The sequence below is a fragment of the Desmodus rotundus genome, chromosome X (assembly GCF_022682495.2).
Source record: "Desmodus rotundus isolate HL8 chromosome X, HLdesRot8A.1, whole genome shotgun sequence".
Classification (NCBI taxonomy): Eukaryota; Metazoa; Chordata; class Mammalia; order Chiroptera; family Phyllostomidae; genus Desmodus; species Desmodus rotundus.
Genome location: NC_071400.1, coordinates 18384122 through 18528300, shown reverse-complemented (window position 1 = coordinate 18528300; position 144179 = coordinate 18384122). Strand labels below are relative to the sequence as shown.

At 40.2% G+C, this 144179-nt stretch overlaps 1 protein-coding gene across 1 annotated transcript; it reads right to left on the bottom strand.

The window, feature by feature from the left end:
* Positions 1 to 35038: 35038 nt before the first annotated feature.
* Positions 35039 to 143915, bottom strand: GPC4 (glypican 4). Its single transcript, XM_024566953.4, has 9 exons — positions 143211 to 143915; positions 73283 to 73441; positions 56700 to 57091; positions 44467 to 44632; positions 39567 to 39697; positions 39327 to 39473; positions 38402 to 38538; positions 37595 to 37770; positions 35039 to 37492 (listed from the first exon to the last, which is right to left on the bottom strand). Exons 1-9 carry the CDS (start codon positions 143368 to 143370, stop codon positions 37290 to 37292), a joined length of 1671 nt encoding a protein of 556 aa, XP_024422721.2. The 5' UTR covers positions 143371 to 143915; the 3' UTR covers positions 35039 to 37289.
* Between the last annotated feature and the right edge of the window lie 264 nt (positions 143916 to 144179).

The following is a 144179-nucleotide window of genomic DNA, read 5'->3' as shown; positions in this document are numbered from 1 at the left end:
GGCACCAAAGCAAAGTGAAGAACTGAGAGAACCCTCCGACCGAAGTCTCAGGGTTGGGGAGGCCTTGGGCAAGATGTGGAAGGAGGCCAGTGTTGGCCAGGCATCCCAGGCCTTCAAGCTATACCCCCAAATCAAGTCTCTGCAGCCCAATCTAAGGAAGAAAGATAAGTGAGTCTGCTCTTACTTTCAATATTTTAATGTCTTTGAGCAGCACCACTGACACCTTCTGTCTCACCCTCTCTCTTTCTCTCCTTGTGAATCTCTTTATTGCCCTTCCTCCTGAACTCTCTTCTCATTTGTTTCTTTCCTCATCTGGCAGCTCCCCAAACACTTTCTGATCCATGCGGTTTCTTGTTGCCACACCCTTACTGCTGTGCGATCAGGGATGCTAAGACCCCTGGCCATCACCTCTTAAGTATACTCACTTCCCCTGCCTTGGCCTCACCTTTCCCGTGGCCACCATGCCCTGAACAGCAGAGCTTCCTCTAAAAAGAGCTTGCTCTAGTGAGTACAGGTGGCTTTGAAGAGACCCATTCGTCGGAGTCACGGTATTGCCTGGAGCATCCAGGCTTCCCACTTTGGCAAGAGCAAGGCGTGCAGCTCCACAACAAAGGGCTTTTGGTGCCACCCCCTCAATTTCACAATGTAGACTCCATGGACTATGTGGAATGTGGGTCCTCCTGAGGACCCCTCCATTGGATGCCTACTCTGGACTAAGTGAAAAGAAAAAGTAGGACATTCCAAACTTTTTTTTAATTATGCAAAGATTAAAAACCTCTAAAAACAATTTACCAAACTTACATTCCCTGCACTTAACTTCTGTGGCAGGGGTGGGGGCTATACATTCCTTTAGTTTCTCTGCTCCATTACTTTGACAAAATAGTATCATCTAATGTTATCTTAGATTTACCTGGAGTGGAGAAAACTAGATTTAACTCTGTAGCCATCCATCTCTTATTAATATGGAACATTCAAAGGAAAAATTCATTGAAAGTATATTTTCACACCATTGGAAGCAAATGAGTCCAAAATGGAAAAACGTTAAATATCTTAAACTTTCACCACTAAAGTTGTTGATCTATTCTGTGAGATTCTGTCTGGAGTGAAGCTTGGTCCTCCAGAGTCAGGAACAAAGAAAACGAGCAATTAGACGAGAGGTTCTCTTGGGTCTGAGGATCCAGCTGACTGTCCTTGCAAAGTCCCAAAAAGGTTGGAAACATCCATTGAATAGGGCCCTGCTCTGTGGCCCTTCGTCATACTCAGCCCTGTCTCCAGCTAGTGGGAGAGGGGGAGGTTCCTGACAGCTGAGCTCAACAACTGGGAAATAAAACTCTGAGTCTTTGATCATTTCTTCTTGTCCATTCATGTTAAATATTGTGTTTCTTATTTCCTTCTTCATTGCATATTTTACAAATCCAACTAATTTAGAAACTTGCAAATCTTGTAAATAACCTATTATATTTTTTCTCCCAACTCAAGAGGTTTGAGCCCTTTTGGCATTTGTGGTTTTCATAAAATCACCATGGGCCCCTACATTTGCAGAATATCTACATTTGCAGAAGTCATAAAATCATATAATTATTAAATCTCACACTGAAAGGTGCAGTGTGTGTCATCTGGTCCAGACTTATCATGTTACAGATGAGGAAGCTGCTGGCCAGAGAGTTTGGGAGGCATGCAGAACATCATAGGCTGGGACCCAGGATCACAAGCCCCAATTCAATAAGGGCACCATACTCCAAGTGGTTTGAACCCATGCCTGATTATGGGGAAATATTTTTAATGGGCCACAGTCACGCAATGAAATTTCAGAGAATATATATCCATGGATATGCAACTTCCATTTAGAATCCATAGAGAAACATCAGAACTTCCTCTTCAGTTCGTGATTCATGAAAACCCAGCCAAATCCCCATGGGTACTGTCACACAGGACCTCAGCAAGTGAGAAGTGTCATCCTAGCCAGATGTTGCTACCATCACTCTTCAAGGGGTAAAGCCATAGGAGATTATCTGGGCTAACTACCCAAAGTCCATAGCCATGCCTGTCTGCACAGCACCAAAAAGGCAGTGTCCCTGAGGATGGTGTCTCTGGGTCTGACATCAGCACTATTCCGAACACTGGCTTTCTAGGTCTCCCACTTTTCTGACAGAGCTGTTCCTATCTGTCTCCCTCCCAGTGATGGAAGAAATAAACGCTGAAAATGGGGCTTTCTCATTTTTTGTCAACCTTAGATAGAGAGAGAAAGCTGATACTATGATCTCCAGTAGGACCCTATTCTGGGAAGGTCTGGTGCCATCCCAGCTTCTCAATTTTTCCTGTTCCCTTGAACTCATCCCTCTTTCTCGGTTCAACCTTCCATGCAGATACATATCCTGTGATTGCCTATGACAACATATATGATAAAATATAGATGGTAGTATACAGATTATTTTATCCACACAAAGCTTGTGGCACCTCATAGCTCAAAGACTTCACTTAGAAGAATATGCCTGTGAGCATCAAAGCCTCAGGTTACCCAATAGCGAAAATCCTGGTCTTCAAAGTTGACTCACACAGTCAACTTCATGAGTTAACTTCATTAGTTAGAGCATCATCTAACCTTGGAACATTTGGTTTTACACATCCCATGACCCATCCTTTGGCAGACGGTTAAGTCTCTACACACAGCTATAGCTACACATAGCTATATACAAGGGGCGATGCCCAAAACCTCAGAATTATCTTCTGGAGGGAAGGCCCCTTGTGGTACAGGCTTCCCCCAGTATGTGAGTGTTTAGGAACCCATCTGTATCAGTGTACCAGATGGCGTTGTTGTGAGAGGCTGAGTTTGGCTTCAGTGAAATTTTTTTTTTTTGGAAGACTCTTTCAACGTGTTTGCCCATTTCATGATAGTGCTTTATGAGTGCACCCACCCACACCACACTGAGAGTTCAGCAGTTTTTGACCAAAAATGACATGACCTCCTTGCCCCGCCCTCCCTATTCACCTGATCTCTCCCTGAGTGACTTTTTTTTGTTTGTTTATTTGTTTCCCTGCATGAAAAAAGTCCTCAAAGGGAAACATTTTGCTGATGTGGACAAGGTAAAACAAAAAACAGCAGAAGTACTGAAAGGCATCAAAATTGACAAGTTCTGAGTTCTGGCCAAGATGGAGGCATAGGTAGAAATGCTTCACTTCCTCACACAACCAAAAGAAGGGTAAAAACCAATTTAAAACAAAAAACAACCAGGATTGCCAGAAAATCAAACTGCATGGAAGTATGACAACCAAGGAGTTAAAGAGAAAATATTCATCCAGACTGGTAGGAGGGGTGGAGATGGAAAGTTGTGACAGAGAGGACTCAGGGCGAGGCGGCAGCAGATTGGGGCAGACGAGGCAGCAGCTAGCAGACAGGATTTCCCACATTCATGTGTGGATAAGCCAGGAGGAACAACTGAGGAGGACGACAGACTGCAAAACCAAGGGTTCCAGTGTGGGAAATAACTAGGAAATATATGAAATCTTAAAGGGACTTATCTAAGAAAAAGAAGATAAAAACTATGAACAGTAAAATGACAACAAACTCACAACTATCAACAACTGAACCTAAAAAACAAAAACAAAAACTAAGCACACAACTAGAACAGGAACAAAATCACAGAAATGGAGATCACATGGAGGGTTATCAGTGGGGAGGGGAATGGGGATAATGGGAGGAAAGGTACAAGGAATAAGAAGCATAATTGGTAGGCATAAAATAGACAGGGGGAGGTTAAGAATAGTATAAGAAATAGAGAAGCCAAAGAACTTATATATACAGCCCATGGATATGAACTAAAGGTGGTGGGATGGATTCTGGAGGGTGGGGGGTGCACGACAGAAGGAGATAAAGGGGAGAAAAAATTGGGACAACTGTAATAGCATAAATCAATAAAATATACTTAAAAATGCAAAAAAAATTGACAAGTTCAAAAACTGTTTGGAGCAGTGGGAAAAAGGTCTCAATTAGGTGTATTGCATCAAATGAAGAATACTTTGAAGGTGACTGAAGTTTAAACATGTAAGAATAAATACACAATTTTTTATAAATAAATTTTGTGTTTTTTTCGGTACCCCTTTACATACTGTACAGAGCTATATATACTATGGAATGACAAACATATGTTCATTGCAGAAAATAACTTACTTCATTCACTCATTCTGTCAATATTTTATTTACTTATTCATTCATTCATTCAGCAAGCAAGCAAGCAAGCACTTATGTACCACATGGCTTCTTTTTTAAAACATTTTTATGTATTTATTTTTACTGATTATGCTATTACAGTGGTCCCAATTTTCTCTTTCCCCCCTCCACTCAGCAACCCCCACTTGCTCTGGCAATCTCCCCTCCTTTGTTCATGTCTATGGGTCATGCATATAAGTTCTTTGACTTCTCTATTTCCTATACTTGATCTTGACATCCACCTGCCTATTCCGTAACTACCAATTTGTACTTCTTAATCCCTGCACCTTTTCTCCCATCCCCCCAGACCTCCCTCCCCACTGGCGACCATCCCAATGTTCTCCATATCTATGATTCTGTTTCTGTTCTGCTTGTTTGCTTAGTTTGTTTTTTAGATTCAATTATTGATAGTTATGCATTTATCACCATTTTAATGTTCATAGTTTTGATCTTCTTTTTCTTAAATAAGTCAATTTAACATTTCATATAATAATAGTTTGGTGATGATGAACTCCTTTAGCTTTACCTTGTCTGGGAAGTACTTTATATGCCCTTTGATTCTAAATGATAGCTTTGCTAGATAGAGTAATCTAGGTTGTACATCCTTGCTTTTCATGACTTTGGATATTTCTTACCAATCCCTTCTAGCCTGTAAAGTTTCTTTTGAGAAATAAGCTGACAGTCTTAGGGGAACTCCTTTGTAGACAACTTTCTGCTTTTCTCTTGCTGCTTTTAAGATTCTCTCTTTATCTTTAACCTTTGGCATTTTAATTATGATGTGTCTTGGTGTGGTCCTCTTTGCATCCATATTGTTTGGGACACTCTGTGCTTCCTGGACTTGTATGTCTATTTCCTTCACCAAAGCAAAATGGAAGTTTTCTTTCATTACTTTTTTCAGATAGGTTTCCAATTTCTTCCTCTTTCTCTTCTCCTTCTGGCACCCCTATGATACAAATGTTGGAACACTTGAAGTTGTCCCAGAGGCTCCTTACACTATCCTCTATTTTTTGGATTCTTTTTTTCTTCTTGGTGCACTGATTGGATGTCTTTTTCTTCCTCATGTTCCAAATCAATGATTTGATTCTTAGCTTCATCCACTCTGCTATTAATTCCCTGTAAATTGTTCTTTATTTCAATTAGTCTATCCTTCATTTCTGATTGGATCATTTTTATGCTGTTAAAGTACCCACTGAGTTCCTTGAGCATCCTTATAACCAGTGTTTTTAACTCTGCATCTGATAGATTGCTTATCTCCATTTTGTTTAGTTCTTTTTCTGGAGTTTTGTTCTGTTTTTTCAGTTGGGTCGTATTTCTTTGTTTCTTTGTTTTGGCGGCCTCTCTGTGTTTGTTTCTATGTATTAGGTAGAGATGCTTTGACTCTGTGTCTTGGAAGCATGGTGTAATATAGTAGATGTCCTGTAGGGTCCAGTGGCATAGCTGCCCCTATCCTCCAAGCTGAGTCTTCAAGGTGTGCCCTCCGTGAGGGCTGAGTACTCCCTCCTCTTGTGGATGAGCCTTTATTGCTATCAGCAGTTGAATGGGAGGGATTTACCCAGTCCAGACAGATAGTAGGATTGGCTGTGACCCCTGGTCAGCAACCACCTCCCTCATTGGCTTGTGGAGATGGTTGGGTGGTGCTACAGTGTGGTCTGTAACTGTCTACTAGGTATGCAGGCTGTGGGATTTCCCAGGTGGTGCAGGCCAAAGGTCAGCCTCCACCTGTGTTCTGTCTGGGGCCCCTTGGCATATGCTATAAAGTGATCTTCAGATGGCTGCTGCTTTTGCTGGGCCTGAGCTCAGCTGTTGCTTGCTTGAGCAGATTTAGGAAGGTCTGAAGCCTGTACCTAGCCCAGTCCTTCATATGGAAAAGCCACTGTTACCAGCTTGGGTGGACCCCTAAGTTGGATGGGGCTGACTCTTAGGTAATCATCAGGGCAGGGATTATCATGTGAGCCAGGTTGATGGAGACTGAGATATGGTGCCACTGCACTGTGGCTCTGTGTGGGGCAGGGCTCAGAAAAGGTACAATGGCTGCTGTCTGCAGTTCTGTCTGGGAGGAAGCTGTCCCCCAGCTCTCACCCTGATGCCAGAGACTTCAGTTCCTCCCTGTATGCCCTTCAAGGTGCTGTGCTGATGCTGGAGCCCAGAGGAAGTGAGTCTGAATAAGTCTGTGTGCAGGGCCCTCCAAGAGGAGACTCCTGAGAATCCCACAGTTTTCTTCTTCTGTCTGTCAACCCAACCCCCACTAGATTTCACAGCTAGAAGTTATGGAGACTTATATTCCTGGTGCTGGAACCCTGTGCTTGGAGGTCTGGTGTGGGGCTGTGATCCTTCACTCCCGAGATATCCCTCTATTTTATATCTACCACATGTGGGTATAGGACCAGCTCATTCCGTGTCTCCATGTCTCCACCCCTCCATCCCTCTTACCTATCTGGATGAATGTGGTTTCTTTAATTGCTTAGTTGTCAGACTTCCATACAGCTTGACTTTCTGATGGTTCTGAGAGATATTTGTTCTATAGCTTAGCTGTAATTTTGCTGTGGTTAGGCAAGGAGGCAAGTCACGTTTACCTACACCTCCATCTTGACTCAAAGTCTCTCGCATGGCTTCTTGAAGCCTTCCTTAACCAACTCAGGAAACCCGCAACCTACAAGCCATGTCATCACATGACTTTTGTTTCCCTCATAACATTTACCATAATCAGAAATTATCTTACAGATTGTATTACTGTTTCTCTTCCAACTAGAATGTAAGTTCCTGGGTGATAAGAATTTTTCAGCTCCGTTATCATATGAGACCACTGTCATATATGTGGTTCATCAGTATCCAAAACATCCTTAAGCAGCACATAACTGCATTCACAATAGCCAAGTAATGGAAGCAACCCAAATGTCCACCAATGGATAAATGGATAAACAAAATGTGGCATAACCATATAATAAAATATTACTGTTTTATAAAATAATTAAATTTGCTCTGGATGGTGTGGCTCAGTGGACTGTGTGCCGGCCTACAAACCGAAAGGTCGTCGGTTCTATTCCCAGTCATGGCACATGCCTGTGTTGTGGGTCAGGTCCCTGGTTGGGGGTGAGCAAGAGGCAACCAATCTATACATTTCTTGCACATCAATGTTTCTCTTTCTCTCTTTCTCCCTCCCTTCTCCTCTGTCTAAAAATAAATAAAATCTAAAAAGAAAGTATAAGAGATTAGCAAGCAAACTTTAAAAAAAAAAAGAAAAGAATGAAATTCTGACACATGCTACAACATGGATGAAACTTGAGGTCATTCTGCTAAATAAAATAACCCAGTCACAAGAGGACAAATATTATATGATTTTATTATATGAGGTAGCTAGAGTAGTGAAATTCCCAGAAATAACAAATAGAAAGGTAGTTGGCAAAGGCTGGGAGTTGGAGGGCCAGAGGGGAAATAGTGTTTAATGGGCACAGAGTTTCAATTTTGCAAGAATAAAACATTCTTGAAATGTTGCATAACAATGAATATACTTAACTACTGAACTGTATACTTACAAATTAAGATGTTAAATATAATGTCTTGTGGTTGTAACCACAATTAAAAATAAAATTAAAAATAAAACTGAATAATTTGGATAGATATGAAGGGAATAGGAACAGGGGAATGAAGAACAAATGCTTAATCTCTTTTTTTTTTTTACAACAAAATTGTTTGTAGGTATTATTTATGTAATTGAAATAGTTGTTCAGCCCTGACTAGTGTGGCTCAGTGGACTGGGTGCCAACCTGCGAACTGAAGGGTTGCCGGTTCGGTTCCTGGTCAGGACACATGCCTGGGTTGCAGGCCAGGTTCCCAGTGGGAGTATGTAAGAGTCAACAGATGGATGTATCTCTCACACATTGATGTTTCTCTACCTCTGTTTCTCCTCCCCTTCCCCCCTCTCTGAAGGTTAATAAATAAAATCTTTTTTAAAAAAGAAATAGTTGTTCAAAACTTTAGAAAAAATTAGAGAAGCCCCCTGTCCTGGAGACATTAAGAGCCTAGTTAAGGAGACAGACATGTACACAAAGCAGGTGCTGAGTGGTGTGGTGGATGCTGTAAGAGAAGCAAGCACCAGGTACAGCCGGTGATGCAGGACAGCCCATTCCTCCTGGGCAATCGTAGGAGGAGTGGCCATTGATTGGCTCACTCAAAGACAGGTAGGTATTTGTCTGGAGAAAGGCCAGTCTAGTCCCCAGAGAACACACCATTGAAACCTTCCACTTTATTTCCAGAGGCTCAGCTGCAATATATTCAAAACACACTTAACACAAATAATGCCATGAAATATGATGAGGGGGTGTCCTTTAAAGACCCTCTGAAAACAGTTGATAAAATAACTAAACTAAACATCAAGGACTGCTAAAGCCCTAAAGCTTATTATATGCATACACAAAGTGATCTAAAGCAGAGGTGGGGTGTGCCAGACCCCACAAGCTGGCTCCAAGGTTTTCATACAGTCATTATATTTAGCCTAACAAAACCATTACATAGAACTCCTTGGAGGATCTGCTAAATGAGTAAGAATGATTTTTAATCAGCATATTTTTTATGACAGTGTATAGGTTTTCAGTGCTTCAGGGGGATTGAGACTTTTTTTCTCTTGAATTTAACCGGGTATTTGGGTTTATACCATTAATTTGGGCAGCAAACCATTTATTCATAGCTAGAGCAAAAGAAACTTTAACTTAACCCTTGTCTAAAATTCAAATTGATGGGTTTTTAGAGGGTCCAGCATTCCGTAAAGATATTTATCTAGTCAGCTCTTCATTAACCCCCTGATGAGAGAAGTGTTCACAGAGCGCTAATAGCACTTTGATTTCTTTCAGGGATACAGTCAGTCAGTGATTTTGTTTAATCATCTCTTTTGCCTTTCCTGTTCATTTGTTTTCAGGTAAAACAAGAAAACCAGTTTTCAGTCCCAGAGTTCCTTGGGGGATAGAGTAAGATAAAAATAAACCAGTTCCAAAGTGTAACATTTCTCCGGGGGCTACAACAGCAGCTGCTCTTGCTCACAGGAACCCTGTGAGCTCCTTGGGGCCTCAAACATCTCCAGGGCTGTCAAGAGAACACCAGCTCCTAAGCTATAGTGCAACTTTGCTTCCAAGAACAAATCGTTCTGGGACTCTGGAGCCAGGTGCAGCTCTAATTTAGTGTGGAGATCCACCTCAGTAATTCCGGCCCCCTGGGAGCCAACTTTAGCATGTGATTTAGCAAGTATTATAACATGTTGTAAAAAGCATGATTTTTGAAGCCAGACTGTCTGGATCAAGCTCTGATATTTGCCAGTTGTGTGACCTTGGACAAGTCACTGAACTTCTTTGTGACTCAGTCTTCTCATCTGTGTAATGGGCACAATGATAGTTATGTGGATTAAATGAGTTCACGTGTATGTAAAGTGTTTGGGTTAATTTTAAAGTTCACAATGTATGTTAGTTCTTTACCATTTCCTGCTTCCATTGAATCAGTTCAGCACCTCGAAACCTCCCCCAAGGCTTCATGGAGGTTTAAACCTTCTGGAGACTATGCAACCATGGGGGCACTTGTCACATGGGATTGCAGTGTTAACCTGTCTGCTTTCCCCTCTAAATTGTGAGCATCTTGAGGGCAGGGCCAAATCTTATTCATGGTTATATAGCACCTAGCATCATCCCTGGCCAAACAAACAAACAAAAAAATAGCAGCTCAGTGAAAGTCTTTCAATTAAGCTCTTTTGAGCTTCTCTTAATTCTGAGCTCAGCAGCAGCCTAGTCAGGGGCCCCCAAGTGGCTGATTTCTGAAGTCGATGACCATGTCTCTTTGAAGGGTCCTCTGTGAGCAGTAAGGGAGAGTTATGGAGAGCACCACTATTGGTCCATATGGTATCTGCCCCAGAGGCTCACCAAGTACCTGGAAGGAAACCTAAATAGTTACAGGTGATGAACACCTGTTTTTCAGTAAGGTATTTGGGAAAGAGACAGTTTAAAGGAGTCCAGGCATGAAAGGCTACATAATGCCCCCTCCAGAGATGCCAATTTCCTGATCCCCAGAGCCTGTTACCTTACATGACACAAGGGACTTTGCACATGTGGTTAGGGATCCTGAGTTGGAGAGATTATCGTAGATTAAACGGGTGGATCCATTTTTGTCACAAGCTCCTTATAATTGGGAGGCATGAGAATCAGAGTCAGAAAAGGGGATATAACAGTGGAAGCAGAGATCAGGTAAAAAATTTTAATGCTGCACCTTTGGCTTTGATGGTGGAGGAAGGTGCTGTCCGCTAGGACATGCAAGCAGCCTGTATAACCTGGAAAACAGAAGGAAACAGATTCTCCAGTGTAGCCTCCAGAAGAAATGCAGCCCTGTTTCCCCAGCTTCCCCAATATCTTCCTTAAAAAGAATAGTGCGGCATGTCATGTTCTCATTTTTCTCCTCAAAATTGTTCAATGGGTCCCCTTCACCTACAGGATATAAGTTGAACTCACCAGAATTCCATTCAAACAGCTGGACCCGAATGGCCTTGCTGGGCTCATCTTTCACTTTTTCAAGCCTCAACACCCTGTGTTCCAATCACAAGGAGCTTCCTGCTCTTCCCTAATCTTGTTCTCTGTGTAGTTCCATACACCACCATCATCACCACACCCTGCTGCCATCTGTTGGCTATTTCCAGGGGGGAGATTATTCTTTCTACCCCTTCTCATATTAAGCTGAGCCACTGGATCCCACAGTAGACTACCAATACCTCGTCTGAGCCCTTTTGCAGTCTAGGTCTTTAGATATTTACACATTTGCCAATCACCCTAGAGTATAAACTCAGTGACAAGAGGGACAATATCATAAATGTCATGAGAATCTCTTCCCTTTCATCTCTCACCACCACCACACACACACAGAGCCATACATGTAGTAGTCACTCAGTAAATGCTGGCAGAATAAATGTGTATTGGGGTGAAACATGACAGAGCTGCAATACACCAATATCCACATTTCTCAAATGCTCTTCCGCTCTGCCTGCCAAGGAGAACAGGTGAGAGGAGCTATGATTAGGAGTTGTAGAAGTCTTCATTCAAATACATGCTCTGACACACACTAGCTGTGTTGCTTTAGGCAAGGTACTGAACATCCCTGTGCTGCAGTTTCCTCATTTATAATGTAGGCAGAATAATGAGACCCTCCCTCCTAGGACTGTAGTTGGTGTAATGAGAAAGTATGTTCGAAGACATTAACGCTATATGTGTCATCTATTATTGGTTAGATGATGCTGCTGATGGTGGGCATTGTCAATACTCTGTTTACTATGTGCGCCTTATCACCTTCTGGCAGCCTTGGTTTCCTTGTGTCACCACATGGACAGCCCATACCTCTCATGTTATCTTCAGGGTTACACCTTATTTACATACGTGAAAAATTACTTTAAAAAGTTTATAAGCTGTAAAGTATTAGGTGAATGTCAGATGGTCCCAGTCTAGTTCTGATATTACTTAACCTGCCTGTCCCCAGCATACACAAAATGAGATCTCATGAAGTTAATGAAAATTAATAATAGTGATAATTTCTAAATAAAAAATTCTAAATAATAGTAATTTCTAAATCTTTTCATTACACTGTGTATCACAGTGGATGTATCTGTATGAGAATAACCATTTTGTAGCATAAAAATAGAGTCAATAATATTGTGATAACTATGTATGGTGCCAGTTGGGTACAGGAAATATCGTGAGGACACTATGAAGTATATGATCATCTAACCACTAAGCTGTACACCCAAAACCACTGCATAATTTAAAAAAATGTTTTTCAATACTCATTTGTGAAGAGCCCATGGGCTTTTTTAGTTGGTTTTTTTTTTTAAATGAGATTTGATATCAGGTTCAAAATTGAGAGAGGGTCAAAACTTTTTCAAGTTCAAGTCACCTCTGCAGCACCACTGCTTTGCTCTGTTTTTAATGAGCTGGTGTCCTCCTTTTGAGACAGACTGAAGTGAACTTGGATTAGACCCTTAGTCTGAAACAATGCACCCTACCTTTGTTGAAGCCCAAAGAGCTTTTTTGTGCAAAGGCCAGAGTGTCTTAACAAATGGCATTCCACACATTTTCTCAGGCAGCGGCTCCAGCCTCAGCAGGATTCCACTGCATTCTTGGCAGTCCAGCTCCTCTCCTCTGCTGGGGGGTCAGCCTGGGGCCACTGGGGTCAAGGAACCTCTATAGGCTACCCCTGCATTGAAGGCAGACAATGAAAGCCCCCACTGCAGTGCTTGCTGCTTCAGCAGTTTGGTCTCCTGTGTTCAACTGCCCAGCGAGAGGGGCTCCCAGCCTGCAGAAGAAAGGACGGTCTCAGGCTGCACTGAATATGGCAAGAAGGAAGCACAGTGGAACAGCCTCAATTTGATCTCATGTTTTTAGGGATGGGATTCTGTGGGAAGAGGCTGAGAGGGTTACACTAGCAAGCAACCCGTGCTGTGGGAAATGCACCCAACAAGCATGCTGCCCATGGGCCCAATCACAGCTGGACCTCCTTGTAAGTGTATAAGGCCCATCAAAAGGCCTCCGGCAGGAAGGAAATAATAGGAGCAGAGCCTATGTTTAGGTAAAGGGATTGTGGGTGAGTTTCCTTTTCTACTTATAGTCACTGTATTTTCTCATTTATTTTAACAATGACTATTCATGCTCCTGTAATAGCGTTTAACAACCGCACCCTTAAGGCAGCTTCCCACTGCCAAAGCCCCCAGTGCGTAAAATTTCCCACACTCAAGAGTTGGGATAAGCTCCTATTTCCAGTAAGCCTCTTAAAATGCATGAGTTTTTGTGAAATAAGCTGGAGTGAAGATGAAAGGAGTTTCGCACGTGAACCTATTAGCACCCATTAATTTCTCTTTTTTTCAGCCTGTTATTTTTCTAAATTTTTTTATTGTATTTTTTCCAGCACCCGTTAATTTCTGAGCATGTGTTGGATTGTCTAGTCTACAACTCTGGAAGCCTGGGCCCTCGGCAACAGGCCACAGGATAGAGGAGTTTGGTTTGCATGAGGCTTGGAAGGTGGTGGTGAAGAGAGCGTGGAAAGTAAAAGGCAAAGCATATGAGCAAATGTTATGTCTGTATGCATGCAGTGTATGAGTGTGGCTGTCTGTCTGTCTGTCTGTCTGCCAGACTCTAGAAGTAAGAGAACAGTCACACCATAAAGGAGGAGAAAAGAGCCAGAAGAAGAATCCAAAGTTTTGTGGGGAAAGTTTAGGCAGGCAGACCAGAAATTGCAACCCCAGAGCATGGCCATACTTCCTTATTTGTAAAGTGACAAGGTGAGGCCAGCACGGCCCATTGGAGTTCAACATAGCTGTTGGAAACTGGAAATGTGGCTAGTCTGGATTGAAATGTGTGGTGAGTATCAAATACACATCAAATTTCAGAGACTTAGTATGAAAAAAATAATGTAAACTATCTCATTAAGTTTTTAAAGACTGAAATAATATTTTGGCTATATTGGGTTAAAGAAAATGTATTATTAAAATTAAATTCACTTGTCCTTTTCTTCCTTTTTTATGTGACTACTAGATAATTTAAATTACCCACTTGGTGCACATTGCGTTTCTATCAGACAGCACTGGGTTGCACAGTTGTCTTAGAGCTTTGTAAATTTCCCCATTGAAATGTCACTCAAAGCGTATACAACCGCCACTAAAGTAAGTGAGGCGGGCTGGTCAGAGCAGAATATGAAGCAGCCTGCCTTAAGCAGGGAGTGTCTTTGAATTCAGTTTTAAAATGAATATGTGATTGTTTGAATGTAAAATTAACAAGTCTAAAAGAAAAAGAGAGTTCTTTCCCTGACTCCACACTGTAATCAATATCTTTAAGTAAGAAGACAATGTTTGTCCTGTGGTTTCAAGCCCCACCCCATCCCCAGCACACTGTCTTGGAGTCCTAAGGGTCTGTAGACCTCAGTTTGGGAATCACAGGTAGTGCTCTCTAAAAGGGCCCCTCTGAAAGGGTCATCTTTCAGTGTCTGTAGGAAGCTCCTGAGCTCCTAATTGCCACCTGTCCCCCTTTGTTCTGAGGTCACCTTTGCTCCCCACCCTTTAAAGGCCCTGGAAGTAGATTTGGCCAAGTAGAAAGGACAGGGACAGCCTTTCTCCCCCTTTTGTCACTCCACAGAGCTATGCACACAAGTGCCCATAAATATTTCTCATACTGAATAGTTCAGTAACTAGAACTGGGGGCCCTGCCCTTCCACAGTGGAGCCGGCTCCTGCGGCTGCTAGCAGCATGAAAAGGTCTTTCAACATAGTCCTGCTTAGGAACTTAACTAGGGAAGAAGCCAGCTCCTCCAATCCTTTGGGAGAAGCAGATGGATTAGAAACCAGAAATAAGCAAATGAGGTAAGAAATATATTTGGTACCAGCACAATTCAGAAAATTATTGTGATGTTCCATCATCAAACTAGAAGGTAACCATACCTAAGTTATACCTAATCGGTGGGGTAAGGCAGGATTGATGGCTCACTAAGCAGGTTTCACATTTTCTCTCTCCTACCTGCAAATGAGCTCTTCAATGAACTTGGCTACCTCATGTTGACACCTTTTTCCACTTTAATATTCCCTCCTTAGACTATCAATTCTAACTGCTTTTGACTCTCAAAAGTACCAACAGTGTCCAGCTTAAGACAACTCACAAGGCCATGGCCTCCCCAAGCCTTCGTGCAGGGAGATCCCATAGCCCATTCTCAAAGAGAACCCTTGAATCTTACAAATATATTTTTTTTTTCTGAGTGACTTGATGACCAGCCTGAATAAGCCTCTACACAGGGTGCAGTTAAATCACCATCACCAAATGGTGTCCTTGTTCCCTCAGGAAGTCTGCTTAGATCAATGTGTCCCCTTCCACCTCCCAGCCCATGAAAAAACATAGGCTGGGAGTTGGTGCCTGGCTTGGGGGACAGTCCACAACTGGGAAACTAGGACTTCTTGTCCTGTGTATTATCACAGGCCTCTGGTCTTCACTCTTCCTTGGGAGTTCTTCTGATTGGAGACCCAGGGAGCTGCTGCTCGGTACAGAGTTGGACTTAATGTGAGGCTTGGATAAGGAAATCCCTGTGAACATGTTCCCTGGGTCAGAAAGAACCTGCTCAGGTGTTCAGCAGTTCTGGAAACTGATGGGCTGCCCTTGAGTTTAATGAGCTCCAGCCAGCTCACACTGCCCAAGCAGGTGGGACTTCAATATTCACTCAGCTGACTCCCTGGGGAGACACAAACTGAAATGACTCTGGATCAGTGTGGTCCCTTTCCTTTCAACAGAAAGACTTGCAATTCACAAGAAAAGTCAAGTTCCGTCAGTGCACAATGATTGGACAAAGGCAGTTGTTTTTCTCTTGCAGTCAACAAAGATTGTTTAATGGTATAAGGCAGGAAGTGTCATAGCATTCCTGTAACAAATAATTCCCATGGATCCATCTAGGGTTAACCTTGGTCAAATTTCTGGGAAATTGAGTGCTTCCTCTCTAATCACAGAATATGTGAACTGGAAAGAGATTCTGTTAGCAACAAGCTGCATCCCTTCACTGCACATGTGAAGAAATGGAAGCTTAGGCACAGAGCAATACTTTGCTTATCTCACAGCATGTTAGTGGCACTGGCAGAGTGAGACTCCAGCTATTCAGCTCAGCAAATATTTCAGAGCACTTGGATATGTGACTCACGCCATTCCTAGGCACTGGGAAGATAGCAACAAATACGGTACACGTGGTCTCTGCTCTCTTGTACCTTCCCACCTATTTTTTACAGCTTTGAAATGGAGCAGATACTAATTCCACCAAGCAGAATATTTGCAGCCCTATTTTCATCAGCAGGTGGGAACTAAAATTAGTCTTGCTGCTATGTGGCTTGGAGCAGTCCTTGAACATAGGCATGCCTATCAAGGTGCAGCTTCCATTCAACTTCCCACCGTTCATTCATGAACATTATTTCTTTTAAAAAACATTTTAAAATAATTTATTTGTTCAAATTAGGATCAAACTCAAATTCATTAATCATAACTGTCAATATCTTTCTTAAGCCGTTTTACTTCTATAAGGTCCCCCTTTGCTCTTTCTCTTTCTCTCCTCTTTCCCTCTTGCCCTGTTTGTCTTGTCCTGTTGCCCACAGTCTGGATTTTAATCATTGGACATACCTGTTTGTTCCTTAGATATCCCGTTAAATAGAAGTTAGAATTATAAGTTTGATCAGGTTAAGGTTTGATTATTTTGGCCAAATTACTTCACCGGTGGTGGTGTGTAGGTCATCAGGAAGCACACATTGTATGGTTGTCATGCTTCTTTTTAAAAAAAGATTTTATTTATTTATTTTTAAAGAGGGAAAGAGAAGGAGAAAAAAAGGGAGAGAAACACCAATGTGTGGTTGCCTCTCATGCGCCTCCCACTGGGGATCTGGCCTACAACCCAGGCATGTGCCCTGACTGGGAGTTAAACTGGCGACTCCTTGGTTCACAGGCCAGCACTCAATCCACTGAGCCACACCAGCCAGGGCTGGTTGTCACTCTTCTTATGATGTTAATACAACTGATGATCAACACCTAGACCCACCAATTTGTGAGGGGATGCAGAATGCTGCCATCCCAATCCTGTCAGTCTTGTTGCATTTAGTAGCTAGAATCTATAAAACGAATCTTCCCCTCATGGTATATTTGGTTCTCCTCTGGAGTATCCTTTATGTAGGAAGGGAAGATAAATGCTTGGTTCTTTCCTTCTATTCACCAGTTTTCAAATGAGTTATTTACCCAATATCTTCAAAGTGGAGCAATGAGTTTATTAATTTGTGTTCTTATTTTGTTCTTTAAGCAACATTATGATACTATTTATTGTCATGGATTTAAACAAATAATCCCCAATCTCCTACCTTGTGTAATGCATTGTTCCAGGCACTTGGGGCCACAATGACGAACAAAACAGACATGGGCCCCTCCCTCCTGGAGTTTACAATTCAGGGCTCACTCCATCACACACTGCCCAACTATGCTGCTTAAATGGGAGCACCAGATGCTAATATAAGACTTCCCATATGCAGAACTCTGTAAATAAGCTGAGAATTCTATTGTCATGGAGATATCCTCAGGCCCTTTTCATCATACTCCCCTGCCCCTGAAGGATCACCTTTTGTAATACCCTCTCTTCCTGTTAATCTGCCCCGGATGTTCATGTTAAGCATATTTTGTGGAGGAAATTATTCAACAGCATAAATCTGCACAGTGTAATCCCCCTCCACACACACACACACATCTTTGTGGATCTCCAGGGAACAGACCCTATCACTGATCTCTTTCCCACTCAAGCAATTCGAGGGTTGGGCTTTTTCTAGAATGCTGTGGCCCAGGTATTCGTGACCAGTCCCCATACCACAGCCTGCATCCTTTCTAGTGTGGAGGGGGCCCTGTTGTATATCTGTGGGGAAGCAGTTCTCCTGAGGGGCAAAAACTAAAGCTATATGTACAAAGATGCTTAGGCACCCAAAAACCATTGGCTAACTTGCTGCCCATCAGATGTTTAGGAGAGGAGCTGTTCCTCTCTCTAATGTGCTCAGCTTGGTTCCCAACCTTAGCTGAAATGAAATAAATTGAAGAGGTTGCTGACTGCAGTGAACAGGTGACCATTTAATTACTATTTCAGGTCCTATGCATGCTGAGAACTTCACTGCAAGGTCAAAGCAGCAGCCCACACAAAAGTTGGCTAAACATGCAAGACATGGAAAATGTTGATGGTGGCAACTAAATATAGATACACATATGGGTGGATTCTGGAAACTGCAAAGCAGTGAACCCGACACTGAGCCCAGGCAATAATCTGGACCACATTATCAGACAGGTGGCTTTTGCATATTTAGAAAAGAATGTGGAGCCCACACTATCGGGCTTGAAAAGGTTAAAGAAGAAACTTCTAAGCAGCTATAGTCAAAGAGACACTTTTGATGATGGGAAAGAAAAAGGGCCATAGTGCTCATATTTCTATAACAATACCTGAAGGAGGTTTTAAACACAGGATGTCATGATGATGATGGAAAGTAGTGAGAATGACTGAACCTACAGTCTGGATTAGATTCTGCAACACTATATTTAAACAAAAATACAAACGACAGCCTAGAATAGCTTAGAGTAGGTTTCTGATACTGACCTTTAATTCCCTCCTTACTTGCAAAAACAGTTATCATATTTTGCTGTGTATAATATGCTCCTGTGTAAAATGTGCACCCACGTTTTTGGCCTAAACTTTCAGGAAAAAATCTTTCATTTTAATTTTTTAATTCAATGTTTTATTTATTTATATTTAGAAACAAAACCAATTATCGTATTCCAGGGTATTATGTTGCATATGAATATTGTTACTGCTTTCTAGAGTTATGCTTTTAAATTATAAGAATAAATAAAAGAATTAAAAACATTTATGTAGATACAGAATTAGTACTATCCATGTATAATGCACATCCTTATTTTTCCCTCAAAAATTTGGGCAAATAAGTGCACATTATACATGGCAAAATATGGTAAGCCCTTTCTCCAGATTTTTTGGTCCAAAAAGTATGCTTCTTTACCTGATTGCTCTAAGTGGTGCTGATCTTTTAAATACCTCCTTCAGGTATTTAAAACCTCCTAAACAGTATTGTGTTCGATGATAGTCTCATCAATAAAATGATGATGGGTGGGCTGGATGATAATGGGAACTTTGCATCTGGTAGACTAACTCTACCTACGGCACTGATTAATGGAGGCTGCAGAACTACAGAACTCCAGCCCTGTGCTGATAAACATTATTTGTCAAGGGAAGATGCAAATAAATAGAGTCCCTGGATCTCATTTGTTCATGACCCCAAGCAGAGAGGGCAAGCTTGTTCAATTCTATACGCTTTAATACACAAAAACTCCTACCCCAAACCCTAAGACGCTGGGGTATCAAAAGCTGGAAGAATTGACCTGCTCACATTCCTGCTCTGAATGGGAGTCCCTCCTGGTTGAAGATCCCTCACTCTTATCTGCTTGACCTCTCCTCCAAAGATAGAGCACACACTTCTATAGCCCGTGTGTTCTCCCTCCAGGTAAGCCCTAGAAGAAACAATAGCGGATAGGTATCCATTTCACTCAAAGCTCCTGGGAAAATGAAATTCTTCATAGAGATCATTTCATGTTGAAGCTGTACATACCATACTTTAGGTCTGAATGAAGTCGGAGTAATAAAATACAATTTGAGCACAAATGTTACCATTATTACTATAATTATTTGTTCAATAACACTGTATTGCTCTCAGGAAATTCTTTAGCTCAGTCCTGTCATTGACAATTCCATTACTGAGAAGGTAGGCAAAGGAGGGCAAAGGAACTATGAATGCAAAATTCCGGGTTCTCTAAGAAGGCCTCACTTTCAAGGGCCCTCCAGCCCAAATGCTGTAGGTTGATATAATGTAGATACTACTTTCCTCCTTTGTTTTTGAAGCTACTTCAATGACATTTATTTATTTGACCTTTGGCCTGCTTAGCACTTTTCAAAGAACATTCAGGCAACTCACTCACTTTACTTTTGCTAACCAGTCCATAAACAATGCCCGCCTAAACTAAGGAGCATTGCCCAGTGCTTTGTTGCAACCTCTTGCTTAAAAAGCAGCAAACTTTATGATTATACGTAATTGGACTCCTCCACTTTTAGTAACTTAGGTCATTTGGACTAGGAAAGTCCTCAGGTTGAATACACAGGAACACACATACTCCTCCTCTCTGGAACTCCTTGTGGAACAGGTGGTTATATTTTTATTCCTGTATCTTATCACCACCTTATTTGCCATGGAATGAAGGCAGTCTTTGTTCAAACTTTTTTTTTTTTTTTTTTTTTGGTATATACCGATTAGTCACAAGCAAAATTGTGCCTTAAATTACTCTGCCTGGAAAACACTTTCTAAATCCAAGAAGATGAGATTGGCCTTCGTTTGAATTCTAGCTTACAATTAAGAAAGAAAAGCGTAATGCATCCTGTTCTGAAAGAAGAGAATCTAATAAAATTCATAAATACAAATCTTCATTTATTTTTCAACTCAGGAAAAAAACTGAAATACATGCACTGTGCCTGTACCTGATGTTTTTCTACCCTTTCTTTTTATTCTTTATTTCTCAAAATTTCACCTACAAATAGGATGAATTTCTCCTGAATTTAAAAACGAATGGCTCATTATACAGGTATTTCAACAAAGCATGCATAAACCAGAAAAGGTTTTAAATGGCCTTTATTTAGTTCATTACTTAGGTTACTTTGGTGAGTTCATGCTAAAAAAGGCAAATCCACAATACATGTTTTTACACACACATATTTGCAGAGAGAAATCTTCCCAAAAGATAGATGAAGCTCCTTCCAGCCCAGTTTTCCTCCTTCTTATCATGTATAGTGTAGATTATCTTCAGACCTTTGTTCCTCCCTTAAAAAGGAGGTGTCCTCCAGGAAGCAGTTTGGGTGGGCTTCACATGAGAGTCCACTGAAAGATTCCTAACAGTGATCACAACCCCCCTCCATCACTCACTGATGAAAAGTGGGACTTTCCACTTGTTTAGTGGGTATCAGAGAACATGGCGAAAGAATCGTCCACTAGGGGAAACTGTGGATAGCACCTTTACAGGGTTCAAGTGAGAAAATCAAGTACAGTTCTCAAGAAATGAAAATAAGAGCATGAGCCCTCAGCCAGAACAAAGTGGAATTTGAACCAATTACCCAACTAACTCAGCAACAAAATTAAAAAGACCCACTCGGTTTCATGAGCATTTAAGGCCTCAAAATGGTCATAAAGTAAAATGGCCTCCAATCTCAGATCCTCTTTGGCTAAACAGCTATGCTGTACAACTTCAGGCTCAGACCCACAGACTACAGAGAGACAGAAAGTCTCCTGGACATTTTGATGGGACCAGAAAGCCACACCATGTTCTTCCCTATTTTTACACGAATCTAAATGCTAGGGTTGAACTACACAGGTTTAGAATTGAATTCAGAGAATTACCTAGGTCGCTGCTGGATGCCCACAGAGAGCCACCTGTAAATTCATCAGGACTTGTACATATCACTGATTCTGTATTCATTGTTTTTAAGTAAGCATTTGAGACCAATAACTATGTAAAATCTTACAAGTAATTTTGCTAGTAATCCCACTCATCCCAACAGATAGCCAAATGTGCCTCAACACACTGAAAAACCTCATGGTTAATTCTTTTTCTTCATTGTGTTCAAAGCCTTTTAAAATAATTGTAATCAAAAGTGATGCTACCAATAAAGGCTACTCTTTCAAATTTTTTAAATTAAAGTATAGCTGACATATATTATTATATTAGTTTCAGGTGTACAACATACTGATTCAACATTTATATACCTTCCAATGTGATTGGCACAGTAAGTCTAGTAGTACCCATCTGTCACTGTGCAAAGTTATTATGACATTACTGACTGCATTCCCTGTGCTGTCCGCTACGTACCCATGACTTACGTGTTTTATATCTGGAAGCCTGTACCTCAGAAATGACTACTCAAGCTCTTGGCTGAGTAGCCAACTATGTAGAAGCAATGTAATGCACCGAGATGTCTTCAAATCACTAAAATTTAGGGCCGGTAGAAACTTTAGAAATCATATTCAAACACCCAAACATTACCTAAACCTAATGGTCCTTTTGATCCAAATGAAATTTCCAGAGTGGGTTGGTGGTGTTCGGAGTCCCACCATTCCGTCCTTCCAACCTGTCTGAGATGTACACGCACATTCATGGAACCAGCGTGTCAACTGTACTAACCCACAAAAACATCAATGAAGCCATATGTTGACCAGTTGTAAACAATATACAATGGTAAATGTTGTTTATTTTTAAAAAATGGTAATTTTTTTAAATTAGGTCACTTGGACTAGCAGAAGCTATTATGGCTTATTTGGGCATACAAATAAAATGAAATGAATTTCCTGCTTATAAGTAGCAACACTTGGACAGATCACGTTTTGACTTATTCTCGATGTGCTTGAAAATAAACACACTACAGGATAAACATGAGGGTCTGTTGAGAGAAAAGAAAGGAAATGCTTTATTTAAATAATAACCAGCCCTCATTTAAAAAACAATTATCCACAGTCTTGTCTGAGTGACGTCTCTCCCCATGGAAGAAGTCTGTGAAATGAATGACTGAATCAAGGAAGGCACAAATGTATCAATTCTATTTGGAGAACACCCTCATTAGATAGCAAGCTTCCAGGGAACAGTCTGAAAAACCCTACTTATTACCATTTGGTTGGCAGTTGTGTTACCTCCTACACTTACCATTTTCAGTACATTCTAAGTCTTCCATTAGCATGTAAGGCACAGTTTTATCTCTCGCACTTACCTACATGGTTCCTGGCATATAGTTGGGACTCCAAGCAATTTTTGCAACTGCTTAGTAACTCGCCCCCACCAAGCTCAGGTCACTCAAGTTGACTGACGAGACAGAACTCAAGCTTCCTGCTGCTCATAAAGGCAGCCCCCATCTCTTTTTCTGCCCTTTAACATTGGGCAAGGACTGCAATTCGACAGCACCATATCTTTGGTGACCTTCACAGAGTCCCTTCAGAACAGAGGCTGAAACAGGCCTTATTCTTAATGGAGATCCAAACCCACAGCAGGCTGAGACTTTGGAGCCAGAAATGCATTGTGGGCCTCAGACAGTCCATTTGCGAGAGTAGGCAAAAGCCCAAACACCACCTGTTTTCAATATGAATGTCTCCATTTCCAAACACATATTTTTACTTAGGCCTCAAATTAGGTCGAATGCTGAACCAGCCTCCAATTCCCCACCAGCCCAGCCCTCCCCAGAGCAGGGTTCCGCCTATATAATCAGCTTGCCTGGGCCATGGTGGTCTGGCTGGCATCCACTCATGATGCCGTCAAATCTGAGTGCTCACTCAGCTTATCTGTTATCCACATAGCCACCCGACAAGTCTTGCCATGTCACCAGACAGACTCCTGCTTGTTATTAAAGCAGTGAATGGGATGAGCCATGCCTTCCCTCAGGGGAACAGCCAAAAGTGTAAACTAAATGGAAACCATCTTCCTCTTGGCCCATCGTGACAAGGTTCTGGAGACCATCTCAGTGGCACGTTCTCCCAAGCACGTGAAACAGTTCTGTGGCTGGTGTTTTTCAGAGCTAATGAGTGATTTGGGAAACTTGGAAGCAGCCTCCTGCGCCCTGCCCTTCCTCTCTGCCCTTGCCTCAAATCCCTAAATGACAATGTCATTGCTTTGGCTGAAAACTTTGCTCCCTGTCAAAGAATGCAGATGATGCTGGAGGCGAAGTATGCCAAAAGCCTCTGGGGCTTGGGGAGTAGGAGGTAGGAAGAGGCTGATATGTAGGATGCCTGGAATAAACTTGGTTCTCCTCACATTTTTTCACCCAGAGTTTTAGAATCTGTCAGTGGGAGTTCACGCAAACTGTGGCTCTGATTGGTCTGAGCATGCCAGTGGTGACTGCTGGAGAAGTATGTCGTGGGTGACAGGATGACAGAGCCAAACCTTTAAGGAAGCTGTATAACAGCTAATGAGGCTTACCATCAGGCTGGTAGGACTTCCCAATGCAGCCTCACCTCGGCCACCATGTGTTCATACAATCACAAAACAGATGGCTTTTAACAAAAGAGCAGAAGTTGCACTTCCAAAGAGTGCTGGCTCCTTCCAAGTCCACGGGTTCCTTGTGAGGCCATCAGCTACCTCCAGCAAAAATGACACACTCATGTAGCTTCAAGCACTGTTCACTTGACTTGCCTTTGGAACCCATTTCCGAGCCATATGAGAAAATTCCCCTCCTTTCATATCACATCTCATTCCCTCGAGACTGAGGGAATTCCCATGAGAACTTGACTTCTTGGCACCTACATTACATGCAAGAGTCTGGTTCGGGACAGAACCCTTTGGCCAGTGCTTCAGACTTGGCCTTCATTAATTTCTGGCTATTAAAAAAAACATATTTGTCAAAGGCAGGAGATACGCTCCAAAGTGGGGGTGACTCCAAGTGTGCTGCAGACTGGTATTCCCTACTGAGTTGCAGGGGCAGTGGCTAACTAACCTCTGGAGGGAATGACCTACCTAAACCAGGGGTGTCGAACTCATTTTCACCGGGGGCCACATCAGCCTCGTAGTGGTTGCCTTCAAAGGGCCGAATGTAACTTTAGGACTCTATCAATGTAACTACTCCTTAACAGTTAAGTGAGAGCTCGGCGCTGCCACTGGGTAAAAGCAAGGTGCTGGGCTGGGTAAAACAAGGTGGGGGGCCGGATTCGGCCCGCAGGCCTTGTCTTTGCCACCGGTGACCTAAAACAGACACCATTGGAAAAATGAGGGCAAGTCGTTTAAAGAAGAAGAAAGACTAAGTGTGACTATTGGGAAGTGGGAGCAATTTTCTGAAGGGTGATTTCATAGGCTACAGTAAGCACTTGGCCATGGCTAGGAAAACATGAATCTGCATTAACCATAATTCTACAAAGCCAAAAGTACATCCAAAGCCACTTTCTTTCTTTTTTTTTTTTCAAAGCCCTTTTCTAAACATGGGGCGTCCAGGCCCAAAGAAGAGAGATGGAGGTGGGGGGTGGAGCTGCTGCAAGGATAGTGACTTCAGAATTGGTGGAGGAAGAGAAGATGAATCAGAAAAGTGGTAAACAGAGGGGGTGACATCATAGATGAAATGAACCATGAAATAAAAAGTAATGTCATGTCTGTGATGAAGCAAAAATGATCTGACAATGCAGGCATACTTATGGACACTCTTCCCAGTTGGTAATAGAAGAAACTCCTTCCATGGCATCACACTGAGATTTGAAAACAATTGACTGGTATCTATGATTCTGGTGAACCTGAGCAACTCCTTTTGGTCTGGTCAAGCAGTGGTGATCCACACAGTCAGAGAAGAATAGAGTTACTGGGATGAAAATAGTCCCTAAATCTTTACCCTGGGTCCTTCCTAAAATACTGCCCCCAACCCCCACCTAGTGCAGCACAGCAGGCAACGCTACCAACCCTCTGGACTCCCTTTGCCAAAGTGAGAGCCATTGGCATTCCCCATTCATCTGGATTCATACACCAGCCTACTTGCACTTTGTGAGGTGGCCCCGAGGGAAATGATCCCCTCCTCCCACAGGGACAACCAGGAATTCAGCCGGGCTTCTCCAATCTAATTGTGGAAGGAGTAATGTGGGGCCCAGGTACAACACCTACTTTCAAAGTTCATACTGCAAGGCATTTCCTGAAAACATTTCTCCCCAAAATGTTAGTTATTAGGTTATGCTATGGTCTGATCTCTCGCTAACATTTAAATCTTTCAAACCAAAAATGGGTTTAAATTATGAAAACTGTCTAAAGATGTTAACACAGACAAGCCAAAATTTCCCAAAATTATTTGGTTGTTTATTTTTTTAAGTATCTCTTGGCAACACACATAAATCTACAAGGAAATTTTAGTTTAGAAAGAACTGAAGTTTAGAAACAACTGAAAACTTCCATTTTCAGTGGAAATACTAACAACTTCAAAGGCTCTACCTAATTACTGAGCATACAGTACATGTGTGTACACTTTGGAGTTGGCAGAGAACCCTGTCTAATAATTAGAACTGCCTGGAGATAGAAAACCATAAGTAGTGAGATCTCTGTCACTGGAGGTGTTTAAGCAGTGGCTGAGCAACCACTTGGCAAGACTATTGTTGAGGATAGTCATTCAGTCATCACGGATAGAAGATTGACCTGGATGACTTTTAACGGACTGTGGGAGTTGAATTGAGCTGGTATATGTCTAAAGGGATGAATGGATTTTTGTGTAGCTTTACATTCCAGAATCCTTGAAGCTAAGTGAAGTTCCCTATCCCTGCCAAAGGTGCTGCTGGCTAATATGCTAATATAGTGCTCCACTTCTCCCTCCAAGATGTAGCAACAGTGCCTTATACTCCTACTAGTGTTACCCTCTGGTACTACACACGGATAGCCAACCCAGCTGTGTGCCCACCCAATAGCCATTCCTCTGTTCTTCCTTGTCAATCATCCCCTAATTCATTCTGTGTCCATCCTCCTCTGTGCAGACACATCTGTCATATAGGCCTGGCCTCAGACCAGGGCATAAACCCTGGTTAGCTTTCATATTCAAGAGCTTAGGGCATGTGAGCTGACTCTAATGAGAGGTGAGGGGATGTTTGCTAGAAGAGGGTACCTTCTACAAAAGACTTCTTAGCTCTTCAAAAGAGACTTGAAGAAAGAAATAGTCTCTTATTGCTACCAACAGAAAGTGATGCGTGAAGATGTATTACTAGTACAACTGTAAAAGTTTCTTTTAAGCTTTATTTAGGCTTTACAGCCATCTTTCAACCACGAGGGAAGCTATGCAACATGCTGAAATTGGAAAAGTTGAAAAATGGAAAGAATCTGGAACCTTGATAATAAAATTGAGGAATAACCATCCCTGGAGTTTTCTTACACCATTGCTTCTTGATATAATAAATACAATAAATAATATAATATATATAATAACAGGATTATATTATATTTATTATATATTAATACTATGGTATAAAATATAATAAATCCCTTTTGTTTAAATGACTTTTAGTTTAATTTCTCTTCACTTGCAACCAAGAGCATCTTAACTAATACAACAGTCTTTGATGGGATCTTGTCCTTTCAACTTGTTTTAGAGACGTGGTGAAACCATTCTTTTCATCTCTGTCATCTGGGCCAGAATATTACAGAAAAGACATATGAGGGGAGTACTCAGAACTGCCTTTTATGCTCAACACTGGTCTGTAAGCATCCGCATACCTCGTATTCTTACTCAAGCTTCCCTGTTGGTGTGCTCAGGAAACTCCTTGATCCCTTATAAAATGAGAACTCTAGTGAATGTAGCTCACTGACTCTCCACACTTGCCTGGACTTCTCTGGAGTCTTGGGTGTGGTGGATGGAGCTTGGGCTCCATTCAGGAATACTAAAGCTTAACCAGCTAGTGTGACAAGATGATTGTAGCCTAAGGCAATTTGTCTGATTCCTTTCTCCCCAGTATTTCTCTGGAGGTAATTCTGAGTGACTGCACAGCGGGGCTGCATGCCCTGCATCAAAGGTCAGACTCAAAACACCTTTGCTTAGGCCAATGATTCTCAAAATGTGGTCTCCAGAGAAGCAGCATCATCATTGCCTTGGAATTTGGTAGAAATGCACATTTTCAGGCCCAGCCCAGTTCGACTGAATCAGAAATTCTGGGGCTGGGGCCTGACCATCTGTGACTTACCAATCCCTCCAGGGTATTCTAAAACATGTCAAACTGGAGAACCACTGCCCTAAACTTTGGTACTGCCATGACTGGTAACTGAGGGGTGGAGGCACTTCCCAGGGCCCTAAACTTGATCATTGTATACTGTGAGGACCTCATCTCACTATGTAATTATACTTTAACAGCTGTCACTATGTGATTATCTATTTCCCTCATTAGTGGTGAGGTCCACCACAGTGAAGACCAAGTATATTTTGCTGTCATCGTATCCCCAGTGCCCAGCACAGTGCCTGGCACATAGTACATACACCCTCAATGTTTGTGGGATGAGTGAAGAGGGGTCCTTATGGCCCACATAAATTACTGGATGGCATACTTTGCTCCCTACAAAATTCAGCAAATTCCTAAGGTAATTATCTAGTTAAAACATTCAAATTGTAGTGTTTTGTGTCTATTGATTTTCATGTTTTCCCAACTTGAAGTCAGCAATGAAGACAAATTCAAATTACTCCAGAATGTGACTTCCACTGCAAAAAAGCCATGGGTATTGGCTACTGTCCATTACAGGTTATGTCTTGAAGGACACTTTCCTATATGCACTTTTGCCAGAGCCTTGACTCTGCAGAACATTAAAGATCCCACGGCCAGTCTAAGAGGAAATATGCAAATTACCTAGAAGGTCCATGGGCTTTTGTTGGCATCAGCTCATCCCTACCCAACCCCTGCCCTTCCAAGGTCCCTTTGGATCTTCAGGGGAAATAGATGGAAATTTGACACTAGGAAACACTTCTGCATAGCATACTCCCTCTCCTTGTCAATTGTGAAAGCAGAGAAGCCGCTACAGCATCACTATATGACCAGGAATGAAAAGCTTTAATTTACGAAGGAAATGACAACTCCCCAGGAATTCAGAGACTGAATGAAAATTGGCAAGACAAGTGGGGTAGGTGAGTCGGCAGGATGTGCAATCAAAAGGATGGAGAAGTGCTCACCCGAGTGTCCTGCCTGCCTGCCTCCTAGGAAAGAGGCTTAGTGTGCAGAATTATTCTCTCCCAGCTGCATTAGTAGAGAAAAAACAGTTGTGTTTTAGGAATGGAGTACAGTGAAAGGGCAGGCAGGTAGAGACTATTTGGAGCTTCTCCAATGTTGAACCCTCAAATCAGAATGTTATTATTGGAGATTTAGAATCATTTTTTGACGGGCAAAACGCAGCTTTACACTCCCATCTGCTCATTTTCAATAAAACTTGAGCCGTGAGACTTTGACCTAATTACAGCCTTCCTGTAGCACTTGACAATGGCAGGTATAGAGGCAAGTTCTGCTCTAAATGCGCAGCCCACACAGAGGGCTCCAAGAGTGCAGACATGGGCAGGGTCCATCTCAGAGTCCCTGCAACTGGAGCTTCTTCCTGCCTGGGCTCCAACCTGTGCCCATTACCAGAGGTGAGGCTTAGTGGCCAGGTCTCAGAAATGCAGTCATTCCTCATCCAGGGGCCTAAGTTAACATGGTGCCTGGTAACTAAAGCCCTGATGGAACAGCTCATGGCACCCTAGTCCCCTAAAGGGCATTCCTTACCTTGGAACACTGTTGTGCTTTCCAGCTCCAAAAGTCCTGGTGTGTGCATCTTCCCAGTATTTCCTTATAGCCACTTTTTTGCAGTAGACAGGGCAGGGGCTGATTTCTTAAATAAGAGAAAAGCCCATAAAGAGTCAAGCAGCTGCTTTGTAGTTCTCAAACTGTGATGTAGGTAACATGACTAAAGTCAACTGCACCAGCAGGAGGCAGGCAGATAGAGGTTCGGCCCCTTCTAACCCCCTCATCACAGTAGTTACTCCTTAACTCAATATATATTTGGCCCACTCATCTCACTAGCTAGCTGCCTTATGCTTGAAGGGGTTTTTCAACACCCCCATAATCCCAGGTTCCTGTAGGATGGTGTTTGGGGAACCAGACTACAGGCATCCTTCTGTGAGTTTCTCTCCAGGGTCAGGAAGCCAGAGCAGAATATAATGGCCTGAGATAGGTAGGAGCTCTGGAATGCCTTTGTGGGCACTGGTGTGCAGGTGTGCTGGAAGCAATGCTTGAAAAAATCTGAAGATATATGCAAGTGGCTGATCAGAATTCAAGGGCGTGATGGGGTGGAAGGTTGGGAGGACCACTTTTAATATGTCTGATGGCCTTATGAGTATGGATGTCCAAAAAGTACCCCTTGCGTGGAACTGGATTTCATTCACCAGAAAGCTCCACATCAAGGTCATTTAGAGGAAGCTAGAATGGATAGGATGTAAAGGGAGCTGAATCCCTTCAGTTTGCACACTATGGTGCACATTGTCAACCATGGGCAAACCCATACAACCCATGCTGCACACTTTTACTTAGTTCATCTTCCTTATACACCCTGGGCATCATGTCAAGTCCTATTCAAAAATTTGCACTAAATAGTGCTGTCTTGAATTTTAAATTGCCTGCCTGGTTTTCGAGGACTTCATACACTAATCCCACCCTTCCTTAGTCTTGTAGTAGCAAACGTATCCCCTGCTTTTCAAACGTTTCCTTTCTGCCACTTCACTAACCACTTACCACACCACCATCCCTAGGCATTTCATTCCCCCTCCTTGCCCCCACTCCTGAAACAACCTGTAACACCCAAAGAGTACAAGGAACCAATGATGAGTCCTGCCCACAAGGAGCTTACAAAAGAATTCCCGCTCCTTCCCTCCTGGCAAACCCAAGTAGAGCTCTGCTTGGAAGTCACCCTGACTGGCGCAGCATCCACTGTTCTCCTTTGACCTACAGATCAGGTAAGAATGATGCATTCGCTGATGTTTCCTGGGTGAGTGTTGTCTCCCCAGTGGAAATGCGGGCTTCTTGAGGACAAGTACCCATCTCCATTACACTCTGTCTCGTCCTCCCATGCAGAGATCAAGGTCAGATGTCATGCCCTGGCTGGTGTGGCTCAGGGGACTGAGTGCTGTCCTGCTAACTGAAGTCAACAGTTCGATTCCCAGTCAGGGCACATGCCTGGGTTACAGGCCAGGTCTCCAGTAAGGGGCGCGTGAGAGGCAACCACATGTTGATGTTTCTCTCGCTTTCTCCCACCCTTCTCCTCTAAATAAAATCTTTTTTTTTAAAGGTCAGATGTGTCACAAATCATATTACTGCCTAAAATTCCAAGTGGTTTTGGAGGTCCACACATCCAGAGCCAGAAGGACTGCCATTGAAGACCTCTGGTAACCAAGGACAGGCCTTCCTAGGTACTTGATCTTTGGAGTTTGTTTCAATAACATAAGGACCTTCAACTTCTTTGGTTGGCCTCAAACTACAGCTCTCCAAAAGTGAACTTAGTAGACAAATTATGCAATGTAGGGCACACAAGGGTCCATCCAGCCCTGACTTGTTTGTGGGCCAATGGCCAAAGGGGCAGGTTGATGAAGAATGATGCCTATCTCCAGATGCTGCTTCATTTCCCCCATACCACTCTGACCCACCTCTTGAGGCCAGGACTTCATTCACCATCAGCCCACAGCACCATTCATTTAACCACCTATGTAAGTCCCTACACTTTGAGTAAGGTAGAACTCCTGCTTGTTCAAAATGTATCATTTACTCATTGTTAAGGGGATAGTTTGCTGTTAGTTGTAGGAAATCACCCTACTCAAAGCCCCCAATTCCATAGTTTTAATCACATTGCCTCTCAACCTCAATCTTTGCAGACTGGTGAGGTATCATGTTTTCCATATGGAGGCAGAACCTTTGGTCCCTGCTGGTCTTACCTGTTTTTCTTTGGACTTTATCAAGGTTATGTGTGAAACTCAGACACAAGAGTCTGTGTACCCCTAGATCAAGACATTTCCGTTTTTTTCCCCAGCATATACTGCCTAATAGGCATGCTGGGACATGTGTTCAGGAAAACCACCAACGAAATGTCCTAGGCTCCCTTCCTGGGTAGAAAATGTCAGAATCTCTTGCCACTAAAGCACAGGTTTTTCTCTTTAGATGTTTTCTAATGTGCAAGACCAGCCAATCAAGAGAAAACTATTGTCATACATGTCATTCACAGCAGTGCCCATTTGGGTTGTGTGTCTAATCTCTGACGCAGGTGATTTTAAGGTGAAATCTTGTCCAGGGCTCTTTAAGAAGCTCCCATTATACTCACTGGATGCCATGTATCCCAAGATGTATTTTCCTCTTCACAAAGCTTCATGAGATCAAGCAGGCATGAATTTTCCCCATGTAAACCATGGTGTTTTTCTCAACAGATTGTTTGCCTGAGTACTCAGCAAGTTGGCCCTTCCCAACAATGCAGCTCCAGGGCACCCCTAGAGCCCTTCCACATAGGGTCAAGAAGCTTTCCTGGAGAGGAAGGAGAGGATCCCTTGATTTACTATCAAGCTCTTCCAGAACTATCAGAGGTGGCATAGGCCCCATGCACAATCATCTGAGCTGTTTTTCCATTGAAGTCCACTGAGGAATGAGCCACTATGTGAGATTAGAAAACCTTTGCATATCTCCAGGTGGTTCTTGACTCCTTCCCCATAATCAGGTAAGCCAAGTCAACTAGTAACAGGACAGCTGACATGTGGCATGCCTGACAAGATCATTCCTAACTAACGATTCAGACCATGTGGAACAAAGGGAAAAAGGCACCTGAAATGATCTCTGGTGGCAGATCAACTTCTGGTCCAAATCTGCTTCTTGCATTTTTTACCCGTCACCCCTTGGAAATTGACCTAACTTTGAGTGTTCTCAGACATATACAAAAATGGAACAATCTCTATGCTGCAGGAGTGCAGGATGATCAACCCAGCCTGGTCTTATTGCCAGGCACACGGGTCTATCTCACCTCACCACTCGGTCAAGAGACAACAGGTGAATAAACAAGTAACTTTTCTTTCACAGTAAATACTGTGTTCAAATAACTGTTCCTCCTGCCAGAGCTTGTTGCAAAGTATTCAGAACTGAAACTGCAAAGCAGTAATTTTTCATTATACTTTAAAACAAAAGTGAGAGGAAAGGTACTCAAGACCCTTAAAGGCAAAAACAGTCAAAGAGGGTTGGGATCGTAATGTGTTCACAAAATCACCGACTGACCATGATTACTTCTTTGTGGCTAACCTGGTGCCAACTGCCCCGAGCGGTGAGTCACTGAGAATACCACATTATCAGTTTCAGCTTATTTATGGAGATGAATAAAAGCAAAATTCCAGCCAGTGGTAAATCTAAGAAATTCTATCTGGAATGCATTTTATATGTGTGTGTGTGTGTATGTTTTCTTGGCAGGAGACTTACCTTCCTAATTATGCCTCCCTTAGGCTATCATTAAAGTTAGTCTGCATTCCCCAAGCACACACCACTGAAGCAGGGGGAAGGTAGCCCATAAGTGACAGGGTAAGGTCTACCCGTCCACCTGGGATTAAGTGTTTGAAACTGCACAAATAAATCTGTGTAGATATGACTGTGTGTACACACACACACACACCTTCCAATCCCGGCATGCAAGAAACATGGTAACAGAATAGCAAGCAAGTTGTTGCAAAACTTCCCCAAAGCCCAGAGAACAAGACCATAAAAACCCTTTAGAGAAGTACCTTGGGTCACCACTCATGTGTTTTATCTTCATTCTTTAAGCACATCATCAACTTTTACCTGGTAGGGTTGATGCATGAAAACCTTCTTCTTTCCAACAACCCTGTGCTCTTTTCAGAATTCCTAACATTTCTTTAAGAAGTGTCAAAAGCAGAGTGAAAAGTGCATTTAATCCTACACATGGACACTCATGCTAAGAAATGGCTTTCTGTAGTGATGTAGCTGAAATAGAAGTCTGTTCAAGCACTGATGACTAAATATGCAAGCTTCCATAAAAACTGAACTTAGACAATTATTTACATATACTAATGACTCCTTTACCAATGGACTGATAATTCATGCAATAACTAAGAAGATCTATTTACAAATTTTCCTAATACTAATTTCATCTTTACCCTGTGTTGGCAGTTGATACTGCTTCAAGGCATTCGGGATTGAGAAAACATTAAAAGTACTTCATTCTAATAAAATGAGTAAATTCCAGGGCCCATTTCCTTTAAACCATCCACAAGTATTAACAGTGGTATTAATATGCTGTTTTAAGAGGATCTTCCCTATGGGTTTGGCCAATGTCTTCTTCACAGGGGAAAATAAGAAAAACTACCAAAAGTTAACCTTAACATGAACAGAGAGCATCCTAACTGTGCACTCTGAAATTATAGAACTGCAAAGCCAAACTGTTCCTCAGTCAAGTCAATGTTTGCTTCCTGAAAAATCACCTAATCTGGGCAAAACGTGGTAAAAAAAAAAAAAACCCAAAGTGTGGTATCCCTGAGAAGCCATGCATTTAAAATAGACATGTGTATCTTAAGAGACCTCTCCTCTAAACATTTTAAGTTAAAATAAAACATTTTAGGGAATAAAATGCTATATTTCATGTTTACAAAAGGTAAAAAAGAAAAATATTCCTGTTTCCTTGTATACGTATAAAGAAACTTTGGAAGATATATATAAATAACTAAGAAGTTTATCAAGGACATGGGGATAACTGGGCAGATGGGCAGAATTGAAAGGGAAGTGTTATCCTATGTCTCTCTCTCTCTCTCTCTCTCTCTCTCTCTCTGAAACCAAAATTAGACAAGTAAATATTATATAGCATTTGCCTTACTGGTGGATTTGAATTCGTATATTACCATATGTAATCTTGGAGATATTTTTCACATATATAAAGGATTTTTAGGAGAAAATATTAGAAATTTCTAAAGTATATCACAGAATGCTGAGTTATGTTTCTTTTTCCATTTAGAGGGAAGAATTTCCTCAGTGCTTTTGTTCTTATTTCAAAAAACATAGAAAGTTGTATTTGGTAATTTGGCATTTGCTGGAGTGATTACACATACACACAGGCCTCCTGTAGTGGATACTATTAACATACAACCCTTTAGCTATGCAAATACATATATTTTGCTAACACAAAAGGCAAAGTAGAATTTTGTGCAGCACCATCTACACCTATTTTTATTTTGATTTTATAATCACAAACGATAAATTTTACTTCATGTATAAACTGTAAGATTTCTAATACTCAATACTCTAATACTAAAAAGATGCAAGTTGATTCTTAGGTGCTAAATACTATTTTTGAAGGAAAATATAAATCTAAGTGTCACAAAATGTGTTATCTTAAGGGAGAGTGTGGGTGAAGTGTTTCAAAGAAAAATAATTTACAAGTCACTTTGTAAAACACAAACCCTTCACATGCTATTAACTGAGGCTTTAGAAAAGTCAGTTCTCCTAACATAGCTTTTATTCTACCTCATATTGTGAACTCTTACGTTTTTAAAATATTCGACTTGCCTTTATTCTTTTTTTGGAGGTGGGGGGGAGCCTGCCAGCTGGTTAGAAGCCAAGAGTTATCCAGTCAGACCTGAATGGAAAAATCTACGTTTTGTTTATTTCGTAGTTCAAGTTCAAAAGCAAGAGACAATTTAAATAATAATAGAGTAACAGAAAAGATGCGAAGAAAGAAAACAAATCAGTATGAGTCCAGAAGAACCTTCAAGAATATTTAATTTGGAAAATGTTATTGGTTTAGAGAACTTGACTGAAAGAAAACAGCTGGGTAGAGTTCAAGGTTTTAAATTAAAAACAATCTAACAAGGTCTATGGGGATAACTCTTTTGAGCCACATTTTGGAGACCAGATTCATTTCTACCAAGTAAAAGTAATAGCAGTCTAAGCTAAAAAGGAAATTCCTCACAACTGAGGTAGTTACTAAGTATCAGCACATTTTCCAAGTTCTCACAAGGCAGCTTAGCTATTTACAATCCATTTTTCCTCATACATAAATGGAGTGCCTTTTTAATTTTATGTCTTCTGTGATTTGTTTTTAAAAAACCACTTATACACACCAGCCAGAATATGCCTATTTTATTAACATCATGCTTTAATAAATAACTGGCTACTTCTAATAAAATTAAGCCTCTGTTTACAACAGTCCCCAATATTCCATTTTGACCATTCTGCAGAATTTGGTGTAAAAAGTTGACTGAAATGTAGACCCTGAGCTATCAAGTAATTATGTTTCAATATAAAAATAGAGAATTACTCTTACAACTGAAGATTGAACAATAACACAAACAACCTCTCTGTGGGTTTTAATTTCTGTAGAAATGATTGGGATCTTAATGGTTGTCTAAAGCAGGAAGAGACTTGCAGAATTTTCTTCTTTCTGAAGACTTTTGGAAACTCCTTTTAAAGTGATTTGTCACATTGTTATAGTTTTATGAGCTGTCATTTGCTAAGGGCACAAGGAAAAATTTCCTAAGGGGACAAGGCAGTTATTAGTCTTTGGCCTGGGACAAAAGATGCGGTCTTTGCCAGTTCACCCATGTGGCTAAGGGTCACCACTAAGATGTTCTCTTCTCAGCTCTACCTACTCCCATTCCCTCCCCCTCCAAAAAAATGAAAAAAATCTGGACACCTAGATCTCCCCCAAGTGGGCTTCTTGGTTGATAGGGTAGCACGCAGCTATGAACCATTGAAAGTATTTTGCCTTTCTGATCAGAGGGGGCTGAGCAAGAAAAAGACTCAAATAAGACACCTTGGAATTTCTTTTAAAAAACTGGGACACCAAAACGAATGCAAATACAAATACACAGACAAAAACTTTGCTCAAGTGTTAAAGCAATTCCCTGAGCTCTGGCTGTACCCACCCCAATTCTAACTAGACTCCAGGCAGCTCCTCTGCATGGCTGGGTTTGAAATCTCAAATGCTGTAACAATGGGGACCAAATGAGATATGGTTGGTCACTTATTTCTGGCACTGGGATATCAATTCAGAGAGGGTCATGCGTGGTGGACATGAAGACCAGCACACATGCATTTCCCAGCACACAGTGACTTGCTATCTCGCCTGTATAAAGACAAAACAAAGAAACAAACAAACCCCACCTGTAAACAAAGTGTGAACATGTGGCAACTGGGATGTCCTGTATGGCCTTAGATCTTTCTAGGGAAAATGTATCAAGAAATCTTCTGAATGGGTTACAGTTTAAGCGGGTTCAAGAAATGAACCTATGTGATCTTAATTTATATAATTCAACTCAACCAAAACAGGTAGTCTGCAGTCTCTTCCAGTCACCAGCTAGCAATGAGAGATAACATCCTCCTCGTGTTGACGCTCGAAGACAACCTGACAAGTGGATTAGAAACCCCCTTGGTGCCTTCACATTCTGTCCTAACTTAATTATAAACAAGAAAATCACCTCCTCTCCAGATAAGGCAACTAAAACAACAGGGATAAATGTAAATTTTACTGGTTGTTGGGCTTTTTCTTTTAATAAGATAACGTGATAAATAAAACCTGCTTCTGTACAGCTATTTAATATTTCAGAAATACGTACATGTTACATGCCAAGAAAGAACCCTGGTTTTCTTGTAAGAAATAAGGTGAGATCATTACTGAAGGAAAAAAACCCCACAAACAAAAACAAACAATAAGGAAAAACAAGAGAGTGATAAAATCACAAATGCACAACTAACTACAGTTCTGTACCTATACCGCTAGCCACGTTTAACAAGATTCTGGGGAAGTAGGAACTTACTTTACGTACAAGTCCCTTCTTCCCACAAAACTGAATGAAAAAACAAAGGCAGAATTTTTTAAACCAGTGGCCACATAGTAAAAACTGTACATTGTTGTCCATTCATTTGAAAAGCAAAGTCACTAGGATGGTATAAAAGTGATAACCGGTGCCTTTTAACTTTCTGATGATGAACACATTTTCTCTAAGATTGAGAATTATCTCCACTCTCTCTGCATAACCAGTAACAAGATGCAGGAGACAGTGAGGAGGTAGGGCTGGGCCCCAGCATGGACACCATCGCGGCTGGCTTTGCCATTGGCATTCTTCCCAGAGTGGTCAGTTGCGTTATACTCAAGCTCCGAAGGGCACTGCTGATACTCACATCCACTTCCACTTCCTTCTCCACTGTTTTCATCAGCTATTTAAAAAACAAAAACAGAATAGAGATTTCATTCCACTTGTTCTCATCACAGGGTGTATGTACAAGAAAAATTGGTACTTTACAACCACAAATGCTTACTGATATCAAAGAAGTCCACATCATTCCCACTGTAAGCATTCTTCATTTTACTTGTCATAACCCGAAGGGCCATGATTTGACGAAGGATCAGTACGTCCTGTTTGCTGGTGTCAACCTCAACCTCCGGATTACTGACCTGGTTGGCTAGTCCATTTCCTGTCACTGCAAACAGGTACCTGAGATGAGAAATGACCCCAGTGAGATTATCAGTAAAACAAAAGTTACAGAAGATCAAAGGTTTCTTCCTAGATTCTAACACGTGCACTGAGTACAATGAACTTTCATTTCTAAATAAAATCGAATTTCTCCTTTTCCTGGGTATACATCTTTCTTCTCCAATTTGACTAGGACCTTTTTGAAAGTTACCCATTTGGCAGAGGTTGGTGGGTCAGAGTAAACTGCTAATAAAGTAGGTACTTATTTCAGTTACAGAGTGTGTAGGGGAGGGACACGGGGCACCATCAAATAAGAGAATGGATCTGGTGCTTTGTAGGATAAGCCATTGGGCAAAGAACCACAGGTGTCAAATGTTTTTTTAAACAGCACTATCGGGACAGCCTGATCCCTGGTTGTAGCCCTAATGCCAGAATATAACTACTATCACAGACTTTTGAGCCAGTACAAGTAGCAGGGTATCTTCTCAATACTTCAACAGTAAAGTCCATTCCTAGAAAGTCTGGAAGCCTTCCATGTTGCTGCTCCCTACTTTGAATCGCTTCTCCAATGACAATGGAGAAAAACACTCTCTGAAGGTTACCCAGGCATTTAGGAAGGGAGAGAGTGCAAATCTATGGACCGAAGGCTAACCTGCTTTTGCCTTTTCCATTCCAGCAATCATCTTCATTGCCATTTCCCGCAGCCATCCTCTCATCATTGCAAACGTTGCTAGGGAGAGAGGACCAGAACTTCTTGGCCTGTTTCAGTTTCTCCTTGACATCAGTAACCTAATTAGGGGAAACAGGAGAGATACCTCTGTAAAACAACACCAAAGTACCTTACAGATGTACCTTTGATCTTTCTAAAGTATCTCCAGAATGACATGCAATTAATCTCCAATTCTAGTCACTAGAGAAAACTAAAGATCAAATTTACACTTAGAACTATAAAATCACTCAAATGAATTAATAGTTGAAACATTCTGAAGGTGTTTCTTGGACCCACTGCCCACTCCACCTCTTCACTGTAACTACCATCTGAGGCTCACCAGATTCCGCACCCTGTGGATACAATAAGACATGGTCTCTCCTCGCAAGCCATTTACACTGTATTTTCAGCTGTATTTGAAGCGTATTGTTGTGTATAAAGCAGTTTGCTTACATTTCCTTTTCCTTCTCCCATCCTATCATTTACTATATGTCACCTTAGTTAGTAAATTGGATTGTCCGCATGTTCCTCTCTGTTGGGGCTTTTTCAGAACAAGGACCTGTCTTGTTCCTCAGAGTGACCCTGTAACTAGCACGGTGATGGGCTCATACCAGATGCTTAGTAAATACGTGGTAAAACAGCAGGCGGGTTTGAGATAAGACTTATTACATCACATTTCCTCAAATATGTATGAACTTTCTGAGCTAGAAAATGAGAGAGGCAGATTTACCAACACTCACATTCAATGTGCTTGAAAAGTTTACCTGAAAGACCCACACTTGTAAACCTTCTAACTGAAACTGCATTTTGAGCAAATGTTTTCTGGTTTTTTGTCATTAAACGCGGCCATTCCTAACAGCGTGCTTACCAGTTGGTCCAAACTAGTGCCAGCTGCTGTGGTCGGGCGTTCCTCGGGGTGATATGGTCTGAAGCGGGCATTGAAGGCAGTTTCAGAGATAGAACGGGAAATTCGTCCAGCTGGGAGGGGCTTAGGGGGTCCACATCCCTGGAAAACCTGCATTAGAACAAGCGTGATCATATTAGGGAAGTCGCACCACAAGCTGGAGGGGGCCTGAGTTTCTCCTTTCCAGTATCCTGACCTCTTTACCTTCTGAGACACTTGCACACTATTGTCCTGCATGTTCATAATAGCATCAGAAATCTTCACATCGATGGGATCCATGACTGATTCAATGTTGAAAGGGCCCTCCAGCCTCTCTGCCACCATCAGCATAGCATCTAACGTGAGGTTTGGGGAATAATAATACAGCATAAAAAGTAAATCATTAGTTCATCCTTAGGTAATCAGGCTGATCGTTTTACTGGTCTTGTTTGTTGTGGAGGTAGAGGGAAGGCATGCATCATAATTAATTCATGTTTTTATATCTATTTCTATTTACACCAAACTGTACTGAGTCATTATGTATCGCCAACTCTCAAAGATGTACAGTGGCCAGATGAATGCTTCATTCTGCAGCAAGGAAACCCAATTAGGAATCTTCTATTATACTGATGAGGCATTCCTTCATGTGTCAGTGGCTGTCACTGTAAGGCTCTGAGCTAGCTCCCAGCAGACAAACCTAAAGCTGGAGGCAGGATAACATGGTAGTTCTCCCAGAGACTTCCTAGGATCTTTTCATTTTAGGTTCCATTTACAAGAGTCAAAAATATACATCAGTTAAAATCCTGGCATACCAACTCTTAATTTTTTTTTCCACGAAACCCTTCCAGATGCCTGAGTGCACAGAAAACACAAATAGAAGCATTCCTATGAATTCTAATGACTTTAAATAATGAAAGTTTTGAAAACTGCAATTTTTGGAATAAGAAAAACTCCCCATTTCACATATAAGGGCCTTGATTTATTTAAAAGCAAAAGATGTTCCTCTCTGAGTGAAAAGACAGCACAAGAGGCAGTCCACACAAACCATGTACCCACAGCGCATTGTCACCGATTACTCTATAGCTCACTTTTACATGCCAGAGGAGTCTGGAATCTTTTAGTTAGTACACATTGATACTCTTAAATGAAATACGCTCTACTTGTTTTCTTCGTCACTCATGTTTGTTGGGATTATGAGATTTAGTATTTTGGCTTCATAGATATTTCGCAAAATTAGAAGAAACTGGAAAAGTAATCTCTCCCCTTTTTTCTTTACTGCTTAAAGCATGGCAGGAAAAGGATAATTAGGCCCACATTATCCACAGCCTTCAGGTAGTCTGAGGACAGCTGCTGGAAAGAAAGGCTAATTTCCAGAAGATTGTATGCGTACTCCAACAACACTGCAGGCCACAGCTGAACTTCTATACCTAAGCTTTCCAGTGAAAAGGAGTTTCAACATCAGCATATCAATGAAACCAAATTTGGTCATCAACCTTTCACCTTCAACCTAGAACAAATGCAGCACAGCATTTTAAAGCACAGGGTCATTTCTCTGAACTACAATTCCGATGTCACAAACCACAAATAGATTTCCGTGAAATGCAATTTTTTTACAAGTAATAACAAATGAAGTTTCAAATTGCATTGTGGTAAGCACCAATAAAGTGACGCTTCCAACCTCTAAGTAAAGGCTGCCAGCATGAATATACCATTGTACTAGAGGAGAGAAAAAATGCTTTTGATGTGCTAGCAAAAGCAGACTTTTGTAAACAAGTGGAGCACAACTTCACTGTGTTCATCATTGTCAAAGCAGCAGGGCTGCCATGTACAGAAAGCACATTCCTTCATAGCTGAGAAGTCAGCCCTTGCTCCAAATAAAAATATTATGAATAAATAGATAATAAACATCCCAAAATGCAGAATTTAAACAACAGAAAACAGCACATTTTCTAACTACTTATTCCCCTAGTGTTGAGGAAAAAGCCAGATCACCAATGTGTTTGTGAAAGACTGAAAGGAAACATAAACCCCAATTCACTGGCTGTTTGGCGTCTTTGTAAACTCTGAGCCAGCCGGCATACACAAGGGCCTGGGAATGGAGAGTGAAGCTGGGCCTTTGTTGCAGCCGGTGCCATGGCGTTGCGCACTGCATGGCTGAAGAATGCGAATGAGGGTGCATTCTGCATGTGGCCTGCAGCCCAGGAGCCAAAGCTACCCCTAACCCCTGGGGAAAAGTCATGATTGGCTATCAACTGGGCTCTTCCTTATAGCAGCCAGCCCTGATCAGAAACGCCAAGCAAAGTCCAAAGGCAGTTGTTTGGAGTTTTAGTTTTATTCTGCTCGACCTAGGCCACAGGTCTCACTTGACTGTCTGCCTCCTGCCAGGAAATGGCTGGTGTCTCCACCAGCAATCCCAATACCCTAACACTAAATTCATGCTGGCAGCAACATGTGACATTAATAAGGTTGGCTACCAGTCCAACAATGTTAGCACTACTACAGTATCTGATGGAGAACAAGTGGCACCTAAGCGTAGCTTATGACTCTCCAGAAATTGTTTTTTTGGTTGGGGGTGGGGTGGGGTGGGGTGGGCAGGGAGTATATTCAAACTAAAGGTTTCATAGAACAGACTACAAAACCAAGCCCAAGGTGTTTCAGATATTTGGATCCACCCTGATAAAGGCTGACAATATTTGAATAGATGCACTTAAAGAAAGGAAAGGGAGGGCATGGCAACCAGAAGGCAGATTTGAAAAACTCATCCTTAAGTCTCTGAAAGCATGTAGTTCAACTGCAGGATTTCAGGGCTCAGGATCTCAGCAATGCTCCCCCCACAACCCCCAGCAGCAAGGCCATCCCTTCTCACTAGGGAAAGTGATTCCTTTTGCACTGTGCTACCAATAATCAGAAAGCCACATCTCAGCTTCACGACAGGACTGGAAGAACGAAAGGCAGTTTCCTGACTTAACCCCAAGATCTGATTTAAAGAAGTGGGGGGAAACCTTTGACCATTCATTAACTGCAATCACTCAAAGAGGAAAGAAAAATTCTTTGCAAAAAAACAAAAAACATATAGCACATGTAGGAGAGCTATGTAAATTGGGACTGATTTCTACAATCATAGAGCAAATTAATTAGAGCGTTGTGAAAATTCATGAAAAGCACTGGAGAGTAACAATGTCTATTATTCCTGGCCTTTTATATCAGCTTTTTAAAAATAAAGAGTAAAATACTCATTAAACACCAAGTTTAGATAAAATTATACACCTCAACCCTCCAAAAAGTATCATTTAAAATAACCGAGGAAAATTGATTCAGAAATGCTATCAATTTTCACTTGGGTTTAATTTTATTTCTTGAAAAATGACAAATGTAATTTTTAAAACACACAAGAACAACAGCAGCAATTTAAGTCCTCTTTGTTTTAGGGTATGTTGTTGAAAACGTTTATTAAGCAAGCTGAGTATGGTTTTGGTTTGATGGGGGTGGACCTGCATAATCTTGGGGAAAATATGTAGAACTTTTATTTTAATACAAGGATAAGAGTTACAGTTTTGGCCAGAATATTAGAATACCAGAATAACACAAGGGACATGCCACTCTGCACCTTATTCCTGATGTGTCTGTAGAAAAGTTAGCAACATTAGATCACTATCTCCATACATTTTTTTGGTACCATGTGGTAAATTCTACTCCTTTGCCCACAGATCTAGTGTACTAGAAGTTATAGGGTGAAATGAAAAGGCTACACAATTTAAAAAATTAATTTAGCAAAAATAAATGGCAAACTAACATTTGGGTATGGGGTGAGAATGGGATTAAAAAAAGAGAAAGAAAAAAAATCAACTTTAGATCTGCAAATGCCATGGGCTTTTATTTCCATGGGAAATATTTTAAAGCGACACTCTCTCCCCCATGGCTTCATTCTGGGCATGATGTGCCATTTATGCGTGTGTGTCTTTGCTGGTCTTACGCCTTCCCTTTCATGGGATTCTGCTTTTCTGTGTGTAAAAGATTTTTTTCAGGTCTTCTAGCTTTGAGCTATTTAGGCTACAATTGTGCTGAAGTGCTTAATATTCACATCTTTTTTTTTTTTCTTGTGTCAGTGTTCTCAAGAATCTGTTGGAGCCAATTTATTGATGCACTTTCAAACAGAGTTAATATGGTAATTAGCTCTCAAGCAGACTAAAAAGGCATCCCCCACTGCCAATTCTCCCCCAAAAAAGCTAGCAAATTGCATACGTGTTCCCATGATGTGGACAAATAAGTGAAAAATAGGTGCTTATAAAGACACTCAAATTCTGCAATTACACAAATGTGACTGAGGGATGGGGGAAAATCTACGTGGTTTGTGTGAGTTGTTAGTTTGTGTGTGTGGCTTCAGTTAGACCCTCGGCATGAGGAGCTTCAGTACTGATAGTTCAGGACTAACATACATATTAGGTAGGCATCAAGGGATTTGATGACTGGACATTAAATCATCCTTAATTTGTCCTTCCCCACAAATCATAATTAACCCTCTCTGAAACTAGCACCTTGACTTACATTGTTGTCTGGGTTCCAGTGATGGTTTTGTAGATTTTAAGTATATGCAAAAATATTTACCTCTAAAATGATCACAGGGCAAAAAGTTTTTCCATTCCCACCAGAGCACTTCGTTATTGTTAAATCCTCTACAGAAAGAGAACCCCTGAATGTTTACAGTCAGATTTCACCTGATGCAAATATACAATGGGCATCTGGCCAGTTTGCAGAACATCTGGGTACAGTGTAAACGGATATAACAGTTTAAAAGCCACTTCTGGTGCACAGTAATGATTGTACGCCAGCAATTACCGTACATAGATGCAAGCCTATGATGCATAACTACAACTGCTCTTTAGAGGGGACATGTGAAAAAGTCACTTTTTCATTATTAAAAGTCACTGTGTCTTATGTCTTGATAAATGCCACCATTAGTTCAAGAGAATGTTTACTTGTGGAATTGTATGAACTTTGAGTACAGTTAGAACACTGGGAAACATTAAATACCAAACAAAAATTTCATATCTGACAATTATAATATTCCTTATGGCAGGAAACTGAGCTATTTTCAGTGATACAAATACATTAACTGCTTGCTCACCTATGAAATTGTTCCACTCAACATCAAGATCTCCTTGGTTGGCCAAACAGCCTCTCATGATGTTCGAGCAGTAGTTGTAACATGGCTTCACAGTCACTAGACCCTGGCAGTGGGAGCAGTAAATCATCTTCAACAAGGCGTGGGTACACTGGGCTGTGGGATTTACCTAATTTGGGACAAGAAAGAGACAGTATTGGGGATAAAGACAGACACAGAAATTGCAAGTCTATATCAATTGGACCTTGAAGGCTTGGCCATGAATTTCAGTTAAGAATGCACTGTGATAGATCATTTAGCAGGCCTGGCCTGTTTCCTGAAGACATGAAACAGAGCAAGATTAGATTAAAAAAAAAAAAAAAAGGTGTGTGGTGGGCAGGGGGTGGGGTAAGGATGAACACTGTATTACCTTCAATAACCAACCAAGCTCCATGTATCTCCCACCCTGTAAACTCTCATTCCTCTTCCCTGTCTTTCAATCTCTGTCTCTCTCTCACATACACAATCACTCTTACATTAAATGACTCAATTATTTCAAAGCCCTACAAATAATCCTCCAGGATCATCCATGACACACAGTAGTAGAGGCTATGTTTACCTGCCCACCGTGCACGGCAAGCTATGGCCTCTACCATCATTGAGTTTGCCCTGCCAGATTGAAACACAACTGCATCTCTCTTTAAAACAACAACAACAACAACAACACTGAGTATAGACTGTCTTTGAAACGTAACACCCCCCATCAAGGTTTAGAAAGGTATTTCATATGTACTCCATTCTATGCCTATAGCTGTGCAGGAGGCAAAATTAATGTATTGTATAGGGAAGAATATGAATACATTTAAATTTGGTGTTATGTGAGGGCCTTCCAAGGCTTGGGAGCAGTAAAGCACAGACTCCTCAGGGAACACTTGATAAAAGACATGGGACCTCAGTTAAATTTTGAAGAAGGGGTTAGATTTAAGTAATGAGGAAGAACAACAAGTTAGAAAGAATTAAATGAACAAAAGCTGCAAGAGAATGTACCACATTATGGTGGCATCTTAGAATGGGGTTGAGGAGTTGTGAGAAGTAAGGTTGGCTGCATAGGAAGGAGTGAGCGAGCAGACAGAATTAAAGGGGCTTCAACACTAAACAAAAACAAGACAACATATGACAGGGTTACTAAAAGATCAAGGAAAGCGGCTAAAGTAAAAACAATACTAAACTAGATTGGGCTGGCCATCCTCTGCAGAGAAACGAGACTTAGTTTCATCTTCCTACTTCCGTAAGTAAAACTGTCTTGGATATAGAATTGATGATAACATCCTGTTATTCATTTCCGTCAGTGCTTAGAAAGGACTATGGCTAGGTATTACACAGGGGCAGCTAACCAAATGTTCTGGTCTTCTCATCCGCTCTGCTCCACCCTCCTCTTTTGGAGTCAGTATCAGAGGATTAGTGCATTCCTCTCTATCAGTACCAGCCAGCTCAGCAAACAGACTTGTGAAAGCAGATACCACCGCAAGGGAACAGAGGCTGGGATGCAGGGCAGTCCAGCAGTGCACTTCACCTGCTCTGGTTGTGGCGTTGGATACCACTTATCAACAGTGCCCTGAGGAACAGGAACGGCGTGCCTAGTACTGTCCAGAAAAACTTAACCCTTCTAGGCTCCTATGTGATGCACACACAAACTCCCTCTTATCTCAAACAGAACTCTAGCCTAAAAGGTGGGGGCGGGGGGGGGGGTGGACACACAACAAGATGGTAATTATACACACTAAAGTCGACATTCCCTATGAATAAGTAGGATTTGCCCAGAATTTTAACCAATCCCAAATATTTTCCTAGGCATTAAGTTAGTCCTTTTGACTATATATTACTGTACGGTAATATCTTGGCTAACCAATATCCTGGAGGAATGGCCATTCTAGAGAGCTAGATTTTCTGGATAGCTAGAAGTTCATTCCTTTAAATAAGTCACATATAGTCAGTACTTTGATACCTGTCCACTCCCTCATTTTACGAATGAGCACAAAGGCATGGAAAGAGGAGGCGGCTGAAGAATCACAGGATCATAGAAGTCTTAGAGCTGGAAGGGACCTCAGAGTTCACTGGGTACAGATCTCACATTTAAGGGATAAGAAAATCAAAGCCAAAGAGATTAATCAACTTGCTGACAGCCACTCTGACACATTTGATTCTAGCACTGCACACCTTGTGAAACCTTTGTGATGAGATTTCCCATATGTATGTTTCTCTGTCTTCTTAAACAGAATATATGAAACTGTAATAGTAGGCATCAGTTTCCTTCTTTACTTTAGTTAGGATCCACATTGGTGAGACTGCTAAATGGCTGGATTTTAGAGAGATAAAGAGTTACTATGTAAATACCTATGAAAAATCATACAATAGCCCATGGCAGTTGTTGAATAGTATGCCTAAGATGAAACAACGCCATAGTAAGAAGAAATGTAGAAGGTGAAAGTGTCAACAAGTAGTTATTGAGCACCTGCTATTTGCCAGGGATTATTTTGGAATGTATTTGTGATTAGTTAACAAGGCAAGTAGGAATTTCCATTTTAGAATATGGAACCTGTTCTAGAAAATACAAAGAAATTCCGAAACACTGTAGATTTTTAGGAAATAAGTGAAGATTTAAAACTCAATAGTTACATTCAAGAAATATTTTTTTCAAGTAAGTTCTTTCCCATTCTTTTTCTTTTTTAACTCTAGGAAGTGGTCCATTGTATTCTTGCAAGTCTAAATTACTTATGCAGGAGATCTTGTAGTACCTTGTCCTAAAATAGGTTGACAGCTAAAGATTTAAAAACAGAGACCACACTAAATAACACAGTAGAGTTTTATTAAATAAAGATTACGAAGCTGGATTTGGCAGAGTTTTTCCATTTCATTCTGCTCTGCACATGATTTGTTGTGTAACTACTAAAATGATCACAAGGAACTCAGCTCTAACACTCTATGGAAACACTAAATAATACCAGAACTTAGAAGAGAACTGGGGAAGTTATAAGAAAGCTGGGACAAGAAAAGACATATGAAATACCAAACTTGGAGAAAATCTGTCTTTTGTCTCACAAGCACTAATCAGACCACCATGCAGTATTTTACACGGAGGGGAATTCAGAACCTGGGAAATAAACCCCTCATGTGGGATGAGGCACTAGGATAAGAGAAGAGTTATAAAGCAACCACAAAACCCAGAGAAAAAGCCAATAATGCAACCACTCCTCAGGCCTTGGGTTCGCACTCCTGACAACCTGCCCAAGCTCAGGATGGTATACTTAAAAGTGCCAAAGACCAGCTCTATGTTCTGGCTCTAGACTACCCCAGTGGCTAAACAAAATGTCTGCCTGTGCTTTCTTCTTGGTAGCAATGTATGGAAATAGTTTTACTCCAGAAGACCTAAGACCAAGTGGTAGATCCTGCCATATGGGGACTAACAAAAGGGTAATCATACTCCAAGGCCTTACTATAATCCTCAATTATGTACTGATTCTCTATGGCATGGCATGCCACTGAAAATAATCAACGATTGTTCTCTTGGGTCACACCTCTTAACCAGCATTTGATATATTTTCCTCTTGTTTTGAAGGGTCAGTTGAACCCAGATGTCAGGGAACTCTAGACCCTTGGGGCTCGGGTAGGAGTCAGGTAGGGTGGTGATTGCTTTTATAAAAGTCACATTTTCCAGACCTTCAGAGATTGAATAGTTTCTCAAAATAATATTGAGAAACAGGAAAAAGGAAAAGTATACACTCCTCCCTTCCCCCTTTGAACCACAAAGAGTGAATTAATGTTCTCAGAGAGAAAATGCGTCTGTAATTCCTATGGTTTTATGATCATGAAAGTCTTGATGTCAAGGTTCAAAAGAAAAATATTCTGTTCTTTGTCACAATAACTTGTGTACTGATAGCTTTTATTGGATTTTATTCATTTACATGATATACTTAGAATACTTATATGTACCAGGCTGTGTTCTAAGTGCTTTACATATTTTAACTCACATAAATCCTTAAAAATCGTATGAAATGAGTTCATCATTTCATTTCACAGATGAGGAAGCAAAGGCCCACATAGAGAAAGGTGCTCACACCAGATCTTCCAATAAATGGCCAAGATTTGAACCCACGCAATTTGGTTCTAGCGCAGGTACACTGGACTCCCTTGATTGTTATCTGAATGGTCTCTTGTCAGTGATAGACTATGGGAACTTTGGGGGAAACACATGGAGCTAGTCCTTCTCCATAGCTCCTAGACCTAATACAGGGTATGCACATACAGTGAAGTGAACACTCAGCTATGAGGTTGGATGTTTTCTAGGAAGAATCTGTGGTTGTCAAATTTATTGACCAAATGAATCAGTCTTCATGTTTGCGAGTAAGTTAGGATGCAACTGTTCTATGTAAAACAATATTGACTGGATACTTCGATGAGAGTATGTATTAATAATAAACAATAATGACTTTTCAGTCAATGCTTTGTCCTTCAAATGATTAAACATGCTACAGGGGTGATAAAAAACATGAATACATACGTACACAGAAATATATACACTAATATACATCTAGATAAAGTTATATCACATCACTCACCAACACCTGCTCAGAGAAGTCAAAGGCTCAAGTAAACACTGCTCAACATGGAAAGATTTCACTTGAACAAAACAGAGAATAACGTATGTGACCAAATTCTTAACATTTTGAAAGAATTCAGCTAAAATGTAGCATTTTGAATTGATAATTCAGTGATGATCAATGTCTACCAGAAAGTGGGGAGTTATTTATGCAAGAGAAATGTTTTGGCATTATTATGTAGGAATGAGGTGGTTTGGTTTGTTTACTTTTCAGGAGGCAGTATAATAGAAAGAGATCATTATGTGCATTCAATACTTATATACTAACAAAATCGATGTGTTATTGACCTATAATTACAATATTATCAGTAGCTAATTTTCAGGCCTTATAAAATCTATCAAGACTCACCCAGTTCTTTCTAAATGTCAAGATAACTCTAGGAGGCACCTTAGAATTTAGATTTTAGGAGACTGTCTGTGTTTCATGGTAAAAGTCAGTTGGGAAACGCACCCATATTTCCTTTTTAACTTATTAAGACTCTTTTAAAAATACTCATTTCTGCCCTGGCTGGTGGCTCAGTAGATTGAGTGCGGGCCTGAGAACAGAGAAGTTGCCAGTTTGATTCCCAGTCAGGGCACATGCCTGGGTTGCAGGACAGGTCCCCAGTAGGGGGCACACAAGAAGCATCCACACTTTGATGTTTCTCTCCCTCTCTTTCTCCCTCACTTCCTCTCTCTAAAATAAATAAATAAAATGTTTTTAAAAAGTACTCAATTCCTGCCTTCCTCATGATATACATTTAATATGACATATGCATGCCACTTCCACTATAAAAAGCCTTTGCAGAAAAGTCCCTTTCTCTGCAAAGACTCTTCTAAAGGTATTGAGACTTTCTACAAAATAATCTGCATTTTCCAAACACATTAAAAACTACTGCAAGCATCCTGAAAAAAGAAAAAAGGACTCAAGCAGTACTCTTCATGCAGCCTAGGTTTCATGTCAGTAATTTGAAATGAGCCTTAAGCTAAATTGTACAGTAATGGCAGTCAACATGCCACACTGAAGTTAAAAACACATTTCCTTTTAGTTTATTTCAGTTCCTAACATACATTCAATGAAACATTTTTGTCCTGCACAGCCTACAGTACCAAACAAACAGAAAAGGTCTAGATTTTATCTGTTCCTTGGTAACATAACCACCCAATAAAACTAACAGGAAATATTTCTCAAAATGATAGTGGAAGAAAGAGATACGGAACCCAAACATGTGGTGAGATGGGATGAGTTTCTTTGACAACTTCCTAACTAGGTTTGAAGTCAATACACACACAAAGAAAGGAGGAGCTGTTCCTATTTTCCCAATAACAGGATGTTAAAAACATAACAAAATGTATAATCTAGAAGTCATTAAAGAATGTCCATAGATACATTGTAGTTAAAATTCAAAATGCATAAATACTTGAAAGTTTGTCTTGTTTTCTTTTAAGTTATTAGACTCCCTTATGAACCTAGAAGGCAAAGCATCATTGCATGGGCCCCCTTGTAGAGTGCTCTATTTGTTTTGAGACTGTATGATCTCCTTTTATTCAGTCTTTGACACTTCCTTTCTGTACTCCTACAGTCACCATCTCCAGCCCCATTATAGCAAGAGTTTCACCCTCCTCCTGCAATTCCAGTTCTTAGGTTGTAAGTGAAAAAGAATATTAATGGTTGAAAAATTGTCTACACTTTGATTCCTAAAAGCTTTTTACATTGAGCATTTATAAAATTTGTATTTATAATGATTCAGAGACGGGGCAACATCATTCATGTAGTACAATTGTAGGTGTTGGGTATTGTAAATAGACAGAAATAAGGGTGGATCAATGGAAATTGTTTTCAAGGCAGGACAGTCATTTAGACATCGAAATGGTAAGGTACCAACTTCTAATTATAGCCCCTGTAGTTTGGGGAGGGGGTGTAGACATAGTCCCATTATGTCAGTGTTAACTGAAACCATGAAAATGCAACTCTCTCTGGCATAGGATCTGTTAAGTTTCATGGTACATGTAACCACTTGTGCATTTGTGAAAGACCACAAGAGACTTCACCCTTCCAGGCAAAACTGCTGCTACAAGCAGGTAAATAAAAATGTATCATGAACCATGACAAGTAAAAATGGAATAAGTAATACAAGAATGTTTAGCACCAGGGCATTAGTAAACCATCTGTTACTAATTAAAGTGACTTTTCTGTAGTTTGAATTGTAAAACTCAATGGAGTAAGCTGAAACCACTGGATGTTTTGGGCCCAGACAAGCTGAAGCAAGACAAGTATACTTCAACCAAGAAGTGACTTTGCCTTGAAGCTAGTTAAGCTTGCTGGGGCTAACAGCCTTTAAAAAGTTTAGTGATAATACAATAGCATAATCAATAAAATATATTTTTAAAAATTACACAAAAAGAAATAATATGCATTTAATGTCTAAAGACTTTCAAAGTAAGCATAATAAATTATCTTAAGGAAAAAAAATAAGCTTAGTGATAATCAGCCCTGACCAAGTGGCTCACTCAGTAGGTTGGAGTGTTATCCTGTAAACTAAAAAGTTGTGGATTCAATTTCCAGTCAGGGCATGTATGGGAGGCAACCAATCTTTCTCATCCCCCACCCCTTCCCCTCTCTCTAAAATGAATAAAAACATATCATCTGGTGAGGATTTTTTTAAAAAGCTTAGTGATTATCAAATCATTGTTCAATGTATGTCTGTAACCCTTCTGTTGCACCACTGAGCTGGAAAAGCAGGTCACACATTCATAAAGGGAAAGTGGAGACATCTTTAAGTATGTAATAACCAGCCCCAAGGCAGTGATGCTTTTCATATTTGAAATTAAAAACCTCTTTATATATGAAGTAGGTGAGGTGGCTCTCTTTAATTAGGAAATACATTCTCTACTCTGAAAGGTCTTTTTCAGACCCAAGGTAATTAATTCTATTAGACACCAAAAGAAGGAATATTCATCTCTTAGGTTGCTCTAGTTTCACCTGCAAACTACTGTACATTTGGGAGAGCAGTTGGCAGAAGTGGGAACCCATATGAAAAAAACATTGCTTGGGTACCTGAACCGGTAGACAAGCTTACATCTTTTATTACTCAAATGTATATTATTCAACATGTTCAATTTGAAATATGTTTTTGACAGCCAGACCATTTATTGGTTTCTCCATACCACTGTACCTTAAATTAAAAAAAAAAAAAAAACAAAAAAAACCCTCACAGACAGACAACAGCATGGTGATTACCAGAGGAGAAGGGAGGTGGGGGAGGTAGAAGAGAGTAATGGGGGAAAAAATGGTGATGGAAGGAGACTTGACTTGGGGTGGTAAACAAATATACAATATGCAGGTGATATATTATAGACTTGTACACCTGAAATGCATATAATTTTATTAACCAATGTCACCCCAATAAATTCAATAAAAGATTTTAAAATCTGTTTACTTCTATCACCATAAATTTTTTAAAAATAGACATAATAAATAAACAAATAAATAAACCCAAAATATCCAAAACAAAATCAGTTTAACTGGTAGGCATAATCCAAAAATTATGCCTGGTAAACAAATGGGAAATATATTTCAAAGTATTCCTTGCATGCTTCTTCTAAACAGAAATATTACATAGGTGACATGTTTTAACATAATTTGTGTTTTAGCCCCTTTAAAAGCTGATGTAATTCCTGAGTTCTTATTATTTTATAATTTGTTAAAAAGATTTTACTTACTTATTTTTAGAGAGGGGGGGATGGAGTGAGAAGGAGAAGGAGAGAAACATCGATATACAAGAGAAAAACAGTACTTGGTTGCTTCCCACATGCCCTCGATGGGGGACCTGGCCCACAACCCAGGAATGTGCCCTGACCAGGAATCGAACCACCGACCTTTTGCTTTGTGGGACGATGTCCACTCAACTCAGCCATGTTGGTCAGAGCTTATTATTGTATGTATAATTTTGATACCCAACTTAGTTGAAGAGTTTGATTTCAAGTCAGTCCTTAAGTCTAGAAGAAACTCAGTAGTGAAGTAAAATATTTTTTAAAGTTTCCAACTACAACATTTAAAGTAGTCATGAAACAGTGTTGTCAACTAAACAATTGGCAAGTAATGTTTATTCAAAGTAAATAACCTCTATAGCTTGTATTCATCATATTCTCATAACTATGCAAATATTTCTTAGGCAGATAGGAAACTGCAATGAATACAGAATACAGATCAATTCTAAAAAATTAGTTATGTTTAGAAAGTAATTTTCTCAAACAATTTAACAATACGATGTTACACAAGAAATCTATTTCCTGCTTTAAAGAAAATCATACCAAAAGGACCATCAGAAATTGATTGTGACTATTTCATTTTGGGTCACATACTCTTTATTGCATTGGTAAGGGTGTATGAAACTTAAAAACAAAAGTCAATCTTACTGATTTTCCACAGTTAATTTTGAGAGCCATGTCAAGGAGAATACTACACAGAGAAGCCACAACTTCTTACTTTTCTCTAACTTTCAAGGGGTGGGATGATGTGGACAATGGCAAGCTTTTCTACCCCTTCATCTTTTAAACTGCACTGAGTTGTCTCTAAACTGTTTCCTTGTTTCATCAACCACCCTCCACCCCAACTTGGGTTTTCTGGAATCACAGTTCCCTAAGGGGTTCCAACCTTGCAAAGTAAGGCTAACAAGAAGACAGTCTTCAGCCAGCTGCCTGGTCCTTCCTAAGAATCAACTCAAAGGAAGGTGGGTGGTTAATGTTAACAAACCACAAATATTCAAAAACTTGCAAGGGAGCTTTCTCCTCCTTGCTGTTCTTCTCTACACTTGTGTGACCACACATGCACATACACACAGACATGTAAAGCACACAGCGGCACTTTTCCGCCTCTTCAGCTTAGGATGAACACAAGAAATTGTTGCAGGAGGGAAAATGTTAGGTGAACTATACTGTAAATAACTGATTTGGGTTAATTGCACCTTTGTTGAAGGACTCTGACAAGAACATCTCTAAGATGAATAATGGTTGCTGAGGTTGGCAGAAGTTCAGGAACCAGATTATTCCTTCAATTATAAGCATCATCTCCCCACTTGCTCCCACCCATCCTTATAAACCCCAACAATGTTTTGCAATTCACAATATTTGCAATGAAAACATCATGAAGAAAAAAAGTAAACAAAGACATGCTGGAAAGAATTGTTTCCTGAAAGTTACTGACCCAGAGATGAGAGAATGGTAAAACTGTAATAATGCATGTAACCGATAAACAAATCCTTATTATCACCCAATTCTAATACAAAATATCCTATGGGCACCTATTTTTAATAACACACAATTTTTTAGAATCTCTATCTTCACTTTGGTGAATTTTAGTTTCCTCTCTAACTAGGGTAACGATACATCCTGGTCTGTCCAAGATAGTCCTGATTCCTTATTAAAAACTAGCAGCACATGTTGTCTGGGTATGATGACCAATAAGCACCTCCTGATCTAAATAATTGTTCCAGTTTGGGCAATACGTTATATTATCAGCTTACCTCTAAATGAATTCTCTGATAGGCAATCAGACTGTTAATTTAGTGTTTGCATTGCTGTCCAGTTTTTACTGAGCATTCCTCCAGTCCTCAAAGCAAGTATTGAGTTGGCCAAAATGTTTAGTATGTTTTTTCCAGCTCTAGTAGCGCTTAGTTGTCTTTAACTTCATTTGAAACAATTTTGTTAGACTGTATTGTGACAGCTGTCATATCAGCATGCATTAAAAAAAACTCATTAAAAGCCCTGGCAGGTGTGGCTCAGTGGATTGAGCGCCAGCCTATGAACCAAAGGGTCACTGGTTCAACTCCCAGTCAGGGCACATGCCTGGGTTGTGGGCCAGGTCCCCAATAGAGGGTGCATAAATAGGGGGTACATAAGAGGCAACCACACATTGATGTTTCTCTCTCTCTCCCTTCCCCTCTCTCTAAAAATAAATAAAATCTAAAAAAAAACTTTTTAAAATTGGTGAATTTTTGTATAGCTATTTTAATATTGAAGATGGAAGTAGATGCCAACATTTTGGGCAATCATGTTTTATTATTTCAAGAAAGATAAAAACACAATAAAATGCAAAAAAAGATTTGTGCTGTGTATGGAGACGGTGCTGTGACTGATTGAATATGTCAAAAGTAGTTTGCTAAGTTTCTTGGTAGTGATGACATTTTGGCTGAACAATTCTATGCTGTGGGGCTGTCTTATGCATTGGAAGATGTTTAGTAGCCCCCCTGGCCTCTACCCACTAGAAGCCAATAGCAGGAGATACCGGACACACTCAAAATATCCTAATCAGTAGTTTTTGGTGAAAATAAAAAATGTGTCCTTTATTTTATAGAAAAAAATGTAACGGACTTTTTGGCAAACCCAATATAAGTTGTTATCCTTTTGTCTCCACACATTTTAGAAATGGACTAAAATTTGGCTTTTCCTTTGAGGGCCTAAAAGATAGCACCAAGATAAATCTTGCAACGATAACTTTGGCCCAGTATATTCTATTTCTTCACTTGTATTGAATGATGGAAGGGTAGAAGTGGAAAGGCCTTCAAGTTTTAAAATTTCATCTTGGTGAGTTAGGGGAATGAAGGAACCACAGAACCTTTCCCCCCTTCAAGTCCTACTCAAAACCCTATGGCATAAAACTGAGGAAAACAGAGCTTCTCTGGTGGAGCCAGGAGGTTAGGTCACAGATGCAGAGTCTTACCCACTAGAAGACACCCATCTCCCTTGCCTCTCTCCTCAAGGAGGCCCCTGAAGTACCTCCTTAGTTGGCTCCGAAGAACAGAGTCTGAAAAATATAAGTCTAGTCCAATTCCTTTAATTTATGAATGAGGAAAATGTGGCTTATGTCAGCTGCATTAGCCCACATATTGCAATTTCATTTTCCCTAGTGGTACTTCTATAAACAAATCCATACGAGTCAAGAGCTGGTGGTCCACATTAATTGTCATAGAAAGTTGTCTTGTTAAGGACTCTGGATACACCTCATAGCAAGGAAACATGTAATAATGGATGTTCAATGCTTTTCTAGACTGTAACTAGTAGACTCAAATGTAGTCACTCAAAACAAGTAATGGGGAGCCTCCCTGTGTATGTTACTTCCTCTGGAAGGGAAGTGGAATACAAACTACAAATATAAAGGACACAAGGACAAAATCAAGGGGGAGGGTAGAAGTGGGGAAGGGAGGTGGGACTGGCTGGGGTGGGGTGGAGGGATGGGGAGAAAATGCAGACAATTGTAACTGAATAAAATTTTTTTAAAATAATATTTTTTAAAAAGCTTTAAAAAAAGAGTATGGAGGTATTAAACGCATTTGAAATTAAGGTTCCAAACTGAACATATATCCTACTTCTAAAAATAGCTACCAGAAAATCCACTGAAAAAAATGACAATGATATATAAAGATGTTCATCATACTATTGTTTATAACTATATAAGGTACATGTATAAACACAAAGTGTAGGAGAAAAGAAGCAAAAGAATTGAAAAGGAAAGAAGACTGTTACTGAGCCAATAGAGTTCTACTGATTTATTTTTCTAGCTCCCCCAAACTATCTTTTAAAATAAAATAAAACAAAAACACAGAATGCAAATAGCACTTACCACAGAGACTTTGCTTACTACATCTCTTGCGACTGCTAAGCCTTGAGCAAAAGTACGGGCTGCTACAAATGCACGAGTAATCTGTAGCTTCAATTTCCGAGGGACATCTCCAAAGGGCTTCAGCTGCTCAGTATACTTGCTCACACATTCCAGATACTCATCTGTGAAGTGGTACTGGGAGTTCACCAGGCGGAACATCCGCTCCAGAAGGCGAGCCCAGAAATCATTTAGCATTTCTTCCAGGTTCACATTTCCCATCACATAGTAGCGTTTCAAGTCTGCGAAGAGATCTTTAAAAAGCTCCGAGTTTTGCATGTATAAGTGGCCATATGTCTTCACAAACATGTCATTCAGGGATTTCTCTGCATTTTCAAGTAGTTCTTTGAAGAATTCTAAAACAAAAAATACAGAGAGAGAGGGAGGGAGGGAAGAAGGAAGGAAGGAGGGAAGGAAGGAGGAAGGGAAGGAAGGGAGGGAGGGAAGGAAGGGAGGGAGGGAAGGAAAGAAAGAAAAGGGTTTCCAGTAATTAAATAATCAGGTGCTTTTCAGGCAAACTTGAAAACAAAAAATCATGAAATTAAATATAAAACATGCTTGGAAATAAGGTGGATTTCTTTTGGTGAATTTGGCATCTGTGATCATTTGTCAGTGAAAAGAAATCTATAGTCCTGGCTGGTGTGGCTCAGTGGATTGAGCGCTAGCTTGCAAATCAAAGGGTTGCTGGTTTGATTCCCAGTCAGGGCACATGCCTAGGTTGTGGGCCAGGTCCCCATTAGGGGGCATGCAAGGGGCAACCACACTTTGATGTTTCTTTCCCTCTCTTTCTCACTCTTTTCCCTCTCTCTAAAAATAGATAAAGTCTTTTAAAAAACGCTTTGTTAAAAATATCTACATCACAAAGTCACTTACATATGCATGTATGTCAGAGAGATGGAAAAATGAAATTTTAAACAAACAACTTATCAGGAGTCAGTATAAAATAAACATACACATATGTATACACTTACTTTTCTCTCTCTTGCAGTCCATGTAAATAAAGAACTGGAAAAAAATGGGTCTATGAAGTCTATAACGTGAAGTTTCCCAGAACTTTTTGCTGCAACAATCTAAACCAATGTTAATAATGCCTCCAAAATGTAAGCTGACACCAGGACAGGTGTATTTCAAAAGGTGTTGTTTTACTTGGAAACAATTTTTTTTCTCTTTTCTCTTCCTTGTATCTACATGGAAGTAAAAAAACTGCCTAGGAAATGCTTGAGGCCAAGAAAAATAATGAAACACCCCAAGAGGTAAACACACAAGTTTTCTGAAAATCAGTTCTTAGGTGTTCCTTGTGCTATTCGTACAAATTGGGATATACAAGTTGACCTTGAGTTTCTTAAGGATTTACACAGTAGTATCATGAGTTTTTTCTTTCAATGGGGTGATGGGGGGAAGAGAGAGACAGAGATGAAATGTGTAACAGACTCAACCAAATAATTAGTATATTTATAAGACAACACAGAAAAATAACTGGGAAATATAAAAGAATACCAGGTTATTTCAGATTTACTTTTTGTTCACCACACACCCACAACATACATGTTAAAGATTTTAATCTCTTAAGTACATTTTTCCTTAGACTTATTCTTACTGGCCCTGATAAATGGAACTATTTTACCTGTGCTTTTTGCCTTTTGTGACATTTTAAGGATGGCAGACATAATTTAAATTCTAAAATCCAAACCAATTAGGTACAGTATCAACAGAAACATAATCTGCTATAAGGAAAAAGGGAAAATAACTTTTGCATCTGTTCCTCCTAACAAACAAGCAGGTCTCTAAAGTTGCTGTATGATTCTTTCACATCCTGCTCCCCCATTTCTTCCTATGACATTTCCTTCCATAGTGAGGAATGGAACGCAAATTAAGACATTCCAGTCACAATCCATAGCCATCACCAGCAACTTCATTAATCTCTGCAATGCTCATCTCCACTTTTTCCCCAGTATTCAAAATTCAGGATTAGAGTCAGGTCTTCACTGCTGAAGAAACACTGTGGAGTCCTTAGACACCTAGCAATCATCCCTTCATAATCATTATGCCTGAAGCCAATTATAAGACACATGGTGACTAAGAGAGAACTCAGCCAGGAGCAGTGTAAACCAGAGTTCCCCAATGATCAGAAGCTGAGTTAATTAGAAATTAGATCTCCCTTGCAGCAACTGCTTGTATTCATGAAAAATGCTGCCCAGGGAGTCTGTTTTAAGTGACGCTATTGGTGTCTGAAAAGAGAGTCAGAAAGGAAATAGTTTATAAGCATTTGAAATATAATGTCTAAAATCAGGGTTTTTTTCCCTTTTAATTTTCAGTTTGGAGGCTTAAGAATTTACGCTCTAAATATCAAGCAACCACTACTCCTAGGGCTCATGAATGAGCACTTAATATAGGGATGGAAATAAACACCATAGCATGCTACATATCTAAAGCAGAATGAATGACATAGTGGGAAAGGATGGGATCTCTCATTTATGAGCTCTGTGATCTGATTGGACAAAAGATTTAATTTCTCTGACTCTCTGATGCCTCTTCCATAAAATAGAGCTATTACTAACTTACCTCATATGGTTAAGGTCTGGCACACAATAGATGCTCAATAAATGGACACTATTTATAATACACGAGGTAATATTATTGTTACCTTTAGAGTTTCTTTTTATCTACATTTAAAAAATCTTTTAAGGATGATTTTTAATCCTTCCTGGCAGAGTCAAGTTATTGGAGGGGAACATAAATTAATCCAAAGCTGCTGGAGATCAGTTAAGAAGACCCAAGGCCTTATAAAACTGGGAACAATTTAGCTAAAAGAAATGCTTGGTCTCGAACCAAGATGGTGGGGTAGGTAGACACAGTGCGCCGCCTCACACAACCAGACCTGACAGAAAATCGAACAGCAAGGAAGTCCGACACCAACGAAATAAAAAATAAACATTCATCCAGACCGGTAGGAGGGGCGGAGACGGGCAGCTGGGGTGGAGAGGACTCGCGTGGCCGTGGCGGGACCGAGACTGGCGGAGTGTGGGAGCAACGGGGCAGGCAGTCTGACCACTAGCAGACCCTGCGGCCCCACATTCGTGCACAGATAAACCGTACAAACGGCGGGGAGTGAAGCAGACCGTGCAACCCAGGCAAACTTCTGATTGAAGACGCCCGTGGGGGTTGGGGCGGCAGCAGGAGAGACTCCCAGCCTCACAGGAGAGGTCGTTGGGAAGACCCACAGGGGCCTAGAGCGTGCACAAGCCCACCCACTCGGGAACCAGCACCAGAGGGGCCCAGTTTGATTGCGGGTAGCGGAGTGAAAGACTGAAATCCGGTGGACAGTGGAGTGGGCGCCATTGCTCCCTCTCGGCCCCTCCCCCACGTACAGCTTCACAACCCAGTGACCAGCGTTACCCCCGCCCCGGGGAACTCCTAAGGCTGGGCCCCTTTAAGTAACAGATGCGCAAAGACCAAAAAAAAAAAAAAAAAAGGCCCAAATGACAGAACACTTCAAAGCTCCAGAAAAAATACAACCAAGCGAGGAAGAGATAGCCAACCTATCGGATGCACAGTTCAAAACACTGGTTATCAAGACGCTCACAGAATTGGTTGAATTTGTTCGAAAAGTAGATGAAAAAATGAAGCCTATGCCAAGAGAAACAAAGGAAAATGTACAGGGAACCAATCGTGATGCGAAGGAAACTGGGACTCAAATCAACGGTGTGGACCAGAAGGAAGAAAGAAACATCCAACCAGAAAAGAATGAAGAAACAAGAATTCGGAAAAATGAGGAAAGGCTTAGGAACCTCCAGGACATCTTGAAATGTTCCAACGTCCGAATTATAGGGGTGCCAGAAGGAGGAGAGGAAGAACAAACAATTGAAAACTTATTTGAACAAATAATGAAGGAGAACTTCCCTCATCTGGCAAAGGAAATAGACTTCCAGGAAGTCCAGGAAGCTCAGAGAGTCCCAAAGAAGCTGGACCCAAGGAGGAACACACCAAGGCACATCCTAATTACATTACCCAAGATTAAGCGGAAGGAGAGAATCTTAGAAGCAGCAAGAGAAAAGGAGACAGTTACCTACGAAGGACTTCCCATAAGACTGTCAGCTGATTTCTCCAAAGAGACCTTACAGGCAAGAAGGGGCTGGCAAGAGGTATTCCAAGTCATGAAAGGCAAGGACCTACATCCAAGATTACTCTATCCAGCAAAGCTATCATTTAGAATGGAAGGGAAGATAAAGTGCTTCTCAGATAAGGTCAGGTTAAAGAGTTCATCATCACCAAGCCCTTATTATAGGAAATGTTAAAGGGAGTTACCTAAGAAAAAGAAGATCAAAAATAGCAACAGTAAAAATGACAGCAAACTCACAGTTGTTAACAACCACACATAAAACAAAAACAAGAGCAAACTAGGCAAACAACTAGAACAGGAACAGAACCATAGAGATGGAGATCACATGGAGGGTTGTCAATAGGGGAGTGGGAGGGGGAGAGGGGGGGAAAGGTACAGAGAATAAGTAGCATAGATGATAGGTGGAAAATAGACGGGGGGAGGGTAAGAATAGTGTAGGAAATGTAGAAGCCAAAGAACTTATAAGTATGACCCATGGACATGAACTATAGGGGGGGAATATGGGAGGGAGGGGGTGGGCAGGATGGAGTGGAGTGAGGGGGGGGAAATGGGACAACTGTAATAGCATAATCAATAAATATATCAAAAAAAGAGATAAAAAAGAAAAAAGAAATGCTTAATGGCTCTTGCTTCCAATGCTGTGAAATGTCCCAGACATCTACCAGGATGGGATTGACAAACGAGTGAAAAACACAGAATGAAGAAACATCAAACCAGGCAAGAGATTTTATGTTATTGTATAGTAAAGAGACATAATATCATGTACATCACATATACATATAAAAAAGATCAAGGCAAAGGTTTAAGCAAAAGAACTAGGGACAGTAAAATTTAGAATTATACAGCAGGTCAATCCCCAATCCTCGCCACACATTTCATTTGCATACTACCTTCTTGGCCGAAAGTCAACTCAGTATAAGGGTAGAATTAGGGGATTGGAAGTATTTTCCAGCTCTAAATGGTGATCATTCTTAATGTCAATAGCACTAATTTAACATGAAAAAAACTAGATTGAAAAGGCAAAACTTTCCATATAAAAGTTGTTTATTTAAATATCCTGTCTTAAAAAAAAAACCATCATGTACTCCTAGAACTTCTATCCACAGCTACTTGTCTTGCATCAAATAAACATTGAAAATTCTTGAAGCAAGTAAAAAGTCCCCCAGTTCTGCTATTAAATGCCATTAGTTACTCCTTTATAAATAATCGACTGGCCATTGATTAATGAGCTAGAATGCATTCTAGAATTAACCCGTGACCTTAAGAGATTGGGAGCTCTTTCTAATCAATCCATTTGCTTGGTGCTATAAATTACCACCTTGTATTTACATTATTAGGAAGCTACCTTTTCATATAAAGATTAATTTCCTTTTTACTTACTGTAAAGGCTGTAATTCAGAGTCCTAGTGTGGTATGCAAACATTAAGTAACCACAGCAACAAAATTCCTGAGAAAAGCAGCCTCCTTGTAAATGATACAAATCATACCTTTTGCACTGTTAAGGAAACTCAAAGAGTTATATCCATCCATTCTTTCACCCAAGATCAAGTACTTAATGAAGAACAGCTAAAACAAGCATCTACAAATGTCTTGCTTTTTTGGTAAAGTCTGTATAAAGTTTTAACACACACTTTCCTTCATTTGGGCATAATGTCAATCCTCAAAAGTGCCTACCAGGGCATGGTGTACTCACAAGAACATGTAGTTGACTAACCTTCATCAACTGATAGCACATCAATAGACCTTTCCTAGGATGACAAGACAATTGCCAGCTATAGCACTTATTTGGAGCTGTTAACATATCAAAGTACACAAGGGGATCCTGCCAAAGTAGGAACAGCCTTTACTTTCCAAGGTTAATTTTGTTAGTTAATGCACTTTGCATGTTGAATCTCCTCATGAGTAAATACAATCTCTGTATCTCATGGCTCCTGTGTCTTGGTGACATTGCCAGGGACACAAGCTCGGTAGTGTAAGGTCCCTTCCACTGGACCCCATTCCATTTCTCCTAGGGATACTTCCGACACCAGCTAGCCAATTCACTTTAGCACACTCGGATTCCCTGTCATTCAGAAATGACATTCCCAGAGAAGGCTGAGGACATGTTTAAGCCATAAGGTTGAAGCAGCTATTACAAGTGTTCCGTACACAAAACTGTATGTTGATCTGCTATATGGCCTTATATAAAACCTCATAATATAGTCTATCTGCTTATGAGCTAATATTAAGAGAAAAATATGAACAGAAGATAGGATAATCAGTTATGATTCCAATTTGTATGTACGTATATGTATTATATACGTGCGCAAAAAAAAAAAACAAAAAAAAAAACTGTAAAATGCCAGGAGAGTGGTGATGGGTTGAATGTTGGGGACCAGGGATAATTGTTTTCAATTTTGTTTACCCAAATTTTTCAGTAATATTTTATAGTCAAAAATATATACCTTCATGTTTTCAAAAATAACTTTATTTCTCTTTATTCTATTCATTCGACTTTCTAGAGGCTTCAGTGCATTTTTTCCCAGTTATCCTTACCAGGTTGACTTTAGAAAGAAGGGAAGGGAGGGGGAAAGTGAGGGAGAGAAACATCGATCAGCTGCCTCCTGCAGCACCCTGACCAAGGACCAAACCCACAACTAAGGCAAGTGCCCTGACAGGGAATTGAACCCACAACCTTCTATTTATGAGAGGGTACTCCAACCAACTGAGGCACACTGGCCAGCACTTCAGTATATTTTCAATACTTTTCCCAAATTGTCTCCAATGAGCATTGTGCTACTTAAGAAAAAAATTTAAACTTATTTTAAACCAAAGCAATTTTTATATTTTATTAAAAATGCATATAATTCCATATAAAGGATTCAAATTCTAACAATTTGAAAAATATGGAAATGTATAGAAAAATATAAATTACCCCAAATCCCACCATTAAAAGAGAGCAACAATGGTTCATTGAATTTTCTTCCTATCTTTTTCCTGTGAAGATATGTACTGTCACATCGTTGAGATCATACTGTATTTATACCTTTTTCTCATATAACACTACATGGTTAGCATTTCCTGTGTGATTAAAAGTTCATCAGAAACATAATTTTTAACTGCATACTGTGACACCATAGAACAGATCACAATGTAATCATCATAAGACATATAGGCTAATTTCCTATTTTCCTTATAAACACTGCTGTGGATAAATATCCTTGTACATAAATCTGTACGTAGATCTTTCTTTTCGTGGGATAAATACCTAGAAGTAGAATTACTAAATCAAAGGGTATGAACATATTCAAGATTTCTGGCACACTGCTAAACTGACCTCCAGAAAAGATGGGCCCATGTATCACCCTCCCTGTTTGAGTCATATATATTACAAGAGTTTCAATTGTTCTGCTAATTCTTTCAAGAGAGAAGTGATGGAGATGAACAGGGACAATGAACAAGAAAGACCTGACTGCTCAGGAATTCTATCAATCAATCAGTCGGAGTCAGTGCTAGATCAAATAAGCCCTTTTCTTTGACTACACAGACAGACACATGGAAAGAGGGTGGGCAGAGATGAACAACAACGTTCTCAACTCTCAGGCTCAAAGTGCAATGAACCAACAAAGCAGATAAAAGCAATTCAGCTAAAGCTCTTCCATTTATTTACTTGCGTCCAAACAGATCAGCTGCTTCTTGCTGATGCCATGTCTTCTTAAGAAGTCAAAGCTAATAGCAGTGTCCCAGAGCGAAAGTGCTCAGGGCTCCCTGGAAGCTGCAGAGGCATTTTCAATCCAATGAAATAGCCAATGCTAGAGCCACAATTGGTCACACTTCAGATAACAACTCAAAAGGCAGAAAACCTTTGTCAATACAAAAATGTGTGTGTTTTGTCTGAGCTCTTGATTTGATTACAGTAAGCTGCCATTGGCTCATTCTCATCAAGTTTCACAGATTATAAAAAGAATTAGCAAAAATACCCGTCATTTTATTCTTCACATGGAAGGAAAAGAAAAGAGAATTGTAAAGGAAACGGTAGCAGTGCTTTCCAACTAAATCAAAGAAACATTAGCACGGTCTGGAAAGAACACTACATTTGCTGTAAGTCCAGAAGGCCTCATGTCTTTTTCTACCCTCCGTCCTAGCTACTTGTCCTGTGAAATGCTGCCTGCTGCACTGTAGCAGAGGTTTTAAAAAAGCAACAGATTTTAAAGGGATGTCTTAATGAGTGAAATCTGAGGTGAGGATTGAAAACCAATCCTATTTTGTATGTATGCTATACATTTCTATGACATTTATTTTAAGACTTCTTAAAAAATCCTTACCCCAGAATATGATTTTATTGATTTTACAGAGAGGAAGGAAAGGAGGGAGGGAAGGAGGGAGACAGGAAGGGAGGGAGGGACGGAGGGAGGCAGAGAGAGAGAGAGACACAGACAGACACATCAAGTTGGTTGCCACCAGTATGTGTGGGCACATACCTAGTTGCGGGTTTGACAGGGCTCTGACACAGATCCTGACCAAGGATCAAACCCACAACCCCTTTGGTGTATGGGATGATGCTCCAACCAACTGAGCCACCCAGCCAGGGCTATTTTAAGACTTTTTTTAATGTGAATATTACCCAGGTGGTCTTAGTAAGTCACTGTGGCCTAGCAAAGGACAATGATAAAACTATGTAGTTAAAAGTTAGTTAAGATCAGGGGTCAGAAAAATTCCACAAATTCCAGCTTAGCAAATGGCCATAAAACTTAGTTGGATATATTTATCTTTTAAGGTTTTGGCCAGCTCACTCCCAGTGATGGCATTGCTTTCATGAGCATGTGAAGTCTAATGCCTTCAACTCGCTGAGGCTCCACACTGGGTTTCCTTGAGGCCTAATGAAGTAATGGCCAGTATGAACTATGGAAAACTTTCAGTCAGTGATTAAAACAGATTTAGCTAAATTTGAAGAATGCTTCATGTCCTGCCTTTGTGAAATGACAGAAAACAAGGAGGCTTTAAGGAAAGGGTGGCCACTCTGATTTACACTTGGCCCATGCAGATAGATGGAAGAGACAATTATTTCTTTTGTGTGCATTATAAGCTAATTCACAAAATTTCTACTATTATGCAAGTTAACAAGCTTCAGGCTCATGGGAGTGTTTTCAAAGACTTGGTGAAAGTAGCAGAGGGTCCAGAAATGATAGGAGGAAAATAGAGCGTACGTACAGGCAGCTAATTAACATCTTGTAAGACCTTTCACTAAAGCAGCTGGTGTAGTCACGTGTTCAGAAGATTCACAGAATTTTTAGAATTAAAAGGGTCTTTACAGAGCATCTAGCTCAACCCCCTCATTTTATGGATGGGAAAACTGAGACCAGTTAATTGCCTCAGGTCACTGTGAGTTCAGAGCAGAAGCAGGCTGACAATTTAGTGGCTCTGCCTCCAGACCAAAGTTGCTACATTTGGTTCCAAAATGACAAAGTTTACCCAGTGGACTAGAATCAGACAACATCTCTATTCCGTTAAGATTTCTTTTAAGATGCAAAATACATAGCAAACAATTTGATCAGGGAGTTTTTACACAGTAATATATCTTTGAAATTGTTATACCATTTTTACTATGTACTTCAGAAATATATATAACATGGCAGCTCTCATGTTAATCTATTTGGGCTGTTTGATATAACTATGCTTCTTTTAAAAAGAAATCTCACAAAATTCAACATTTTGGGGTGGGTCTTTATGTTGTGGTCCCCAAAACACAGATTACGTCCCACTTCTGTTATTTCTATTCCCTTTGCCAAGCATTTCTTTCAAAGGCCCCTGAACTGAGTATCTGATTAGCATATTTATGAGACAACTGATTCAGCTATGTTAATTAGCAGTTCTACTTCAAAAAAAAAAAAAAAATTCCCCAAACTGGCCAAGAGGTGGAGTTGCTAGCTCTGTCACTACCATTTTCAGGTTCTATGTCTCTAGCCTAGGGTGGTAGATCTCTGGTATTGAACAACTAAGTTAAAGTGTGGATGGATAAGATTGCTGTGTAGGAAACACCCGAGTCCTTAAACTCAGAGGTACAAGTTTAAAATATGGGAAACCTGAGAATCTTGTTGCTGCCTAAAGAAGTGTTCTGTAATTCACTCAGGTCTGAAAATGCATGCACATGTGAGCACACGCAAATGCAGTTTACAACTTAAAAACTACTTTATAGCCCCGGCTGGTGTGGCTCAGTGGATTGAGCGCTGGCCTGTGAACCAAAGGGTCACTGGTTCAATTCCCAGTCAGGACACATGCCTGGGTTGTGGGCCAGGTCCGCAGTATGGGGCATACGAAAGGCAACCACAGATTGAGGTTTCTCCCTCTTTCTCCCTCCCTTCCCTTCTGTCTAAAAATAAATAAATAAAATATTTTAAAAACTACTTTATAGACTTATAGTCTCAGGTGTGCAAACAACAGAAAATTAAATGTGTAGAACAAAAATACAACCTTAGAGATAAGGAATATAAGGTATCTGGATTCCAAAATGTGAGAGCTGACTGGAGCTCACCGGACACCAAATGATGAAAAACTGGGAAAATGGGATGATTTCTAGTTAAACAAGGCTGATCCCCTAAAAGCCTCCAAGCCTTATTTTATTGAAGAGTTTATAAAAAGTAATTGCTCCTGCCTTAGAAAAAAGTGGTATGTCATAAACATGACTCGAGTTTTGATGACAGAAGAAGTTGCCTGGGCTCAGAGTCAACATTTTGAATTTATACTGTAATTTTGAAGATAACAAAAGACGCCCATTTGAAGTCACTTGACCCCATAGGTTTCCATGTGTCCCTTTGATATTTCCTCATTACTTGTCTTGAGCCTTTGTGGTGTGTTATTGCCCTCCATCTTTGTTCTCCAGCTGCCATCTTGTTACTCTGCCCAACTTCCTCTTCGTTCACAGCAATAAGCCGAGATTTGGCTTTTATATATAATGGCTTGGACAATTTTTAAGGAAAGCACTCTGCCATTGGATTTCTGAGAGTCCAGACATCCCCTATACAACTTTATTCAACATCTTTCTTAAGCCTTGAGGATTAAAAAATCAGTCAATCAACAAATGCAGTACCCACTTGAGGATTATTGGTTTGTTGGATACCAGTCAACTGAGGTTTTACCATAAAAGCATTTAATTGTCTTAGGAAATCTAACTTGGAGGAAATATACAATATATCCCAGCTCTGTTCTGATCTCCAGAACACATTTCAGGAACTACTTCAAAAAATTAATCTGTGCTCACTATCTTTTTCTCTATGCCGTGTTTTAAATTAAAATCTGAAGAAACAAACTGGCATTTCACATTCATTTTTGTGACCAGTTTTGAAACTGATAAACAGTGTTAACACATTTATTGAATGTGAAGCCTGAAAGTAAAGGGCAAGAGAAACTGTTTTTCTGTCCTTTTTTAAAAACATATGTTAACACTTACTGTACGGCTTTTTAAAAAGTACACATTGAAATCATCCCATACAAGTAATGCTATAGAACCACCAGGAGCAAGAAAGGGAAAGAACAGCTATACCAGCAGGCTCACAGACAAGAGAAGTCACTGTCTGTGGGATCTGCACTAGGAGATATGTCTAATAAAACATGAGAGCTGCTGAGTGGGGAGCGGCAGACAGCGGCGGACACTCCGGACAGTGGGGGGCCAGAGCACCATGTCTTTCCCCAACCTCCGCAATTTTACAGAGGTGGTAAGGGCTTTGAGACACCCTTGACATAACTCTATGGAAAATTTCTGCATGCCAAATTTTGCACTTGTATCTGAATTTCTTCTCTAGCTTATGGAAAGTATATAATTAAACTTTAATGAAGTCTAAGAATGAATACTCGATATTACTTATTAGCCACCTAGAAACAGGATATTGTTGTAAAGCTAAATAAAAGAAGAGTTCAAAACATTTTGAGTTTGACAGACTTAGTTGCAACCTGGTAAAAATTAGTTAAGTTTTGAGCTTCTGGCCAAGATGGTGGCATAGGTAAACACAGTATTCACCTCCTTGCACAAACACATCAAAATTACGACTACACTATAGAAGAGCCATCATTCAGAATCGTCAGAAATTGAGCTGAATGGAAGTCCTACGAGTACAGAATTAAAGAAGTCACATCTATTATGACGGGTAGGAAGGGCGCAGACACAGAACAGCCTGGTCCCATTTCCATGTATGGTGGATAAAAATCAGGAGGGACATCTCAGGAGCAGGGGGTTCCAGTGCCACACCAGGTCCCCCAGCACACTGTTCAAATGCCAGGAAAATAAGTCCCCACAACTTCTGGCTACAAAAACCAGGGGGCATTGAGGATGGGGAAGAATGAAACTTCTGGACTCCCTGGCAGTTACTCTCAAAGGGCCCACACATGGACTTACTCAGACTCACTCCTTCTGAGCTCCAGCACCAGGGAAGCTGCTTGAAAGGCATCAGAGACATTCAGAAGGAACTGAAGTGTTTGACATCAGGGCTACAGGGCTGGGGGTATGCAGATTTCTTCCAGACAGAAGTGTTGTCATAGGCACTGTTCCTTTTCTGAGCCCTCCCCGCACAGAGCCACAGAGCTGGCATGTGGGCACCATATCTGAGGCTCCATCAACCAGGCTCACACTATTTGTCCCAACCTGATGATTCCCTGAGGCCTTGCCTGACCCAACTTTTGGGCCCACCCAAGCTGTTTCCAGTGGCTTTTCCATACCAATGGCTTGTCTTGGCCCATGCTTCAGGTTATCAGAAATGAGCAGCATCAGGCTTCAGCAAGCCCTGTACCTCTCACTAAGTTGCCTCAAGGCCAGCACAAGTAGCAGCCATCTGCAAATCACTTTGTAGCTAATGCTCTTTGACCCTGGGTAGAATACAGTCGGTGGCTCTCCTTGGACATGCCACCACAAAGCTCGACAACAAGAGGGTATAACACAAGCCACACAGTGGCAGACCCCTGAGTACCCAGTTTGCATGATAGGGCAGGCTGTGCCACTGGACCCTACAGGACACCTACCACATTAGGCCACACTACCAAGACACAAAGTCAAAGCAGCGCTACCTAATACATACAAACAAACACAGGGAGGCTGCCAAAATGAGGAGACAAAGAAACATGGCCCAAATGAAAGAACAAAAGAAAACTCCAGAAACAAGAACTGAACAAAATGGAGACAAGCAAGCTACTAGATACAGAGTTCAAAATACTGGTTATAGGGATGCTAAGTGAACTTAGTGAGAACTTCAACAGCATATAAAAGAACGTGGAAACCATAAAAGAGAACCAGTCAGAAATGAAGGATATGCTAATTTAAATAACGAACAATTTACAGGGAATAAATAGTAGAGTGGATGAAGCCAAGAATCAACCCAGAAATTTAGAATATAAGAAATCAAAAAAAAAAAAAAAAAAAAAAAGCCCAATCAGAACAGCAAGAAGAAACAGTAATCCAAAAAACAAAATGAGGATACTGTAAGGAGCATCTGGGACAACTTTAAGCACATGAACATTTGCATCATGGGGGTGCTGCAAGGAGATGAGAGAGATCAAAAAATCGGAAACCTATTTGAAAAAATAATGACAGAAAATTTCCCTAACTTGGTGAAGGAAATAGACATACAGGTCCAGGAAGCCCAAAATGTCCCAAACAAGATGAACCCCAAGAGGCCCACCTGAAGACACCTCATAATTAAAATGCCAAAGGTTAAAGATAAAGAGAGAATCTTAAAAGCAGCAAGAGAAAGGCAATTAGTTAGTTACGTACAAGGGAGCCCCCATAAGACTATCAGCTGATTTCTTAACAGAAACTTTGCAGGTCAGAAGGGACTGGCAAGAAATATTCAAAGTGATGAAAAAAAAGCAAGGCCCTAGAAACAAGATTATTCTTCTATCCAGCAAAACTATCATTTACAATTCAAAGACAGATAAAGAGCTTCCCGAACAAGAAAAAACTAAAGGAGTTCATCATCACCAAACCAGCATTATATGAAATGTTAAAGTGTCTTCTTTAAGAAGAAAAGGAAGATGAAAAATATGAACAAGAAAATGGTAACAAATACATATCTATCAACAAATGAATCTAAAAAACAAAATAAACAAGCAGAACAGAAACAGAATCATAGATACAGAGAACATTTTGATGGCTGCCAGATAGGAGGGGCATTGGGGGATGGGCCAAACAGGTGAGGGGATTAAGAAGCACAAATAGGTAGTTACAGAATGGCCATGGGGATATAAAGTACAGCATAGGAAATGGAAGAGCCAAAGAACTTATATGTGTGGCCTATGGACATGAACAATGGTGTTGGGATTGCCTGATGGAATGGGGGAGGGGCTCCATGCAGGGGAGAAATTGGGAAAAATTGGGACAACTATAACAGCATAATCAATAAAATAATTAAAAATTAAAAAATTAAATTTAAAAAGTAAAGTAAAATAAAATAAAACAAAATAAATGTGGTAACTGGGCAGAGGTGGCCTTGGAACCTAAAACAGCTGGATCTGCACCCCGTCATGCTACCAAAAGACTAGCCATTTCTAAATAGCAGGAGTTTTTCCTTCTAAATTCCATGTAATTTCCTTCTTAATTCTCCAAGTAGTGATTTTTAAATACCAGCATCTCAAGTTTTCAAAGATGACCATCTGATTATCTTTCTAAATTTTCTCCTCAAAGTAAAAGAAAATGCTTTCATTACTCTCTTGAATAAGGAATGTTATAGTCAAGAGAATACCATTCTTTTCAATAATCATACTAATAATTTACTGACTAAGAGACACAGAAGCAGTCTAATGATGTCTTTGGACAATAATACTGATCTTCATGTGGTGCTAACATTGTTAAATGGACTTTACAGGCATGTGTGTTTGGGGTTATGGAGAAATAATTTCCATCCATCCAGGGAGAAGAGATAAAATTAGGACTAAATATAATTTTGAATACAATCTGCATACAAAGCGTTAGAAAAAATGGGTACAATATATGATATGCTACATAGAAAAAATTAGGTTAACTACATTAGAAATAAAATATGCTTTCATGGTCTAATCTGAGAATCCAACTAACACTTATTAAATTGTTTATTAAACTTCAAAATCAAATCACAAAACCAATCAGAAATACAACCTGTTCTTTAGCTGAGGACTGCTTTCTGTTTTTCTTTTTAAAGATTTTATTTATTTATTTTTAGAGAAAGGGGAAGGAAAGGAGAGAGAGAGGGAGAGAAACATCATAGTATGAGAGAGAACCATTGATCAGTTGACTCTTGCACTCCCCCAACCAGGGACCTGGCCCACAACCCTGGCATGTGTGCCCTAATGGGGAATCAAATTGGTGACCTTTGGGTTTGCAGGACAACACCCAACCCACTGAGCCACACCAGTCAGGGCAGGACTGTCTTCTATATCAAGTCTAACTTAGTCCAGTTTCTCACCATGGTAACAAGCCCTTTGCAAAAATACTCAGACATTTCACATCTCAAAAATTTGCCTTATACTTCTTCACCAAACATAATGTCAAGAAAAGCATGCTTCAAAGGTTCTATGTAATCAGAATGGCCTTTAAAACAGGCACAAAGAAAACCTTAAATCATTCCTATTAAAATTAAATCTACTTTATAATAATCTTCAAATTGGGTGCACAGCATCAAAGAAAAGAATCCTGAGGTGTTTTGGACCCGATACTCTGGTTTTTAAAATTGTTTATCTATAAGATCACTTCAGACACAATTGAAGTACTTCTCAATTGGCTCGTATTGACTATTTCTTCATGATTAAAAGGAAATGTGCATGTGACATTGGGCACAGAGGACTGAAATAGGTTTGGTCGTAGCTTTACATGGATAGACTAAGCCAGAACACCAAGTAAAAGGCCAGGGAAGGAGGCCGGTGTAATGAAGATTACATTATAGTTGCTACCTCTGAGTTGCTGCTGCATGGAAACTCAAGAACTGACCTTTGATCCTGCCTGTGTTCTACAGAGCTTCTAGGAATTCTATTTGCCTTTGGGGAATCCATTTTGAAATTTAATTTGAAGTCCCACATCTGCAAAATCTCTATAGTTATTTTGACTGTTTTCAGATGCCTGCTTTTTAGTAGGAAGATTGTTTTTTAAGTGATATGCATCAACAACATTATTCTGTATCCACCCAAGAAAAGAAATAAAAGCATTTGAATTAAACTATTTTAATATACTTTTTGGCTGCTTGTGAACATATATTCATAATGCCTGCCATACAGATTCTAATGCCTCCACAAGGAGTCTAATCTCAAGCTGTAGGGCTAACTTGCCCTTGGGATGCAACAAGGAGGAACATCTTGGGAGAAAACTTGAACACTGAGAGAACAGAGGAGCTGTGAAAAAGCAATGGTCTAAACTCAAGTGGAATAAAAGGTGTAAAACAATCTCAGGAACAAAGCAAATGTGGATGCTTACTTGGATCAAAGTTCCAATACATACCATCAAACTTCTTGTAACGAGAAGCAAAGACAGCTTGCAAATTATTACACTGTTCACTGACCACAGCTTTAAACTCATCTTTACTTTGAAGGTTGTACTTCTCCTCCATCTCTTGAGAGCAGCATGTATAACCCTGGGGGCAGACCTTCAAATGATCACCTGAAAGATAAGATATAGGACACACTCAATTTCCATCATCATTCATCAAGCCCAAGCGGGAAGAATTTGATTTAAGGGAAGAATTTGATGAAGCACACTCTTTGCTTCATTTCTATCTGTAAGGTTACTGCAAAGACCTAGGCATCTTATGAACAGAAACTTTAACTAAAACACTTCCTTCTTGGAAAAATATAATAATAAAGCCACCTCCAAAAGACAAAATAACCTCCTAATCAGTTAGTCTGCTACATTACAGGAAAATTAGTGTGGTCAGTAAACAGAGTATCATCCAAATATCAACACAAGTCTCTTTTTTAATTCTTTTTTAAAACAGATTTCCTTTTTATAAAGATTATTTATTTTTAGTCAGAGGGGAAGGGAGGGAGAAAGAAAGGGAGAGGAACAATCAATGTGTGATTGCCTTTCACCCGCCCCCTACTGGGGACCTGGCCTGCAACCCAGGCATGTGCCCTGACTGGGAATTGAACCAGGAACCCTTTGGTTCATAGGCTGGCACTCAATCCACTGACATACCAGCCAGGGCTCTTCTCTAATTCTTTAAGATTCCATTAAAGTTACCAAAACGAGACAGATTTTCTAGCTTTGGGAGTTCACATTCCAAAAGAGAGTACCTTTAATGAAGAATGATTTATAAAATGTGACCAATACCCCCCAAAATGAACATATTTGTGAGCAATAGTTATACTGGAAGGAAGCAATTGGGTAAGTGCATTTCAAGGAGTTTGTTTCTGCTTGTCAGCCAAGCAGAAACAAAGGGAGTTTGTGCTGGATAATTTCAGTATATGATAAAGGGTGATATTAAACGATCTTTAATTTTAAGATTTTTTCATCCAGCATCTTCTGTGCAGATGTTGGACACTGTACTGACTGTATGATTCTGTGCAATGTAGCCACTCATCCCAATATAGACTAATGGTTTCCAATAAATATAATCTTTATGTAGTGAAGGAACCCTAAGGGTAAAGAGTAATGTCAAAAGCATATCACTACACAGCAGCCAAATCCACAAAGTACATCCCTCACCTACAACAGTTGCATTTTGCTTGTGGTTTGGCCATGAGAGTGTGGAGTTGTTTTTTTTTTTTTTTAACAGATCCCAAAGTTCACACACATCTTGCTCCTCCTATCACAGGACAAAAATTATGCTTTAAAGAGGTCATACCTCTCCTTCATAATGACCAAGAGATGTAGTGCCACTCAAAAATAAACCCACTAGGTACTTTAGTCACTCCTGTATTATCTGGTGTGGTAGAGGTACACTGGTATAATTTTGTACAGATGTTTATGAGGATTCACCCTCACCATTCCTTCTGCTATTGCTGTCCATGTTCCATGTAAGAAAAACAGGATCTGAAAAGAACCAAGATCTCAAGAACTCAAGAATGAGTATATTGAAGACCTGAGCCTGTTAATGGTAAGCATGTACAATAAATAAAGGAATGGAGAATGAAGAGCAAATCTTTCTAACAATGCTAATAATCATGGGAATTGAACTAGGCCATGAGCTGGGCTTTGCTGCTTTTTGGCTGCATGTGCTTAGAGGAAATAAGTCTTTACATAAAATACCAAAGTGGTGGGGCAGGGGGAAGTTACCGCAAATAAAAATTGATTTGGCAACTTATTTGACTAATACTAGGACTGGCAACTGCACATATGCAAATAATTACATAATCATATACACTCCTGATCATTCTTCCTTCCTGGCAATTAAAAAGTGGGGAGAGTGTTACTGCCAGACAAAATAGAGTATAGAGCATTAAAAAACTATTGAAGAAAGAGGGTAAAGGAAACAATCTTCAAATAACTTCTTCATCCAGAACTGCTGAAAGCCTTTTTGGAATTTTTGAAAGCCTTGGTCAACAGATAATTCTAACAGAAAAAAAAAACAAGGAGGGAGGAAGACTGTATACAGTTTAGGAGCTGTGAAGCTGCAAAATATCTTAGATCTCATTAGTGATACAAGAAGAGTTGCTAAGGCTCAGTTTCTGGAAACACCTTTGTTACAACCAAAACTCCCTTTTGGTTGTTCACAGCATGCCTTTGGGTATGGGTACTGGCACCCATAATTAACAGAGAGATATCCAGTTGTCTCCTGGTGCCAAGGTTGAGGATGTACCCCAATGCAGTCTGAACACATAAAACAATACAAAGGACCCCAAGTAGTACAGTGCTTGCCATAGCTGTATTTAAAAATCTATATCAACTCACACCCATGTAGAAAATTAACTAGGCCCTGACTGGTGTGGCTCAGTAGATTGAGCACCAGCCTGTGAACTGAAAGGTCACAGGTTCCTTTTCCGGTCAGGGCACATGCCTGGGTTGCAGGCTAGGTCCCCAGTAGGGGCTGTGTGAGAGGGAACAGATTGATGTATCTCACACATCGATGTTTCTCTCCCTCCCTTCCCGTCTCTCCAAAAATAAATAAATGCAATCTTTAAAAAAGAAAAATAAAAATCAATTGAAATGCTCAGAATAAGAATTTAAGACACACGGGGCTACTTAAATGAATTATAATAAGGGAGAAGCTACTTTTTAAAGTTGTCACAGGCTAAAATACATCACAGGGTGATTTTGAAGCCCTTGCAAAGATTTTATTATAAAGTATATTGAATTTTCAAGGCAAAACAATTCAAGAATTTGGAAAATAATCTATTCACCTACTCTTAGCAGGGTTCACACATAAACTGAAGGGTCACTTATTGGATTCTATAAAAATAGACTTCGAATTCCAAGGGAAAACACCCTTTTCTCATACCCAATGCATACATGTACAGACACACACCCTAAAGCCAGCAAATTCTAAGAGACAGCAGGAAAGAATAATGTTCTACATTTAAGAAGGTGCTAGACATTGAAGGGTTTAAACTTACCCACAGGAATTTTACATTGAGGAGACAATCTTTAAAAACAGGTAACAGCAATAAAAATTTTACTGGTAACCTGCTGAAAGGACATAGCACCATTTCCACTGGTACATATAAAGAGCACAGCCAGGGCCCATGTGCTCCACCCTTTCCATACCCACCAGAGGCCCTCGGCAGGACCTTATGGAGACGTGCTTCTATCTGAACACTAGAGCACACCACTGTTTTGACAATACTAATAAAAAAGAAGAAAAGAGCTCACTTTCATTTTAGACATAAGAACTTTCCAGGAAGAATTTGTGTAATGCTAAAAGACATGCCCTGGTAAAGGACAACAGGTCAGATACTTGGCTAATGTTTCTGTTGGCAAAGTCGTCTTCCCCGCAGTGCAAACAAGCTGATTCCGACACTCCACTTTCACCCATATAGCCTTGAATGCACCACTTATTCTGTCTGCATTTCTAAAAAGCATTACTTGAAAATGTAATTTGACATTCTTGCCAAAAGCTTTGCCTGAGATGCATGCAGTCCAAGACACACTTGTGAATTAAATCCCAAGACACACTTAGGCTACTGGGATTCAATACCATAACCAGGTTCTGCTCTTGAGAAGCACAAGGAGGGAAAAGGGAGACAGTCTTGGTGCATTTAAAAATGGAATTATAGCTCCACATTTTGGTAAGAATTCAAGTCAGTCATTTGATTTTCAAAATGACTATTTCTACTTTAAGCGCCCAAAATGGTTTATATTAAAAGCCAGCGCATACATATGATTTGAAAGACATAATACATTATGTTTAAGACTGCTTCTAAAATGCTGTGTCTGAGTGAGAAATTCTTTTTCTGGTGATATCTTTTTTATAAACCTGGTGATCCTATATACTTCTCATTTAAGGATTTCATTTTTCTTTAGGCTGAGAGGGTTGAGCACAGGGACAACAAAATCCAATATGGAACAGGTAGACAGCCACTGCAGAGGTGGCACTGAGCACATGCATTTTTTAAGGGCCCTAGGTGATTTTTATACATGCACTTCCACAAAAATTATCACTTGAAAGCCTTAAGCATTAGAGCCACAGAAGAGCAGGGAATATTAACCAGTTACTCCAATAGCTCCAATGGACAGTGGCTTATGATCCACACCTAACATTTGTCTCCTATATTTCCCTAACTCAACCTCCTGCTTCCATGGCCATTACTATGTGTAGGTTCTCCATGTACCTCTTCTAGTCCCCATACTGTTCTTTCTTACCCTACTCCACACCTCTTTTAACTGCACATCACATGAGACCAAAGGATTGCTATCTGTTGTATTTGTTGAGAGTTCCCTGTTCTTAATATTAAAAGCAGGTGAATTGAATGCTCTGGTTTTCTAAGGAAACACGTAAATTAAGTTGTGTTTTGTACATGGCTCTTGATCAGCTTTTTTCCTTGTGGGTCAGTAGCCCTCAAAAGAAAAAAAGGTCCCCTAGCCCTGTTCTAGGCGGCTTGGATGAGATTCAATGAAGCATGCTTTTTGAAGCTTAACTCTAGGGCATTAAAAAAAAAATCAAAAAGGCCAAATTTTTTTCAATCACACCGGCTCTATGTAATTTCTCTTTAGTCTTCATATTAAGGTCTGAGTTTTCAAAGCTAAACAAAGACAATCACAATAAATTACTAGTTAATCCTGCTGAGTATGTACTGGTTCTTTTTTTTTTTTTTTTTTTTTTTTTTGCAGCACTTCAGATCAATGGTTCAAGAAGTAGTCATTGAATATGAGGAATCTATTCCATCCTTTAGAACTGTGCTTTCTGATTTTATCTCATTTAATCATCTCAGCAAAGGCTGGTTCTGATGTATAATTGGTATGCACCTAATGTCCAATTATTTCCAATTGCTCATAACCCACCTTCCCATAGAAAATGTTGTATAAATGGTGGGGGGGGATGTTGTAAATGGTGTTAGGCTCTCAGGCCAGCCCTCGGCTTATTTACTATCAAGTTGAGAACTTTTACCTATGACTTACAACCATTTCTACATCTCTCTCAGAAATTCATTTTGAAATCCAAGTAGATGCCAAGAAAAAAATGTCTCTCAGATTGTCACACATTTGGTGGGGTGGTAATAGAGGAATACTTGTAGTCATCACTAAGATGCTGACTTTCTGGGCCTATAGGAGATAAAGTCTCTAGAGGTTAGTCCCCCACAGTCCTAAATGGAAGCAGCAGCAGCCAGAAACCTTTATGGGACACAGTGGTAGAGAATCCAGGCTTGCCTACACCCACATGACTTGTAAGGCAAATCCCAAATGATTTTACCAATAAAGCAACCAAATGCCTTTAGTAAATAATAGAGATGAACTGCACCCTAAAGGTAAGGGCAGCAGGGAGGAACATATGAGAAGAGCACACTGAAAAACACTTAGTAAATTGCAATTGTAACAGACTATGATTTTGTATTTGGCCTTTCTTGCCTCACTTGGGTTTTGAAGAAAACTTAGCTTTTTAAGAGGGGTTTTTAAGAAGTTAATTTAAAAACTTCCAAATACTTAACATTATTTGGATCTTCCAGTCTGCAAGGCAAATGGTTGTCTAGGGATAAAGAGACTGCTCTGGAGAGTCAGGAATATGGGTTTGAGTCCCAGCTCTGCATGATTTACTGTAGGCACTTGGGGAAGTCACTCACTTACCCATGGGACCTTAAAAAGTCTCATGTAAATAAGGAAGTATTATATAAATGTAAAAAATTGCAATTGAAATACAAAGACAGAAACGAAGGCCATCTATTATACTCTGGTAGGCTACGGAAGTTCTCCATGAAGAGACTTTTCCCGACAACTTGTACTGAGAGAGAGCGGCCAAGAGAGCAGCATCTTCTCTCTTGTAGCCAGAAACTTATTTCGGGAACTTATTGAAGATAGAATTTAGGGGAGTAAAGACAGCCAGAAAAGAAAATATAATCAATCAGTTGCTGAGTGGCATGCATATGTGTGGTGAACTGATGACAACTGAGCTGACACATTGATCTACAGGGCCATCAGAAGCACAGCCTTGGGAGCCTAAGGAGACGGTGGTGAAATATAACATGAGATCCTGGATGGGATCCGGGAACAGAAAAAGACATTACAGGAAAACTAAGGAAATCATACAAGAACTTACATGCAAATATTCATAGCAGCATTATTCATAATAGTCCAATGTCTAACAATGGGTGGATAAACAAAATTTGGTACAATGGAATATTATTCAGCCATAAGAAAGAAGTTCTGATACACGTTACGACACAGCTGAATCCCAAAAACATTATGTTAAGTGAAAGACCCTGTCACAAAAGTACACATATTATATGATTCCATTTATTTCAGTGCCAAGGATAGCTTATCCTAGAGACAGAAAAGTGGATTAGTGATTGCCTAGGGGGGAGGGGGGAGGATGAGAGTCAGGGGAATGGGCAGTATTTGTTTCTGGAATAATATGTTCAATAATAGATTTTGGTGAGGATGCACAATTCTGTGAGTACATTAAAAGCCATTGTACACTGTAAATGGGTGAATTTGTTGGGGCATGAATTATATTGCAATAAAGCTGTTAGTAAAATGGTTTTTCTGTTGTGACAATGTACCACACTAACATCAGATATTAATAATAATAAGGAGAACAGGGTGTGGAGTATAGGAAAACTGCTATCCTTTCAACTTCTGTAAATCTAACTCTTCTACAATAAAGTTTATTTTAAAAAGCAGATTTCAAAGTAGAAGGAATATATGAAGGAAACTTTCATCAGCCTTTTAAAAAATATAAATACTTGATGTAATTCTAATATTGGGGAGCTACATTAAGCTATTCATTGATGGGGTACTTTTCCTAATCTCTCAATTTCTGCTTTATTCTTTTTCTACTTTGTATTTGTCCTGAAAGTAAAACAATTCTTTGCCATTGGTCCAGAGAATTACAAAAAAGAGTTTCTGTTCAGCCTTCTAGATATCAATTCATGAGGCCACAAACTGAGCTAAAGCACAGGTTGGTGTGCAACTCCAGCCCCTCTAAGTTACCTCAGAGCCCCAGGAGGGGCACACAATGCCCAGCTTCATGGGAACAAAGGGGAAAAAAGCTCTAAAGGTTTGTAATAATCCCAGGGGGTAGGGGGCATATACATTAATCCATCCTTCTCCCTTGCAAAAAGGAGTGAAATTATTGCATATAATGTGCCATGTACCTTGAAAGCCTAAAGTCATTTAACCTAAACCTTAATAATAAAGCTTATAAATTACAGTCATTTTGTAGATGTGTGATTTGAGATCACCTACCAATCAGGAGGACAAATGCAGTTAGTTAACATTTTGTAAAAACTTGCCAAAATATAGCTCTGGAGGGCTTAGGACTGCCAATTATTTTTAGGTGCACTGACCCTGAGAGTAAAATAGATAAGGGTAACCAGAAACACATATATTTTGAAAATCAGTTTCATTATATTTTTGTAAGAATACCTTTTGTGTAAATGTTGTTGGAAGAGTTAGGGTTGCTACTTTAAAACTCCATACTTCATTTGAGTGAGCTTGCAACAGCTTTGAAATCCACTCCAGATAGAAATCAAGCCAGGCATATTGATTTTTTTAAAGATTTTATTTATGTATGTTAGACAGAGGGAAAGGGAGGGAGAGAAACATCAATGTGTGGTTACCTCTTGCACACCCCCTACTGCAGACCCAGCCCGCAACCCAGGCATGTGCCCAGATGGGGAATTGAACCGGTGACCCTTTGGTTTGTAGGCTGGCACTCAATCCACTGAGCCACACCAGTGAGGGCTGATTTTTAAATAAGCACATTATGAACCAAAACAAAGTTTATGTCTGGCAATCTTAGAAGCCCAACTGAACTGTATCAAATGTTTTCTAACATAAGGCTTATCAACCAAAGTGAGTGAATGGTGTGAAATGTACACGTTGACCTATTCTACCAAACCTTTTGAGCAGCTAGAGCAACTGTATCTATTTTTCACATTCTCAACCACTTCGTCCAGATCCAGGGCTCAAAAGGAATAATAATACTGGCAATTAACCTAAAACTATTCAACAAGTCTGAAAAGCCAATAAATACTACTTCAGGAGTCAGCACTAATATAAGGCTCCTGGAAATGTGTTGAGGTAGGCTGGGGACAGGCAGGAAAAGATAGGGTGCTCTTGTTTTACAACTAACAAAGGAGAAAAGCCTTCATGTCAATGATAGATGCACACGTCGACGTCATTTCATTCGAGAGATTCTCTCCAATACTAAATTGTGATTTTAATTCAGATCATAATTTAACACAATGCCTAGGGATAAATAAATGATTCCAAATAACTCAGTTACACATTTACCTATAAATAGAAAGTACCTTAGAGAGGAAACACCATATTTTCTACACCATATTTAACTACAACATATTTTCCTTTGGTACCCAATAGTACCTTCTGGAACCGGTATGCCCAAGCTATGGATCATAGCCCCTGGTAGACCAAAGCACTAGTAGGACTATCTCTAAAAGAGCTAATCAAACCAAGCTTGGGGGGTGACAGAGATTCTCAGGGTGGAAGAATGCTGGTCACCAGCAGCATCTTGCCCTTTTTCTACACCCCTAGTGTGCTGAAGTCTTGTGCTTGCCCTTGGGGCAGTCTCCTGTGGGTAACTACATTAAGACCTTAGAGAAAGTGAAAGGAGAAAGGTATCCTCAGAAAAACATTGAAGACAAGCCCTTCCTCCTCCCCCCAGGAGACTGACTGAACAGCAGAACTGCCAACAAGTAGCAGTTTTCCTTATTATTTCCAAATAATCTCTAAAGAAATCCCCAGGAATCCAATTCTCAGATAACCTCCAGAGCCATTTAGGTTTTACAGCAACATCGGAAAGGGTCTGCAGTTAACTAGAGTTCATCGCAAATGTACAAGGGAATGCAGTTGGGAGTAGGGACTCACAGATATCAGACACTTGTTCTAATACAAATATTAATACATCTCCTATTGTATACATTTCATGGGTTGTGTGGGTCATGAAAATTTTCTAACCCTTTTTATAAGTGTTCTCATTTTGGGTAACTAGGAAAATGAAAAACCTCAATTTCTCTTTGCTCCCCGTGTCATGACATACCTCAAATTCTTCCCTCCAAAGTACAGTATGAGAATAGGTTTTTAGTTAATCTACTTTCCAGGAAAAATACATCTAAAGAACATACCCATTCATCATGAGTTCTTCCAAAGATATTTCTCCAAATGGCTATGTAGAAAAGCTTTTACACTAAAGTGAAAGTGAAGTCCGCTGCTTTGCATAAAGAAAAATCACTCTCTAACACTGGATTTCAGGCCACACAAACCATTCTTTAAAATTCTAGCCAAACATCAATGAAATGGCAAAGGGGAAAGAAACATTCACATTTTCAATGTTTGTACTTAATTATATCCCTTAAAATCCACATCCACAAAATTCTTGTTAAAGGTCATAGTAAGTTACAGCTTACTCGAATACAGATCTGCATGGAAGGATTCTTAATTAGTCTCAGTTCCAATGGACATGGACATGAGCCATAGTTGAACAGGAGTTAATTTTTATAACATGAGAGAAAAATTCTTCTGAACCTTTAACACATGCAGGTGAAGGAGGGGCAGTGTCCTCCTTTTGCAAGGCTGAATTTTCCCAACTGTCATAAAATCTCTTCTCCTTGCCATTATCTTGTACCTTAACACCTGGGCCTGTCACCCTTGGAACATACACTCTAGAATTTATTTCCATTTAATGGGCACTTTGCTATTTAGGAAACTTTTGTTGACAGAAGTGAAGTTTTCAATGTATACAGGTACTTCCTTTTCTAGGTCATTGACTGGAGCTTTAAGCAATATTTGTCTCAGTCCTCATTTTGGGGAGAATGCCACTATTAATGATGCCATATAGAGAACTACCTTATTTATCCCTACCCTTTGCTTCCTGTCTCTAAGTCAATTGTAATACAGGACCCAGCAGAAGTGATGCCCGCTTCAATGTGGTTGGAAGGGTAATAATATGGGTGTAATAATTTGCAGTTTTCATTTGAACATTTCACCGAAAATGTCATTGATGTGCTTGCATTGTGATGTTGTCATGTTACGGAATTACATGCTTATGCCTAAATAAAAAAGGGGGGTGGCATTATTTGTGCCAGACTCTGTATTTTATGGAACAGTCCCACAATTCTGTGGTGCCAGTTAAGTTTCCTTGGCTTGATAAGAGAGGCTTCCCAGGTCTGATTGGGATTTATCCTAATGGCAATCTACCAGCTCTCTGGCACCATTCCACTTCCAAATGTCACTTTTTGAAATCTTTCCTTGAGGATCAGGCCTGTTGATTAATTACATTTGATTTCTTCATTAGAATTTGAAAATCCAGTGTATTTACTACTTCTTGACCTAGTTAATCCAACCAGTCCACGTCAAAAGATTATCTGGTAATGGTACCCTGCCCTAAAATTTTCCCCAAGTCTAAATCAAAGAATCAATTCACTTCCCCCAAACTAACCTTTGACCAGATCTGGCAACACATACATACACACACACACACACACACACACACACACAACATTATTGGTGATTAATGCAGTATTTATCAAGTGCCTCTTAATGTGCCAGATGCCATCCATCAGTGCAGAATACAAAAAACTTGGTCTCTGCCTTCTTGAAATTATAAGATGAACAGACATGGATTTTATTGCTGTTCTATAGGCTTTTTCTCTCTCCTTATTCTATACTCTGAATCCCTGCACACACACACACACATATACACCACAAGATACTCAAGGTCCTCTGATCTTGTCTTGGAACAACTCAAGTTCAAAAACAGGAGGAAAGGTGATATTATTCCAGGCAAATCCACCCAACCCATTCTGTTCACATTGGGACTTCAATAGATGTGCCTTAGGAGGTGCCTTTGGACAAAGTGGGAGACACGCACACACTCAAATATAACTTTCATATTGCAAGACATGCCAAGTCCATTGTTTGAGTCACTTGTAACTATAGAAGACATTAGCTTGGACTCAAAGCAGGATGTTACAATGAGGGGAAAGGAGCAAATAGCTTAGGGACCTAGTTCTGCTACTTGGTCAACAAAGCAAAATCCACTAAGCAAAAACTTCTCATACAAATGGTTTTTAGTTATTTCACTTGATAAATCAGGTCACTAAACATTAAAATTAATTTTTTTAAAAAGGCATTTCTCAAATGGTGTCAATGCTTTGATTTTTAAAGTCTCTAAATGTGATCACTTGATGATGAAATTCTGTAAACTTATATTCCAATAGTCAATAAATAATTGGCATGGCTCCATTCAATGTTTGCAGCTGAGATCTCAGGGAAGGAGTTTCTAAGCCCTCAAGTGACTGACACACCACACAATGAAGGAATTGAGATACAACACAATTCCTCTCTATCACACTAGGAATAATCCCTGTTTGTTCTGGGGTCTGAAACTCCAATAAAAAGATGTTTGAAGTTAAATGTAAGGCATCACTTAGGGAATTTTTCAGCAGGGCTGCCATGCCAGCCACCTACCATTTTCCTCTGGTTTCTTTAGTATCAGAGAGAGGGGAAAATAAAGGCAGATCTTGGGCACTAAACTAAATTATTAATGTAATAAATTATTTATGACAGGAAAAAATTACTTCCTCACAGAAGATGGAAAAATGATTGCCTCTTTGCCAGAAAGTGACAAGGAAAAGAGAGAAACCAGTCATTTGCTCTGCATTCATGTCCCTACAGGCCTATGCAATTCCTGACCATCCTCAGATACAGATCTGCCAGATCAGAGGCCTCTGAGTCACCCCAGGGCCATAGGTAGATATGAATATTCCAGCAAGCAACTAGCATGGGAGGTAGCCTTGCCCTCCTTACTGTAGAAATGTCAGATAACCAAGAATGAAGAAGGGGCTGCCTGTTACCATTTTTGTTTTGCGCAGGGATGAAGGAGAAAGGCCTTCTAACTCGAGCCTCTAAGAAGAAAAGAAGTTTGCCGCCAAAGGGCTAACAATGGAGTCTCTATAGAATGGTATTGTCTGTCATAGAACCTAAGAGAGGTACCAGAGCTTCAGAAATCTGGCCAAAAGACAAGCTTGAGACCTGATGTTCAAAATTCAAAGTTATCAGACAGCTTTCCATGGCCTACAGCAACTGAGTAAGTGGATGCACATTTCAATGTCTAACTTGCCTTCCATAAATCTTCGGGTCAAGGGTCAACTGCTGAAATATAAAGCAATTAATTTGGTCAAATACCCGATCCAAAGGAGGTTCCGATTACTCCTCTGGTCCCAGAATGTGATCAAGGCCCATCAGCTACTTCATGATGAACAAAAACCATGGGAGTGAGGTCAGGACTATAGCCATTAAGGGGTAAGGAGTGAGAAACAACTGAAGAGAAATGGGCCAAGGGAGAGAGAAATAAAAGATGGTATATGACCCAGGGCTGAGTTGTGGGAGGGCCACATAAAACTGATTCAAGTGGCAATCTGGCACCAGGGCCTCAGGTTCCACAGTAATCTCATCAAGCAAAGGGACATGTTTTTCTCTCTAGTTTCCGTTACACAGAGCCTGCAGATGGCACACAGCATTACTACTGCAATTATTGACTATAATTATCATGAAAAGCCTTTGATGTGATAGCAGAGATTATTAAAATGGCCCTTCTTAGAAAAGAAGGGCAATAAATACAGCCTCCTTTGGAAAATTTAAGGACCCAATTTCATACCAGGACCTTCTTCCCAGAAAAGAAGTCATTTTAATATACTTGATTTCGGCTCCTCTCCTTGAAGATGTTTTATCTTATGTGGAAAATGAATAATCATGTGGCTCAAGATATATTTAAGATTATACTTAAATGAACTTCAAAGGAAAACAAAAAATGAAGTAACCTTGCAGACATGCCTTATTTGCACAAGCTCCTAGTTTTTCTTGATCCCAAGAAAAGGTGATTTTTAAAACCTTTTATAAAGTATAGTTGGTATATAATATTATGTTAGTTTCAGGTGTACAACATACTGATTTGCCATTTAAATACCTCCCAATATGATCACCACAGTAAGTCTAGTAACCATCTGTCACTGTGCAAAGTTATCCCACTATTATTGACTGCATTCCCCTTCACCTTTTCCACCCCCCACCCTCCAACTCCTCTCCTCTGGCAACCAGTTTTTAAACTGTCTTTAGGATGAGAACAAATGACAACTAATATTTAATGTTGGTCTTCTTTTAAAGATAACACTTGGTAGTGCTATGCTTATCCATTTGCATCAGTTAATATTTTAGTGTACTTAAATAAGTAGTGGTAACTGGATATATAAAAGATAAAGAATAGCTTCCTTAATTCCCTTTCATAAGATAATAAATGGTACAAGGTCACGTTTTTAATAGACCTAATCTTATGACTTAACTGTGAGTCAAGATGGCATAATCTCAAATTATACTCAGTGTTACAGGACCACATACATGACCACAGTGCAAGACTTTAAATAATTTTCTGGAATCAGTTTCAATGGGGAGGGGAGTATATGAAAAGATGAATGAAGCAAAAGTCCATTATTAAAAGCCCTGATTTTTTTGCAAATGCACTGCCTAAATTACAGTAAGTCCAACTAGGCTATCTGGAAAATAATATTTTTTTGCCCATGGGCGTTGCTATTTTTAATATATGACAATGGGTACACCCCAATACAAAAAGACCAACATAACTCAAGCTTAACTCTACTATGGTAAATTCAATCATACAAAATGACAACACTACAATTAAATAAGCTTAGAAAAGAGCCACAGTTGTCTCAAGTTTCATAAACATGTGCTTGAAGAGTTGCTTGGTAGCACAAGTCTGAGCTTTCATTTGGCCAAATGACCAGTGGCTATGGGTAAGTGTGGGGCATGCTCTTATAAAAAAAGGCATTGTTTCACTATTGTGACATGAATCTTCACGGTGCCATGATTTGTGGCTGCAAACATAAATAGAAGTTATGTTTAGAATTATTATAAAATGAGCCTATGTTAACCAAAAAATCATGATGTGTTTTCCTTATTGGTTAAAACTCTTATAATAGCATTGACAAAGTTGGTAGTCCAGGGAGAGCACACAGAACCCAAGCTTCTTTTTATCCTACCAGTGAATAGCAACTCACAAAGGAAGGATCAGGCTCTTTGAGAACCATGAGCTTCGTATTGCTCAGAATCACCAAGGTTCCTCAGACAGATCAGTTCAATACAAACAATGTCACAACAAGCAGAAAACTCAATAAACTGAACAGAAAACCTTACTACCCACAGTACTTGTGCTAAGTCTTTGTTTGAGGCAGGAAGATACCATGTCATAAGGAAAACATAGGGCTTTGGGGTTAAATAGGCCTGGGTTTGAACTGAGTTCTGTTCCTTACTAGCTAGCTGTACAACTTTGGGTCAGTCAGACTCTTCACTTCTGAGATTACTTCATCTTCTGTAAGATGGGGACAAAAACAGGACCTACCTCAGAGTCATTGGAAGCATTAAATGTATATGGTGCCTCACTCAATAGTGGTTACTATAATGAATACTGATATCTGAAGATGCTGTATATTGGTCACATGGGGAATGCTTTGAGAGTTCAGCTATATTTAATCAAAGGAAGAGTTTTGCTTTATTATTATTATTACTTCTGCCAGTTGTTGTTGTTGTTGTTAGTCTTAGGAAGCATTTATTTTTTTAATTTTTTATTGCTATTCAATTACAGTTGTGTGCCCTTTCTCCCCATCCCACCATCCCACCCCAGCTGAACCCCCCTCCCTCCCCCACCTCCACCCTCCCCCTTGATTTTGTCCATGTGTCCTTTATAGTAGTTCCTGTAGGAAGCATTTATTTCTAAAAATTACAGTCCAAATGTCAATTTAGCTTTATGTAGCCAGAACACAAAACAGAAACTGCCCTTTGGTAAAAATTCAGGCCCTAACAATACCACTCTGGGGTTTGTCTACAGAATCCTTTCTTTAGTTCTGAAATGGTTGTTATGACCTTGGAGATTAATGAAAAACAAAGTAGTAAAGGCTGATTCATAGGCAATTCCCATTATTTTAAGTAAAAAATGTGAAATATCAGCAATTTCACAGTGTAGCCTAATATTCTGAGTAATCAACTTTGCATCAACATCCAAATGTTTGTACAGGTAAAAGAGAAATAATTTGTGTTGTAGAATTCCTGTACTCGTAAACACAATTCAAAAGACTGAACTGAGACATGAGTATTTTAGGTATCTTACCTTCTTAAAAGATTTGTGTGCCTAGAGTATGCACTATTAAATCAACTGCAATATCAGGATCTGTTTCTTCTTAATCATTTTGTTAAAAGAATACTCTGCTTTATAAAGGTAGATGATGAAGAAATTATTAGAATATCTGAGGATAAATGTATGTCAAATAAAAACAAAGAAAAATCACCCTAAGATGAAGGGAGTTTGCTCCCTACCACATCAAAGGAAGGGAGAACAAAGATGGAAATGACAGCTCTCTGAACAATTGTGATGCATTTAAGTGCTGAGTTTTTGATGTTGCTGATGAGAGTATATTGACTTCAAATCCTTTAAGTTTGTCACCTGATCACATCCTATAGTCTATTTCTGAAATATTTCTGTCAAACAGAGCCTCCTCTACTTTGTTTTACACTGGTATCATAGATTTCCCTCCATTACCCCCTTACAATTGTGCATAAGATTCACAGATATGGCCCTGGCTGGTGTGGCTCAAGTGGATTGAGTGCTGGCCTGTGAACCAAAGGGTCGCTAATTCGATTCCCAGTCAGGGCACATGCCTGGGTTGCTGGGCATGTCCCCAGTGGGGGGCACACGAGATACAACCACACACTCATGTTTCTCTCCCTCTCTTTCTCCCTGCTTTCCCCCCTCTCTAAAAATAAATAAATCTTTAAAAAAAGATTCACAAATCTGAATGAGAAAGGTAAAACTCATCAACATAATACTTACCTGCCAAGATATACAGGCAAGGTGTGGAAAGATAAAAAATGACTGCCTCCTGAAATAGCGTTTCTGTGAGAGAGGTGGGGAGTGCAGGGAGGGAGGGAGCAACAGGTTCCCTGAGAGATACTCTGGCCTTGGTCCTGAGTAGTACATAGGACTTAAGACATCAAGTAACTAAAAGTGTGAAATGGTGATCAGAGCACTGTTAAATTGAACATGATGGGAGAGAAGAAGAAAAAACTCGAAACTCATCACATGTTTTTTCTATTTTAGAGTAAGACACTATGACAAAACTAGGCATTATTGGAGAACAAAGAAAGAATTCAAAAAGTAAACAACATGCAAGATGCCTGGAGACTGATTTAAAAATAGAGAGAAAACAAGAAACCACCTTACCTATTGTTACTTCAGGTTAAGTGCTCCCAAGCACTTACACTTTGAGGAGAGGGTTACAGAGAGCGAAAAGGACCTTCAGTGTGGCGAAAAGGCAAAATGGAAAAAAGTGAAGATATCTTTGGTGAAATAAAAAGATACTCCAGACTGGGAATAGAGAAAAGCCGTAAGGCACAGCACGGTAGACAAAAAAAAATAAAAAATAAAAAATTAGGCAGGAGCAACTTGCAAGAGATTGCAAAAAGTCAATAGAGTAAGAGGCTCTTTCGCTCTATCAAAGGGAAGCCATTTACAGCATCCGACGACCCACTTAATCACAGTCACAGGGCTAAAAAGGAGATGGTCCATAGACTGAATGAATCCTTTGTCTTCTAAGGAGATTCACATTCCCAAACCAGAATTGTGAAGTCGGCAGGTCAGAGGTACTAGATCAAATAGTGGTAAACATGATGCTCTGCATCTAATCAACAAACCAGGAGTAGATAAATCACTGGGTCCAGATGGTATCCACCAGCCAGTTTTGAAGTAACTCAAGGGTGAAATTGTTTTGGCCAACATGTGTAGGCTGTCTTTACAAACAGCCACTGTGCCTGAGAGACTGGTGCTTGTCAATGTGATTCCTATTCATAAGAAGGGTTCCAGAAGGGACCCTGGGAAGTAAAAACAAGTAAAACTCATTTCCATATCAAGTAGGTTAGTCTACTTCACAATGAAGTTGAAATCACTGCATATTTACAAAAATGAAGCCTATGGGGAAGAGAGAAAACCAAATATTTTGGCAAAGGAGGAAAATCATGGTCATGTAATAAACCAGAGCTTGTGGAGTGGTCAGGGCAAGGGGAGAAAGCATTTGAAAAAATAGGACCCTGAAGATAAAATTTATAGAGGTGCTAAAAACACAACAGAAAGCATTAGCATGTACCTATGCTACTATATACTGGCAATATATCTTAAAAGATACAAAGAAGATAAGCAAAATTCAGAACTTAGATAAAAAGAGCAGGGTAATTATTTGAGAGAAGTCAGGGAGACAAAGGAAAATAAATTAAAGTTCAGTGTGGGACGATGGGAATATTATTTCTTTTAATCAAATATATGGAAAGGCTTTAAAAGTGTTCTTTTTATAGCCTGCTGATATACTAAACTTACTCACTAAACCTGAGGAGGATAGCAATGGCTCCCTTATGCACTCCTTCAACTTTTGAGACAACCCTATAATAAGCAAAGGAATCACTGGTGTAACAGAAAAGAAAAGAAACATTTAAAGTCTGTGAAATTTACTGTAGAATTTTGGAGCCACCCTCTGGGACATAGCCTTTATTTTGCACACAAATACTCCAGTTGCATATTTAACCAACTCTTCTGTCTGATTTCTAGACATTCAATTCTGCCCTGGGTTAAAAAGGACAAAGAGTGAACCCAAATCAATGACAGCAGAAGTGACAGCTGAAAAGGGAGACTGAAGCAACAGCAGCAGAACAGTCTGGGGCCATTTAGTTTAGGGGCAAATTGTTCCTCATACTTCAAAGAACCCTAAGGACATTACTGCATTAGGGCACCTAATTATTAAGTTATTAAATAATTTTCATGATGATGACCCTGGGTCTTCTTTAACTGATTAATTAATGGTTTTTATCCTTCTGTTTAATAAGGCAGGAATACAAATATTTCAGAAATATTTCCACTGAAATGTTTACAACATTTTTTAAAAGTCTGCTTGACATGTGAAAGGACAATGATCCCGATAAAAATCTCTTACTCAAAATATATCCTTATCCCATGAAGCAAGATAGTGAACACATTATTTTAAAGCCACAAGTGTAATGTCAACCATTGTTACAAGCTGTAACTCAAGTGCTTCTGAAAAGTTCTTCATGTATTCAGAAACAGCATATATTTAGGTTCTCTGAATTTGTGTTCCAAAAAAACAACATTCATTTCCCTTCCACCTAAGTGTGGTGCCCTTGCCGGAGACACAACTGCGTAGAGAGCTGACCCATGGAGCAAGGCTATTTTTCCTTTAAAAAGGCATCAAACAGATGATTCATATTACCAAAAATAATCCCAGAAGATTTAGAAGGCAAGAGTTAAGTAAACACAAAAATGAGGTTTATTTCTCAAAATGGCCTTATTTATTTCTTCAAACACATATTTTCCAATTTCAGAAGAGACGCTGCCAACTGTGCTTCACACCATTCTTTATTTCTCTCAAGACAATTTGTGCTTGGTAAAGGAAATAGATCTGAAACATGCAGGGACAAAGTCAAGCCACTGCACACACCAGAAAGGTATCATTGCTCGTCTTGAAGTGTCCCAGGGGGATGAAATAGGACAAAATCCTGGGTAACATTGAAGGCCAAAGTAACAAAGTTTTCTGGAAAACAAAATTGCATAAATTTATATTGTTCATTCTCCAATACGTTAGACTACCCAAGTGCAAAAGTTGCTTATCTCTTGCAAAAGAGAACAATATAGGATTCTGAGTAAGGAAAAGAGCCCAAAACAAATTATTCAATACATAAAATAATGGAAACAAAACCCTTGAAGAAAACAAATAGAAAAGAGGTAGGAAAAAACCGTGAGTGGCTCACTTTTTCACTCCAAAAATGCCAGCGTACCAAAAGTCGCATGCCCTATCTGTACCATATACGTGACACAAACACAATACAAATGTTCTACATTTGAAAGTACAAGAGCACTTTTACAACTTGAATGCCCTCAGTCTAGAGATTGAAATTGATATAAATCCATCACCGCTTCCAGTTTCATAGGATGTTTTATAAATGGACATATGTGTGGTCCTAGATGGCACTTAGCACTGATATTTGGAGATCAATTCTTTAGAACAATGCTCTCTTAACACTTCCTACTTCTTAGCAGGATCAGACACCAAAAGCGCCAGAGTAATGTCTTGCTAAAAAGAAGGGATAAAAAGCTTACAATATTGCCAGCATTTCTGAGAGGAACAAACATCCTCTGTGAGGACTGTCTTGAAAACAGCCCTCTGTGATTGCTCAATCTTTATTTCATGAAAACTGACACAATGATGACTTTTCAGTGAAAACTTCATAAACTCCTTGTTTCCTCTCGGAGTGATGAATGACTGCTGCTGTGGTTCTGGACCCCCTCAAACTCCTGTCCATTACATAGCTGTCTCCCACTACAAAGATCAGGTAAGTCAAGTCAGGATAGTCAGGCTAAGGTCAGAAAATGGGTGAGGAGGAGTAGAGATGATTCTGTTTGGTAAAACAAATGGTGGTGATGGTTTGCTATTTTGACAGAAGTCAGGGGCATGGGTAGCGAGAATGCCATGGCAGAGACGCCAAGGGCTGCCTGGGTAAGTCACTGTCAATACTAGGCCTAGTTCAGGAATAAGAATTAACCATACATGTATGCCCTCACCCAATGGTTTAACAAATAATGTTTTGCCCTGGCTGGTGTGGCTCAGTGGATTGAGCGCAGGCCTGTGAATCAGAGGGTTGAAGGATTCCCAGTCAGGGAACATGCCTGAGTTGCAGACCAGGCCCCTGGTAGGGGGTGTGCGAGAAGCAACCACACATTGATGTTTGTCTCTCTCTCTCTCTCTCTCTCTCTTCCTCCCTCCTCCTCCTCTGTCTAAAAAGAAATAAAACCTTTTTTAAAAAAAATTGTTTCAAATGAAGTTAAAGACAACTAAGCACTACTAGAGCCATCATACGGAATAAACTAAACACCCTCTTTGGCCAACTCATTATAAGTCACATATCATACAATTCATCTATTTAAGTAGACAATTCATTGGGTCTCAGTATATTCAACAAGTTGTTAAAAAAAAGAGCTCTGCAAACCACCACCATTATCTACTTCAGAACATTTCCATCACCACAGAAAGAAATTTTACACTTATTAGCAGTCATCACTCCCTCCCCTTCACTCACCCACACACATCAGCTGTGGAAACCACTCATCTATTTTCTGTGTCTACCGATTGGCCTAATCTGGACATCTTTATAAAAGGAATCATACAACACACAATCTTTCTGTACTGGCTTTTTTCATGAAGCATAAAGTTTTCAAGGTTCATCCATGTTGTAGCATGTGTCTGTGTTCCATTCTTCTTTACAGCTGTATAATATTCCATTGATATTGTATTTTGTTTATTCATTCACCTCAGTTGGTAGACACTTAGGTTACTTCCCCATTTTGGCAACTGAATCGTGCTGCTACAAACATACTTAAATTATACTATTTGAATTTTGATGCTGGATGCAAGTATTGATAGGAAATCCTCTTTTTATCACTAAAATCATGGTAGTCTCCAAATTTAGCTTTTTTTTTTTTTAACCCAAATGGTTTTGATTTTCTTATATATACCCAGAGGTGGAATCTCTGGGTAATAGAGGCCAAAAAGTCTACGTTGAACTTTTTGAGAATCCCCCACCCCTTTTAACTCCAAAATTAGAAATTCCATCTGACAGGCCTGAGATATAAGCTTAACACAAGTTATTGGTCTCCACAAACTGCTCTGGCCATGAGAAACAATGACATTTAAATTGGGAGTGATGACCAAAATAAAACAAACTCCAAAACATGGGTTTTAATTCCTCAAATAAGAAAACACATTTAAATTTAGTCACTACTTCCTGTTTTCATCCTAAAATTTAGACAAGGCATTCTGAACTTCAATACACACACAACTATAAAAGGGGAATGAAATAGCAAATAAGAATCAGATACTCCCTTTTCTTTAATAGCTCTCATGTAAATTACATCTTTCAGTAATAGTTAAATAATTATATAATCAGCTTTCTGGATCAGAAAACAAATTATCCCAAAGATATCTAGATATGAATGTTGCTGAAAATCTAAGAACATTCATTGTTTTTAACACAGCTAAAAAAAATGCTTCTGTAATAACTTAAGACATTTAAGACACTCTCATTTTCTATCAAGAGACCCTACTAATGGAAACATTACCAACTCATTTTTAGGAGAATAACTTGGGTGGATAAAATGTCATTCTTGTGAAAGATGGTAGGAAGCAGCAACTGGCCTTTCTGTGGAGAGTCACAGAGCTCGTTGATTTTTCTTCATACTGAAACTTTTTAAATTCATTACTCAAGCTGTTGGGCAGAGCATTTTCCCTGATCACAGCTGCAGATTTTTAGCCCCAAAGCCAAGTAATTTTTCACAACTTCCCAATTTCTTTTTTCTTAATGTTTTATTCTATTTCACCTGTAGTGTTGGTGACTGCCTGTAAATAAACCCTGTAGTTTCCACCTGATTTTTAAAACTTTATCTCCTTATCCAAATTTCATTAACCTTTCACCACTACCCATGCTTGCTTTACCTATATCCACACTGGCTAACTTTTCTTTCTCCAGTCACTCCATGAACATTTATTGGGTACATAACATATGTCAGGCATGGTGCCACATGCAGAAGATTTTTAAAAAACCCCACACTTTCTGCACTTGAGGAGTTCAGAATCTAGTATGGATTATTCCAACAACCTATCCCTTCCTGTTTCCATTCCCATCCCAGTGTGACCATACTTTGCCAGGCTTCCGTGTCGAAACGATCTATTCCAGAGCCTGTTGATTGTGAGACCTGGCTGTCTTAACCCCAGGAAACCCTCTGGCAACTCTATCATACTCAAATTATTCCATGTTTATTCTGATACTGGACACAAACACTGGTAGGAAAACCTCTTTAAAGCAAGAATATCTGAAGAATCTTCACTCTCAATTTAATAAACCAGACATAGAATAATTTTATTTCCAAAGGTATCTCAAACCTACAGGCTATGATTTTTTGCCTTCAGTTTTTGGTAGAAAAGGAAGCAAGACTGTTAAAACCTGTAAATATGCACTGTTTTCTGCATTACTCATCCTTCCTAAATAGTTGCAGCTGTTTCACATGCTTTTTCTGCAAAAAGATGGAGCAACATCCTATACTGGGTGTTAGGTTAGAGGCATACTTTTTAGATAGTTAAGATCAGAAATGGCAAATGACTAAATAATGAAATGTTAAGCAATCCCTCAAGAGCTGCAGAGAAAGGACATAATACTATATAGCAAACCATTCATCAGCCCTCCTAGTGTTTACATGCTATCAGGGCAGCCTTCTCCAGGCCTTATCAGCATCATAGATTTCAGGTCCAAAGTATGTAATAAAAGCACGAATCAGGTATGCACCAAGATGATTCAAGTTTAAAAGCATTTCAGATCATAATATCAAGTTCCAAGACCAAAGCTCCAAATGTTATCGTTACATAAAAGCACACATGTTTTCAATGGTTCAGTTCAGTGGTTCTGAACCGATCTGGATGCAGTGGATCCCCAACCTGAGGATCTTAGAGATACTTCCAAAAATCTATGGATTTATATGTCTGCCAAGGACTTTCAGAACACTGAATACTGTCTCACAAAACACACCAGTTTTCTCAGACTACAAAAGGTTGGGATCCACTGCAGCCAACGAAGCACTACTATGAGGGCAGAAAAAGAGGCAGGTAAACCTCAGTGAGCTGGTGCATTTAAGACAAATTATCAAAATGATTTATAAGATCTTAGTGAATCCTTCTCACTTATTTACTCAGCAAATGGTCATCAAAGATGACACCAAACCAATGTTCCCTTAGGGCCAAAAACAGAGTACAAAGGTGCACAGCATCATTTAAAGACCAATGATGAAAAAGATCAGAAACCTTGGTCCTGCTAGTGACTCTGACACAATGCATCAGAATGATTTGGGGCAAATATCCCATTCTGTGGGTCTCCATGACTTCATCTGTAAAATGACCTCTGACCTCTACTCTGACTCCAACATTCAAAGTAGCTCTAATATCCTGTATTGTTACCATGATTCTGTTTCTCAGGGGCACCCATGGGCCTCCTGTGGGAAGGCAGGCCTGGCAAACCTCAGCCCCCCCGCAATGTGATCCAAGTTCTGCTAGTGACCATTTTTATTTTATTCACCTGCACATGCTCAGAGCCACAGTACATGGTTGAGATGTTCTCAATACTTGTCAGATGAGCACTGGTTGGTGTGACTCTGTTGGAATGTCATCCCATAAACTGAAAGGTTATGATCAGGAGGGCACATGCATAGGTTGTGGGTTAGGCTCCCAATTGCGGTACACACAAAAGGTGACTGACAGATTTTTTTTCTCTTTCAAATCAATGTTTCTCTCCCTCCCTTCCCCTCTCTCTAAAAAAGTCAGTAAACATGTCCTTGGTTGAGGATTAAAAAAATAAATAAAAATGTAAAACAAATACTTGCCAGATGAATGTGAGGGCTGGAAAGTGCCTTCAGAGCAATAGATGTAGACCAAATCTCTCGTTTCTTAGTCAACTGAGGTCCACACAGGTTCTTAGGAAGATCCTCTGATTATCTCTGATTCCTTCTGCACTGTACTTTTTCTTCCCTAACCCTACCTCTCCAAATTCAAAGGAGATTCTTACATTCTGCATTGAGTACCAGGCCAAATAAAGTAATAGTTATTTTTATAAATTATGAGATTGAACTCTGGCCAGGTAGTTCAGTTGGTTGGATCATCGTCCTGATGCACCAGGGTTGTGGGTTTGATCCCCCATCAAGGCACATATAGGAATTAACCAATTAGTGCATGGCTGGGTGGAACAATAGGCCAATGATTCTCATTCTCTCTCTCTCTCTCTCTCATTCTCATTCTCTCTCTCCCTCCCTCCCTCCCTCCCTCCCTCTTATCCTCCCTCTCATAAACAAACACACAAACACTGTGTCTACCTTTGCAGGGTGGTTCAGTTTGTACATTCCACTTTACAAATGCCAAAAGCTGGGGACCAGCAAGTTCATTACATCCGTAGGGCTGGAAGCTTGCCAAAGCTCATTGGGGAGGGGGGCATTTGTAGAGAAAATAAACAGGGTCCCTTTGCAGATATTTGCTTTAGAAGCCAACTTAAACTTCCACCATGGACAAACAGAATGACTCTCACTCTGTCCAAAGGTGAAGGACTGACACACAGTAATGAATTAAACAGTTAATAAAGGAAAGCAAAACATTCTTCCATGGCCACTGCCAGGCTCACCTACCCTCAGTGCAGGCCTGACGGGACAGAAATAAAGTCTATAGGAAGAACTTCATAAATTGTATTCAAGCAAAGTACTTACCTTATGGGAGTCTCAGTTTACACTATCAAAATTAATATGTTGTAGGATACTTCCGCTCTAATGTATTATAATCTTTCCCTATCTAATTTTTCATTTAAAAGAATCCAGAGAAAATCACTTGCAACCGATTAGGGTACTACAATCCTAAGGAGTGTTCCAATAGCCACCAAAACTGAAAGTCAGCAAGACTAACATAACCTGTTCACATTACCATAAAGGGCCATACTTGAAGCCCTCTTACTATGAAAAGGCTCCATGAAAAGTATGCTGAGATGATCCAGAAACTTCTCAATACTGAATCTGGACTTTATGAGTTAATGTACTTTCAAAACATAGGGGGTCTGTGCTTATATCATTGGTACTTGTCCTATTCTCCTCTCCATGATAGTCTCTCTCAACCAGATTGTTTAAGAAGCACTTACCAAGTGCTACAAGGTAATCCAGTTATCTCAACTGAGATATTCTACTGGTAAGTAACTTTTAACTGTCTTACCCACTAGTGCCCAGATAAACTAAGTTTTACTAAAGGGCTGCGTTGGCCCAACTTAGAGCTTAGCCTCAAGACTCCAGTTTAAAACAGTACCCTGTGACTGGGAGCTGACCTACCCTAGTGCACCCAGCAAGCCTGCGGCTGGCCAGCTCCAGGGAGGAGAAGCAAGTATTCAGTCTTTCTTACCTCCCATTACCCTTCGGTCACACATTCTTGTCAAGAACTCTCCACACTCTGAATCTCATTATGCTTAGGGCACGGACTGTAGCTTAAGGCACTTAGAAAGCCCTCCATGACCTCTCCTATTTTAGCAAGTGAGACACAAGGCTGAGTGAATGAATACATCTCCTAGAAGCAAGCAATTCCCTTCCCTAACCCCAGAAGAGGATTTCTGTAATCTTGTTAAGCCTCAGAAAGTAGAAAAGGGACCTAAGGCACAGATGGATTAAGTGACTTACCCAAGGTCATTCAATATATCCCAGGAATCAGTCTCCTAGTTTCAAGTCCACTAAACCACATGCCATAATAATAAACACATAAATCTGATTCTAAACACCTAGTGTATACTAGCTGGACATTTCTGTACAACTTGAGTATTATGGTATTCCCTATGCCGACGATATTTGATCACTGGGCACAAAACCATAATTCAAACTTCAGCCTCTAGCACTGCAACTGGTTTTAAAAAACAAAATGCACACATAAAACAGAAAAGAGCATTACTTTGCTGGTCTTGTTGCTCCCTGAGAAGAGGTACACAAAGAAAAAAAGATTCGCTTTATTGATCATTTCAAAAACAAAATCATTGACAGGACCTGAAAGAATGCAGCTGAGTTTTTTTGCATTCAACTTTCATGCAGAATGCTCTAAGGATAGGCAGGTAACTCCTCCTAGGGAGTGAGCCCTGCTTTTTACTTCATTTGTACGTGTAGCCAAGAAAATGGGAATTAATGTTCACAATGACAGCCCTGAGGTACAAACAGAATCAGACTCAATTCTATTCTCTGTGGTTCTTTTTAAACATCAGTATATATGACTCTTTTTTATGACATTCTTGCCTCTTTGAAAAGTGCTCTTCTAACCTATTCAGAACCTGCTGAGCCAGGAGATCAACCTGATGGTGCCTCATTATTCAACCTTAGGCTAAGTTATATCTAGCAAAGAGTTTCAAGTTCACTTGAGATTTTTTTTGAAGCAAAACTATTTTAAATCATTTTTAATTATGAAGTTCTTTTTGTGAATATACTGTTTCCTGTCCTTAGGGTGACCATAAATTATAGTCCACACCAGGACACATTTGAGAGTGAAAGGAGGTGCTATTAGCAATTATGCTGAGACAACAGGTGTGAACTTGGACTGTGCTGGACAAACCGGAACAATGAGTCTCTCCCTTACCTCTAATCTTTCAAGAAAAGCATCTATTTGCCAAAATTCTTTTGAATGAAAGGGTTCAAAAATGCTAAAAGGGTTAAAAGAATGTGTAACTCTTAAACTCCATGTCATCTATCTTCCAACTGTGAATCATCTTGAAACAGTACTGGAAATAAACTGGATGTGCTATTTTTTTCTTCTGGCAGCCTATGCAGTCTTAATTTAAGCTCAATTAACTGGATGGACAGTCCAGGATCCACAATTAGGATGCAGGAGGCCTCCCTGAACAAGACATCCCGGAAATGGCAAGGTGGCACACTTTACAGTACTCCATACATCTGACCTGCCCATAGGCCGCATCCTTTCCATCCTCCACACCAAAGTCCAATAGGTTGTTTCCAATTCACAAAAGCACTGTTAATAAAAATTAACCATGTTACAATGTGTTTTGTATTCTCATGACTTACCACCTAAAAGATATGGTAGATTCATTTAGAGCTTCATGTTCAAAATTTCGAAGAGCATGGTAATTTTTCTACCTAAGAAAATACTGAGAAAATTACTTCAATATAATATAAAATTAGGTGACACTTTTGTATACTTTGACATGGCTTCTATATTTTGTTCATATATCCAAGAGTAGACCCTACCTTATACACAGATGTGTACATGGAAGATGTCATAAGTTAAGAGTACCTTACAATATGCAAAACCAGGAAATTAATTTTATCCTACTTATAATTAATTTTATATAAAACCACATCCTTTAATTCTCCCCCTAAGCAGGCCATACAATTAATTTAATCCTGATTAGTGCTATATGTTTGCTTTCAATCCTGTTACTGCATTCCTTTATGCAATCAAGTGCTCTTTAAAAAATTAGTATATCAGTTAAATTTGCCTCCTCTGAGAAAGGTTATGACCCATTTACACCCTGTGGGGCTTCTGACCCTAGTTCCTGTTTTTCTTATATTCCTGTAACGTTATAGTTCTCACAGAAGCATTGTCACTTAAATGAGATAACCAGAGTATATCTTACATGGTATTAAACGTGTGCCCATTAGAGAGTTTGAGCTAAAAGAAGAAAAGTAGTATAATATTATGATGCAATTGATAAAGAATGACAGGAAAACCTACTCAAGAACATCAAATATTTTTTTAAATGCGTCGCTTGCATGGTGAATTATAATGCTTGTTTCTCAACCCATGGTACGATTCTCTTCAAAATGAATTTAAATTAAACACCCTAATATTTACAAAGCTTCCATTCCAGAATAAATAATACTTTCTACATATGAACATTCAAATGTGAGCTCTAGAACAGTAAATAACTCGTTAGAGGTAAAGTACTGGGTATTCAATTTTCCTAAGGGATTGGAGGCAGGAGACGGAGGTCAAGAATTATGGCTTAAATACATTATTTTCATCAGAAAATTGTTTAGCAGCCTATGAAACAGTCAACCAATGAATCTGAAGTCCAGCACTCACAGCCCAGCTGTGACTAATATTACTATTAACAATCCACCATTCAAAAGGTAGACCAAAATAATTAAACTCAACTTAATTTTTAAAAAGGCCAAATTACTCCCATATGATTGCTTTTAAAATAAGCAAGTTTTGTCAACTAGTTGAGTACTTAGTTAAAAATGGAAGTTGACAAGTTAGATTGAGTGGAGGTGGGAGGTCAGGTTTCTCAGGCCAGTACATATGAAAACAACATTTCAAAGGCAACTGTCTTCTTACCAAATACTTTCAAACAAAAACAGAAGACCTCCTCACAACCCACCCACATAGCTCCAAAAATAAATTGTTGTCCTGAGAATACATGATATGCAATCTGAGGTTTCTGTTCACCTCAGCAGCTGCAGCAGCAAAATCTGTCCCCCAAATTTTCTGGCAAAGTCAACAATCTGTTTTGTCTTTTACTGTCAACCCAAAACAAAACATGGTTGGAAGGGAGGGAGGAGGTAGTTATTTTGCAAGAGATACTTTAGAGTTCTGGGCTTCTTTTATTTGATGGGGTGGGGAGGAAACAATTTTCTAGAGAACCACTTGAAATAAGAAAGCAAACAACTAGATATAGAACATAGGGAAAGCTCACCGTTTTGGCTAATCTGCATCACTTGACAGTTCCTATACCTATAAAAATTCTTCAGGTTTTTGTAGATTAGGGATCATTTTTTTCATACCTTCATTGTCCCAGGGGGACAGTTCCATAATCTCTACTTTTCAACTTGGATCACATTTCCAGGCTTATAAGAGATGCTTTAAATACTCCAGTTGTGTAATAAGTCTTTTTTCTCCTTGGATGTTCTTCAGCCTCTAGAAGCCACTTCCAGATTTAACTAATTTCCCTTCCAAGGATTGAATGAGCACTAGCCCAGTAACTATTGGAGGACCTAGTTCTACATTCAGAAAAATTCCATAGACTTGCTAACCAAAGAAATGTTCTTTTAAAGACTGTACTCTTGGGAGGGGGAAAAAAGCTGGAAGCAAAAAGGAAGTTTCAATTACTTTGTGAAGTGAAGCAGAAAAATTAAGTGAGATCCAAGCAAACTTTATTAGCTATGACAAGCAGTCCTTAATGCTTTTGTTTCATTAGTGCTCTGAAAGTTTTACTAAAATATTTGAAAAATTCATCGAACCAAGGCATCCCATTGCTGTGTGTCTGTATGTGTGTATGTGTATACTCACATATGAAATTAATTTTTAGGCAAATTACCATTCATTGTGTTTTACGAACACCATTAGGAAATTAAGAAAAGTCTTAAGCCTTCTTCCTGTTCAAATATAAAGGTAATTGTAAACTGTGGCAAATTTAAAAACTGTTCATCAAAAGCCTACTTTAATTCTTGACACCCGGGCCTAGGCTAACCTCAGTATCTCTTCGAGTCTGTCATAACCACTAGAACAAACCAGACATGATATAACTACAGATCGTTAAGAAACAGTTTGTATTCAGTTATATTCCTAAAGCAAATATGCAGTCCTGAGACTCACAGTGTTTATTATTTAAATTACTTTCAGTTTCAGGACTAAATATTCAAGACACATATATTAACGCACTCTTTTGCTTTATTCAAATAACTATTGTCTTTTGGGGGAAGTCAGCATCCTCCCTGGCCCAATGCTGAAATATGGCGTTTTGTTATCTAAGCAAACGTATCAAATAAAAGCCTGCAGCCATCAGTTCTAAAGTAAAGCCACCTTTATACAAGAAGCTTGTTCTTAATGGGCATACCATTTCTTTGACAGGAAAAAATATGCTTGAGTTGATTTCTCTTTTCCAAATTGGTTAACAGAAACATAATAAACCTTAGGCCATTATGCCACTTACTATGTTTCCCACAGGGAGAAACAATTAACTTACCCAACAGAAACTGAGGCCCCCAAGATAACCAATTTACTTTCAAGAATATTCTAAAAGTCATTCTAAAATTGAATCAGAGGCTGCAGGTGATTTCATACAAATGAGTACTGCTCCTACCATAAATGAATGCATTCATTCCTTCAACACCCTGCCCAAAAACCAAGGCACTTTACCAACCCTGGCTCAACAGTTTGAAAGAGGTTACATGATACCCGAATTTTGCTTTTAAATTTCAGAGAGGCTCTGTTTTGTAAGGAGGCCCTAAGGGTATAAATTAAGAGTAATCATAACATGCTGGTATTCATTTTCCAGAAAGAATTCTGCTGACCCCCTCTCTGAGGCTTAACACTTGGAGCCCTCTCTAGAGTCATCTACAACTACTTGTGACCACGGATCCTCCCATAGCCAATCAGCTTCGGGGTTACTCCTGATAACCACAACTCAGATGTTCAGAGAAAACACCAGAAAACGTAGTTTCTAGTTCAATAACAACGTTGTCTTAACTAGCTAGCTCCTTCAGAATTCTTCCTGGTTTTAACATTTTCTGGAAATGATTAAAAATCAAGACACATGGCATAAAGGAAAATGTGTGCACTCTCTCTCTCTATCTCCCCCCTCCACACACCCCCCACCACACACAGTAAATTATGAAAGTTTTTTAAATCCAAAATATAATAAGATATTTTTGCTCTACTGCTCCATGTTAGAGAAAAACAACTGTGGTGTATATTTACTAATAAACAAACCACTATCCCTTCATTTTTCCTAAAGAAGATTGTGTTATTTAAAAATCCTGGTTGCTTTTTAAAAAATATTTTATTTATTCATTTTAGAGAGAGGGGAAGGGAAGGAGAAAGAGGGGGAATAAAACATCAATGTGTGGTTGCCTCTCGTGTGCCCCCCACTGGGGACCTGGCCTGCAGCCCAGGCACATTCTCTGACTGGGAATCGAACTGGTGACCCTTTGGTTTGTAGGCCAGTGCTCAATTCACTGAGCCACACCAGCCAGGGCTACGTTGCTTTTTTTATTAACCAACATCACCTCGATAAATTCAATAAAAATATCATAGTTACTAACCATTACATTTACAAGGTTAGATATTTTGCATCTCCTAAAATACTTCTCTGACTCTCTCATTTACAACCTGTAAGTTTTTAGAAGTCAAAAGTTATATGCAGATTTGACTATGTGCAAATCACACTGTTTAAGGGTTAACTGTATTTAAAAGTTTCTGCTCAAGAAATACATATCCTAAAGCTAGGAAAATCAGTTATTACTTAAAGGTCACAGACACCAAGATATGTGTCACTTATTGTCCTAATATGGAGTTTGTCTTCTGGACTGTTAAAAAAACTTTATAAGAATCAACAATGAAAGCAATTTTTCTAAAGGCATAATTCCTAGTTATATCATAGCTAAACAGGGCCTAGCGGTTGGAGCAACAAAAATTTAAAACTTAACATGAATCCAGTTTTTACTGGTGGGGTTAATATTTACTACAAACTGTCATGTCTACACTGCACAGTAGGGAAAGTGCTTAGAGAAAAAGATGTGCCAGCTCCAAAAAGAGGATCCTCTCAAACTCCCTCCCTTTCCTTATCAATTTCTTTTTCCACTAGCCCACTGTGTCCTCTTTGAAAAGTCTACCTGCTTTGAAAGTAGAATGAAATGAAAATTCCCCACTCCCCAACTTATGACTCAGAGGTTAAGCTGCACTAATACTCACAATTGCTGAACTGGAAGCTTTGCAAAACCCTTTGATAAGGTCTCTGGTACAAATTAGGGGCATTTTAGGCGTTTACGTAAAAAGCAAACATACTTTAAAAGCAAGCAAGCACATGTCTTACAAACTGCTGCACTTCCTGCTTACCACTTTTTTGAAAGTCTCTGGGAGTTTAGATAGCAAGCTTTGATAGTGCAAAGCAAATGTCAATATTGTGCTCCTTAGTGTGTGGCTTTTAATATCCTATTGTCGGACAACATTAAAACGAAATGATCCTTATAGCTTTCCCTTTTGAATGTTTGCCAGTAACAGAGATATGTGAACATGTGCTATTTCTCAAAATGCTCTGAACTCTGAGTATCCCCATTAACATTTTATTGACACGTTTTCAACTTCTACACCAGGCCCACTGTTGTGGCAATCAAAGGAATTTGAGATAGAATCTCTACACTCCCACTTATGTTCTGCCTGTACAACAGGCAGGTCCTGGATTACAAGGAAAAGCATTCCTTACTAGATGTTCATCCTCAGATAAAGAAAAAAGAGCTAAAAAGAATCAAAGCAGCTACCTGAGTACTGATTTCTAGAGCACCAGTAGGAAAGAATAAACATAACTGTGTCCTCTAAGCCTTTTGTTTTCCCCCTTAAAATGGAGCATCATGTTGTTGTCTCCTAGATAGGAACCAGACTCACAAGAAACCAAAGGTAGAGAAGAACACATACATCTCTAATTAGTACACAAAATGGAATACAACAGGACCTCCCATAAGTTATTCTGATGTCAGTTTTACATACTATTTTTAAAATGATTCTACAGTTATTTTTTAAGACTTTATTTATTTTTAGAGACATGGGAAGGGAGGGAAAAGGAGAGGGAGAGAAACATTAATGTGTGGTTGCCTCTCACACCGCCTCCCCGCCCCCGAATGGGGACCTGGCCCGCAATCCAGGTATGTGCCCTGGCTGGGAATTGAACCAGCAACGCTTTGCTTCATAGTCCAGTGCTCAAACCACTGAGTCACACCAGCCAGGACGATTCTAGTTATTTTTTTTTTAAATACAGCAGCATCAATGATCTCAATTAGCTAACACGGACAGTTATGTGTCAAAAAGCTAGGGTCATTTAATCTTCAGTATCAGTGCATGAGTTCACTCACTCAGTGAACAGTGAGTGCCTACTACATGGAAAGCAGGCTTCAAGCTAGGGTTACAAAGTCCCTGCCTTGAGAAAGCTTCTCGTCGTGGGGTTTCCCATTCACCTGGACTGGGGGGCAAACAGTAAGTGATCATCTGACTAAAATGAGGCTGTAGACAGAACCTCAGACATAAGAAAGGGAGTTCACATAGGTTTTCCAAGGTCCCATTTTGGAGTCTATACAATAGGAATGGTGTGAAGAATACAGTCATCTCCAAGTTTACTAGACTCTTAAGTAGTTAATGACATGTCAAGGTAATGAGGGAAAATGGGCAAAATCAGGAAGGTCACTGGTAGACAAGTGACTCCTCCTATCACAGGAAAGTGATGGTAGACTGGGCTGGGCGCTCGAGACATCACTCTGCACACAGAAAGCAGATTAGTGTTTGCCTACAGCTGTTAGATAGATGAGACTAATTGTTATATGGTACAGGGTTTCTTCATTTAGGGTACTAAAAATGTTCTAAAACAGATGGTGATAGTTGCACATGTCTGAATATACTAAAAACCACTGGATTCTACAGTTTACTAAGGTGAGTTTTATAGTATATGACAACAAATCCAGGTGAGGGAGACCCCTGTCCATGATACTTCTATGGCTGCAACCATTTGGTATCATGGGGAAGGATTAGAAAAGCCAAAACAAATCTTCCCTCCCATAGCCAAAGAAGAAAGCAGCCCTACTCTTTATACAAAAAAGGCAATTCATTTGTGTGTAGAATACCATGTTATTCTAAAACTCATGAATACTATACCAAGAGACGTTCTGGAGAAGGCTGCATGAGGGAGGGAGGGAGGGAGGAAGGGAGGGAGGGAGGGAGGGAGGGAGGGAGGAAGGGAGGGAGGGAGGGAGGGAAGGAGTGAGGGAGGGAGAAGCCCAGTGGAAGAAACAAACTAAACACAGAAGGTAGATGGGGGGAAAGAAAAGGGAAATATGCAAAGTCACAAAGAGTCTGGCCAGGGTGAACTGAGAACTTCTTTGATTATGGAAATCTTCAAAAGTTTAAAAATGTCCAATTGGAAGAGTGGCAGGGGGAGGGCAAAAACAACATATAGTTTGTTACACATGTTGAGAGAAAACAAGGCCTAGTGAGACAATCTATTCTATGACCTTGAGAACAAATCAGTGACCCTCTTGGGCTTCCACTTTCAGAATTCAAAGGCAATGTGATTCCTAATTATGCTCAAATCCTCTCATTAATCAAGTAGAGCCCTTAAAGAACCAGAAGCTCCTCATAGCAGGGTTATCACATTGCATTCCAACTTCACAACACAGAAATTTACTATTAGTCATTTAACAGGTATGTGGGTTACATATAAATGGGCTAGCATCTCACATGAAGCATCAAAAACCCTCTGAGTATCCACAGGGTCTTAAGACCTTGGCAAAACCATTGACAAACATTGCTGGTTTAGGCTGTAAAAACTCACCAGGAACTTTCTGGTTTGTTATGAAATTGTTGCAGCCTATTATGAGACTGTTTTTTTGCTGCCCGGTTGGCCAATATAGTCTAAAACAAGTAATATAAACACTTCCACTACCACATACTGCATTATAAAGCATCTTCAAAGGTTCTGACCATTTCAGACCTCAATTTGTAAATACCATCTATCATGCATGACGAAGTATCTCACAGGATTAATGCAATCAATGAAATCCTGCCAACGTTTGTATATTGTGGGATTACAGAAACTGAACTACACACCCCTGGTATGTGTATATGTAGTAGTCTACAGCCTTTTGATTTGCTAATGTGTCCTCAAGGAAATAATTCTAATGGAAGCTGTTCACAGTCAAGTTCTCCGCAAGTACCAAAAGAATCATAGTAACAAAATCAAGGGGGAGGGTAGAGGTGGAGGAGGGAGGTGGGACTGGCTGGGGTGGGGTGGAGGGAAGGGGAGAAAATGCAGACAATTGTAACTGAATATAAATAAATAAATAAATAAATAAATAAATAAATAAATAAATAAGACAGATAGAGGGATTTCGTAGATTTACACCAAAGGGAAGTAGTATATAGAAAATGCAAAATACTTGTCCATGTACTGTAATATACAGATTCTCGAAAACAATTTATTCATAATCCTGGAATAAATAGTATTTTTAAAGGTAAAAGCCACCAACACAAAAACAAAAAGGAGAAAAAGCTCTATAGGAAACCACTTTACAACTGAGACGATTTCCATTTCTTAGAAATATTAAACTGGAGAAACTAAACATAGCTACACATTCTTGAAAATAGCCTGCTTCTACTTGGGAATACCACAGCCTTTGGCCATTTAGCAACCTAATTCTGAAGTTCTGTTCAGGGGAGCAAAGACTCCCTTCTTTTTCTTTCCAGCCACTGAAAAGCAGGCTTAAAAATGAAACAGTAAGAAGTGGCTCTAACCGGTACAACTATTAAAAACAAGTGCCTAGATTTGAACTTTCCTTCATATTGTCCATTTGAACAGTCCTTAAAATATTTTATTGGTCCAGATACTGGTCTAATCCCCTCAATAGCTACAGAATCACAAAAAGTACACTAGGGGATTATGTCGTAGGGTTGCAACAGTAAAAACTCGTTTAGGAAGGGAGAGAAGAATGTAACTTGAAATAAGACAGAGAGAAATGGCCCCTCTTCAAATTTCCCAGCACAGATTTGAGAGCTGTCCTATAGCCAAGTCTCCCCAGGGTTCTCCTAATCCTCGGCAGCCACTGAAGAGAGCCAGGATGAAACTTTTTTCTGAACAAAGAGAACTGAAAAGGGCCAAGTCTCAAAGTCAGAGGCTCCCGGCTTGCCACTGGCTCAAAGCCAAGGAGCAGCCCTGTGTGCTCAGGCCCGATGGCCCTGCAGCTGATGGACAAATAGTAGGCTGGGGAGGGGGTGGGCATGCTCAGGCACAAGCTATCCATCTGACCCCAGGCTCTCTCCTGCTGCCCAGAAAAAACTCCCCAGGGCAAAAGGGCTGCCCACTCTGGCTCCCAGTCCTTGCCAATAGCATTTCACATTTGCCAGACTTGTGACAATGCAATCCCCGTATCTGCCATAATTACCCAGGCATGGGTTGGACGTGGTATGCGTGGGGTGTGCAGCTTCAACTGGCATAAGCATACCTACCTCCATGATGGAATCCAACACAAATATCCTTCGCAGAAGCAGACATCAAGGCTGAATGTTCTCTCAGTGACAAATTATTTAATATGTTGGTAGCTGGGGGTTTTCTTAGCTGTAAAGCAGAATCAGTCCACACACTGCACCAGGATATTGAAAGGAGGTGCAGAGATGGCAGAAAAGCACTCTGTGAAAATAAACCGTGACCTATATTGCCTCGGCATTCTACACACTTCGTTTACAGCCTATCCACTTGCACTTTTGAGCTTGTTCTCTGGAAGTGTTTACTTTGGGCCTGTCTCAAGTGGCTGTAGGGAGGGGGCTGACCATCTTTGCTTTTGTCTGCCCCTCACACGGGACATTGACTGGGAGGCCCTGAGCAGATGATGCTTAATGCCTGGAGCCTGCATGTTGTGACACAGACAATAGTGGGGATACTCTTCTCTGGAGTGTCTTTAACCTGAGAGCAACTGGACCAGCAGAGCAACTTGGTGTTTTGTTCTGCTTTTTTCTTTTCACTCATATATCCGTGTCTTTTAGACTTCTGCCTTCCATCCCATCCCAGCTTTTTTCCACATTTCTTTGAAAAGCTGCTGGTTTCTTTACCAGCATGGGCACCTACTTCCAGGGTCTTGGAGACCTCAAGGATAGGAGACATTAGGGAAAGAGAGGAAAACATGTTGAAGGGAGCTAATCTACAGGACTCCTGTAACTGTGGGATGGTGACCACCAAAGGAATGGGACAGAATCTCAAGGGGGTTAAGAAGCCATGGAGTACAGAGCTCAAGACCTCCCGACATCTGTTGTCAGTGAGGGCACAGCAACCTTTTTTTTTTCTTTTTTAAAGTATATTTTATTGATTATGCTACTACAGTTGTCCCATTTTTTTCTCCCCTTTACTCCCCCCTCCACCCTGCACACCCCTCCCACCAGTATTCCCCCTGCCCCCTGCCTTACTTCATGTCCATAGGTCGTACATAAGTTCTTGGGCTTCTCCATTTCCCATACTATTCTTAACCTCCCCCTGTCTATTTTGTACCTACCATTTATGCTTCTTATTCCTTGTACCTTTCCCCCCATTCTCCCCCTCCCCCTCCCCACAGATAACCCTCCATATGATCTCTATTTCTATGATTCTGTTCCTATCCTAGTTGTTTGCCTAGTTTGTTTTGTTTTGGTCTTTTTTTTAATTATTTTATTGTTGTTCAATTACAGCTGTCTGTATTTTCTCCCTGACCCTCCCCCTACCCCATCCAAACCCACCTCCCTCCCTTGCTTCCACCCTCCCCCCTTGGTTTTGTACGTGTGTCCTTTCTATTACCTCATAAAACTAAAAATGGAACTGCCTTTTGACCCAGCAATTCCACTGCTGGGATTATACCCTAAGAGCCCTGGAACATCAATGCAAAAGAACCTATGCACCCCAATGTTCACAGCAGCACAATTTACGATAGTTAAGTGCTGGAAGCAATCTAAGTGCCCATCAGCAAATGAGTGCATCAAAAAACTGTGGTACATTTACACAATGGAATACTACGCAACAGAGAGAAAGAAGGAGCTCCTACCCTTTGCAAAAGCATGGATGGAACTGGAAAGCATTATGCTGAGTGAAATAAGCCAGGCGGTGAGGGACAAATACTAAATGATCTCACCTTTAGCTGGAGCATAATCAACAAGAAAAAAGCAAACAAAAAAAAATAAGAAGAAAGCAAACAAAATATAACCAGAGTCATCGAAGTTAAGAACAATCTAATAACACAATAGCCAGAGGGAAGCGGGGAGGGGACAGTGGGGAGAAGGGTTTTCAGGAACTACAATAAAGGACACATGGACAACGCAACCTTTTTAACAAAATTTCCTCTCCCACATCAGCACCAATACTCTTTTTTTCTAGCCCCTAGAGTTACCTGTAGACAGTCCAAAGTGCTGAAGCATCTCCCCCATTAGCCAAGATGGCAACAGGGGGAGGTCCTTACACTGAGCATGCCAAAAGGTAGAAATATCAATAGATAGACCCCGCCTCCCGTCTCTGAGCATGCCAAAAGCTAGAAAGGTAATTGGATAGCAAAAAAGCTATCCCCTCCTTTCCAGCTAGAGCACGAAGATTGAGGTGGTCTTTGAAATGGGAGTCCACCATTCTCCCAGGCCATGAGGCACCTGAATAAAACCTCTTTCCTTTTGCACCAGCACCTGCCTCACCAGTTTGGCTTTTGTTGCAGCAGGCAGCCGATCCTCCATTTTTGATCAGTTACACTAAGTCTACCCAAGAGTACCTGCCACCTGACCTCATCTCCCGTTACCATCCGAATTATTGCCTTATTACATTGACCCATATTGCTCACCTCGGCAACAGGGCTGAACTAAGAATTTTAATTTTAAGAGGAATTCTACCTATTTCCTGTCTTTATTGCCCTATCATGAATACCATCTATCAGTTGATCTTCAAATAAATATTTTATGATGCTAATATTAACAGTTAGCAACATGCATGGACCATTTGTTACATGTCAGGCGCCATGTGAAGCACTATATTACCTGTATTAGGTCCTTTGATCTACACAACTCAGTGAGGTGGGTACAGAACTACTATTTCACCCCTTTTGCACATATGAACACTGGAGCAGAGTCACTAAGGAACCTGTCCAAGATCAGAGCTAGTAAGTGGCAGTAATAAGTCTCCAGTGCCTACACTACTTTGTTAAATGTTTTAATGAGACAGTATTCTCATATCATACAATTCACCCATTTAAAGTGTATCCAAAAATGGTTTTTAGTATATTTTGAGTTGTGCAACCATCATCACAACCAGTATTAAAATACTTCCAGCCCTGGCTGGTGTGGCTCAGTGGATTGAGTGCTGGTCTGAGAACCAAGAGGTCGTGGGTTTGATTCCCACAGTCAGGGCACATGCCTGGGTTGTGGGCCAGGTCCCCAGTTGGGGGCGTGCAAAACTCAACTGTTTCTCTCTCACACTAAGATCTTTCTCTCCCTCTCATTGTCCCTCCCTTCCCCTTTCTCTAAAAATAAATAAATAAAATCTTTTAAAAAATATTTTCATAACCCCAAACCATAGTCATCACTCCCTAAAGTGCTAGGCACCCACTGATCTTTCTCTCTCTCCATGGAATTGTCCATTCTGGACATTTCTGGAACTGGAATCATACAATACACAATTCCAGAGCCTAAACTCTTAACCACTACCGGATACTGAGGAAGAATTAATTGGATGTTCATTGACAAATATCAAACACCTGTTCTTTCCCCAAGCCAAAGTCGTTTTACAACAATTTCCCCTCACAACATGAGAACCTGCAACATGCTTCTGCTGTTGGCTGGAGGTGAGACTTGGCAAGAGGTTGCTGGAGCCTTTGGGGAGTTATTAGGAGACAGTACAGCCTAAGAAAATGAGCATAGCCCCTGGAGTCAGAAAGACCTTTGTTTGCCTTACACTCTGTTGATGGGAATGTAAATTGGTATAGCCATGATGGAAAATAGTTTGGCAGTTCCTCAAAAGGTTAAACATAGAGCCCTGGCTGGTGTGGCTCAGTGGGTTGAGCACAGACTTGTAAACCAAAAGGTCACCAGTTCGATTCCCAGTCACCATACATGCCTGAGTTGCAGGCCAGGTCCTTAGCTGGGGGCATGTGAGAGGCAACTGATTGATGCTTCTCTCTCTCTCTTTCTCCCTCCCTTGCCCTTTCTCTAGAAATAAATAAAATCTTTAAAAAAAATAGAACTACCATATAACCCAGGAACTATATGTGTGTTTATATATACACACACATACATACACAACATATATATACATATATAGTCTTCACTCCTATATAATTTTTTTTCAAGAAAATTGGAAACAGCCGTGACTGCTGTAGCTCAGTGGTTTGGGCATCATCCTACAAGCCAAAAGTTCACCAGCTGGATTTCCGGGTCAGGGCACAAGCCTGGGTTGTGGGCCAGGTCCCACTTGAGGACATATGAGAGGCAACCAATCAATGCATCTCTTTGCACATTGATGTTTCTTTCCCTCTCTTTCTAACTCTTTTCCCTTCTCACTAAAAATAAATAAATAGTCTTTTAAAAAATTGGAAAACAGGTGTTCAGACAAAAACTTGTACACAATGGTCACAACAGCACTATTCACAAGAGCCAAAATGAGGAAACAACCCAAAAGTCCATCAAATGTCAAATGAATAAAACAGTGGTATGTCCATACAATGGAATATTATTCAGCCATTAAAAATGCCAGTATATGCAACAATGTGGACGAACATTAAAAATATTAAGTGAAAGAAGTCAGACACAAAAGGTCAGATATTATATGATTCCATTTATACAAAGTATCCACAATAGGCCAAATCCACAGACAGAAAGCAGATTACTGCTTGCCAAGGGCTGGGGGAGATGAGAAGCAGGTGCTTAATGGGTATAAAATTTTAGTTTTATGATGATGAAAAGGTTCTAGAATTAGAGTGGTGATGGCTGCACAATATTTTAAATATACTAAATGCCACTGAATTATATACTTTAAAATGTTAAACTGGTTAATCTTTTGTTATGTGAAATTCACCTCAATAAAAAATGAAACAAACAAGTTTAAAATTTATTCTAGGTTCAAATTGCATGCTGCTTGACCCTATTCAAGTGACTCAGACACATCTCAGGCGGAAACAGGAAGGAGGGATTAATTCTGCAATGTTTTGCAACAATTAAAGAACGTAACACATGAAAATCAGTGCTGGTGTACAGGAAGTTCCCAAGTAAGAGAAGCAATCAGTAAACCAAGAACTGAATCCACCGCCCTCACTCTTTAAGCAAAGATACCAACTCCTATTCTCCACCTGAACCAATGATGTTTCTATAGAGAACAGACTGGTCCCTAAAGAGCAAATGATAGAGAAATCTGTGGCTCCATGAAAACTGGAATGCTTTTACCTGCATATTTGAGTCCTGAATTTCCTTTACAAAACCTTTTCTTTCCCCAATGTCAGCAAAGACCCATTCCCAATCAAGCACAGCATCCCCACAAAAAGTGATGTAGCTCCTAGACAACAAGAAATTTTAAGGCTAAGGATCCATCTATGTCAGCCAATCTACAGAAAAACCTGTAGTCTTTCAAAACTAATAGCACCCCTCTGAGTCCAAAGCATCTTTAGTGTGTGTGGAGGGATTGTAGGGAAAAATACAGAGCAGAGCATTTATATTTTATAAGAAATCCCTCTCTCCAAACTGAAAACAAGGTATTTATTTCCTAGAACAGAAGGGCAGCGTTTTGTTGTTCTTGGAGCACTTGTCTGAATATTTATATGCAATGTGAATGTCTATTAATGAACATAATACCCTCTCTAAGGTGCTGTTTTCCCTTTGAAACAATTCTTTAACATGATTGGGAAAAAAATCCTCATAGACACAGACAGTATGGTGATTACCAGAGGGAAAGGGGGTGGGGGGAGGTAAAAGAGGGTAAAGGGAGGATGAATGGTGATGGAAGGAGACATGACTTGGGGTGGTGAACACACAATACAGTGTACAGATAATGTTATAGAACTGTACACCAGACACCTATATAATTTTATTAATCCATGTCATCCCAATAAAGTCAATGAAAATTGTTTTAAAAATTTCCCAGGAAGGGACAGATTTTGTAATCCACAAAGGGAAAAGTGCACAGAAAAGAGATGGTGACACAACTGAATAGTATTAAGATCTAAGCCCAGACAGTGAAAAGAAGACTTGCCTCCAATATGATATTTTAAAATCCTTACCCAAAGATATGTTTATTGATTTTAGAGGGGGGGGGAGAGAGAGATAAGGAGGGAGAAAAAGAGGGGCAGAGAGAGACAGACAGACATTGATCAGTTGCCTCCCACAGGCATTGCAACCAGGGATCAAGCCCGCAACCTAGGCATGTGCCCTGTCTAGGAATTGAACCTGCAATCTTTGGGTGCATAAGACACTCCAACCAACTGAACAACCCCACCAGGGCCCAATATGCTTTCAATTAATCTATGAAGACATTACATTTGAGGGCTCAAGTATGCAGCCAGCCTTAAACTGGCTCTATCTCGCCACTCAGTCCTGCCCAATGCTTCATCAATACCAGCAATTCTGAATAAGCAATAGATGTTAAACAACCTAAATCTAAAACCAGAAATCAATTCTTTGCATGCTAACTGACCCTCCCTAGCAACGCAAGAGGTCCTTTGGTGAAAGGACAGATTGGTGATAAAAGCTTTGGTTGGTGGGCCCTCAATGGCAGCAGTTCTTAGCAGCACATACAGAACAGGTCATATATGAGCAGCTGCTATGAGGATAAAAGGAATCTACTCTCAAGAATGCAACTTAGGGTATTAATTATTCTCTATTTTGGAAATGTGAATGTGTTCCAATGGAACTGATATATTAGGAAACAATTTGAGCATAATGTGAATCTCACATTCACTTACTCGTGATTTTGTCTTCAAGAAACACTAGGTAAAAGCAGAGAAGTTCAACCAGCTGAAACAAACCCTATAGGAACACAAAAAATGCACACACATCAAGCAGCCACCAACTCAATTATGAGTCACACCCATTCACATTTAGTATTAACATTTTTCCATCTGATTTCAGATCACCTTCCTTCCACCACTTCACAACTCACAAACTGCAATCCTTTTACCTCCACGTTCACAAGCTGGAATTTTCTTACAAAATTAAACTTACTCACACTCCTTGATAGTTAGCCAAATGAGCTGAAAATGTATCTATGCAAAAACCTGCACACAGGTGTTAACAGAAGATTTATTCATAATATCACAATCTGGAAGCAACCAATCTGTCCTTCAGTAGGTGAATGGATAAATCTGTGGTACATCCAGATAATGGAGAATTATTCAGGGCTAAAGAGAAATGAGATGCAAAACCAGAAAAACGCAAGGAAGAAAGTTAAATGCATATGACTAGGTGCAGGAAGCCACACTGAAAAGGCTATATGTAATACTTTATGATTCCATCAGTGGTTGCCAGGGGCAGGGGGGAGGGAGAAATGAATAGCTAGATCACAGGGAATGTTTAGGGCAGTGCAACTACTGTGTGACATTATAATGGTGAATACATGTAATTATATAGTTGTCAAAACCCACAGAATGTACACCATGAAGAGTGAATCCTAATGCAGCGATGGACAGTAGGTGATAATGATGTGTCAATGTAGGTTCATCAGCTAACAGATGCATCCCTCTGAGGTGGGATGCTGACAATGAGGGAGAGACTGTGCCTGTGTGGGGAGTCAGGAGGCATATGGACACTGTACTTTCTGCTCAAATTTGCTGTGAACCTAAAATTGTTCTAAAAATAGTCTATTAAAACATATTAGTGGTGGCTCTTAAGTAAGTTTAAAAGTCCTGTCAAAAACATTTATGATTATTGTGACAATGCAAGATGAAAATATTCTATGGAGAACTAAAAATGCACAAAACATTACACTTTATTATGTCCAAATGAACCTACTACCTAGAGCAAATGGCCTTGTACAAGATGAAAATTTAAAAACCCTAACTAACTTTGATACTTTCTACTCCTTTCTAATAAAACGGAGCCATACATTTTTTCTTTTTTTTTTTTCCTGAAAGGAATACTGCTATCAATTTCCTCAAGGTTAGTAAGTCTCAAGAATCTGTCAAACAATGTCCTTCAGCTAAAGATGGGAGTGAAGCCATACCCTGTTGTTAAATCTGCAGTGAATTAAAGTCATTTCTTTTTTTTTAATTATTTTTTTCCTGAGGATTTTAAAGTTTAAACTTTGAAAGAAGAAAGAGTGAAAAGATGAGATGAGAGAAAACTTTATGGTTACTATAAATGTCTGTCTTCAGTTTGAAAGATTACTTAAGGATGCACAATTACCTGAGTAGGAGCGAGAGCCCAAGCCAAAAGCAGACTCTGGCCATTGTCTAGGGCACATGTAAAGCATTTCCGGAAGGCTTCAGTCCTTGGGCTATCAACTACATGAACTACATGTACAAACAGGCACCTTGAAAGGTCAGGCACCACTCCCCAAAGATGTCAAAGACCTTAAGAGTAACCAGGAGACTTAAGCAGCTACCAGTACAGATGTCAGATCTCAGGCACATTCATCCCCACACCCCTGGGAATCTCTTACTAGCCAGCATTCTCCTTTCTGTCCCACAACCCACTCCCAACAAAACAGAAAGAATACCTGTGCTGTGAAGATGAAGTCAGCTTGAAAACTAAGGCCCTCTCTGTTTAGTCTCTAACCATGCTGGAAAGCACTGCCCTTTCAGGATTCCCTGTAGAAGCCCTTTGGGACTCAAGAGGACTCAAATCAGGGCCAGAGAACCCTCAGCCAGGATTCACAATAAGAGCACACCTATTTGCATAAAATTATTAAAATACATCTTAATACAAGTAATTGACACCTCCAAGAACCTAGTATTACCTCTTACCATTTCCCTGCACCTTTCCAACTTGTTGGTGAATAAAATAAATGTATTCAATATTTATGTGCCACAAAGTCTCTGCCTCACAGGATCATGTCCATTTGGACTTTGTAATCTAGCATTTAGTTCCAGGAATCAGTATTTCTTGCAAACTGGGTGACCTAAAGTAACATCTGCAAATCAATTTTTATGGGGTGGCAGGTCTGGGGAAAAGGAACATGAAAATGTTTGTAATCGAGATGGTCTTAGGAGAAATGTCAGAAACACTACAGGATTCAGTTGTTAAACACCAAGAACAGTTAAAATATGAGGCTCATCCATTTGGTTCTGTTTTTTTTCTTACAAGTATATATTTAGAATCAGAACATTATTAATAATTGTCTTAATAATGGCAACACCTGTCTTTTATATGGTGCTTAGAGCATCTTCACATGCTATTTTCGTTTGTCTTCACCATAAGCCCTGAAGGTATTATCCCATTTTACAGTTACAGAAACTAAGGCTCAGTTTTGATCAGAAAAACAAAGACAAAAATCCTCTTGTATCTAATGAACAAACTGAACTAACAAGCAACATAGAGACAGATTCATAGATGGGAGAGCAGGATGACAGCTATGGGTGGGGGAGGTTAGAGGGTGGAGGGATCAAGCAAAAAGGGAAAAGGACTTATGGGCACACATGTCAGTTTAGATGATTGTGGGGCGAGGGAGTTGGGCAGAGGTGGAAGAGGGTATGGGGAGATAAATGTTAATGGAACAAATACAATTAAAAAAAGAGTAAACAAAAAAAATTCCTCCCCCAAGATGTTTGTAAAGTCAATAAAAGATTCACTGAAGTAAGTACAGAAAGTGCCTAGATCCAAGCTCCGGTACTAGTTAAAATGCAGGCCATCCAACTGCTAAGCTCTTTCTGATGTCCCACATCTACATCCTAAAAAAAAGAAGCAGCTCAAACTAATGTTTGATTTGTGGATGGATTATATATGTGTATGTATTATTAAGCTAATGCTAAAGTTAAAGCACAGTACTGAAATAATACCAACTTTGCACAGGAGAACTGGGATTTTGGCTTTGCTGAGAACACTGATACTTGTTCTTTGTGCATCAGCTTTCCCATGTGGGGGCTTGTGGCTGGAGGTTGGAGAGGAGGCTGTTAAATAGCATTAACAGCACTGGAGTCCATTTTACTTCGGTTTTTCTTTTCTTTCTTTCTTTCTTTCTTTTTTTTTTTAATGTAAGCAGTTCTTTCAAAGGATTATACCAGGGACACAAATGGAATTGGAAAATGTTTAAATGAAGAATTCATATTTGCTTGTTTAAATTAAAATTACTTCTAGGCACATCATCAAGAAACTTTGTCTGGAAAGTAATTGAGCAAAGCACAAGGGCTCTTAATTTTAACATGTAATGTTTCAAAGAGAATGAAAGGGACATGATTTTATTCCTTTTCAAAGAACAGCAATAAAGACCCTGATGATCCTGTATTACATACAATATGTAGCTCTTAATGGTATAAATGGAAATGGGAGGCAGGTGCATATACTCAGAAACTAAAGAACAACCTGAGAAGTGGCTATTAAGTCACAGATCTGTCTATTCAGATCCCCCTCTGCCTCCCTTGTTTTAACAACCACCTCAATAACTAGCAGCGTTATTAAAGTATTAATAGTCCTAATTCACTCTGACACACTTGAAGTACGTATTCTCTGAGTACAAAGGACTATCCCCTCCCCGCTCCAGTTTCTAGCCTGTTTAGTTTGTTTTTCAAACTAGAGCTAATTTTATGCAGAATTCGATTTTAGTGGGGGGAAAGCACTCATATGTTAATCCACTTAGTGCTTCTGGACCCCAAGCTAATTCTCATGGCCATTAGGGGCCAGATTCTGCCTTAATACTTGAGGGGGCCAGCAGCCAGAAGCCCCCGGTCTCTCCTTCTGAGAGGTCAATCAGGGAATGTCATGCAACTTGGCACGGTGGTAGTGGTAGAAGCGGGATCTGCAGTACACAGAGGAGTACCTGCACCCTTGGTGGACAAGCTGTTTAAATCTGCCCAATGACCTAAGAATCAGCCATGCCCTGACAGGATCCTTTTCTCATATATGTCCACTAAATCTCACTTGGCCCCAACATATCAGCCTCAGTTCACAAAAGCAAAGCAGCTTTATGGACAAGGGCCTAAAGTTATCCTTGAGGTGGGCTAAAAAGTTTCTCCTTTGGTCTCTCAGTATTTCCTGCTATTGTAGTAATATTGCATGGAAGAGGGCAATGGATATCAATTATATGCTGCAAAGAATTGTCCTGAAGCATTTTGTAGTGATATTAATTCCTTGTTATTTATAGACGTCTGCCAGAGTGAAAACAGCAGAGAATTAGAAGCAATTCTGGTGAACAAATGTTAATTTCTTGAAATAATTTGGCCTTTTGTATTTTATTTTTATTTTTGTTTATCTTCACCCAAGGGCATTCCTTCATTGCTTTAGAGAGAGAAAGGGAGAGGAAGGGAGACAGAAACATCGATGTGAGAGATGTGAGAGAGAAACAGCGAATGGTCACCGCCTGTACATACCTAGACCAGCCAATTGAACCTGCAACCCTTCTGATACAGGATGATGCTCCAACCAACTGAGCCATGACAACCAGGAAGAGCAAAGGTTAATTTCTGAATATCAAATAAATGAATAAAATCTGTAAAATGCACAGAGGACAATGAGATTTCCACCTTGTTAGTAAATCACAGCTTATGGGTTTGAACTATTATTCTCAAACTCTTTCCTGAAAGGTTTAGGAATAATTGTATAGCACTTAAAAGTACAGGCATCGCCAGATAAAACTAATTAAGTCTATAACTTGTTCTAGAGACAGGGTTTCCTGTAAGTTAGAGCTGGATTTAATTTTATCATTGTACTTCAAAATGTTTGTTAATTATTAATCACATGGCATGTTGGACTTCTGTGGCCGCAGCCCTTCATTCCCTAACTCTAGTGCAACACTGATACATAAGGGCTCAAATGCTTGAACTGCTGTTCCCAAGTTATTTGGCTTCTAACTTTGAACATCCATTTACACTAAGTGTAAATTACATTACTTTCATGTTACACTTAAGTTCAAGAACTAGATTATCAGAAAGCCATTTTCCTCAACATCTCTATGTTGTCCAAAAGTTTTATTCTTCCCGGGACAATTCTTCTGCTTGGGCTCTCCTAGAGCTGAGTAGATGGCATCCAATCTTTTCAATTGATACGCAGGTTTGTAGTTAAAGACACTTGAGCACCTCTGGGCAAAACAAGACAGATGTAGACTGAGATGTACACTTACCTTAACAGTATCTGCAATTATTAGCACAAATGGGCAGACGTCCTTACTTCTGAAGCTTCACAGTTAAAATATGACCCTTCCTGTACCTGATAGTGATCAGTCTTAGTCCTCTGTGTTTTTAGTACACTTAATGTGGAGGAAAGAACATGCTTTCAAAGTAACACTGCCAATGTCGTTAGATCAAAGCACAACATCAAAGGTGATGCTTTGGAAAGGGATTCTGGGAATACATGCCCTGTTTATTCATGGGAAAGAAGTTGATTGCTTTTTGAATCAAGCTAATAAATATATACTGAACCCCTGTACTGTGTACAATACATGATGCGGGATTATAAACCTGAGCAACACATGACCCCTGACATCAGGGAGCTTACAACCTTTAGAGGTAATAAAAGCAATAGCCAATTTTAATATAAGGTGATTATTACTTCCTTCAGGACTATGTCTTACTTTTCTTGACCCTACACTAATGGTCACTTAACTGAGCATAGAGATGTTTAATGAGTACTTAACAGGATAAATGAATAAACAACTCACTATTCTACTGTCCATTCACTCATCTATTTTTACTCATTTGTCTGTTTTTATTAATTCATAGTAAAATGCTATGGGAAGAAGGAGAGATTTCCAACAATGGATGTCACACAAAACAGATACAAAGGCCTATGAGAGATGAGCAGAATTTTTAATCAGCGGAAGCAGAGAGGGGCACCTTTAAGCAGAAGCAAGGACTTATGGGGGCAGTACACAACAGCCAGGGCTATTCTTGAGGAATAAGTAGTGTGATCTGGCTACCTACTGATGGAATACAGGGTATGGAAAGGAGACACAAAGCCAGGAAAGGTAGAAAGGTTGGGGGAGTGGGCAAGGGGCCTCTACCCCAGATGACTGTGTTGTGACCACAAAATATACATGTGGCCAGTGCTTCAAATTGATGGTATGTACTGCTATTGGTCTGATGGCTAGAAAGACTATACTTGACCCTTGAACAGTTTTGAACTGTGTGGGTCCATTTATATGTGCATTTTTTTCCAATAAATACTGTCAATGTACTTGTCTTCCTTATCATTTTTTTTAATCCTCACCTGATGACATTTAGAGAGAGAGAGAGACAGACAGAACCATTAACTGGTAGCTTCGTGCACATGCCCAGACCAGGAATGGAACCTGCAACTGGGAATCAAACCCACAGCCCTTCTTCGGTCATAGGATGACATTTCAAACAACTGAGCCACACTAGCCAGGGCTTCCTTATTATTTTCTTAATAACATTTTCTTTTCTCTAGCTTACTTTATTTGTACAAATACAGTATATAATACATATAATATACAAAATATGTGTTGATAAACTGTGTTATTCGTAAAGCTTCCAGTCAAAGTAGGCTATCAGTAGTTAAGTTTTTGTGCAGTCAAAAATTATACCTGGATTTTCAACAGCACAGGGGTCAGTGCCCCAAACCCCCCTGTTGTTCAGTGTCAACTGTATTCTGAACATAATAATTGATCTTTTGAGTTATATTTCATGCAGGAGCAATTTAAATAAAATTTGGAATAAAGAAGCATATTTGGGTGGTAATGCCTTGCATTTTAACTTTCTGAAAGAATAATTTGGTTCAAATTTTCACTCTGGGACTGTGCACTGAGACATGGGAAGCAGTCTCTGTGGCCTTTCAGAAGTTCATGTGCAACATTCCAGGCACCAGCCAGCAAACAAACCATAAACATACACACACTGGCTGAGGCAGCTTGCACTTCCAAACATCCTACTTGAGGCAGAGAGGCACACCCAATACAGCTTTGTGTTTACAATCCAAGCAACAAGGGTGATTTCAGCTTTCTCAAAAAGATCCTTAGCCTACCTTTTCACCAAAAACTGCTCTTTTGGATCTTAAATGAAATGAGATCTCCTTTGATGTATGTCTAGCTATTTGGCTAGACCCTGGGCTATGCTGCCTCCCAGGACACCTCCCTAGTCTAAGTGCTTCCTTGCCTCCTCTCACCCCCCAAAAGTCTCTGAATGACCAAAGTCCATAGGCTGGAGAGGCCCTTTCTCACCATTTATATACGCTTACTTGAGGAAGAGTTCGGGTGAGGTTAATGCTATGGGTCTCTAAGACCACAAGGGAATCAGCCAAAGAGGGACAGGAGTTGCTAAAAGCAGGCATGCTGATAGCAGCAGAGAATGACAGCTGACAGCAAGGAAGGAGACAAAAACTATTCAGAAAACTCAGTTACCCAGAACTGCTCATTTCAAAGTTTTATTGTATTCAAGAATACATATGCAATGAAGAAAGGGCTTTCCTCATATTCCTCTTAAGTTTCCAGATCATCTCATCAGCTCTCAACACATTTTCCATGAAACACACAATATCAGAGCTGGAAAGGATCTTAGCAATAATCTAGTTCAATGCCCTCATTTCATGAACACCAGGAACAAGACCCTGATATAATTACATAGTGAGTGCTCATCACCCAGATGGCCAGTGGCAGAGCAGGGAGCGGCATCCAAGGCTCTTTCTCCTGCCTGGCAGGTGATAATGTTTATGTATTTACATTACAGCTTATGTTGACTTAGAGAACAAAAAAGTAAACTAAACCAAAAAAATAGGCTTAGAGTGTAATATAAACATTGAAGTTTAATAACAAACTGGAAAGAAAGTAGCAGGACAGTACAAGGAATTTAAAGCTTTGCATAAAGTTTCCACAAACCTATTCCTAATCAAAGTTTATTGATATTATTGTTGTTACTGCTATTGTCTACCTTCACTTATGAGAGAGACGTCATCTTTAATACCAGGGCTGTCTTCGTCACAGGGAATTCCTCAAGCACCATGCAACAAGCATCCCTTCATGACAGAAAGCTTTCTCTACCTCAGCAGACTGCCCTCTTTCCAAACAGTCTTTGTTACAACAGAGTTCCAGTACAAAAAAACTGAGGTGGACTGCTTTCTGCTCCCCATTTTCACCCTTACTGATCACTGTTTCCTCCCAAGAGGACACTTGTGATCCAGGATCAGGACCACATGAGGAAAGGTGGCCTACAAAATAGCTTTGATCCCAAATTCTTTCAGCTATGTACTATTGTAGCTTTAGTTGTTTCTACTGGTTAATTCTTTACATCTGTTTCAACCTTATATCTTGTTCTTAATTATTAACAGACTTTAATGTTAAATGTACTGCAGTTGACAGCACCAAAAAATACTATTCACATACAGAAGGACGCAATAAGAATTAGAAAACATTCCCCTACCTTTTTTCAAACCGCCTGGAATATTATCGTATAATGTTGACTTGTGCATGAAGCAAGACATAAATTGAAGGCTCAGAAGAGGGCAGCTAAAATTATGAAGAATCAGGAAGTAGGGGTGATGAGGAGTGAGGGGAGTCATATAAATATTTAAAGGGATACATACATAGTTCTAACTCTTAAAACATCATAACGGCCCATTAACCCTAGAAGTGACAATCTCAAGAAGCTACCAGCAAGCAAAGGTTCAGCACTAGCTTATGCAGTAGGCAGTAGGCAGTCAACAGTCAATGTGTGCTTCTCACATGATTGTTTCCTTCACTTTCTCCCTCCCTTCTCCTCTCCCTAAAAATAAATAAATAAAATGTAAAAAAGAAAACATGGCTAAAGCAAATCAGGATTATTGGGAGATATCTCTGGGAGTCCCTGGGACTATGCTAGCCTGGACTCTGTGGTTGATCCAAAGAGACAATTCCTTCTGAGTAAGTTACGTAAGCTTGTGAATGATGTTATCATTCCTGATCATCACAAGAAATTAATCTACACAGTTCCATCTCCTATACCCTAATTCCGTTCCCACAGAGGTAGGTACCCCAGTAAGAGGCAAAGACCCAGAAGTGGATTTAAAATGGTTATAACTGTCTTCCAACTGCAGGCCTTGATTGGCAAACTCCTCTTTCATGGCCTCACTGAGGAAAAAGAGCAGAATAAGCACTCACCATTTGTCAGAAAACTCCCAAAGAAGTAGCTAGCCTCTCTCCTCTTCCTCCACTTATATGCTGCCCCTCCCTTATCCTACCCTGTAAGCACCTCTTTCACCAGCCACCTGTCAAAATAAAACAAGCCACGTATCTTTCAAAAACTGACACTGGAAATAAGCCATTGGATGATTTCTTTCCAGGACCTGTTGAAAGATAAAGGATGAAGCAGACAATTTAAAAGGCGAGACTGTACCCTCCCGATCACAAAGCTAAAGGCAGATAAACCATGGAAGCCAGTGACTCAGGAAACACCCTTTGACCAGAGACAGACATTAGGCATAGCAAAGTTATTTTCCATAAAGAGTAAGAAGCTGAATTAAGCCATTTCACAACTAATAGTCATAAAATCATTTCATTGTAAAATAAGTAGGAGAGGAGGGACATTGAGGGTTATTATGAGCCCCTCCTTTTAGAAACAATGACACTGCTTTCTAGGAAGTTCTGTTCAGATGACAAATGTTTGAGAAAAGGTTTTGTTTTGTTTTGTTTTTAAAGTGAGACACACAAACGTGGGAAACTCCTCCAATCGAAGAGCAGACAAACCACAGAAAAAGGCACTGCCCTTCAAGCAACTAATTTGTACTGCCTTTAGGTTTAATGCCCACTCCTACCAGCCAATATTTTCGCTGTTTCTGGGAATATTGCTGAACTAGGTTTTTAGATGTATGTTCCTGGCAAGACGTCAGAGACGGTACATCTATCGTAAAAAGGGAAATGCTGGGGGAAAAACTTAACTCTTAAAGCTCACCAACATCCTGGGTTAAACCTCAGATTTCTGCCAATTTCCCTTCCCTACATACCTGCAATAGAGGAGCTTGGTGTGTGCTACAGTCAGATTAGACTTTAGGCGCAAGGAGGATGAATGTTTCCTTCTTTTAAACATTGTGAAAACTAAAAAAAACAGAACAAGAAACTTATAACACTTAACTTAAGGAAGTTACTCAATAGAAGCCAAACTCATTAGTAATGAAGATGATCATTGCTGTTCTCAATATAAAACAACACACACACACACACACACACACACCTACAAACCTCCAGAAGCAATCTAAATGTCCATATGGGGTACATAAAATACATTATGGCACATCGACTTCAGGGAATTTTATGCAGCCATTTTAAAACATTAAGTGTATAGAACTATAAAAGCATTTTTATAATTTCATGTTATATTAAAAAATAGCAGATATACCAAGAAGTATATAGTAAAATTCAAGCCATGTAGAAATGTATACATGTGAATAGGGATCAAACAATGATATGCAAATGATGTAGAAGTTATTCTTTACTATTGTTGTTATATTGTCTTTTCAATTGGAAAAAATATTAACCTACCATAAACCAAAATCTCTGCAGACCAAACGACACTCTGACAATTCTAAGTGCCAAGTACAAAGTCCTGATGGCAAGAGTTAATAATGCAGGGAGAATAAAAATGGCTGAAGAAGCAAAGATCCAGAGCCCCCAATTAGTTTCAATTCTTAGATCTGAAGTGACGTCAGCCCAGAGGCTCCCATTTCCCCTGGTGTGCAAGTCTTCCTGGTTTTCTGGCCATTGCAGGTAGTTGTATTTGCTGTTGTGGTGTTTTTAGCTACTTATCAGGAAAGCTCTTCATCCAGAGACCAACATGTATGAATTCACATACAAAAAGGAAGCAGTTGCCAATAAAGACAGGAGACTGACTCTTTGGATTGAAGACAATCTGATGGACCTGAAAGCCTCGCTGAATTTCTCAAACGTTATTTCTTTGGGTTTTATGAGAGTATAGTACAAGAAATGAAATCATGTTGATGACACTATTACACTGTTTAATGTCTTTTATATAAGAACCTATATAATAAACTCTTTCCAGATTTAACAACAACAAGAAAATGTCTTGCCTGAAGAACTGTTATATTTCTTTTCATCAGAAAAGTGAGAGATGCATACCCAAGCCAGTCTGGTATCCTGTATTACTGCAGTTATCTGGAAGCCTACTGGTCAACTGCTAATGGCTCATTCATTCACTGAAATCACCTCAACTTTTAAAAGTCTTTATCCCATCCTTCTCCCATGAGCCTTTTTCTTTTCTGTTTATATAAATGGGTCAAACAACATAATGTATTCAAGACCCATGGTGAGTGCTCACTAAATGCTAGCTATTGTTTTTAAAATAATTAGTAACAGTCATTACCATGATTGTAGGAATCTTATTGAATATGGATTAAATAATTTTAAGTAAGTAGGGTTTATATTACAATTAAATTTTTAAAACCTTGGAGGAAAATGATGTGACTCCTTAGAGTTTCAGGATTAAAAATTCAAGACATATGGTTGAAAAATCAGTCCCTAGTTCCTTTTAAAACTGTACCCTTGATGTTTTAGGGATCAAGAGATTTCCATTAATAAAGCAATTAGAGGGCTGAAGAAATAACCAGGTTACTCTCTTCTTCGTTGTTTCTTTTTCAATGGAAAAATTTCAATATTAACTGATTAAACAAACAAATATTAGGAAAGGAAGAAAAGGGAGAGATGAGATGAGAAAGGTCTGGTCAAGGTTACGATAAATTGTTTAAAAAGAAACATGAGCATAAAATCAACTGCTTCAGTGGACTAAATTCAATACAACTAAGAAATATACTTAAGGTATGTGTTATCTGAAGGAATCTCCAACATTTTACCCTAACCTTAACCCTAACCTAAATAAAATGAACTGCTATTCTTCCTTATTGAAATTAAGGGTCAAAATTTACCTCCATTTTCCAAAGAATGACTATTACAATTAAAATACTTTAAGTACATTGTTACTGTCTCTTGAAAACTGTCTGCCGTTGGGGTTATACTTTCTTCAAGAGCATATACCACTAAACATACAATACTATGAAATTTATGGTTTGACCTAACTCTGATCCCACATCAATTAACTGTTGAAAATGATGAAAAACTCCCTCATGACCAATTTTGGTTTAGAAAATACTTACTACTTGAGGCAATTTATATTTTGCAAAATGTAGTATCTAAATATACATTTTTGAAATACCACCCCAGGAAGCACTAAACACTGGCTTTACACTCAGGCATATAACGCAGATTCAAAGACATTTCTGAAATTAATAACTGAGCCAAATGCAATCATTTCCTTTATTCTAAGTGATCAGCTGGCATTCCTCTCACATTAAAAACACATCTCAATTTTGGGGGGTCGTTCTTCTGTTCTGCAAAATATGAAGATACAACAGCAGCTGGGACTTCAAGAAGGAACACAAATACCCCATTACTAACAGCATACCTGCCATTAATTTGTCTCTCATGTTAATATGGTCAACTACAGAAATGTCTTCTATAAATATGACTAACAGAAGGGAGTGAGGGCTGAATGATAGAATATTTTTAAAGAAATGCAAAGTTATCACTTTCACATACAAACTTGACCCCCCACACACACACCAGAAGCATTGTAAACTAAAGCAACTTACAGGGCTACTTTAATAAACATACATTTGTAATTCACACAATGGTTTCAATTAAAATTGCTGTTCCTGAAGTGTTTGGAAATACACTCCTCCTATGTAGATGTTAAATATCTCTTAATATCATATTTACAGCATTCATTTGCTCAGCAAAACCTTTTATTACAAAACTGGCACAGATAAACAAGATCAGCCTCAGCTCCATTATGCCAAAATTTCATATCTTATTTACTTCATTCTTGAGCTTAGTAGCAACCAAGCAAATATCAGGGCTCCAAAAAAAATTAAGAGGTTACTGGTGAAAACGGCACATATTGGGTCTGTTTTAAAAATAAAAGCAGAGCCCTGGCTGGTGTGGCTCACTGGGTTGAGTGCTGGCCTGCAAACTGAAAGGTCAATGGTTCGGTTCCCAGTCAGGGCCCATGCCTGGGTTGTGGGCCAGGTCCCCAGTTGGAGGCATGTGAGAGCCAGCCAATTGATGTTTCTTTGGCACATTGCTGTTTCTCTCCCTCTCATTCTCTCTCCCTTCCCTTCTCTCTAAAAATAAAATCTTTTAAAAAATAAAAATAAATGCAGAGGCGAATTAATCACTTCCCCCTAAACTTAAACCTATGTTTAGATAGATAGCTATGGATTGCTTTGTCCTTTCATGAACTCATACATCTTAGTCCACACCATGAGTACTGGATAGCATATGGACCATTAGATCAATTAACTAACAATAAACAAAATGCTGATTTCTATTTTTTGAAAAAAAATATTTTATTTACTTTTTTTTAGAGAAGGGAAGAGAGGGAGAGAGAGAGAGGAACATCAATGTGTGGTTGCCTGTCACACACCCCTTGCTGGGTACCTGGCCTGCAACCCAGGCATGTGCCCTGATTGGGAATCAAACCAGCGACCCTTTGGTTTGCAGGCTGGCACTCGATCCACTGAGCTATACCACCCATGGCTGATTTCTGTTGGTTTTTTTTAATTTCCATTTTTAATCAGGCAATTTATCCTTGTAATAATAGTATTTAAAATGGGGCATACAGCCCTGACCACATGGCTGAGTTGATTGGAGCGTCATCCCATACAGCAAAAGGTTGGGGGCTCAATTCCTGCTCAGAGTATATACCTAGGTTGCAGGTTCAATCCCGAGATAATGTTTCTCTCTCACATTTCACATCTTATCTCATCTCATCTCATATCTCTGTCTCTCAAATTAATAAATATATCCTCCAGTGAGGATTAAAAACAAAACAGAGCACCCTGACCAGTGTGGTGGTTCAGTTGGTTGGATGTCATCCCGCAAAGCTAAAGGTCGCTGGTTTGATTCTGGTCAGGGCACATGCCTGGGTTGCAGATTTGTTCCCTGGTCAGAGTGTGCACAACAGGCAACAATCGATGTTTCTCTCTCACACATCAGTGTTTCTCACCGTGTCTTTCTCCCTCCCTTCCCCTCTCTCTAAAAATAAATGAATAAAATCTTTATAAAAAACAGAGCATATAACATGTTCATATTTAAATTAATATTTAAAATAGGACATACCTTGCCCTGGCTGGTGTGGCTCAATGTATTGAGCAACGGCCTGTGAACTAAAAGGATGCTGGTTCAGTTCCCAGTCAGGGATCCGGGCCAGGTCCCCAGTGGGGGGCATGTAAGAGGCAACCACACATTGATGTTTCTCTCCCTCTCTAGCTCCTTTCCCCTCTCTAAAAATAAATAAAATATATTTTTTAAATAGGGCACACCTTAATCTGCATATCTAAACAAGACCTGGCCCCTGGATACAAACATATGCACTCAATTCACTACAAATGCAGTCAGTTTATTGCATTAAAGGGAGAACTTGCTGCTTCAGCCTCTGTCATTGAAATGTAATGTAGTCTGTCCTTGGTGTAACACGAGGGGTGTGGATTAGAAAATGGCTAAAAACACTGGGTTTTAACCAGGAAACACTGGGAATACTGGGACCGCATGATTGTTCACGTACCTCTAGGTAAAACTGGTGGTGCTTGTTTACACTGTAACAAAGTCTCTTCATCAGAGCTTTGAATTTCTGAACAAATTAACAAAAAGTTAACACCCTATTTTTTATCTGCAGGAATCATCTAAAATTTGGGAAATCAATTATATTTCCATTAAAAAAATAAAATTCTGAAAAACAATCTTCACTTGAAACAGGGAAAACCCTGTTCTCAGAGCCTCAGTGTACAGCAAGGAAGGATCCTTCCCATCCTGTTATGATAACTGCTAAATATTTATCACTCAGGTTGCATTTGCTTACAGTCCTATCTCCCTGGCCAGCTTATGTATTTGCTCCCCACAGCCAGAGTCTTCCTCTCCTCTTAGCAACCTGCACATTTGGTCACCATTAATAAAGGCTTGGGGAAGAGAAGAAATCCGCCTACCAATTGACAGGTGCATTGGGTCCATATTTTGCTGAACCAGACTTCTGTAACAATTATTGCTGGAATAGAGGGTTTTGTTTTGAGCTACTTACCACTGGGGTAAAAAAAAACAACAACTAGTATTTCTATGGTCTCTATGGGAAGGAGAGTAGCTGCCAACTTTTTACAAAAGCTAGAAGGCTCTCATACTCATAGTACTGTGGTGGTTCCTCTGCAAACCACTCCAAGAAGAGAAAACAATAGTATAAAGTGGCACAAGAGTTCACTTTGCATTTTCTGGTGTAAGCCCAATTCCTAAAATGAGGCCAAGGTCTATAACCAGAGAAGAGTACTCTGTGTAAACCTCACCAACTTAGGCCCATCTCCCTTGAAGTGTTCCACCAAGTACTCCAGAATTCACCACAGGACCCACTGTGAGAAACAGATGCCGGCCATTCAAGTATCTGGTAAAAAGCACTACTTATTTCCTGGGAAATAAGAACCGTATGGGCCTAAAAATGAAGAGTCTACATATTCAAGAACACTACACTGCACCCTGATTATCATTCATCAAGTGCTGATCCTTGGAAGAAGTTGGAAGTAGTTGGAAATAGTTATCACAACTGTCACTAAATACTTATTTGAAGAATTCCTGAGTCAATATGCCTCACTATACTATTTAGACTGTGAGCTCCATCAATGTGAGGTGTGGCCTACCGTCCTTTTTGATCACTGCATTATCCCCAATGCCTAGCACAATGTCAATTAGTAAGCACTCATAAGTAGGTGCTAAATGAATGAATTCAGCAACTACTTACGAGGCACCACTTTTCTACAGATGGAGGTTCAAATGTGTAGCCTCACACTCGAAAGTCATAAAGAGTCAATTGTGCCCTCTGAGGGTTTCTTCCTAACTAAGAGCATCCTATCTGCGAGGAGTACTCTTTCATGCATTAATTCAACAAACATTTCTGGCACTATGCTGGCCATTGGTCATAGGACGTGAATAAAAGAGGCAAAGTCCCTGCTCTCCAGTCAGATGGTTCGAGCTGCAAAGAATAAAGGAGAGGGGCAAAGTGTGTGGGGTGTTCATACACGTCAGGAAAGGCTTCTCCATTATGGTGATAAGGAAGCAAAGCCCTAAATCATGTGATGGAGTGAGCCAAGCTGCTTGCAATATGGGAGTAGAATGTTCTAGGTACTGAGAATAAGTGCAAGGCCCCTTTGAGTGTGCCTAGTATGCTTGAGAATATGAGATACCACCATATGGGGTGGACCAGTGGGGTGAATGACATGGGAGAAGCCAGTGCAAACTGGCATGGGAGAGGGCAATGGGCAGATCGTGTAAGACCTAATAAGCTTTGGCTTTTACTACGGGTGGCAAGAGGAGCCACTGACTGGAGCATTTTGAGAAAGAAGTTATATGATGAGTCAGATTTAACAGGGTAGGATTGTGCTGGCTGATGTGCTGAGAATAGCCTGGAGCAGGGAACAAGAGCCAGAGCAGACTACCTAGAGGCAACTGTAGTAAATCCAGGCAAGAAGTTATGGGGATGAGACCAGGCTAGTAGTTGTCAAGGTGGGAAGAGAGGAGAACAGATGCTAGATACATCTTGAAAGCAGAATCCAAAGATAGAGATTATGAGAACATCTAAACAGAACATTTCCCACCCTGTCACCTGAATCTTTGCTCAGGTCACAAAGAAGCTGACATAGTGCCTTATTTTAGAAGGTGGTGATTTCCTCTTTTGTCCTCCAACCTGAAAGATACAAAACTGTCTTCTAAGCCTGCCATGTTCCTTAATGATCCAACGACCTCCTACCATCAGAACCTTCTTCCCAGAGGACCCAAAGGGGCAGGGGAAAATAAGTTAATTCCAAACTGGGGATAAACAAGGCAGAATATTAACCATCCAGCCATCTGGAGGCATTTAGCTTAAATTCAGTTTAAGTGAACCCACTGCATCCCTCCCCTTTCAAAAATTCTCCCCATAAACACACACACAAAAAGTATTCCTCATCAGAGCCTTCAACATCATAGGCAGAGTGATTTTTCAGGACTATTTCTAAAGTACACCAGTGAAAAGTTGTCCTGTTTTGCTTTTTAAAATCTTAGCATGGGGAAATATTCTATAATTAAGGCAATTTTAACAATACTAGATAATAATTTGACTATAAATTGTAAGGAATGTAATGACTGCTTATTCTGGCACCAAAGAAGCAGGACTTGCTGTGAAGTGACTGCCAAGAAAAATGATACTCCCACTCAGACTGGACCACTGCAAGTAGTAACTGTTAACCACATGCTTTACACCGCAGTTTGCAAGGACACAGTGCTTTGTTTTCATCTTTACCCAAACACCAGACTGGAAACTCAATGGAGACAAACCGGGTACTGGAATAGAAACAATAACCGAAGGAAAAAAATATTCTGTGACTAAATGGTTGCTGGAATGCCTACGTCAAGGGTTTGGAGAACTAAGAAAACTTCTCACGTCCAAAAGAAACCACTTCCAGTCTGCTCCTGTAGACAGATGCTCAACATATAAGAATGAAGTGAGGCTGAAAGAAGCTTTAGAAAGCCAACTGACAAAGTAGCTGTGAGAAGGACGGACTAGCAGGAAAAGAATGGCTGGAATGACACTGAAACCAGGTGACCTGGAGCTAGACTAGACAAAGACGACAATCCTGCCTGGGACCTGACCTGAGCTTCCTGGGGAAAAGAGAGTAAGCACCTGGTAGAAAGGCTAAAGCAAGGAACAGGAGCAAAGGCAGACTCTTATTTCTAAAAGCATCTCTGCAGGTACAGCTAAATTCCTGTTCTTGTCTGGAATAGACAATGGAAGAAGAGACCATTTGTCTGCCAGGAGTAAAACAAACCACATGAAATACTCAGATTCTACCTCTAAGCAAGCCAAGAAATAAATAACACTATATTCTAGATTTGAAAAAAGATTCTTGCCCTGACTGGTATGGCTCAGTAGATTGAGCGCCAGCCTGTGAACCAAAGGGTTGCCAGTTCGATTCCCAGTAGGCACATGTCTGGGTTTGTAGGCCAGGTCCCCAGTATGGGGTGTGAGAGAGGCAACCACACATTGATGTTTCTCTCCCTCTCTTCCCCTCTGTCTACAAATAAATAAAATCTTTAAAAAATAAAAATAAAAGAAAGATTCTTTTCCATTTTTTACTTAGCCAACCAGGGCTGAATGTATTAGAAAAGTTTAAATAAACTAAATAGCTTAAAATACATTAATTAAATTAAATGGGGATTAAATAGAAATATCCATTCCTGGAATAAATACAGAAGTCAAAAAATCATGTCTGAAGTTATTTTTTAATTGAAAACATTTTTTGAACACGTACCTCGTACCTCACCATGTGATAGAAATTAGAGATACGGTACACCTCTCAGATCAGGCATGACTGGGCAAGAAGGGCTTCTTTTTTTTTTATATATATAGTTCAAACAGCCACAAGGTTAGAGACAAGCACCATCAAATGGATCCTCATTTTTAATATAGTACTCCTATACTTAACTTCTAGTGTTTCTTTCATTATGATTATACATTTACTTAGTTTGGTAAATGTTTAAAAGGGAAACCAATATTCAAATATTTAAACCTGTCATTCTAACTAAAAACCAACTCTTGCCTCCTGTGACTTTCGGTCAGAGTGTCAGTTTCCCAATCAGAGCAGAGCAGACAATAATAGTGTTAGGAACTACATGTACCTTAGATATTCTAGAATGCTTAGAACAGAAGGTGCTAAGGAACAAAATCACCAACCAAAATCTCTCAAGCAAGTAAGCCTCTGAATTTATTGTTTACTTATATTTTATTGATTATGCCTTTACAGTTATCCCTATTTTTCCCCCTTTGCCCCCTCCACCCCACCCCCAACTTCCTCAGGCAATCCCCCCACCATTGTTTATGTCCATGGGTCATGAGTATAAGTTCTTTTAAGCCTCTGATTTTATAACATAACAGCCTTTAAGCTATTGTTTAAGAAAAGGGCAAAGTAGCACATAGAATTCACTCCTTATTGATCCAGCACTGTTGGGAAACTAGGTGCTCTAAACAGGTAAACGTGTTAAGTCAACTGAACTTTTCTCTCTTTCAAGAGCAATTTTTGCATTTTAAATATGTATAACTTTCTAAACTTTGCAATGACAATATACCAAACACAATTATTTAATACTGCTGTGAAATGTACTAGTGTTCTCAAGGGTTACAGAGGTGACTCTTGAGCATGCCCCATCTTAAAAGGTCTCAAATTGCCAAGATCAGCCAAGATCTGGGTCTACTGTTCAGCTTCTGGCCTCCCCACTGTTTCACAGTGGCATTGCTCACTTCTCCCAGAAGTCACCTTGCCCGCCTCTCAAACCATCCCTTCCTCTTACCCCTCCACTCCACAACCAGTGCTACTTGTTAACTTCTAATCAGCCATGACCTGGGAAGCCAGATAACCTAAGCTTTATCTTCCATTTTTAAACCCTATCTACCTAATTTGAATGTAAGCACCTCAAAAGCTTGGTTCCTGTTTTAAACATGTTTGAATCCTCAGCACCTAGCATCCTGCTATTGATAGAAAGCTATTCAATCAATGATTGCAGATGATAAATTTCTGAAGGCTCTTTCTACAAGGAGATAGAATGCATGGGCTTTATGACAGCTGTTTCCATCATTTAGCTTTCCTGCTTACTTCCACATTCCCAGCTGTGTTCTGGATGGCTGTGCCGGCCAGAAGCCTAGGGATTTACCGTACTTCTATTTCTTGATAAGATACTTGAAGGGAATAAACACATGGCAAAGAGGACATTAAAGTAAGGGATAAAGGGATTCTTTTTTATTTTACCAATAAAGACAAAAAGGAAAAATATCACCCAGTATACTGACACCTAATCAATAAATGACAAGCCTGGATTCTTTTCTACCTAATTCTCTCCAAAGCACTTTCAATGCCCTAGTCTTAATTCTCTACCCAGCAAAGCATCACTGCATAGTATATACTGTATGCTCATCAAAAATATTTTCCAAGTTTAACAAACCTTCCTCTTAAGTCCAAGTTAGCCAAAATTAACACAATTAAGTGTTAATTTGCACTGAGTCTAAATTAAAGCTCCCTATGAAGATAACACTTTGTGATGAGTTCGATTGAAAAATTTAGAATCACAACCTCAGAGATGGAAGGGACCTCAGAGGTCATCTAGAGTGGTAGTTCTGAACCATGGCTGCTCATCAGAACCACTGGGGAGCTTTTAAATAATTACTATGACCTAGTCACACTGCTAGAATGTATGATTTAATTAGTCTGGGGTGGTGCCCAGACACAGGATTTTAAAAGCTCTCCAGGTGGTTCTAATGGTAGCCAGGGTTGAGAATCCCTGACCTAATCCAGCACTCTAACACCCCACTCACATTTTTCAGACAAAGGAGAAAGAACCTTACCAAAGCTATGAGGTGACTAATTTGTCATGAAAGTAAGCTAGAACTGCTCTTTCCAAGAAACCATGTCCTCTCCATGTAAACTACTATAGGACAGCGGTTTCTCTTCTATCATCTTCTCTCCTCAATAAACCAACATCCCCACCTATCCCAAAGTAAATGTATTTTCTGAATATTCTTTGCCTTGGGATCCCATTGCATAATTCTAGAAAACCTAAACTATATATGTCTGTGTCAATATAGTATCCACTTCTTTTTTCTCAAAGAAATCTGGGAGGTTAATCAGGCATGGTTTGCCCTTAAAGAACCACACTGCTTTTCCTCTGATAAGTTAGACTCAGTTAGCCCACACCCTTTTCACCATTATCATCACAAGGGCCTTCTTTCAAATACCTTGCTAGTTTTACCTCCAAAGAATGCCCTTTCAGCCCACTTAATTTCTATCACCTCCAATTCTCTTTTGCCTCACTTAATTTCTAGTTTGTACCTGCCCTGCCATACTTCGTGGACTTCCATCTTCTCTTGGCTTAAACTCTTTCCATTTTGTGAAAGATGCATTTTTCCCTGAAGCAGCCTCTTCTACTCTGCCAGTTAGTTAGTCATGCAGGGTTTTTTTTTCTTCCCCCAAGCAGCTGGTCTTTTTGATGTCTGGCACACATTTATCTGGGCTTCCAATAAGATGTTTTTACATAGTTTCCAGGCTTCCTGGAGGTTATTGACTTTTTTAACTGGACTTTTATTAACTTTTTTAATTGAAATCCATTCAATTTTTTCCTAATTTCTAACATTTGTTAGAGTTTCTTTTTCAAAAGTTGAATACCTGGCTGATAGATCTCTTTGATATTTCTCTTCCACCAGATTGCTGAATTAAATGCATCAGAACTTAAATATAATATTTCAAATTACCTCCAGGATGGAATCGCTTCATGAATTTCTGCACTTTCATGTGCTCTGTAGTAAGCAACAGATGTTTAACCAAGTGGAACTGAAAATGCTAGTTCTTACTTGTTTGTATTTTAGTGTGTCTCTGCTTATATAAAGTGTTCTGATATCCTTAAGCCTGTGTTCCTGTTTGGTAAGGAAAATAAACTCAAAGTTTTATTTTTTTAAAGTTAACCAATGTGCATTCAACAGCTCTATATACTGAATCTAATGTGTTAAACTACTCTTCTAAATTTGTTCTAAACTTCCTAGTCACAAAAGTCTCGACCGTTTGTTACTTAGTATTTTACTCAAACTGAGAAGAAAAACAGAATTCTGAATGTTCCTCAAAAATTCCTGTAACACCCAGTTATTAATGAAGTGGTAAAGACAACTGCCAACCCCCAAGAATAAAACATTCTCCACATGCCCTGGCTGGTGTGGCTCAATGGACTGAGTGCCAGCCTGCAAACTGATGGATCGCCAGTTCGATTCCCAGCCAGGGCACATGCCTGGGTTGCAGGCCAGGTCCCCAGTAGGGGTGCGTGAGAGGCAACCACACATGATGTTTCTCTCCCTCTCTTTCTCCCTCCCTTCCCCTCTCGCTCAAAATAAATAAATAAAATATTTAAATTTTTTTTTAAAAACCATTCTTCACATTATACCAACATATCATGGATATTTAACCCTGACATTCACTTGAGAAATTGAAATCCAAAAGATTCCCAGGAAAGATTCCCATAAGATGACAATCTATCATCAAAGCAGTATAATATCATCATAGCACTGGTGTCCTGGAAATGAATGCAATAGGATTTGTCTGTCGTCTCCCCCCACACACTTCTTTTAACTATTGCACTTGGTACTGTTGGACACACAACACACCAGGAGCTGCCATCTGTTCTCAGACTGCTTAGTTAAAAAAGACACACATGTGCCTGCACACAAAATTAACTAAAATACAACACAGTTAGTTACGTGCAAAGATCATGGACCTAACTCAATCAGGGAATTAGGAAGAAGATATATAACCCTGGGGAATTCTGAAGTGATTCAATAAAAGTATCATTTGAGATACCTGGAGCCACTGAAGTCCAAAGTAGAGGAATGATTCCATTGAAAACACTGCTGTGAAGAAATGAGGCTGGTGCCCTGGATGGTGTGGCTCAGTGGTTGGGTGCCAGCCAGTGAACCAAATTGTCACCGGTTCGGTTCCCAGTCAGGGCACATGCCTTGGTTGTGGGTCAGGTCCCCAGTGGGAGGTGTGCAAGAGGCAACCACACACTGATGTTACTCTCCCTCTCTTTCTCCTTCCCTTCCCCTCTCTCTAAAAGTAAATAAAATCTGTAAAAAATAAAATAAAAAGAAATGAAGTTGGTAATGTAAAGGATGGAATGGGAGAATAACAGACAATGGTGGGTAGACCAGTCAAGAATGATTGAAAACAGCCTACTAACAGCTCTCCCTGCCTTTGTTCCCCCTTTGCCTCAGCAACCTTAACTAGAAGGGCCACTAGCTATTTTCCTAAAACAGCTTGACTAATGACATTTACCTCCTCAGAAACCATCACTGACTCCACATGGCCCAGGAATTACAATTTACAATATACTGCTTCTACTGTTAACACTAGATTGTCTGTCTGGGTGTAACACGTTTGCATGCAAAGAACATGGTTGAATCCTCTCTACTAAAGCATCACAGTAGTGATGTGATGATGGTCGTTTACTAGTTAATTGATGATCTTCTCACAGCTTATATTTCTAACACCAGCCCTCATGGGAGTTGGGAAGGTACTTTCTTGTCTTACTATCTATACAACACAGCATAGGTTATACTCAGGGTCAGGTAAGACCTGGATTCAAATGCCACCTTTACCATTCACCAGCTGTGAGACTGAATCTATGTATAAATCCCTTGGGATCTGTTTTCTGGTCTGTAAAATGGGGGTGATGAAGGTAATAATTCTGACCATCATATGGTTGCTGTAGATTATAAATGGTCTCATGTAAAGCCCTTAGGGTAGAACCAGGCCCAGAGAAAGCACTGAATAGCTACTCCCTTTTCATGAGGCTAAAATGCACTTTTTATGAACATACATGGAAACAACCTCAGTAGTAAAACAGTTACTGTTATTGGGGAGACAGACTCACTTCCAAATGATTTTGGTTAGTACCAATATTGTTCCCTGTATAAAGACAACAAAAACTTCCTTTTTCATTCCTCAGTCTAGTCTCCCACTACTCCGGAAATTGCATGCAACACAACATGAGTTAATAAAAAAGGAAAATAGTAATTAAGCTGAATCAAACATCTTATTTTGTATGTTCTAACACGACATTGAGTTGCATAAGCCACAACTTTTTATTGAGGTTTGTTGTTGGTTTGTTTTTTGTTTGTTTGTTTGTTTTTTATGAGCATGTCCAGGAATTGGTTCCTATACTACTACCTGGGACAATTTCTATACTGACAGGCCCTGTGGCTCAATTAGACCTCTTCTCAAGTGAAACACAAGGAACCAAAGTGAAGATTTCAAAAGAATTGGTCACAAGTTCTCTGCAATATCCAACCCATCTACTTAAACTGGAGAAAAGGAGGAATACAAATCTTGAAAACATGCTGTATATCCTACATGTAATAATCAACTCAGTATCAGAAACTATTCCTACCTCTCCCCTCACACACATTTTGCCATGTAATCCTAACATACCTTGTCATTCCCAGAATCCTTTGGGGTATACATTTGTGTATGTGTGTACATGCATGAGTGCACTCACAGGTGCATTGCTCATAAACATAAATGGGAACAAAACCGAACAATTCCAAAATCACAACTATGACACAAAGTTCTTATTGACATCATTGAATGTCACTATGGATGGGACCTTTGGCAAGCTTAACAACATTTCTAACCAACTGCCTCACTCTTAAGGACAATTTCAACAAAAATTAGATTAGTAATAAAATGTCAATTATCCTGTCTTTATGAAGGCACAAGAGAATGGTTAGGTTTTGAAATTTCTTAGTATTATTTTATTATTAGTGAACTAGCATTATCTAGCTAATACTGGAGTCCCAAATCTATTCTCTCTTGGAACTTCTGGGCACTCCTTTCTCCTCATCTGTACCACTCACACTGTACTTATATCACACACCACGTTGTATTCCTATTATATGTGTGCATGGCTTGTCTCTCCCCTACCTGGAAAGGTCCAGGTGGCAGAGGCCCCTCTTGCATTTCTTTCCTCTACTATGCCCAGCACAGAATATTGTGCATAGTAGGAACTCCAAAAAACTATGCCCATTGAAAGCTAAACAAAGACCTATCCTATGTGTTAAAGACCCCTTGTAATCACAGCTTCTGGGTTACCCATTACTTGGTAAGTACAAGGGTATATGCAGAATTTCAACCGGAAGCCCTGTCAGCATGATATACTCCCCAATGCCCTTGAGAACATATCAAATTATCTTAATTATGATCTAAAAAGACTGAGAGCACTTAAGAACATGGAGTGTTCTTAAAGCCTGTTCAAACCTTTAGAAGGCAAGTGCAAGGCCCTCAGGAACAAAACCTTCAACTTGGGCTAAGCCTGAGGCTAGGTACCCAGACATTGTGACCCTGGACTTTTTGCATTTATATACCACCATCACCACCACCACCACCACCACCAGGGAAAGTGCCTGGCAATGAATTAGTTCAGACATAAGCTGAATACAAGTCATGATATTGACTATACTTCCCAAAATGACCAAAATTTTCTGTGTAGCCCAGAGAAGACAAGGCTAATGTATGCATTTTGAGAGGCCAAGTCAATGGTAAAGATTACCCCTGTTTCTATACTAGCCATCTAAAGGTATTTACTTGAGTCTGTCTGTGTTGTGACAGTGTCCTAGACTCAAATGAATGCATCTAACACTCCACATTTTTGAGCCATTCAGTCATGCATTTTTGTTATTGTTGAAAGTGGTGCGAAATTGCACTGCATGAGCTAAAATCCTTGGTGGTCTTCCAAGGATTCCAGCTAAAAAGGCACTTCCTTTGTTCCTCAGGAGAATGCAGTCCAGTAGGTCATTCAAAAGGGGAAATAAAAGCAGCAGCCCTGGGAGGGAGATGAAGGACAAGACAAAAAGAATAAAATGTTTTGGGTGTGAGCACATTAGCTTCCATTTCCTGCTGCTGGACACTAATAACTCTCCTATCTTTGGAGGGAAAAATGTCCAGATGGACACGTGCAAAAATATTCCTCAGGTGTTTTCTGGACATCATGACAACCAAAGGGAACATCTAGTAACAGCCATTGAGCACCCATCAAACTTCCTTTTCCCTGAGAAGCTGCTGGCTGGGGAAGATGTCCTGTGGCTGCAAGACTGCACAGAGCAAAGTTTGAGAAAGTGGGGAGGGCTGTTTCACAACCTACTCCCTGAATGCCTCTAGTCCATCTCAAAGGCACATATTGTTTGCATGAGCAGAAGATGAAAACTTGTCACATTCCCATTAAGTGCATCACTGCATCTACCCCTTCAAAATGTGAGAATGACAACTGTAACCTTCACGCCAATCATCTCCGCTGGGCCAGGGCCCAAACCGTGCAGGGCACAAAGACCCCAGGTCTGACCTGTGGAGCCCCCAAGCTTCAGTAACTGCTGGTTCACTTCACTTTTTCTGGTTGGGCGGGAGGAAGAGTGGAAAGAAAGAGGGCTTTTCAGGGATCTACAACCAATAAAATCATGCCTCCGCGAGGACATACTTGAGCCCCCAAGAAAACCAGCAGCTAAGAGCAAACAGTTTCTAATCAGTATAGTGTGCGAGTTATTTGATAACTGGAAAGGTGCAGTGGGCTTATAGGTTGCACCAACAACTTGGGTTCTATTTCTACAGTTGCCAGTTACACTCTGAAAGTGCCCAGCACCTTCCCTCAATTACCTTTTCAAGTTATTTGTAATTGATGACTGCACTTAAACTGCAAGGTTATTAATTGTTCCCCAAGTCTTCCTAAACCTTTGGAAGTACCTGGTTGAAATTACAGTATTTCCTTTGCCAATTGCCGGCCCCCAGCCCGCCCCACCCAAGTGACCGACACCTAGAAGCAAAGGCATGCTCTGCTCATTTCCATGAAAGGTTCGGAATGGAGGCTTGGCCCCAGGGCTCAAATCGCTCACTTCAATGATAGGTTACGCTGGCCACCAGCCAACTAGATTCGAGGTTCTTTCTGAACCCTCAAGGCGAACGGGCTACCTGCGCCGACGCTGGCCCATGGGGCTGTACGCAACAGTTAGCCTCTGAGAAGGAGAGAGTGCGACCGGGAGGGGACCGGCCCGACCACCTCAGCCGGCCTCTCAAGGAGAATTTTAAGGGCTCCGGCCAGAAAGCTACCTCCCCAGCACTCCAAGCAGGGCTTTACCCCACGAGCTCCCAAGCGCCGAAATCCGGTGAACTTTTTCACAGGCTAAACAGTCCTATTTGCATAACCATCTCCTAGCAGAGACTCAGGTTTCCTGTAATCAGTCCTTTCAAAGGTTTGTAATTCAATGTGCAATTAACCCTTAAAATGAGGTGAGAAAAAGGGGAGGAAATACCCTTCTCCTCCAACACCTTCCGGAAAATAGAAGAGTTCCCAAAAGTCAGGTTTGAAGGCGTGGAGAATCTTTTTTTAAAGGCGAGTCCTAAAACCGCTGTATATACTAAGACTAGTCCGTGTCAACGGTGGGAGAGAAATGGGGAGAGGGTTTTTAAGTAACATCAATGAAACATCAATTCAAGTTCCACGTTTTGCGCTTCCCGGAATCTGGCAACCTCTAAAAGATTCCCCACCACCACCCCACTGGTGACCTCCACCCCCCCCAACCGGCTCTCTTCACCCACAAAACAAAGCAGGGAGCCCAGTAAGAAGTTCAACCCGGAAAAGGCGAGGTGACGCTCAGTCTATGTACCAGAGTCCTCTGGGGCTTCCTGGGAATCGGGAGAACTACGGGGGGCGAGGGGGCAAACCGCAGGAGTGGCACCGGGCAATTCGGCGGTGCCCCGCCACTTGCAGCGCCTCGGGGACAGCGGCTCCACGGGAACCTTCTACGCTCCTAGGGCTCCTTCTCCAGCTCTCCCTCTAGGCTACCTGCGTCCGGCGCGGGGGGAGGGGGGCGGCAGGACGCTGGGCTTCTGTGGCCCCTTCTCTGAGTAGTCGTCTAGGTGCTTGTCCCCCAGGGGATCCCACCTACCGTTGATCTCATGCGTGGGGGCATCGTTCTTGTTGAAGCCTTTTGACACGTAGAGACGTCGCACTTCCGAGCAACTTTTCGACTTGAGGTCGGCAGCCAGCAACGCGGCGCTGAGTACGGCCAGGGTGCAGAGAAGCGCGGGCAAGCCGAACCGTGCCATGGTGCGGGCAGGAATGACGCGCTCTCACCTTCGGGACGGGATGAAAAGTGGCGGGCGCGGACCCTGAGGCTCCGGAGTGAAGCGAGAGGGCGTGGGAGTTGGAGTAGGAGTTGGAGGAGGGGGGAAACGGCAGTAGGTGGAGACGCGGGACGAAAAGTGGAGTTGGGCCTCGCGCGTCAGGCAACGGTTCCCCGTGCCAGGCGCCCGGCCGGGAGAGAAAGAGAAGGAGGTTGTAGAGGCGGTGCGTAGCCCGAGGGAGGGAAGGCGCGGACGGGTAATTCGGAACTCCGCGAGGACAGTGAGCTGGGCGAGCTGGCCGGCCGACGGGATAGGGACGCGGGGAGGGAATGAAAGGTGGCAGGCTCCGCGGGGGCCGCGGAGGGTGTGAGCGGCGGCAGCGGCTGGCGCTCCTTGCGCGCAGCTCGGGCTGCCCGGCGCTGCTCCGCTCTCCTGACTCCACTCGGCTCGCTCACTCTGCCCTCGGCCGCAGACTGTACCCTCCTCAGCTCCGCCGCTGATTGACTGGCCGGCGTGCACAGCGACGCTCAGCAAACTTGGCCCAGCGGGCGGCACAGGGGGTGGGGGCGGGCGGGAGCTGGTAAGGTCGGGATGGGAGAAAACCTGGAAGCGGGGCTGGATCCGGAGTAGCTAAATCCACTTCCTAGGGGGCCGCACCCGGCGCGCGGCGCTCCCTCCAGAGACACGCCCCGCCGGGCTCCTCCTTTCTCCTGTCCTCCGGGAAGGCGGGGAGCCTGCCCACCGCCCCCCACCGTAGAGGAAAGGCTAACTTCAACGGGGTAAAAGGGCCA

Bases quoted from the DNA above. Each gene is read 5' to 3' on its own strand.
- GPC4 (XM_024566953.4), bottom strand. From the start codon at position 143,370: ATGGCACGGTTCGGCTTGCCCGCGCTTCTCTGCACCCTGGCCGTACTC. The intron at 39,698-44,466 runs GTGAGCAAGCAG...ACCTCACGTTAG, and splicing joins TGAGTGGAACAATTTCATAG to ATGCTATGCTGATGGTGGCA. The intron at 37,493-37,594 runs GTAAGCATTTGT...TTTTTTAAATAG, and splicing joins TGTGGACTTCTTTGATATCA to CTGATGAAAACAGTGGAGAA.